Source organism: Heteronotia binoei, chromosome 8 (genome assembly GCF_032191835.1).
Source record: "Heteronotia binoei isolate CCM8104 ecotype False Entrance Well chromosome 8, APGP_CSIRO_Hbin_v1, whole genome shotgun sequence".
NCBI classification, from domain to species: Eukaryota; Metazoa; Chordata; class Lepidosauria; order Squamata; family Gekkonidae; genus Heteronotia; species Heteronotia binoei.
In genome coordinates this window covers 75,740,633-75,843,280 of record NC_083230.1, presented here as the reverse complement: position 1 = coordinate 75,843,280, position 102,648 = coordinate 75,740,633, and the positions used below count along the sequence as shown (strand labels likewise).

At 42.8% G+C, this 102,648-nt stretch overlaps 2 protein-coding genes and 1 long non-coding RNA gene across 3 annotated transcripts; all 3 read left to right on the top strand.

Moving 5' to 3' along the window:
* The first annotated feature begins 21,663 nt into the window (after positions 1-21,663).
* On the top strand, positions 21,664-28,826 carry LOC132575890 (uncharacterized). Its single transcript, XR_009555709.1, has 3 exons — positions 21,664-21,784; positions 22,872-23,305; positions 28,766-28,826. It is a non-coding gene; the product is annotated as an uncharacterized LOC132575890 (long non-coding RNA).
* Positions 28,827-28,909: 83 nt separating this feature from the next.
* Positions 28,910-32,816, top strand: PDE6H (phosphodiesterase 6H). The gene is made up of 3 exons (XM_060244574.1): positions 28,910-29,058; positions 30,865-30,905; positions 32,136-32,816. Exons 1-3 carry the CDS (start codon positions 28,955-28,957, stop codon positions 32,210-32,212), a joined length of 222 nt encoding a protein of 73 aa, XP_060100557.1. The 5' UTR covers positions 28,910-28,954; the 3' UTR covers positions 32,213-32,816.
* A 12,709-nt stretch (positions 32,817-45,525) lies between these two features.
* On the top strand, positions 45,526-102,242 carry AGBL3 (AGBL carboxypeptidase 3). The gene is made up of 19 exons (XM_060245274.1): positions 45,526-45,851; positions 47,398-47,502; positions 57,328-57,388; positions 58,933-59,115; positions 67,982-68,089; positions 68,914-69,061; positions 71,688-72,470; positions 73,340-73,505; positions 76,009-76,135; positions 79,104-79,201; positions 79,301-79,389; positions 91,958-92,006; positions 93,699-93,797; positions 94,862-94,930; positions 95,667-95,792; positions 96,758-96,877; positions 98,836-98,893; positions 100,939-101,010; positions 102,049-102,242. Exons 2-19 carry the CDS (start codon positions 47,437-47,439, stop codon positions 102,231-102,233), a joined length of 2,607 nt encoding a protein of 868 aa, XP_060101257.1. The 5' UTR covers positions 45,526-45,851; positions 47,398-47,436; the 3' UTR covers positions 102,234-102,242.
* Positions 102,243-102,648: the final 406 nt, after the last annotated feature.

Below are 102,648 nucleotides of genomic sequence, written 5' to 3'. Positions count from 1 at the left end.
CTGTAACAAGTCCCACAGGGCCCTGATCTCTCCCAGAAGACTGTTCCATCTGGCACTGGTTGAGGACAGCTGGATGCTCTTTGGGCCAGGGACCACCAGCAGATTTTGATCTCTAGAGCATAATGCTCTTTGGGGGACATACCAGAAAAGGTGGTCCTGAAGGTATGCTGGTCCTAGACCGTTTAGGGCTTTAAAGGTCAACATCAAAACCTTGAACTTTATCCAGTCTTCAATCTTGAGCCAGTGCAGCTGGTAGAGAACCAGTTGGATGTGTGCTCTAAAGAACTTTCCTGTCAGAAATGAGATCCCCAAATGTAAAATTTGAAATCCTCAAATGTAAATGCAATGAGATCCCCAAATGTAAAATCGTCCTGCAAAAATCAATTGTGGGGCCATATAGCACTGAGAAGAGAAGGTAAAATCCCCCCACCCATATTGTTTCTCTGATCGAACATGCCCCTCAGGCTGTTTTTAGCCTTAGGAAAAAGACTGCCACAATACAAATTCCTGTCTTTTTCCCTGCTGGAACTAAAAATTGCCTGTGGGAATGATTTTTTTAGGGAACCCCATCTCCTCCCACCATGTTAACTCCCCCTAACATAGGACCATGACATATCCATACTACTTTGCAGCTAAATCACATATTAGGGGAAGCTAATTAGAGATCACCCACAATCAATGTAATTTTGCCCTTAAGCGCATAATTCCTATTTGCCCATGCCAACAGGAATTATTGATTTCTTAAAGAAAAATATGCACATGCACACACAGAGATAGATAATATCATGAGCTATTTTTGATGCCCATCAGTTTAAAAAAAAAGTTTGCCATGAAGCAAACACTATTCATTGTTTTTATTTTTCATTATTTTTTAATTTAAAAAAAACAGGTCTGGGTTCCAATGTGCTTACAAGTACTAATTGTTAGGGTTGCCAACAGGACTGGAAAAAGTGTTCTGTTGTTTTTTTCTCCAAATATTAAAGAATAAATTCAAAAGGAAACATACATACAATAATAATATAGTAAGAATACACTTTAAAAGAAATATGCAGAAAAATTGTCAATGCAACAAAGATAAGATACATTGGTACATAAGAACAACAGAAGCCACAGGAACTTGTTGTTTTTAATAGAGGTTTAATATGGGGAAATAGATGACTGAAGCTTTTTATGGCACGGAGGTAAACAACAACCCATTAAGGGACAGGACATTTTTATCTAGGTCTGTTGCCAGTCCTGCTAATTGTGAAGCTCTTGCATTCTGGCTGTTATCTCTAAAATCACACCAGCCTCAAGACTAACCACTAAGATTTAACTTGTGATTTGTTTCAAAACCTTAATTCTAATGTTGGATTCAAATCATTTTCAGGGAGAGGAACCAAGTTGTCTGTGGTCACTCAAGTTCCTACAATTTCCAGTAACTTCCCCTCTCTCAACCGTAGAAGTAAGAACAGTTAGGCTGCTTCTCCCAAAATGACAACTAGAAATGAAAATCTGTTATCCATGCATTTTAAAATCTGTATTTATGCTATTATTACAGCCATGTTGATCCATTGTATAAACCACAGGGATGGCCTCCCTGGAGATTTTTGAACAGCCTGGATCTTTTGAACAGCCTGGAACAGTATATCTTGCTTAATTGGCAACTTTGCTTCTGTTGGGTGTCCCTTGAGCCATTACCATCTACATGGCAGTATGGGAAGGAAACCAGTGTTCAGACATGAATGATAGGCATACCTGTGGCTGCTTCCCTACACTTTTGCACTGCTCAAACATTCATTTCATCAAACATCTGCAAGCAGAACTGAAGCAAGGGTTCCACATGTTACTTTACTGATTTATTTAGATAAATTTGTATTCTACTTTTCTGTGCATAAACCATAACTCTTGCAGGAGTTGTCCTTGAAAGGGCAGCTGCTATAAGAGCTCTCTCAGCCCCACCTACCTCACAGGGTGTCTGTTGGGGCAGGAGGTAAAGGAGATTATGACTGCTCTAGAGACTCTGAGATTCAGAGTATAGGGTGGGATATAAATCCAATATCTTCTTCTTCTTTGGGGCACCAGGCAGGTTTGGCAAGTTTCAGCTATGAGCACATGGTGGCAGGAGGGCCTCAATTCCTCGTCCTCTTCCTTGGAGGCCAGCCCAGCCAAGGACTGCTCCAGCAGATCCCCAATGGCAGCACCCTCACCTTCCTCCACCACCACACTGGGCTACCAACCCTTCAGAAATGGCTACTATAGCCTTCCAACACAGCCCCCTTCCCTGGTGAGAAGTACTTGGACTTCTCCCCATCTCAGTCAAAGGCCTCTACCAGGGTGGGGGCCTGGCCTTGGTCTTTCAATGGTGGGGCCAGAACCCACTGGACCCCACCATGGCTATGGGCCTGGTGTACAAGCAATTGTGTCTATTGCAATCTATTGATTACAGAGGCTCATAACACATCATGACTGCCAGTCATACCAGCCACAAAAATTGCTCAAAGCTGGCAGAAAGCCATTTGGATCCATCTTCTCTGGCAGGCCATCCTAATTGGTTCCCACCTCTGCATGGGCTGTGTGTTACCATTAGTTTAAACCCTAGTAGAAATTTATCTATTTACTTTGTTTCTATCCTGCCTTTTTCTCCACTGGGCACCCAGAGTGCTTACATCATTTTCCTCTCCTCCATTTTATCCTCACAACAGTCCTGTAAGGCAGATTAGGATAAGAGTGCATGACTGGCCCAAGGTCACCCAGTAAGCTTCCAGAGCAGAGTGGGGCAATCTAACCATGACAACCAAGTCACATTTAACTCCTCCTGTTCCTTAAGACTTTGAGTCAAAGAATGAGGGCAGAGGCCACTCAGGCTAGCAGACATAAGGTGAGGGGGGGACAAAGAATAGCACCAATGGGGAGTAGTGAGCTGAAGTCACCTCACACCATGCTTCCAGTTTTACCCAAATATAAAAAATATTTTACAAATAGTGCCATATCCCCCATTTTAAAAATCCAGTAGTATTTATTCCTATGAACAAGATCTTGGTATATGTCTACTCAGAAGAAAGCCTTGATCAACTAAGCTTTTGCTTCTCCATGTAATTTTCTTTTGTTTCATATCCTTGAATAAATTGTTAATTATCACTTCTTATTCACTCATCATTAATACTCTTAATACTTTTCATTTTGTGGGCCAAACCACTGCTTATTCATTTTAAAAAATATATATTGAAAAGTTGTAACAGCCCTATAATGACCATAAAAATAATGGGTGGTTTTGACTAAAACCCATTTGCATATTAGGCCACACACCCTGACACCAAACCAGCTGGAACCACATTCCTGTGTGTTCTTGCTAAAAAAAAAAAAGCCCTGCTAAAAACAGATAAGACGTACTAAATTTTCCCCCATCCCCCCAATAAAACCTACAAGAATTGGTCATTAGCAATTGATGGAGAAATTCTGTGACTGGCAGTGGGAACAGGAAGTAATGAATTAAGATGGAACTAGAAGGAAAAGAGGAAAGTTTAAAGAGGAGGATTTGAATGCCGAAGCAGCTTAGAGAGCAACAAGATTTTCAGAGTATGAACATCTGAGAGGCAAAGCTCTGTTTGTCAGGTACCTCCAAGTCTCCAATATCTGACGAAGGGAGCTTTGACTCTCCAATGCTTCTACCCTGAAACTTTTGACTCTCCAAAGCTTCTACCCTGAAATTCTAAGGCCCCGTGGCACAGAGTGGTAAAGCAGCAGTACTGCAGTACTGTGGTCTGAACTCTCTGCTCATGACCTGAGTTCAATTCCGGCGGAAGCTGGATTCAGGTAGCCAGCCCAAGGTTCACTCAGCCTTCCATCCTTCCGAGGTCAGTAAAATGAGTACCCAGCTTACTGGGGGAAAGTGTAAAAGACTGGGGAAGGCAATGGCAAACCACCCCGTAAAAAGTCTGCCGTGAAAACGTTGTGAAAGCACCAGAGTCACCCCAGAGTTGGAAACAACTGGTGCTTGCACAGGGGACCTTTCCTTTCCAAGGTGCTCCTGCACTCTACTAGCTCTTCTACTGCAGACCAACAAAGCTACTCTCTGAAACTATCTTTAATGGGGCAACAAACCCTGAAGAAACCTCAATAACATTTTATCCCAGAAAAGAATATTGGAATGCAACATGTTAATAACACCATCTAGTTTTGTTGTTGTCTTTGTCATTGTTCAAACTGTGAGAACAATAACTTCAAACTAAAGGCTGATTTGAAAGCAGCTTTTGAATGCCAGTGTAAACTCATCAGGGAGCTAGGGCCCAATTAGGGTTCCAAGGCTCCATATGTTTATACAAAGTATGCAGTAGCTCTTAAGCTCCTTTTAAATGAACTGCTCAGAAAATAGCAGTGACTTACTGCAAGACAGGAGAGCATAGGCCATTCTTTAAATATAGTGGAAGAAATAAAAAATATCCACAATCTGAGCAGAATATCTGCCTTCTCCATAGGATACAAATCCAAGTATATGATTATCCAGAAATATGTGTGCCCACATAACAGGAAAGAGAACAGTACGTGGCATAATACAGACTAAAGTGGCTGGATACCTTAGAGATCCTGTGTGATGCATGCACACTGCATCTGACTTTGACTGGAAAGCTGTCAGTTCAGATCCTTGCTTGGTCATGAAACTTACCAGATGACCTTGGCTAGCCAAGAGCTTCTCTGTCAGTCATGCCCACCTCACAAGATTACTGTGAAGTACCATGTATGCTCCCTGAGCTAAGTGGGAAAATAGTGGGATAAACCTATAATAAATAAGATCAAGTTGTGGACCAATGAAGAACTGCTGATGGGAAAATTTGGAAACCTTCACTCTACTCTCCCCCCACCCCAAATTTCACCCAAGGAATTCAGCAGGCTGATTTCTGTATCTCTTATCGTCTTCTGCCTTCTCAGCTGCAGGCAACATTCTGTCCTTTATGAAATAAATGCAGTTCTCCAGTCTGGAGAGCCAGTTTGGTGTAGTGGTTAAGTGAGCGGTCTGGGAGAACTGGGTTTGATTCCCCACTCCTCCACTTGCACCTGCTAGAATGGCCTTGGATCAGCCATAGCTCTGGCAGAGTTGTCCTTGAAAGGGCAGCTTCTGCCAGAGCTCTCTCAGCCCCGCCGACCTCACAGGGTGTGGGGGAGGAAGATAAAGGAGATTGTGAGCTGCTCTGAAACTCTGAGTGGAGGGCGGAATATAAATCCAATGTCATCGTCTTCTTCTACCTCGGGATGTTTTTGAGGATTTTTTCCTGTTCATGTAGTTAATTTATAATTATAACATTATACTTATAGGTCTCTCCCCACCCCCCTCCGTTTTAGTGCTCTTGGGATCTGATGGACCTCTGGTCTGAGGGGTCACAACTGTTGAGACAGAGTTCTCTAAGTTTAAGTCTGTATTTTAGCTATTTTATACTTCAATTTTAACTTGTTCTTAACTTTTTTAATTGTCTAATTTTCTGATGGAACCCACCCTGAGCCCACTTTGCAGGAAGGGCTTGATATAAGTTGAATAAAATAAATAAATAAAATATAATTTTTTGCATACCTAGAAGTTCCCTGGGTGTTTAGAGACCATTACTATGCCAATGTGTATGTACAGCTTTCATTGTTCACACGGGGGCCAGTCAGTTTACTGCTAGAAAGACTAAGAAGACTCCCTATACCAGGTGTTTAAGAGAGGAGGAGGATCATCAGTGCAACACAGAACAGTGGTTAGATAGTGACTACCCTGAGCAACCTTTCACATGACTGTTGTCAGTGACCACACATATGGAAAACAATGCTCTCAGTGGACATTACTTGGGTAGGATGTTGGTCTTGTCTGGTGACAGCCCATTACGGGGAGGGTGAATGCCTGCTTAATCTGCTTTCAGCCTGCTAATTATATAAGCCCTGTCCCTAGCTCAGAGGTGAAGATAATAAGACTCATGGACTCTGTGCAAGTGCTGACTGAATACACAAAGGCTGAGGCAAAGATACTACAAAACAAGGAAAAGCACTTAAGAAATAGAAAGGTCTACTAGACAGGACAAAGGGGGAATCGCTTTTCTCAGTATATGCAGTATAGAGCATTCCTCTCCATTATTTACCCCAAATCCCAAATATCTTTTTAAATTCTTGTCTGCTCCATCGCTACACCAAATGTTAAGATTTTTGAAGACTTTTTTTCAGGGCTTTTTATGTAGAAAAAGCTCAGCAGGAATTCATCTGCATATTAGGCCACACCCCTGACATCATCATTGTTTCACACAGAACTTATTGGTAGAAGAAGCCCAGCAGGAACTCATTTGCATATTAGGCCACATCCCCTGGTGCCAAGCCAGCTGGAACTGCATTCATGTGCGTTCCTGCTCATAAAAAGCCCTGCTTAAAAAAAAAAGTCTTCTTGTCTTCAATTCTTTAGATTCAAAATTTTAATAAAGAACATAAAAATTATACAAAATAGTGCAAGATACTTTTGTTTTTTAAAGGTTTCCTAGAACATAAATGCAAAAATCAGGGATACATGGTATTCTAAACAGTGATGGTGTATGTTATAGATCACCGTTTGGAACTAAATAGGGTTGCCAACCTTCAGCACTGAAGATCTCTCAGAATTACAGCTGATTGTCAGACCACAAAGATCAGTTCCCATACAGAAAATGACTGGTTGGACTCTGGCATTACACGTCTCCACAGTCTCCAAAACCCAGACCTCCCCAGCCTCCACCCCCAATTGTCCAGGAAAATTCCCAACCTGGAGTTGGTAACTCTAGAACTAAAATAATCTTTGGAAATGATAAAAAGGGCAAACATAAATTATCATTCTCATACAAAATATTTTTACAATATATCAAATATATCTGTGATTCCCTGTTGTACAGTCTTACCATTGCTGCACACAGTTATTTAATTATTTAATTAATTCAGCAAATTAATTAATTCAGCAAAATGCACAAATCTCCAGATAATATGCACCACTGGTATCAATGCTGGTACTGTTGACATCTCTCATTTGTCATTGTTATCTCTACAAAACAGAAAGGAGGCACAGTTGTTATAAATTCTGGACTGCTAAGGAATTCTTAGAACCAAAAGGATAATTTTCTACCTTAACACTCTACTATTAGTTCTCCATCTTCTTAAGAATTCTTCCCTCTATTGCTTTCCCTGGTTTTTAACCAACTACCTTCACAGTGACCTCTGTCTAGAACTGATGAGAAAGGGAAATTCCATCTTATCTACCCCAAATGTTTAACGCTCCCAATCAATTTCCACGTAAGGATCTGAAGTGTATTACTATAGTCTGCATTTCATAGAGTTTAATGTTTCATGGAGGGGCAGGGACAGATGAAGGACAAAGTCAAATAAAACCTAATAAATTTGAGATATGATCATAAGCTCCTTTTGGCAAGAGGTTATTTGTGAAAGGTTGTATTAAGACATATTTGTCCTCCCCAAAATCTTGTCACAGACAACAGAATATTAAGTTATAATAGACATTGTTGTACTGTGGCCAGTGTTCTTTGCTGCCTCTGGAAACTGTTGCTGCCACAAATTCATGACCATTTTAAAAAAGCAAAGCACCTAGTCAGATGCAAAAAACGTTTGAGAAATGCAGAAATTTCAGATACATGCAGTACAAAATGCTGCATTGATGTGTGTGTGTGTGTGTGTGTGTGCAGAGCTTTTTTTGAGAAGGAATGCAGTTCCGGTTGGCTTGATGTCAGGGGGTATGGCTTAATATACAAATAAGTTCCCGTTGGGCTTTTTCTACCAAAAAAGCCCTCTCTGTGTGTGCGTGAAGTGCCATCAAGTTGCCCTGAAGTGCCCTGTGTGTGAAGTGCCATCAAGTCACAGGTGACTTATGGCAGCCGCACAGGGTTTTCAAGACAAATGATTAAGCCAAGGTAGTTTGCCATTGCCTTCCTTTACAAAGTCTTTCTTGAGAGTCTCCCATTCAAGTACAGACCCTGCTTTACTTTTGAGATCTGAAGATATCAGGCTATACTATACCATTCCATATCCCTCATCAACAGCTAGACCTTGGTAAATATGACAGATGTAGGAAGCCTTAGAGAATTGTACTAGGGATGCTACTCTCCAGGAGGGACCTGGGGATCCCCCAGAATTATAGCTCATCTCAGGAGATCAATCCCCCTGGAGAAAATGGATGCTTTGGAGGGGTTGACTCCAATGCTTCCTCTAAGCTGTGGAGTCTTGTGAGCAAAAATTCTACTTTGTGAGCTACTGGCATTAACGTTGTGAGCTACTGCATAAATTAGTTTGCTCTGATGGGGCCACTTTTCCTAAGACAAAAATGTATAAGCCAGAGGCTAAAAAACTGTGAGCTAGCTCACACTAACTCAGCTTAGAGGGAATACGGGTGGACTGTACAGCATTGTACCCCACAGAGGTCCCTGTCCTCCCCAGCCTCCATCCCCAAATCTCCAGGAGTTTCTCCAGGCATCCCTAGTCATCCCAGAATGGGAAGAAATGAATTCCAGTCCCTGCAGCTAGGAAGTCCACCAAGTGATCTAAGGCCGCTTACTTTCTTTCAGCCTCACCAACATCACAGGGTATTCTAATTGAACAAAGATGAAACGTTTCTTAACAGATTCAATAGGGGATGTTTTCAGTCATCATTTTGCAAATTGTCACAATCTTAAACAGTGGTCTGTGAAAGAGATGACTTTACCAATTCAATAAAGTTTTGGTACCTTAGGTGATCCTCAGGTAACTCAATATCTTAGTAACCTTAATGTAAGTCTTCCTGTTTGTTCTATTTCCTTACTTTAGGAATTCCAACTACAGTGAACAGGACTCTAACAGATCAATCATATGTATGTTTACTGATGAAAGGCTCACTGAAATCAATAGCTTTCTTGTCTGAGTAAATATTAATATGGAACCATTGTGTGGATAAGGGAAATTTTCCTCCAACAGGCCTGGAGGAAAATATCCTGTCCCGTGGCGCAGAGTGTTAAAGTTGCAGTACTGCAGTTCTAAGCTCTGCTCACGATCTGAGTTCGATCCCCAGTGGAAACTGGGTTTTCAGGTAGCCAGCTCAAGGTTGACTCAGCCTTCCATCCTTCCGAGGTCAGTAAAATTACTACCCAGCTTGCTGAGGGGGAAGTGTAGATGACGGAGGAAGGCAATGGCAAACCACCCCGTAAAAAGTCTGCCGTGAAAACGTGAAAGCAACGTCACCCCAGAGTCGGAAACGACTGGTGCTTGCTCAGGGGACCTTTCCTTTCCAATGTGCAGAAATATCCAAATGAAGGTTTTAATTGTTATGGAAACAAATAATATCACCTGGTAAATAAAATCCTCCAGGTCAGGGGTGTCAAACTCATTTGTTGTGAGGACCAAATCTGACATAAATGAGACCTTGTTGGGCCGGGCCATGTTGGGCTGGGCCATGTCAGGTTGGGGCGGGCCATGTCTGTGCCTATTTAAGATTAGGTAGCAGAGATATAAACTTTATAAAAGACACAGACAAATACAATTCAAGATTTAAAAAAAAAAAACTTAAAACATTAGCACTCGGTCTTAAAGGTGCTTTCTTTGTATTTCTCCTATGGGATCCAGGGAACTGGGCAAAGGAAGCTCTGGCTCTTTTCCTTCCCTCCCCAGGGGACCAGGATGGGGAGGAGCTTTAGCCAATAGAAGGAAGAGAGGCTTGGCTCAGTAGCTCTGCTGTGCAGTTAAGAGAGGCTGGCAAAGTAAGCTCTGCCTCCCCCCCCCCTTTTCCCCAAGGGAGGAGCTTCAGCCAACTGAGAAAACAGAGACTTTCCTCTGTATTTCCTGTGCGATTGAGCAAGCCTGGCAAAGCAAGCTGTGATGCAGAAGGAAGCAAGATATAGGAAGAAGGAAGAAGATGACAGTCAGTTGCTCAAGGGCCTGATAGGAGCCCTCCGGGGAACTGATTCAGCCCCCAGGGCTGCATGTTTGACACCCCTGCTGCAGGTGGTTGGCAACCCTATAAGCAGTAATCCTATGGCCAATTATTTGGTAGTGAGTCCTACTAGGCTTACATCTGAGGAGGGCTTTTAAAAAAAAACAGGAATGTACAGGAATGCAGTTCCAGCTTGCTTGGTGTCAGGGGGTGTGGCCTAATATGCAAATGAGTTCCTGCTGGGCTTTTTTGTAGAAAAAAAGCATCTAAGTAATTACAGTGAGGACCAGGGTATAGGCACTGTTTAATGGTAGGACAGGAGGATATAAATATTATGTATATTTAGTACATTTTTATCCCACAATTCCTCAAAAGAGCTCAGGATGGTGAGCCCGCCTTGGCGAGGAGGGCGAGGTATAAATCCAATTAAACATAAACATCATTCTACCCTCCTGCATTTTATCCTTACAACAATCCTTTGAGGTAGGTTAGGCTAAGAAAAGGTGACTGTTCCAAGGTCACCCAGCAAACTTCATGGCAGTATGGAGACTGGAACCTGGGTCACCTGGATTCCATTCTGATACCTGAATCACTACATCATGCTGGCTCTCTAAATACTAGAAGTAAATCCCACTGAAATCTGAGTAAATTTGGCTGCCCCCATAAAACCTTCATTTCGAACATAAAGCATGTGTAATACACAGATCTCTGATACTTTTAAAGGCAATTAAAAATTTTTTAAAAAAATCCATACAGTGGTCAAACACAGTGCTCAGCCAAAGTAAATTGAATGATCTGCTTGATAAAATTTATCTCAAAAGCTCCTTCAGCACAAAATATAGATAGTGTAGAAGAGGGCTACAGCCCAGGCTGTCAAGGGCATCAGTGCAAATTAAAATTATGAAGCTGAAACGCTAAGGGAAATCAGTTTGAACCACTCCCCCAGGATAGATCAGCTGTGATGTCACATTTTTTTTTACTCCCTTGCAGTTCAAACATTAAACTTTAGCCCCAGTCATTCAATTAATTACAAATACTTGTGCTTTCCAGCCCCGCCAACTATGATAAATAATAACAACATATATCTCTTTCTATACTGCATAGATAACTGCTTGCCTGACTGGAGCCTTATTCTTTCTTTGGATTTCCTCCACCTTTTGATTAGTTGTTTTACTCTTTCTGCACAATATTCTGTAAAGACAATTATCCCCTTGAAACTTGTTCTGTCTTTCGATTACCAAGGTGAGAGCAGCAAGGATGTGTAGGGCTCTGCCTCCTTATGGAATCCGGCCCCTCCCCTCAATGGGAGTTTTCCCCAGCCCACGCTCAGGATGGCCTTCAGTCTCCAAATCAGCTCTTGGCATTTCCAGACAGCAGCTGCTGGCTGGAGGCATTGAAACTGTAGAGAGGCTTTCACTTAGTTACCTAAGATTCTTTTGGGCTGTTTTATTAAAATGTTATTCAGGTTTTATAAATTATGCTCTCTTTTAGATTGGTGGGTGTTATGTATTGGAACTGGAGTTTTGCCTTAGGGCCAGCAGAGACGAGGCTGAGCTGGAGACCCTAAAACAATAGCCACCTGGATTCAGGAAGGAGGCCCATCAGGGAGCGTTAGGCCAGCTATTAACCTATAGTTGTGTGTAATGTGATGATGGTAATAGGTTTTTGGGTGGGGAAGTTTGCATGCATATAAGCAGGGCCGTTGGTCCTGCCAGATAGTTCTGTTCCTATCTCACTATTCGGAATCACTGAATAAAGAGCTGAACTCACTATCTCTTGGGCGTCCTTATGCTTTGAACCCAGTACATTTTACTGGCGACAAGGATGGGATCCTGGTGAGAGAGGAGCCCCGGCCATTGGCACCACACCGTGCATCACTGCACTCTGCATCCAGCACCGCACAATGCATCGCCACTGCCAGACGACATGGTTGCCACTCCAGGACACTTCGATGAGTTCGATGCCACCACCGAGGACTGGGAAACCTACACCTCCCGCTTCGCTTTCTTCCTGGAGTCTTCGGACATCACGGACGAGGCAAAGAAGCAGTCCACCTTCTTCCGTGTCTGCAGTCACTCGACATTCGAGATTGCCCGTTCCCTGCTGGCTCCAGCTGACCTCAAAGACATACTGGACCATCTTGAACCGGCTTCAAGAGCACTTTGCACCTAAACCCTCCATCATAGTGGCCCACCACACATGCTACGGAAGGAACCAGGCAGTGGGTAAGTCAATTACGACTTTCGTTATGGCTCTCCGAAGGGCAGCCCGTCACTGCAATTTCAGCAACCTGGAGGAGGCCCTCCAGGACCAGCTAATGTGCAGCCTCAGGAATGAAAGAATCCAATGGAGGCTCCTTGCCAAGAAGGACCCCACATTCCAGCTCGTGATGGAAGAGGCCCTCGCCACAGAGGCAGCAGACCAGTTCACCACAGAGGTTCATCTGCCACCAAGCCCACCAGTTTCCAAGAGGACCACCACGGCGACCCACTACATGGAATCGGTTGATGAAGTGGAAGAGGTCCTACAGCTGCCCCGACAAACTTGCCGCGCCTCACGCCCAACCGCAACACCTGCAATCTCATGCTGCAATCTCAACTCCCTGCACCAGTTGTGGAGAGCTCCACAAGCGGAGGACCTGCCAGTTCCGAGATGCCCAATGCCGGAATTGTGGTAAGGTCGGCCACATCGCCCGAGTCTGCCGCTCCAAAAAGACCCATAGATGACAAACCATGCACCAGGAGTCAACAGATGAGATTGAGCTCCACACACCATGTCACTCCAACCACTACAGGTACTGCATCTGCCCTTGGACATCCTAGATAAAATCAAGGTGACTGTTAAGTTAGAGGGAGCCCCTTGCCTGATGGAATTGGACACAGGATTATCCATTTCAATTATTTCGGAGGAGAGCCTCAGGAAAATCTGTCCCAATGGATGGCCTCGCCTCCAGCCCGCAGGGTTCATCCTCAGAGACTTTTCACAGAACAATGTAGAAATAAGGGGGTGGGGAAAGTTCCAGGTGCAATACAGAAATTTTGATGGACTTTTGGACTTGCTGGTGGTGGGTGGGCGATGCACTAGTTTGCTGGTTCTGGCATGGTTCATGCCTTTGGGGTTTGCAGTCACAGGAGTGCATAGCTTAACCCCCACAGTCTTGGGGAGGGTTTGCGATGAATTTCTGTCCATCTTTGGCAGTACCTTGGGCTGTTACAAAGGGCCACCAATGTCCCTAGTTCTAGATTCCCAATTGCGGCCAAACAGAATGAAGGTCACGAGCGTCCCTTTTGCGCTCAAACCAAAAATTGAGATGAAACTAGACCACCTAGTGGCCCAAGGGGTGCTAGAACCAGTGCCCAACGCAACCTGGGAAATCCCTATTGTCACCCCCATAAAGCCTAATGGAGATGTTCGCATCTGTGCGGACTACAAGTGTATGCTGAACAAGGAGCTACAAGGCCACGCCTACTCAGTGCTGGTGGTCAGCCATGTTCTAGCTTCCCTCACCAGCGTGAAAATCTTTGGCAAATTGGATCTGGCACAGGCATACCAACAACTGCCAGTCGAGGAAGCCACCGCTGAGGCGCAAACTATTGTTACGCACAGGGGGGCATTCAAGGTTAAGAGAATGCAGTTTGGGGTCAGCATGGCCCCGGGGATCTTCCAAAACTTAATGAACTCCCCCTTAAAAGGTATCTCCGGGGTCCAGCCCTTCTTTGATGATGTTCTGATCGTCGCCCTGACAGAAGAGAACTTCATCAACCGTCTCCGTGCCGTCCTGCAACATTTCAACTCATTAGGGCTAAAAGTGAAGCAGGAAAAGTGTCTCCTGGGAGTCCCGCAGGTCTAATTCCTGGGATCCTTAGTCAATGCAGAGGGCATCCATCTGGCTCCCAGCAAAGTCAGTGCCATAGTCGATGCCCCGGAACCCAAATCGAAACAGGAGCTACAAGCATTTTTGGGTCTCCTGAACTTTTATCATTCCTTCCCGCCCCTCAAAGCCCCTGCCGCGGAACCCCTTCAACATCTCCTCAACAAGAATGCTCCTTGGGTCTGGAGTAAGAAGCAAGCCTCCGCATTCCGGGCCGTCAAAGACCTGTGGACCTCCAACAAGGTCCTGGCACACTTCGATGAACCCTTGCCGGTCATCCTTGCCTGCGACGCTTCCCCATACAGTGTCAGGGCGGTCCTCGGCCATCGCCTTCCAGACAGCAGGGAGGTGCCAGTGGCTTATTACTCCTGCACCCTGAATTCGGCCAAACACAACTTCATGCAAATCGACAAAGAAGCATTGGCCATGGTTGCGGGAGTAAAAAAATTCCACAACCACTTCTACAGGTGGCTGTACACCATTGCCACAAACCACAAGCCCTTGCTGGGTCTACTCACTCCCGACCGGCAAGCCCCCCCAGATCCTTTCACCCCGGGTCCTGTGCTGGTCTATTTTTCTAGCAGGTTACCAATACTCCCTGCAGCACAGGTCAGGAAAAGCGATGGGGCACGCCGACGCCCTCAGTCACCTGCCATTACCTGTCCAAGACCTGGACCTGGCACCAGTCCACCAGATCCTACTCATCGAGGATCTCTCTGGCTGCTGACATCGCCCGCCACTCCGGTAAGGACCCTCGAGCCCCAGATACCCACAGATCAATTCTCCATTATACCCTATGGGAATCAGACTCCATAGGGAGGAGTGTCCAACAGACATTTCCCTCTCCCCATCACCGCTTTCTGATGACCCTGAAGCAGAGGGAAGTTCCACAAACTGGGGGATTGGCAATCCTACTGGGAGACCAGGGCAGAGAATGTATGGGGAAATCTGCATGTGGAAGCCCCACTGCCACTGCATTATATTGGCAGCAGGAAACTTCCTGTGGTTGTTGTTTGGATATGTTGAACAATTTGGCACACACACACACACACTGTACAATAGCATGCTGAACTGTAAAGCCTGTTTATCTAATCCTCCATTTATACTTGATTGCCCTGCTGAGGTTCAGGGCTAGGTGAGAATGAATCTGCTCATCTAACTCTGAAATAAGTATCCCCAAAAGGAATTAGGATTTTTTTCCTTTTTAATGTGAGGAGAGGGTGGAGTTGAGCTGGGGAAATCTATGCCTCATTGCATGTGCCTCTTTATTCTAATTTAAATCCCTGATTGCAGGACAAAATTTAAAATGTTGACGTTCAAAGAATATGCTTCATAGCATCAATCCTCCAGCTTGAGGACACTGTAATCATTAGAACCATGAGTAGGTCAATAATCCCCTCCTTGTGTCCCCCTCCCTACACAGATGCTCAACTGCCACAATCCATTTCACCTGCAGCCTGCAGAGTTGCTTCTGTTGTTCCCTTTTTAATTTATGTAGTAATATATTTCTACCTGCCTGGGAATATGTGGCAACCCCTGTCTTGTCTGCAACTTTGTCCTATTTTATGGCCATGCTGATAGTATCAATAGCATCAGTCTCCTCTTACGAATGAGAAGGGAAACATGAGGAATTGCAGCTGGAATTAGAAATCCATTTCCGTCTCTCTTTGTGACAATTTTTATAAAATTATCAGCAGAACTGAGACAAATTTTTATCACTTCTTTATATAATAATAAACCTTGAGCTCACAATCACCCAATGAAGATGATATACAATAAGTTCAGAACAGAAAAAGCATTAATTCAAGTAATATGTACCTTAAAGAAATCACTGCTTTGAGATGTAATGATGGCCCAAGCTTAAATGACTTTAAAATAGGGTTGCCAATTTGGAGGCCCTCCCCCCGCTTCAGGGACATCAAAAAGCGGGGGGCAAGGGAAATGTCTGCTGGGCACGCCATTATTTCCTATGGAGGCCAATCCCCAAAGGGGAAAATTAAGAATTGATCCACAGGTATCTGGGACTCAGGGTGCTGTTTTTTTAGGTAGAGGCACCAAATTTGTAGTATAGCATCTGACACCTCTCCCTAAAATATTCTCCAAGTTTCAAAAAGATTGGACCAGGGGGTCCAATTCTATGAGTCCCAAAAGCAGGTGCCCCTATTCTTCATTATTTCCATTAGAGGGAAGGCATTTAAAAGGTATGTGGTTCCTTTAAATGTGGTGGCCAGAACACCCTTTGGAGTTCAATTATGCTTGTCACAACCTTGCTCCTGGCTCCATCCCCAAAGTCGCCAGCTATTTCTTGAGTCAGACCTGGCAACTCTACTTTAAAAATATTTGACACATTCATGTTTAGCAACAGCTATTAGGTGTGAAAGCTTAAATGGAACATCAGGATTCAGAGGGAGGTATCAGATTCTAGAAATAATGAATGGGGTATGTGGAGAAACGCCATCTTAGTTGGGAGGGAACATGAAACTGCTAAGCAGGCTTTGGCCTAGCCTCCCTTCAACCCCCCCCCCCTCCCTTCCAGAGCCAAACCAACAACTCTAGGGGGAAAGCCTCCTAGAGCGGCAGGAAGTTCTTTTGTTCTTGGTATGTGAGTTAGGCAGGAAGAGAAGCAGTCCTCAGCTGGCGCTCAAAGGAGGAGGTTGGGAGCATGGGGGCTCCTGACTGTAATATAGGCCTACTCAGGAAAAGAAGGCCCCCAGGCAGTCAGACCAAGTAAGTCATTCTCAAGGCAGGGCAAGTTTAGACCAGGGACAATACGATGTATTTATAACCACCTTTTCTTTGTCATGCTGTTTGCTGTGCGGGTGCTGTGCTGTGTTAACCTTTTACATGCAACTGTTTTTGTTTTGTTCTTCTTTTCTGTTCTTTTTCTCTTTTAATTAAATATTTTTACTGTTTTGAATGCTGGCAGTCAATCTCTGTACCACATAGATCCCCAACCGCCTTAGACCATGCTGCTTTAAGAAGGGGGCCCCGGGGAAGGGGGAAGGCATGCAGTTGTATAAGGTGCCAATCCTCCAGGGGTTCCCCGAAGAAGTGCTGTGGTCTCTGTGATACCCAAGTACTGGGTGGCAGAGGGCCTTGAGGCCTGGCCTCATAGCTGGAAAGGGGGATTGGGAGTCCTGTTCCTCTCAATCTGAATCCCTAGACTGAGCAGGTGGTGGCAGCGAGCCCAAGTGGCAGGAGGAGAAATAGCTCCGGGAGTTGACGGGACCGGGTCTGAAGGCAGAATCGGGCCGGTTCCGTCACAGGGTATATAGTTGTTGCCTTCACACTGTGCTCGAAAGCTTGTGATTGCTGTTGGAAACAGAATGCCAGACTAGATAGCCCCTTCCTTCAGCAAATCACTTCTTGCATTCCAGCTGGACTTTAGGGGGGGACCTAAGGAAAAAGACTTCCATATGATGCCCAGACAGGAAAAGTAGGGTTGCCAATCCCTAGCTGGGGGCAGGGGATCCCCTGGTTTGGAGACCCTCCTCCCACTTCAGAGTTATCAGGAAGCGAGGGGGGGAGAGTTGAATGGCCACTGGGCACACCATTATACCCTATGGAGACTTGTTTTAAGAGCCACATGTGGCTCCTGCACTAAGCAGATAGCTAGCACTCAAAACAGCAAGGTCACATCCATTTTCTTTCCCCGTTCTGTTACAGTTACTACAGCTTATCTCATGTTATAACATTGCAACAGGCCATGTTTTCCCACCCTCTGCTATCAGTAGCCAGTGATATGGAGCTGGACAGAGAAATGTGATACTTCATGTGGTACATGTAGGGTTGCCAGCTCCTCAATAGGAAATACCTGTAGATTTTGACGGTGGGGCCTGAGGAGGGCAGGGTTTGGGCAGGGGAGGGACGTCAATGGGATATAACGACATAAAGTCCACCTTCCAAAGCAGCCATCTCCAGGTAAACTGATCTTTGTTGCCTGGAGATGTTGTAATAACAGGAGATCTCTAGCCACCACCTAGGGTTGGCAACCCTATGAGGTGAGTTACAGCCAACATTATGTAGGGGAAACTACATGCATTGTTACCAGTTTTAGTGGCATTTAATATAGTAATGGCCCTTAGCAATATAGAAAGACTAGCACAAAGTAAGAAAGCAATAATAAAAGATGCAGGAAACCAAGAATTATTTTTAGAAGAAAGGAAGCTGAATCCTATATGGAAAGGAACAATGCAAAGAAGAATGCCACTGTGTTCCTAAGGCAGATGGAGATTTGGAGATAAGCAGACATGTGGGAGGGGAGGCTGCTGCAATCCTGCTCATTCTGTGCATCATTTCACCAGCTAATTGAAGCCTGCATTAATCACAGGCGCTCTAGCTGAACATGAATAATCTTCTGGTGTTAGGCCTGTTGGTTCCAGAGATGGCAGCAGGGAGACTTCAACCTGAGATGCCTTTGCACGTGTACACACACAAAACAAAGGCAGGTGACTGTGACATCAGCCTCACTCTCTTTCCACTAGGCTTGACAATTGTTAATAGCCCTACTTGTTTGCATTTAATAGGAGTCAGAACATGATGAAATTTAGTTGCTGCAAAGTAGAAATAGCGCCCCAGAGAATGAACAGGGTGCAGCGGCAGGTTATGCTCCCCAGCCTCTGCACATTCAGTGGAGAATCTGAACAGCACACATGCAATTGAATGTGAGTAGGCCGCACATGTGCCATCAGGACATTGCCTTCTGCAAGGTACTGATTGGATGGAAGAGCCTGTATGCGTATTGTTGTATGCATTGTATAAGACTTTATTCACACCACCTGCTGAACTTGTAGAGGCTACCTGTTGTGTATGCGGATCTGAGTGAAGACTCTCTTCATTGCATTGTATCCACTATATTATATTACTGGTACTTGTGTGATTCCTTTCCCCACTATTTTCATTTTATACACGAGGCCACTTGGGATGCAATTTATAGAAGAAGACTGGTGTGTATGTGTGTGTATAGGGGATCTAGTTAACATTTTCACTTTGGTCTTTTCCACAAGCTTGACATACTCATTACTTCCTTGGGAGTCAATCCAGAAGCAGTGGATTTGGTTTGTGTAGGGGCAGGGGTCGTTTTGTAGAAAAATAGACTGTGGAGCTCATCCAGGGATTGTTATACAGCTACACCTACTATTCAATGGGCAAGATGGGAAGGAGGAGGAGGAACCCTCAGAAAGGTTCAGGAGCTGTGCTCCTGTGAGCTCCTACTGAATCTGAGGCCTGTGCAGGGTTCTTCCAAATTCCTGCCCTCCTTTTGCATTTTCACAGTTGTGGAGTCAGTTTATTTTCTTCCATACATTTCTTAGATAAGCAAGATTTTAAGGGAAGGTGCTGCCATCATTTGCTATGTCACTGATAGCACACCTACCCTTTATTTTTTGCACATGCTTATATCGAGATATCAATATCATGACTAAATTAAAAAGATCAGAAATGAACACATGCTTAAGGATGAAGCTCACAAAATGATCCTTGTTATGAAAACACAACAGGAGAGTTACAAGAATGTTCCTAATTTTATCTGTGCAATAGGGTATGGACTCACCACAGGTTTTTTCCTCTGTGTGTATGGCTGTATAGTTGTGGGTAGGTATATTCAGAGGTTGACTGCCTCTGAATGTGGAGGTTCTCTTTAGTCACCATGGCTAGTAGCCACTGATAGACCTATCTACCATGAATCTTTCTAATTCCCTTTTAAACCTGTCTATGCCTGTGGTCATTGCTACATTCTCTGGCAGTGAATTCCATATTTTAATCACTTCTTTTGTAAAGTATTTCTTTCTGTCCATCCTGAATCCACTGCCCATCAGCTTCATTGGATGCCCTCAGGTTCTAGTCTTTGGGAAGAAAAAGTTCTTTGTCAACTGTTTCCACTCCATGCATAATTTTATAAACCTCTATGTTCCTTCTTCATCATCTCTTTTCTTCTAAACTGAAGCCTTCCTCATACAGAAGGTACTCCAACCCCTCAAATCATCTGTACCATTTCCAGTTCTGCAGTGTCCTTTGTGAGATATGGTTACCAGAACTGCACACAGACTTCCAAAGGAGGCCACACCATAGATCTTTACAGGGGAACTGTAATATTGGCTATTTTATTTTCACTTATTTTTACTAAGCTTGACCCTGGGTAGAAATTTTTAATCTATTAATATAGTGCACATACTTCATTAGAAACTCCATTCCTGAAATTATGTATCTGTATTTCTCCAAACAGCATCTGCTACTTCTGCAGTTACATCACATGCCATGAAAAAATATATACCTGATCTTGCCCAAATCTGATCAATAGGATCTGCACTGTAAATTCCATCTACCTCTCAGCATCCCAGTGTCCACACTGCTTTTAACTGGAATGGATCAAGGCAATGTATTGGTGTAGAATTAGCCTGAATAATAATGCTAGAAAGAATCAATTGGTTAAGCTAAGAAGCATTGCTTATTCCATCCATGAAATCATTCAGTTGCACTAAGCTCAGACAAAGCTGTCTGTATTTTGTAGGGAAATGGGGAACTACTGGAAGATGATGAAACAGAAAAAGTGTCACAGAAGCACTGTAAATCTTGGCACAACGATCAATAACTAGTGAACCCAGAGCAAACCAAGACATATTTTTACTAAACATATAGTGTTTAGAACAGCATGTTAACATAGTTTATGCTCTTGTCTTAATTAATTCCATTATTTACTGTTTCTTGAACCCACATAAGGTTGCCAGCCTCCAGGTGGGGAAAACCGAAGTACACAGCTTCCGTGAAAACCAGCCTCCGTACAAAAGAAGAAGTGAACAGTATAAATAATAAATAATTGTATACATATATTAATTCACAGTAGACCATACAATTAGTCCTCTATAACAGACAAGGAACATATTCACCAGAAACCAGTTCAATTATTTTTAGCAAATTAATGCCAACTTCATCCAAAGAAATCCAGGTGAAATAAATGTCAATACCAAAATTTGTTCAATGTCTCTTAATAAGGTCAGCCAGCAGTCCAAAAAAGAACAAGGTCATACTGGAGCCCTTGTTTCGCATTAGCTTCTTCGAGCTGTTACCTGGTCCTTTTCAACTGGACTCCTGGGACCTTTGGCATGCAAAGTTTACTCTCTTCCAGTGTGCCATGGACTCCCCTGTTCTTTCCAATCAAAACTTTTTGAAAATTTTACAAATGGCTTTGTTCTTTGAAAATAAAGTCAACATATTACACAAGGCTGTGTTGGGAGGTAGCAGGCAAATTTATCCCCCCATTTGGTTTTCTCTGCCTATTTTGCCATGATTCTCTGTGTTGGTTGCACTGCCTCCAGGTGGGGCCTGGAGATTTCCTGCTTTTACAACTGATCTCCAGCTGGCAGAAATCGGCTCCCCTGGAGAAAATGGCTGCTTTGAAGGGTGGACTCTATGGCATTGTTCCACGCTGAAGCTTCTCCTCTCCCCAAGCCCCACCCTCTCCTGAATCTACCCCCAAAGTCTCCCGGTATTTTCCAACACAGACCTGGAAACCCTAAACCCACACTTAGGGTTGCTAACTAATCTAGAGAAAATGTCCTTTCCTTTTAATAGAGACTTAATTGGATGCTATTTACCACCATGTAATCAAAAGCCCATTTCCACATGTTAAGCCTCTATTAGAAGTATGAGACATTTTTGCCAGGCCTGTTGGCAACCCTGTATTGTATATGTGGGTTGTTGTCCTAATCACCTCATTTGGTTTCACATGAAGTGTGAATTTCTAGGCAGAGTCCCCCCAAAAGTCCGGCTTTATGTCCTTGCGTAATGCCAGGAATTCTAACAACATTCTATCAATTCTCATAATAAATCTCTCCCAATGTGCACTCTGAACTAAAGTTGGGATCAGAGCTATTAGAAAGATGCTTGCTCCACCTCTGAGGTTGGATGTCTTATCATTAGTGACGTGAGACAATGATGTCATCTGCATCTTGGGGTATTTCTGGAGGATGAATGCCTTGTAGAGAGACTCAAGCAGGTGGGAAATAACTTATGGCTTCCTAGAAGAGTGTCCATTCACTGTAAGTCTTCTTTAAAAAAAATATTTAGCAACTGGGAAGGGGAAAATAGATATAAGGGAGAGAGGGTCACACATTGGAATTAAAAAGCTGAAGGCACTTATTGACTGAATTCAGTTTTCTTTTTCAATTTTAATTTTCAGTTAGTAAAATCCAAAGTGGCCTAGAACTAGCTATAAAAAGTATTTAATGTTTATGTTGTTGCTGTTTTTTAAATGTGTGATATCTCTTTATTGGAGTAAATATTGATAGGTGGTCTGGCTTATTAAAGTGTTCGTTAGTTCTGCTAGTTGCTTCTTCCTTGGTGGCACTTCACTCTACTAATTGCTTGCCAACTGTAATGTTTATACAGCTGAATGATGCCTAGCTGGTCTTGCTGGCTATGTTGCTTAATTCTCTGAAGCAGCTGGAACTTCACTGAAAAGTTGATATTTTCAAGGATGCAACGAAATCCTGTGTGGTTAAAATGCCATACAAGTGGAAGCTTGTTAAATCCCTGGACTATTATGGAGACTCATGGCTGACAAATGATGCAACTGTGCTCCATTAAAATCAGTGAGAACTTTGCCTTTGACTTCAAGTGGAGAAAGATTTCACCCAGGGATTTCATTGATTTCTTTCCACACATCTTACTTCATGTCCCCACACACAACCTTGGGCATGGAAAATATTTATTATATGGGCCATCACTATCAAGTGGAATGGCAGGACAGGATTTACAGTTAAATTAATAGGATTAAGAAGATTTTAGCTAAGGCACTGCTATGGGGACATCATTTTAAATAGCTGGTTCTAGTACTCTCTCTAGTATCACACTAGCATATTAGGAGGAATACTAATTGCCTCTTTTTTAACAGCATTGTTGTGAGAAAGAGCACAATGCATGTAGGCCCTGTCACTGATTATCTCTGGAATAACATTTCAAATCACACCAGCATTGAATGGTTGGTAGCACTTGTCCTTTCCAAAACTTTGCAAAGTGTTCCTGCTAGAGCAATAAAATAGATCTCAGCTGCTCATGTGGAGTTTGGGGTCTGCTCCTGCTATAAAGCCTCTATTTTGCTTGAACCTCTATTTTGTCTTTCCATAGAGGTTCAGAGATTATGTAAGGAATGGATTAAGTGCACAAACCCTCCTTGGTTACAAGACAAGCACCAGGGAGGAGGAGAAGATTAACCTGGAAGCCAACCCAGAGGTAGATTGTCATTTGACAGCCATCAAGATAAGAACATTATCGTGAACAGATTGCATTAGGTAAAATTACCCATTGACGCAAGTGAAGTCATTACAAAATGGATTAATTCCTGTACTGGATAGGGATACTGCCACAACCAATTAGAAAGCACTGAATTTGAAGCTCAAGGGTAGGGGAGAGGAAGCAAAGGAGGAAAAAGACATTCAATTGCACAGCAGTTTTCAAGTCAAAGAGGCACAATTTCCCTGCTAACACTGGTGATAGTTTGCTCATACCAGGAGTGGTTTTCAACTAACTTCAGGCAAAATTAGTATCAGAACTGCTGAGAGGTAAGTTACCAAAGGATTTCATAAGAAGTCTGAAGACTGGCACGCTGTCTAAACTGAACCAAACCCAACTGGAGACCAGCACAGCTACCCTCTGAAACTATCTTCACAGAGACGGTTTAGAAAATTAGACACTCCGGTGCCAGTGAAGAGGTAGGATGAGAAGCAGGAATCAGCTGAAACATTGTGTTTATCCAGTCCTGTAGAGCATGCAACAGGTCTGCATAGTTAGTGAAGGACATTGTTGAATAGATCACTACATCTTGGGTTGGAAACGATGTTTGCTGTTCTGAAAATGGCTCATTTTAGTCGTTTAAGCTGTCCTGAACTGACTTGCTAATGAAAACCATAGCAAGAACTGGGACACTGATGCATCTTATTTACTAGCTCAACAAAAATATCTTGATAAGGTAGTTCAAAAAGTCTAGGTAGAACAAGTATAATCGTTGTTGACTGTTGCTATATTCCATTTTCCTTCATTTTAAACATTTGGCCAGATGGGAAACTACTTATAAATTTCATTTGAACCTGAACTCATTTTGGTTTAACACATGTAGAACAGCTACAAAAGCTTTTCTTGAAAATGAGAGCAATTTATTCTGAATCGGGGGATGGTATCCTTTCTCCTTTCCTGAGTGAAGTCAGGGACATACTGAGAAGTAAGGATATTGCTTAGAAACTAGAGCTGAATTATCTGAAAATAAACTTTACAGGGTTTAGTAGTTTGGGGACAAGTAAACTAAGGTAAAACCTTACTGTGTGGCAACTGTAATCTGCTTCTTTTCCAGATGTGGGTTTAAATCTTTGGGCCTGAAAATCTGCTACTGTTTCATTCATTCAGAGGAGTAAATCACAAATCTCTAGTGAAACAAAAGCAAGCTGCTTGGAGCTACATTGTGGATGTCTAAATATGTAAGTTGGTAGTGTGTCCTTAGTATTCCAGCCTCATGTTTGTAACTATAATAATTCATCTCACTATTTGCTTTCAGATGCAGTTTTGTAACATTAGTGCGAAATCAGTCTCTGTGTAGTAGTTTAGATACACATATCAATATTTAGAGAGTAAAAATCTTTCGGGAGGAAACCAAGCAAACCCCCACCCCACCCCCCATTTGTTATTTCTTTACAGGGCTTTTTATGAGCAGGAACACACAGGAACGCAGTTCCAGCTAGCTTGTTGTCAGGGGCTGCAACCTAATGTGCAAATTAGTTCCTGTTGGGATTTTTCTACAAAAAGTCCTGTGTGAAACAATGATGGTGGCAGGGGTGTGGCCTAATATGCAAATTAGTTCCTGCTGTTTTTTTCCCTATAAAAAAGGCCTGCTTCTTTTAATTTGAATATTTGAGGATGAGTTGTCCTGTTTATGTTTTTAATAGATTAAAGGCATTAAAAAACCCTAGCTATTGTAGGGAGGACAGGAGAGAGAGCTCATATTAAGAGATTACTCAAAGGACAGAGCATGATGCTGTCACAGCAAAGGCTTCCACACCACTCAACTGGTACCTGGAAAAATCTGTACTAGAATATCATTATAGCAATTGTAACTAAGGTTTCCAGGTTTGTGTTGGAAAATACCTGGGGACTTTGGGGGTGCATCCAGGAGAGTGCGGGGTTTGGGGAGGGGAAGGGAGGGGCCTCAGCATGGTACAATGCCGTAGACATAGAGCCAACCCTTCAAAGCAGCCATTTTCTCCAGGGGAGCTGATCTCTGCCAGCTGGAGATCAGTTGTTAAAGTGGTTGAACTCCAGTCTGGAGACTTGGTAACCCTAGACAGGTGTAGCGGGTTCTCTGAATTCCCAGATTTTGTTTTGTTAAGAAGTAAATCCCTAGGTCCTTATCTTAGGAAGACAGCCATTTTCCCACATATCTCTGCAACTGAATGAATAGAGAGTAAACAGGGTGAGTAGAAAATCATGAGAGTTACATTAGAACACAGCAGAGAGGGGGCTTCAGTGCACATCAAGTGTGAGAGAGAGAGACCATGGCTAAAAATGTACATAAAACAGATTACTCTGGGCTGCACAAAATCTCCATCACAGAAACACATCAGACAGCCACCGCCCCCCCCCCCCCACCACACACACATACAAAAAACCCTCATGTGGAAGCATTTCAGCAGTGCTGTTCTGGGAATGAATTAAGGGGAAAGCAAAGTCTCTAGATTATATCCATGAGGGGCAGTGAAATATACAACAAGTGAATTAATGTGTTTCTCAAGGACAAAGGACTCTTTTAAACACCATTTTAAAAAGCACTATTTTTTAAACACCATTTTATTTGGGAAAGTAGTTTCACCCTACCAACTGTTAATGCAGTGGCTGAATGCTTTTCTTGCAAAGGCATCAAATATGGGTTTTGCTTTATATGCAGTTGTGGATACAAACACCACAGGTGCTAAAAACAGCAGACTAAAGTAAGACTAAATTACATTGCATAGGTCCTTAACCACTGGGTCACATCTCAACCTGATCTGATTTTTTTTTTCATCAACTCTCTGAAATATGCTTGTTACATATTTGTAGTTGTTGCATTCTAGGCAGTCAATAAGGATTTTGCTTTATTTTTATTTAACTGCTACTGTATTAATGATGTTTTAGTATTAGCCCCTCAATTATTAGCTCCTTTGGGAGTCTCTGTATGGAAACATGAGGTAAAGAGGACCGGCCTTTCCATTAGGCAGCCCTAGGCGGCTGCTTAGGGTGCAGCCCGGGGGGGGGGTGCTGATTTGGGGTCCTTCTGCCTAATTTCAGCTCCTCAGTAAGGGAAATAGGTGAGCACGATGGCATGGTGCAGCTACAGCACTGTCACTTGGTCCAGAAGCTTCTGGAAGTGCTGGGGGCCAGGCTTAGCAACAGTGGCCAGGTGGTGTACATGCTCTGAGGCACAGGAGCCATGCCACGCTGCTGCTGTGGCAGTTGCCCTCACCAGGGGCGAAGAAGGAAGATGCAGGTGATGGGGTGGAGCTTCGCTTTGGGTGCCAGACACCCTGAAGCTGGCACTGGAGGTAGAAATCTCACTAAATTACTAAATTTACCTAAACATGGTTGTACCAAAAGTAGTGCCATTTATCGTATGTTTAGGAAAGACAGGGAGGACAGGGTGGCCTTATACAAGGATCTGTGCTCCCTCGCCTATTTGTGGGTTTTTAAAAAATGATAAACAGCAATGAACAGTATCTATTAATATGTTCTGACAGCTTCTCTGAATTCCCAGCTTTCATTTTTTGAAAAGTAAGTTTGTACCCCTTTTTGTTGCAATAATATAGCGAGAAACATGTACCCATTATATTTCCACAACAAAAAATGCTAGAGTCTTATTTTTTTTTAAAGCTGAGAATTCATAGGACCTAGCAGACTGCAGCAATATAAAAACATGATTCTTACATTGCAGCAGCACAATTTTTAAATTTTATATGGGGGGGAGTGGCTTTGACCAACATCCAGTAAAGAGCCTTTGCCTAACACTCGCCCAGCTGGCTCCAAAGTTATATTCTTTTTACCCCTTTAAATTATATTTTTGAATCTTTGAGTGATGTCTCCTAAAGGGGTGAAGAAGGGAAATAAACAGAAGGAAAAAAGCATTCAGCTTTTAACTGACTTCTTGGAATTGCCATCCACCTCCCACACAAGGTTGGAGAGATATGAGGAACCAGCAGGAGAATGTCCTCTCCCATTGAATTTATTGACGCAGGCAATGTCTAAGTTAAGACAAGAAATACGAGAGGACATAACCTCTATGTTACAACCGTTGTGTCAGCGTCTGGATGAACTAGAGGATTCTCATAAACAAGTTACCCAGACAGCACAAGAAGCTTTAAAAAGAGCTCAAGAGTGTGAAGGGAGAATATCTGAAATAACATCAGATACATGGACGAGGGAACAGGTTTTAACAATGGACTTTCGTAACCGGGAGCTGTGTTTAAAGTTTAGAGGTTTTAAATCTGATGTGGAAGCTGAAATGGACTTATATGTATTTATGGCAAATTGGCTTGCTGAAGCAACTCACCTGGAGGCCGAAGTTCTCCCACTCATTCAAAAAGTATATCATGTCGGCAAGGTATGTGAAGACAATTTGTCTTATACTAGTGATATTTTGGTGCAGCTTAAGGACTATCGAATGAGGCAAATAGTCTTTGCAGAGGCCAGGGAGAGGGGAGGCTTGGACTATCAGGGGTTAAAGATTCAGGTCTTTCCAGATCTCCCTCTTGAATTTTTAAGAATCAGAAGAGACCTCAAGGATACAACTGCCAAACTGTGGGACTTAAAAATTAAATATAAATGGCTACAATCAGGCAAATTATACATCCAAAAAGGCTCCACTTCATATACAGCATATGATGCAGCCTCGGGTGAATTATTACTCTCCAAGTTAACTCTCTTCTCCCCTGCATCAAGAGTAAACAAGAGAAAGGAATGCTCTCCTCTTGTCTCTTTAAGGACAACTCATGCTTATACTGAGGAAGATCATGTAAACTTGAAAGGAAGTATGGATTCTATCTAAAAAGAAACTGAAGCAACAAGAAAATGGAAAAGTTGACGAAATTTATAATTTATATCTAAAGACTTTTCTTTCGGAATTTATGGTTGGGTGGGGTCAGCTGGCGCGAGCATTTGGGTAATATCCCTCCATAGCTAATTCAGTCCAGGTGGAAGGAGGGAAGTATCTCTTCTAGACCTTAACCCTTGAGGTCTCCAGGGACTGAGATATTTTGTTAGAATTTAATTTTATTGATTTTTTTTTTAGAGTAGAAGGAATAATGACGTTATAGAAGAAGAAGGAAATATTGAATGATTGTGGTATTAAACTTTAAAAATGTATTAGGGAAGATAGTATTGTTTCCTCTACTAAAAAAATAATAAAAAATATAAATAGACATACATATATACATATTAAGAAGTGTGGAATGGTAACACATGAAGTAATCTCCAAAGAGATAGATCAACTTTAGTTTATGTTAACTCTGGTGAGATGTTATTAAGTTTTGTTGGTTTTGATTTTTTATTGTTGTACACTTTTCTGTTGGAATAGTTATGAATTATAATGAGTCTATAATAAAATTTTGATTTATATGCAAAAAATATAATTTGGGGGGGGGGGTAACCACAGGGAACTGAGGAAAGTACAAGGAAAACTGCCATGTGAATACTGCATTGTTTTTGCAAATACCTCTTCATCTGCAGCAACAATGAGAGTTACATAAAGAATCAGCTCCATGAGGAAGGTTTAGCTTCCAACTCTCATGGCATATGGAAGGGGTGGCCAACGGTAGCTCTCCAGATGTTTTTTGCCTACAGCTCCAATCAGCCCCAGCCATTGGCCATGCTGGCTGGGGCTGATGGGAGTTGTAGGCAAAAAGCATCTGGAGAGCTACCGTTCACCATCCCTGGATATGGCATCAAAAATTATAACCTATGTATCATCTTTTTCTTAATTTAATAAACTGTATATATCTGTCCTCTAGATACACTGATCTCAAAAAGCAGTGCCTCAGAGTAGCTGAAGAATGTCTGAGGAGGATGCCGATGCCACTCCTGATGCTGATGGCACTCCTGATGCCAATGCCAATGCCGATGCCAATGCTGATGGCGCTCCTGATGCTGATGCCGATGCTGATGAAAACACCATCAATGCTCCAGCTGCACCACCACCAATGATGCGAGCTGGACCCACAACACCGCGCAAGGGCCCCCCCAAGTTCAAGCAAAGGCAAACAAGACAGTTCAAAAGCAAGCCCCCTAAAAAAGGAGTAAAAGGGTAAGAAGAGTGGTTCAGAAGCTCACTACTTCTTTACAAAACTCTGCAATATCAGACCGTGAATAAGGGCCAAGTTGTGTTTCATGCTGCACATGCCTGAAATTACATATCAAAGGGATGTTGTATGTATTTCTGCAACCTATACAAAAATATACTAAGCAGAATCAATGCCTCCAGTTGTTTTCAAGAACCTTCTTTACTAGAGTATAGAGGGTAAGGAATGAGGAAAGGCCCTCTGTTAGAAATACATCCCTGTTTATGGGTTATAGAAATTTATCAATGGTCAGTAAGACTAATGCCTTAGCGGTTACACTCATTAGTCCAGGGGTGGGAAACCTCCATCCCGAAGGCCGTTTGCAGTCCTTGAGGTCACGGTATGGCCCTCGGGGATCGCTGGGCTGAACCGAGCCATGTGGCAGCCTCTCTGGGGCCTGACTGGCCAGCAAGAATCGTGGGGCCCAACTGCACTGTGCAGCAGCCTTCCCAGGGCCAGACAGGGATCACAGGGCCCAGATGTACTGTGCGGCAGCCTCCCTGAGGCCTGGCTGGCTGGCCAGAATTGCTGCAGGGCCTAGAAAAGTTACTGTCACAGTTCAGTTTGCACTTGATTATCCCAGATCGTGTGGCCTAATATGCCAATGAGTGTGTGACCTAATATGCTAATATTAGGGGATGTGGTCTAACATGCTACTGAATTCCTGCTGGGCTTTTTCAACAAAAAAGCCTTGGACCTATGCATTTGCCCAGGGCAGCGGGCCGTGTGTGTGTGTGCCAGATTAGGCTTTCCCCACATGACTTCAAATAGAAAAACAATTTTTTGCATTAATTTTGCCAGCCCGAATTGTTCTCCCTTCGCGGAGCACTGTTTTTTAAGTTGATAATTTTTTATGGCCCACGAATGGTGTTATAAATATCCATATGACCCTTGGCAGAAAAAAGATTCCCCACCCCTGCTTTAGTCAGTAAGACTAATGTCTTAGCAGTTACACTTAGCGGTTACACTCTTTTCCATTTTAAGATTCTGTATACCCATTTCCAGTAACTAATGATGTAATGATAATTAGATTTTTCATGGTTTCTCATGAGCTAGCATAATGATATTGGGTGACTTGCCACATGTTTGATTCAGATTTAATGACTAGCTGATCACCAGACACACTATGATAATATCATTATGGGGTAATGGTCCAATCATGTCATGTCATTAGTTATATTTCTTAGGAAATTACATTTTTTAAAAATTCCAGACTTCACATCCCCAGGAGACATTCTTTCTGGTCAAGATGGAGTCCAAATGGATGATGATGATGATGATTCCTGCATTGCACAGGGGGTTGAACTAAATGACTCTGGAAGTCCCTTCCAACTCTATGATTCTATAGAATCAGAGTTATTATTATGGTTATTATGATGATGATGATTCTATAGAATCATAATAATAATAACCATGAAAATACCACTTTAAGGGTCATGTATGACCTATTGTACTTCATTATTCATTGAAAACAACAAACTGGGAAGCTGCAAAGCTCTTGTGTGCCTCCAAAACAAGAAGGAACCTTTTTCCCTGGCCCAGTCCACTCAGCACTTTCAAGATAAAACAAAACCAGTCCAAATGCAGAAACTTGCTTGAGGGAAGAGGACTAGAACATTCAAGAAATGTTTAGCATTAGAAAAGTTCTTAGGTGAGCTGTTATCTTGGATGTTCTCATCAGGATCTTAAATTTTATATTTCTTTATATAACATTTAAGTAGACTTTTCACTTTTGGTTGTGCCTCACCTCTTCTCTCTTGTCTTTTCCACAGTTTTGGAGATGATATTCCAGGAATGGAGGGACTTGGAACAGGTAGACTACATAGGATATTGCTTTTAGGTATTCTGTTAATGAGGATAACACTGATGATAATGATGCAGCAATATGGTGATCCCAGTCAAGAAAACATTCCATTCTCACCACGTGATCCATGTCTGAACTGTCTTCCTAGGTCAGACTAATTAGTCCAAGTTAGAGCTAGCCTAGCATTTGTTCCTGTCAATAGCCTGTCAGATGCTTCAGAGAAACCTGGGCAAGAAAACAGCTGTCCTCTGTGCTTTTTACCAGTTTCTGGTAATCCAAGGCATATTCCTCTGAACATAAATGTTCTACTCTTAGCCTTCTAATCCCCCTTGTCAAGTTTATTGTGGCAGACCTCAGATAGCAAATAAGATATAGATCGATCCTTACATGATGTCCACACACAATGATTTAGGAGAGTTCAAAAGTGTCTTTGCAGTTTTTAATTCTGCAATTCCCTATTCAGGTATCAGAAAATGGAATCAACACAAGCTATAGATCAGGGGTGTCAAACTCATTTGTTATGAGGGCTGGATCTAACATAAATGAGACCTTGTCAGGCCGGGCCATGTGTGTCATAAAATCTAATGCCAGGTAGCAGAGATATAAACTTTATAAAGCACACAGACAAACACAAAGATTTTTTAAAAGTTTAAAATAAAACATGCTTAAAACTTTAGCACTCGGTCTTAAAGATGCTTTCTTTGTATCTCTCCTGTACTATCCAGGAAACTGGGCAAAGGAAGTTCGGGCTCTTTCCTTCCTTCCCCAGGGGACCAGGAGGGGGAGGAGTCTCAGCCAATAGAAGGGAGAGAGGCTTGACTCAGTAGCTCTGCTGTGTAATTGAGAGAGCCTGGCAAAGCAAGCTGTTATGCAAAAGGAAGCAAAAGATACAGAGAAGGAAGCAAATGACAGCTAGTTGCTTGGGGGCCTGATAGAACCCCTCTGGGAGCCTGATTCAGTCCCTGGGCCGCATGTTTGACACCCATGCTATAGATGTTGCTTGAGTAGCTATCTAATTTCAAAGTTGAAAAAAAATACATTGAAGGGTTTTTCCTGTGTATTTTTATGCACCCTCTATCATGAGGGCATACCCTTCCAAGAAAATTCAATGAGAAATTATAATCCATTATCTGTTTCTGCATCAAGGACCTCCTTCAAATAACAATTCCTAATTGAAGAAGCTTGTCCATCTGGATATGTGTTGGTGTAATAAATCCCTTTTCCTTCTCTGTCTTGCAGATATTACAGTGATATGCCCCTGGGAAGCTTTCAGCCATCTGGAACTTCACGAATTGGCACAGTTTGGAATCATCTAATCCACTTGAATTCTTGTCTCCCCTGGAGCTCAGAACATCATTTATCACCTGTGACATATTTTCATCTCTCCATTTGAATTTTGATATTGTGCAGAACAATTGGCTTCGTGGGTATGGGCTAACTCTGAGCAATTTTCTTCTCAGGTTAACTTTGCAAGAAATTAGGAAAGAATGCTAAAGGTTCAGCTTGGTTCATCATCTTGAAAAATTCCAACATTTGCCTGGAAAATACCCCGTGCTTTCTTCTCCCTAAAATTCTCCATATTTGCAGTCTCCCACTATCGTCCTGAATCCCTTTGTACATAAAGCCCTAATAAGTACAGCTCTAATTGCCTATTGTGCCAGGAAGACTCAGGAGCAAGCTAAATTCCATGGAAAGTAATAGAAAGGAAGGGAACACTGAACAGTCATATTCTTAACCAAGGTTTGTCAGTGTAGCTATTAAGTGTCTGTTGCTCTAATACAAATATACATGAAAGCATTACACTTTAATTTATCTCTTCTTACATCTTTCCGTAAAAGCTCTCCTCAGCAGGTAAGAAACTATTTGCAAGAAGCTACCTTATCTTATGAAGGTGGAAGTAGTAAAGAGTGCACTTCATACATGCTCTTACAATTGAATTAGTCAATGAAGACAGTTCTCCCAAATAAAATTCTACTTTATAATTAAGATCTAATTAGCTCAAGGTTTACACTTGATCCCATTACTGAAGTTATTTGGCAGATGTTTGTTAATAAAATATAGCATTTTAGTCAGTCAATCAGCAGTGGCCAACTCTGAAATATAAAAAAATACAACTGCTTTCTATTCTCAGTGACTGTAGCATATAAGGAATTTTTATGTAAAATCAAGCTATTGTTAAGATCTGTTTGCCATTTTCCCAGCAAAGATAATACAAATGACATTTTTACTATGCAGTCAAATTCATACATCATCATCATATGTGAAGATAACGTAAGTGTCTATTTTAACCCCACCTATTCAGCAGAACACAGTTTCATGAAGCTCACATAATAAAGTGCACAAGGATACATGGGGATGCATTTTTCCTTCACTCATTCATACCCAAGGAACTTATCATGAGTGAAGTGACTGATTATTGCAGCACATTAAAAAAATATTAGATTGCATACAACTAAGAACATACTTTGTAGACTGGTTCATTTTGTTACTATCCCCCATCTCCCCCCACCCCACAAAACTTTTGGGGAATCTAGGGTTGCCAGGTTTCCCCTGGCCACTTGTGGGGGACAGAGATGACCCTTAGTTCATCTCACTTGAAATGTCCCTGCAGAATTCTAGAGTGAATCCTTAGTTCTTGATCCAGCAAAGGTATTAAGAGAGGATGATGTAGAGAATCTTCTGTATGATATTCTGAATGGAGGATGTTATTTTGTAAACATTATTACTCTCAGCTCAAACCACCATAATTTTGTTACTGGGAAAGTTATCCCCCCCTCCCCCATGCTGCTACACTTAGCTAAATGTAGTGATTTATGTCAGCCCACATGTTTACTTGAAAGCATAAGTTTGCATGCAATAATGTTGCTTAAATACAGCATGCCCATCAGCTCTCATAGCATGATATTTAAGCCAGGATCCAAAGTTAAAACATAAGCCTCACCTCTTCAATTTAAGATGAGACCTCTTGTTAACAGCTCTGCTTCTAGATTTCTGTCAGATGCTCAGTATACACACAAGAAAAATATTACCTAGTTCTTAAGTACTGGAAAGAGCAGGAATTGTTTCACAGACATTAATCCTAATAAAGTATGCAGCAACAGTTTTCATGTAATTTTGCTCCTCATTTACTTCATCTTTATTTTACAGCTACAGCCTCATTGATTCTGCATCTCAGATTTTGACTGTAATGTAATGTAATTTTTAAAAATGCTGTATGTTTCTCCATCTTCAATTGCATTTTCTTGTTTGTTACCCATCTTTTGGAAAAGCGCCCATTTTCTTTATGCTTTCTCTGAAACTCCTGGTGTTATATGCCATATATTCCTCTGCTTTGGAATTCTATCTTTTTTTTGTACTGCATCCCCAACCACATTATTTGGAAGTAAATTCCATTTATGAAACAGAGTTTCTTTTCTTCCACGTATGTGTTCTTCAGATCACTGCTTTGGTAGTATTCTTCTGCAAAAAAAAAGTCTCAATTCTATTCTATCACTCATTGCAGAGCTGAATGTTCGCCTTATAACTTTCCCTGCACACAGTATTTACTAGCATAGCAAAGAAATTGACACTATGGTAACTATTAACCTTTTTTTGCCTTTCCAGATAATACAAATCTAGATTTTATTTTTAGATCAGTATTTATCTTGACCCAATGCCAGAAGTACAATATTCTTTCTCTACAAAATGGATTCAAGTACTTCATGTACTTGAAAGGCTTGTAATGTAGAGGATCATATGGAGTTGTTTTTTGTTGCCCCAGAAAGTTGGACCAGAAGCAATTAGCTAAAATTAAAAGAATGTTTAGATAAATATCCTGACAGAGCAGTTCCTCAGTGAAACAGACTTCTTCGGGAGGTGGTGGACTCTCCTTCTTTGGAGGTTTTCAAACAGAAGATAGATGGCCAGGGCCGCTGTTAGGTTTTCTGGCGCCCTAGGCAAGTCACCCACTAGCGCCCCCCCTCCCTGATTATAAAAATGAAGAGCACCAAACTTGAAAATTTAATTTCCTGATATTTAATTTTAATTTTTTTTAAAAAAATGTGATAAGTTATAAAAATTTGTGAGAATAAGTGCTTGCTGACCAGGCCAGAAAGGAGAGTGGCAGGAGCAGACAAGATGGGAGCCCAAGTTACACATGAGGGAGAGGGGGGCAGCTTTGCTTTGCTGAGGGCAGCTTGATGGTGGGAGAGGATGAGGAAGCAGCAGTCAGGATCCAGAATCACATGGCAGGGAGGGGGTGTCCAGCGGCGCCCCTAGGTCAGGTGGCACCCTAGGTGGGTGCCTACTTTGCCTACTCCCACGCACTGGCCCTGTAGATGGCCATCTGATGCAATGCTAGTTCTGTGAACATAGGCAGATCATTAGAGGGAGGGCAGGAAGGGTTGCATCAGCACTCAGTTCTTGTGGCCCTTTCTTACATGCCCAGGGAAATACTGATCACCACTTTGGGGGCAGGAAGGGATCCTGGTGGGTTTTTTTGCCATCTTCTGGGTGTGGAGTGGAGGTCACTCGGGGGCGTGGGTGAGGTATTTGCAAAGTTCCTGCATTGTACGGGGGGTTGCACTAGATGACCCTGGAAGTCCTTCCAACTCTATGATTCTGGGTAGCTAGCCTTGCTGGGCAGGGAACGGCTGCTGACTGCTTTTCCCAATAAGCAGAGTAGATGTGCTTCTGCACCAGAAGGAGTCAGATGAATAGCTTTCAATGAACTGAATAAGATAAATTAATAAAAACAAAAAAAATTACAAAACATCTGTTGCAAAACCAGTAACCTTGCTGGACTGTAAAGTTTTCCTTTTGAAAGCTAGGCTTATCTCGAAGTTGGTTCCAGTAAAGTCAGTGGTATTTACTGTCAAGAAACCACTATGGCTCAGGCTGCTGAAGTATAACAGTTTGGAAAGACTCAGGCGCTAAACTACTAAAAAAAATAGAATAAAAACCTGGATGGTACAGAGGCTAGTCAATAGATTCCATAGAGCTTTCATAACCATATTTGATCAAAAAACGCTCATAAGAACCACATTTTGTTGGTGACAAGATACTGTAAGAGATAGGAAAATACAATATTCTCATGCTAGACCTAGTTCAAAATGTATTAACATTTGGGAAATTGTGAGGAACTCCAAAGGGATCTGTTGAGGCTGGGTGAGTGGGCGTCAACGTGGCAGATGCGGTTCAATGTGGCCAAGTGCAAAGTAATGCACATTGGGACCAAGAATCCCAGCTACAAATACAAGTTGATGGGGTGTGAACTGACAGAGACTGACCAAGAGAAAGATCTTGGGGTCGTGGTAGATAACTCACTGAAAATGTCAAGACAGTGTGCGTTTGCAATAAAAATGGCCAACGCCATGCTGGGAATTATTAGGAAGGGAATTGAAAACAAATCAGCCAGTATCATAATGCCCCTGTATAAATCGATGGTGCGGTTCTGGTCGCTGCACCTCAAAAAGGATATTATAGCATTGGAGAAAGTCCAGAGAAGGGCAACTAGAATGATTAAAGGGCTGGAGCACTTTCCCTATGAAGAAAGGTTGAAATGCTTGGGACTCTTTAGCTTGGAGAAACGTCGACTGCGGGGTGACATGATAGAGGTTTACAAGATAATGCATGGGATGGAGAAAGTAGAGAAAGAAGTACTTTTCTCCCTTTCTCACAATACAAGAACTCGTGGGCATTCGATGAAATTGCTGAGCAGACAGGTTAAAACGGATAAAAGGAAGTACTTCTTCACCCAAAAGGTGATTAACATGTGGAATTCACTGCCACAGGAGGTGGTGGCGGCCAAAAGTATAGCCACCTTCAAGAGGGGTTTAGATAAAAATATGGAGCAGAGGTCCATCAGTGGCTATTAGCCACAGTGTGTGTGTATATATAAAAAATTTTGCCACTGTGTGACAGAGTGTTGGACTGGATGGGCCGTTGGCCTGATCCAACATGGCTTCTCTTATGTTCTTATGTTCTTAAATCCTGAGGGAGGGGCTGTGTGTTTCCCAAAGCACAAATGCAAGGGGAGGGGGGAGAGGGAAGGAGGGAGAGAGAGAGAGTGCATTTGTCCTGGGAGGCTTATTCCTCATCTTGAAAGGGTTTTGGTAAGGATTGGTTAAGTACAGCAGGGGAGAATTAGAATGTGGAACAATTAACAGATTTTCTTCCAGACATATCATCTGACCTTCCTCCATCTTCTGTAATGAGAATTGGGTTGGGGTAGGGACAAATGAGCAAAATAAACTGTAGTTACTTCATCTCTTGATTCAGCTATGAAGATAACCCTCCACAGCTTATTCGAAAAACTTTTCTGAACAGACACTTGTGTCAGAGTAACAGTTTTTAAAAACCCTATTATACACACACATACACACACACATGACAATGACAACAGTTTAATCAAGGGTCATTTTGTAGAAAAAGAGGTGCTGGAACTCATTAGCACAACTCATTTGCATATCCCGTGACATCACCAGAAGGTGTACTAAATTATAACAGCTCAGCATCTACCTTAAAATACTTCTTGAATTATAATTGTAATAATGAAACCTTACTCCCATCATACTTTTTAAATTACTTTTTCCTATGTGGCCCCAGTGGCATGCTGAAGATTTCCATCTGTCTGTTTGATATGTTTTGGTTATTCTCCCTTTTTTTGGTGAGGAAAAATATTAGAAAGTTTGTCAAATCTTAGAGTTCAGCAACATTCTCACCGGGGGGGGGGGGGGGTTGACCAGTGGAGCCCAGAAGCAAGTTTTTTTGGGGGGGTGGGGGAGTAAGAACAAAAGCGCAATAAAATCTAGAGGTTATGGAGCTCCGCTCCTTTGAGCTGCTGCCCAATATGAGGCCTGAGTTTAATATTAAAATATTTAATGGTATCATATTGGTCATAGTACCAAAGTATGAACATACAAGGTTGGTATCTGGTGGTTATACTGACTTCATTGTTGATTCTTATGAAAACTTGCTGATCTCTAATACTTCACTCATGGGTTTTTTCCACATACTCAAAATCACCTGGAGATATTAATTAAAAATACTGAGCAGTCAACACTTCCTCATCTTACCTTCTACATCAATACAATATAGATTTTTGTTGCTTTTAAATGAGAGTTTTTACCATGTTGGAGTTGGAGTCATTTAGACAGATCAATACCTTTGACGCTCACCACTCCATTTGCTCCCAAGGTCTGTAATTGTGGTCCAAATAAACCTGATGCATTTCAATAAAGCCTTTGAATTAAAAAGTAGATATACAAAGGGAAGAAGCTGGAAAAACTTCAGAACAATGTATCCGTTTATTGTAAAAAAAAAAGTACACAGGTGAGGAAGGGAACAGATTGGGGACACAAGTGCTATAAATGACTCCCTTTGAGTCAGTTATGGCACTAAACACATAGGTGGTGGGCCAAAGGTATAAGAAAAATATCTGGGCTGCAACCTGGCAAAAACCTCTGCAAGCCACTTTTTTGTTGTTGTTAGTGAGGTTTAGAACCTTTGATAATCAGCTAACCAATGCTCATAAATTAAGCCTAGGTTCTTACTATTTCACCACAAAAATGACAGAACAAGTACCTCTAGTAAAAGACTTTGATTCCATGTTTATATATTATAAAACAAAATGCAACTCTGTTTATTGTTTTGACTACAGAAACGAAAATTCTAGTCACCGTGGACTAAATCCTACACAGAGTTATTGATCTGAATTCATGCAAAAGATTTCTTTCAAAGTGTGCCAATATTTATAAATATGTATTAGTTTGTAAAAAGCACACCACTGCCACTAAAGTTTCTTAGTAAAATGCTGGGATTGATCCTGTCGAAGAGTTTGTTACATGAAATAGCAATTCTAGTACTAATACAGCCCTTCTTATTGCAGATAATGGAAAAGACCAGTCAGTAGGTGGTCTTTTCTATTAGTCTTTTTTCTATAGTATTAACACCATTCACACACTGGAGTTCCATACTTGGAGCTCTCGACATAACTGATTTTATTTAAAAGGGTCAATCCTTTTCTCTTGTGACATTTTTTAAAATCACCCCTCCTGTGCAATTGACAGTCTTGGCGATATTAGAAAACTATGTGTAAATTTTATTGGAGAGAGGGTGCAAGGTTTGAGTTAAGTTCCTCCTGCCTCAGTATAATGAGCCTGATCCAACTAGTACAGTCCATTTAACAGAGAGGGTGGGATATAAATCCAAAGCAAATAAATAAATAAATTTTCTTCATGTCTACCACCACCATATGGCTTTATTAGGTTTATACTGGTGCTAACTTTGAAGCAATGTCTCTGTTCTCTCTGTTGACTTACGAGCTTGATTCATGTTGAGCTATTTCTGTGTGATTGATTTTGGATACAGTATTTATTCCTTTGTACTGCACAGAACTGTAAAATGTTATACTGTAGCTCTACTCATCTAAGAACCACAGCTAAAACATGTAAAATTTCTCCTCAGTAGTTTTGCTGCAATTTACACCAAGACATGTCCTGCCCACCCCATAAGCCCTGGCTAAAGGCTAATGGACAGCATATTGTAAATCCACTATAAGCAATGTGCACGTGTAAGGAAGAGATAATGTTGCAATACCAGGCTTCCTGGAGTATATTATGTCACTACTATAACAGTTATCACTATGGGCACCACAAGTACAATGATCAATTATTTATGAGACACCCTCCCAATGTTATCCTTTGTACATCAGACATCAGTCCAGTTTTCGCCCAGGTCATGGAGTGGAGACAGTACTGGTTGCCCTGGTGGATGATCTCCAGCATCTGGACCGAGGCAGTTCAGCGATACTGATGTTGTTGGAACTGTTGGCTGTGTTCGACACAGTCGACCATCAGTTGCTGATTCACCACCTCACTGACGCAGGAATTTAGGGGTTGGCCTTACAATGGCTCTCCTCTTTTCTCCATGGTTGGGGACAAAGGGTGGCAATCGGGGGACACTCATCCCAGAGCCACCCACTTAATTGTGGTGTGCCTCAGAGGGCGGTGCTCTCCCCGATGCTGTTCAGCATCTATATGCACCCCCTTGCCCAGATTGCCAGGAGGTATGGGTTGAATTGCCATCAATACATTGATGACACCCAGCTCTATCTACTGATGGATGGCCGGTCTGCCTGTACCCCAGGAAATCTGGATCTGGCGCTGAAGGCCGTGGCGGGGAGGCTTAAGCTGAGTTGACTGAAGCTGAATCCAACAAAGACAGAGGTCCTTTGCCTGAGTTGCGGCAGCCCGGGAAGGGGAATCCTCCTACCAGCTTTTGATAGTGCGCCACTTGCAACAGCGCCCAAGGTCAGAAGCTTGGGGGTGCTACTGGAACCTTCATTGACAGTGAAGGCCCAGATAGCAGTCACTGCCAAATCTGCCTTTTTCCATCTTAGGCAGGGAAGGCAGTTGATCCCTTTCCTCAACCATGGCAACTTGGCAACTGTGATCCATGCTACGGTCACCTCGAGATTGGACTACTGTAACGTCCTCTACATGGGGCTACCCTTGTCTCAAATCCAGAGACTGCAGCTGGTGCAGACTGCAGCTGGTGAAGAATACAGCGGCTAGCCTGTTATTGGGTCTCCCCATGTGGGAGCACATACAGCCTGCGCTGCGGGAACTGCACTGGCTGCCGATAGTGTACCGAATTCGCTACAAGGTGCTGGTTATTACCTTTAAAGCCCTATATGGCCAAGGACCTGTCTACCTTAGGGACCATCTCTTCCCATATGTTCCCCAGAGAGTACTCAGATCAGGGACACAGAACCTGTTATTGATCCCAGGGATGAGGGAGGAAAGATTGAAGACCACTCGGAAGAGAGTCTTCTCTATAGCAGCCCCCTATTGGTGGAACCAACTTCCAGAAGAAGTAAGAACCTTGCGAGACCTTGCCCAGTTCCGCAAGGCTTGCAAGACAGCTTTATTTCAACTTGCTTTTAATTGATAGCTACATATGAGGATACTCAAGAAGACTGAAGTTATTGATAGCTACATATGAGGATACTCAAGAAGACTGAAGTTATTGGAATCTACCATTAGCACCAAATTGTTTTAAAATGTTTTAATTGTTATACTGTTTAAGGTTTTAATTAGTTAATGCTCAATATTTGTAAATGTTTTTATTGTTGTAAGCCGCCCTGAGTCTGCTTCAGTGGGGAGGGCGGGACATAAATCCAATAAAATAAACAAATAAATATTAAACTGCCAACTGTATACTAATCTCCGTAAGGTTCTGTTAGTCTCTCCTTACTGTCCTACATTCAAGAAAATAGGATTGATTGCTGTTTCCTACTAAATGACAACATAATCAATATCACAAAAGCTGTTGCCAAATTCTTGGCTGAAATTGTCAAAAATTATTCTAAGCAGGTTTTATTGTGATCTTAATCTTTTTTAGTCTTTTATGCTTTGAACAGACATATCTGATTGTTGTTTGGTTGACAAGTTTCTGTATATCTCTTTTCGTTATGTCAATAAAGGTGTGATTGGATTGGATTGAATTTGATTGGATTGAAAATGGTGCAATCCAAATACCTTTTCAGTTGCATCTATGATAAAGTGTTTCCTAAAATTATCTGTGCCTACATCTGTCAACCAAGTTAACAGTTACACAAGATCCCACAAGAGGAGTGACTCAGAATCCTTGGATAGTCTCAGGACAACATGATTTATGCCTATATGATGAACCAAACCAGGCTCAGTATTTTACTATTAGTATGATATAATCACTGCTGACATAAATGCTGCACAATAAACAAAAGCAGTTTAATAGCTCAATATAAACTGACTGCTAAGCAAATTTTCCAGGCTCACAAAACTGTCCATGACTGCTTAAAGTAAGTTCCATCTCATTAACCCTAAAAAATTACTACCATGCATTACCATCTCCCACATGTCACACTGCTATACCCATGGGATGGAAAGGGGTGCACTTATTTCCTCACGAGTGTCCAGGTCTATATCATTTCTTTCTCATTGCCAGCTATGCACAACAGGTTGGAAAGCACTCCAGGAGACAAAACCTTTCAGAACAAGGAAGAAATTATGTACCCAGGCTATACAGGAGGCAACAAATTACTCATTTACTACATTTATTTTTCATCCCTGATTCACACACACATCTTTGTATATTCTTTTGACTCCTAAATATACTAGCTCCTTTGTAGCTCTTTCAGGCAATGCAAGATATGGGCAAGATATGTAATCACATCCCAAGTATTATTTCCCTGGGCCCAGCACATACATGATCCCAAGCCATACATACAATTTCTTGTGTCACTAAAGAAAATGTTCTGTTTTATATGTAAAATGATACAATATATTTATTTAATTAACTTGCTTATTTAATTTATTTATTTAATTAACTCCCCAGTTTGGTGTAGTGATTAAGTGCATGGGAGAACCAGGATTGATTAACTACTCCACATGCAATCTTGGGTCAGTCATAACTCTCCCAGAGCTGTTCTGCTCAAGAGCAATTTGCACAAGAGCTCTCTCAGCCCCACCAACTCACAGGGTGTCTGTTGTGGGCAGGGGAAGAGAAAGGAGATTGTAAACCGCTCTGAGACTTCAAGTGAAAGGCAGGGTATAAATCCAATCTCTCCTTGCTGTAGAACAGAGCTCTCAGTAAAAACATCCACATAATACAACATATATTAAAATATTTTTTAAATTCCATAAACTTACACCAATACAATACTAAGCCTATAACCAATAAGATAGCACTGGAGAGGCAGGAAAAACTGGAGTGCCTGTTAACCGTTGATGTCCTTAACCAAACACCTGGTGGAACATCTCTGCCTTAACTGTCAGCCAGGACTAGCTTGTGGTAGTAAATTACTGGGCTGGACTCCCGAGGTCCCCAGTACAAAGAAGCAGAAATGTTCAATTTTCAAGTACAGAACACTATAGTAAATTACTGGGCTGGACTCCTGCTTCTTTTGATCTCTCAATTCTTTCCTAACCTGTCTGCTTTTGGGGCTGTACAATGTTATTTATTAGGGTTATAATCCCACTTTATAATGTCTTTTATGCGTTTATAATATAATTGAAAGAGCTATCTGCAATGGGTATTCATTCAGCTAGCGGACCTCTAAAGTGAGTTTTCAAAATAACTTTTAATCTGTACTCCTGCTCAGAAAAGCTGTAGATTCAAAAGACCAAAATTCCTAGACAAGTGTCAAAATGCTCAATACAGGTTTGGTACCTTTTCTGCCAAACAACCAGAACCAGATTAACAATTAGGCCAAGTAGGCAGTGGCCTAAGGGCCCCCACAACTTTAGGGACCCCGGGTCAGCTTTCCCAACCCATTTTTCCCACTCTTTGTAGCCCTCCCAGCTTGCATGCACAGCCAAAGATCCACTCTTTGCCTGACTTGCCTGGAGCGGCTCCTGTTGGCAATGTTGCCAAGTTTGCCTCTCTCTGCCTCTTCCCTGCAGTTTAGTAAAAGGGGCTTTCAAGAAGGTGTCTGCAGGCTGCAGCGGAGACCATGGGTGGTGTGGCAGGCACTCGGACTCAAGATGATTTGTGAAGGGACCCCCAAGATTTCGACTTTCTAGGGACCTCCACAGGGTTTAATCTGGCGCTGCAAGCAACTGGACAACAAGAAATGCACTAGGTGGGTACAATCTTTCCTTAGCATGCTTTTTTTTAATTAGGGGTAAAGCTTCATCTGCTGAATATTGGCTCATGAGTAGACCCCAGGCTGACAAACAACCTCAAAGAACCTAAAAAGGATTTGCTTTATGCCTCTAATCTGGGTAAGATCAAAATACCTTAACCCCAAAACCATGGCAGGAGAGGCACTGGGGACAAGAAGCAGATAACCAGCCATTATGTTTTCAGAAAGTAACTGTTTACCAGTAAAGTTGCAACCAATACTCTCTCTAAACTGTGGAGTCCTGTGAGCAAAAATTCTACCTTGTGAGCTAGTCATTAAAGTTGTGAGCTATTGCAGAATTTAGTTTGCTCTGGGGCCTTTTTTCCTGAGCTAAGGCAAAAAAGTGTGAACTGGAGGCTAAAAAACTGTGGGCTAGCTCAAACTAACTCAGTTTAGAGGAAACACTGGTTGCAACCTTCTTAGCAGAGGTCATGCATAGTTCACAACAAGCCAAAATGTAACATATGCTACATTTCTTTGCAAGGGAATACAAACTTGAACAAATGCTTCAGCTCTGGAATTTCTTCTGAAATTATTTTTCATACATACAAGGCCCTATTGGTGGGGCACACAGCATTGCACTACCATTTTCTAGAAAGTCCTTTCCCTTTTGGTATCTCTGTGTGATAGTGATAATAACTGCATTGCCAGCCTACGGTTCGCCAAGAAGCCAGTCCCCCTTGGAACAAATGGCAGCTTCCCCATTAAACTTGCTGCCCCGAATCCACCTTCCCCAGGCATTGCCCGCAGAGATGCCCATGAATTTCTTAAGTAGGACTACCAACTTCTAGGTGGCGTCTGGCACCTGGACATCTTCCACTATTCGGGGGGGGGGGGGGGCGGAGGAAAGCTGCTCTGCAGGGCAAACTAAGGCATTACGTCCTTCTATGGTCCCTCCTCTCTCTAAATCCTGCCTTCTCCAGTTTCCTCCCCCAAAAATCTCAAATATTTCCCAAACCAAAGACGGCAATCTTCTTAAAGCCGTCATTGGGAACCCGTGCTTTCCTCTCAAACCTAGCGGGGGCGGGGGGAAGGTTTGGAGTGGGGGGTGGATTGGTGGAAGAAGCAAACTAATTTAATGGCACCTCCTTCCTGGGCTTTTAATAAATGGGAGACCAGGCGGAGTTCAAAAGCCACGTTTCATAGCGGGGTGTGTTTGTGTAGAGAATTCATCTGCTAAATGTTTGTCTTGCACAGCTGTTACAGGTAAGCAGGGAAACCGAGGCGGAGACAACCCCAACGCTGCCTCAGTCAGACATAGAAAGACCTCCCTGGCTCAAGAAACATGATCCCTTTCCAAAAACCTTATGAGGCATTTAGAGCAGCAGCAAAGGGACAAACTGCAGAATGAGCCTTTATCTGCCTAGCCCCGGTCTCGCCTTTCCTCCACCCCTCATTCCTCTCTCCCATCTGCAGGAGGGGCGGGCGGTGGCGCCTACAGTTCCATGGAAGAACTGCCGTGCGCGCGGTTGCTCAGGCAACGTCTTTTCTCCGTCTTCCCCCAGTGGAACCTTCTCCAGCCGCCATCACGGGCAGGAGAGGCTGCCCAGGCCACGCCCTGGCTGCGGCGCGCTTCTGTTTCGCTGCGAGGCTTTTAGCCAAGGGGCGGGGCTGAGTTTTATCCATGAGGGATTAGGGATTTTTTTTCTCCCACTCCCCGGTACCAGCCAGGGAATCAGCATTTTTTACAAAATACAAAGGTGAGGAACGACGTCCGACTTGTACGTGTTAAAAACCCACTTTATGGAGGCAATGGGAACATGGGTGTGGCAGTGAAAACAAAACTCCCTCTTGAGAAGGAGATAGATTCAGGTGGGTAGCCGTGTTGATCTGAAGTAGCAGAACAAAGTTGGAGTCCAGTGGCAACCAACGAGTTATTCAAGGTATAAGCTTTTGTGTGCATGTATCTGAAGAAGTGTGCTTGCACCCGAAAACGTATAGTTTGAATAAAGTATAAAGGTGCCATTGGACTCACTTTGAGGAGAGGAGGGCATTCTGTTACAGGTCAGTTCTCCCTTAACCATGAAGCCTAAAGGCAAGAAATGGGCTGCTCTGTCCTGATGGCTTGAAGTGGTTTATAAGGTTTGGATTCCTTTCTTAACATTGGATGCAGTTGTCAAAAATTGAAGAAGACAGCATCCCCTTAATTAATTTAGTGTGAAAGTAGCTCTTATGATATCTCCATTGTAACCAGTTACTGGCAATTCTCAATTTAAGACAGCAAGGGAAACTGGTTATTGTGGTGTTTGGCAAGGACATGAGCTTTTCAAAATCACTTTTGAGTTTATCGTATTACTGGACTTTAAGAGGTACATATTCAGTATTTATTTATGGTCTGGTTAAAGGGAAATGTGGGTCAGAAATGTTCTATTTTCAATAATTCCTGCAGATAGCTTTTCTGCTACAGGTCCAAGCGTTCAATAAACTATACTACCCAAGATGCATAAGGAAACACGTTTAATAAGCTTCTGATATTTCTGAGGTCAAACAGTGTAAAATGCTTAAGAATATGATCAATTTTACTGTAAATGCTGGTATTAAAGAAAAGAGAATTAAATTATTTTACAGATGGTATTACACACTGATGGGCATATGTATATAATTAAATGTCTACAGAGGGCTGGCACTGCAACAGCATTGCTGGCACTCTATACCATATGCAGCTGATTTGTTCCCCAGTACAGAATTATTGGGTTTAGCAGCCAATTCCTCTTAGCATATTTTACCAGGACAGAAAATCAGTAGAGGAGTAGCCATTTTGAATAGTCTTTGGGAGTGGAAAACAGAACATCTAAATCTTTTAATAAATTGGACCATCCCTAATTTAATAACAACTTGAATATACTAGGCCCTGCCCATTATCTGGTCATTAGAATGTTAATCAAGGTCAATCAGTGATTAATCAGTCTATTTTTAATCACATATAAACCTGTCACATTAGAATTAATCAGGCCAAGGTTTTCCTCTATTAGATTTGCCCCAGTAATGATCTAATTTGGATTGTCTGAACTGACTGCCAGAACTCCACTTGTTTGGTTAATATCACCATCCCAAATGAATACTTCCCCTTTTTTGCCTTGTTTGGAATAATTCCCCAACCACTAACTCCTATGCTTCACAAGGTTATTTTTTATAGCTGAATCCCCCACCTTCCCCTGCCTGTTTTATGTCTGGAAAGAAAAGAACCATTGCTTTTGAACTCAAGTCACTTGTCCTAGAAGTGGGAACAACAAACTATGTATAATTAATTCCTTAATAAATTCCCAATAAACTTATAAATAAAGAACGAATAAAATGTCATTTTTGTGTTTTTTTATAAATTTCATCCAAGTATTAACTGGATCTTTTTAGAACGGTGCTGATTTCTTGCAAAGCTTATGTTAAATGTTGATATTTGTTTGCTGTTATGTTGCTTAATTCATAATAATTTATATTAGTATATTTTTCAAATGCATATGGAATTTATTTTTAAAATCCCCACAAAAATGACATTTTATTAAATCTTTATGTATGTTTACTGTGAATTTATTAAGGAATTATATACGGTTTGGAATTGTTTTTTAAAAAAATATGTTCAATACTTTGTTTCTCACTTCCAGGTGTGATTTAAAAGTGGGGCCAGATTGTGTTCCAAAAGTGCTCTTTTGACTAACTCCAAATCACCCATGTTTGTGTAGATGCATACCATTTCTTTGCAGGTCACAGGACCTGAGACAATCTCCCACCACCGCTGCTTCATAAGGCATCTGTTTCCAAGCCACTGTTGATACTGCTTCAGTTTTCTGTGTGTCAATAAAGTTATAGATTAAGATGGCACATATAACATCCACATCATTGATCTTCATGTTTTCACAGTCTGTGGAGGAAAAGTAAAGGGCCTGGTTTCAAGAGATTATGTCCAAAGTTTCAGATAAGGACAAGCAGCAAGTAGAAGAATTAACCAGTGATGATTGTTCTTCGGTTTGTTTATCTTGCATTTTTTTCAATATTGTTCTCTCTATGTAAAATATATTTTCTATGAGATGGGTTTTGTTTTTACTTCTCCCTCCTCCTTCCAGACCCTCCTGTTATGTTAGTATTTCTCTTTATAAACATTAACAAATAAGCCCCTGTTTAGACCCAGCAAGTCTTAAGAACACTTTCTTAAGAGTAAGCCCCATTGAATAAAATGACTGAAGGCTGATTTGAGGTCCAGTTTCTTCTTCTGCACTCTCTGTCATTATCATTTACTCTTGGAAAGCAATAGATGTTCAAATAATAGGCTTGCCAGCCCCTTAATCCAGGCAGGAAAGGAAAGAAAGGTCCCCTGTGCAAGCACCAGTCGTTTCCGACTCTGGGGTGACGCTTTCATGTTTTCACGGCAGACTTTTTACGGGGTGGTTTGCCATTGCCTTCTCCAGTCATCTACACTTTCCCCCCACCAAGGTGGGTACTCATTTTACCAACTTCTGAAGGATGGAAGGCTGAGTCAACCTCGAGCCGGCTACCTGAAAACCCAGCTACCGCAGAGGATCAAACTCAGGTCGTGAGCAGAGTTTAGGACTGCAGTACTGCAGCTTTAACACTCTGCGCCATGGGGCTCTTTAAGTCCAGGCAGGGGATTCCCCAATTTTGCAGGCTCCTCCCTGCTACCAGTCTGCTGGATGGCAGAGGATGGGGGAGCTCTGCCCCAACAACCATGATGTGCCATTAAATCTTGGTAGGACATTTTAAAAGAAGATTACAAATGGTTTGTGTTTGGGAATATGTGTGTGCAGGGCTTTTTTTGCAGGAAAAAGTCCAGCAGGAACTCATTTGCATATTAGGCCACACCCCTGATTCCAAGTCAGCCAGAACTGTGTTCCTGTGCATTCCTGCTCAAAAAAAGTGCTGTGTGTGTGCCTTTAAATCTCTGCAGGACAAAAGCTGCATGGCACCAGCCACATAGCTCTTCCTGATGAGTGTGTGAAGTGTGTGTGAAAGGAAGAGAGCATAGACCCTCTTGTTTGTATTGCATTTGTTTCAGAAGTTGTGTGTATAGTAAAATGGATAGTATAGAGTTAACTTAAACCTGATTATGGGATGGAGGAAAACACCACCCCCTATACTGCTCTCTTACTTTCTTTTTTTCTGTGTTAGTCTGAAGAATTTGGTTGAAATAAAGCAGATTGTTACGTTCAAGAACTCCAGTAAGCAATGTTCCCTCTGAGCTGTGGAGGTTTGTGAGCAAAAATTCTATTTTGTGTGCTACTGGCATTAAAGTTGTGAATGATTTGGCTACTGCATAAATTAGTTTGCTCTGGGGCCATTTTTCCTAAGCTAAGACAAATATTTGTGAGATGGAGGCTACAGAACTGTGAGCTAGCTCACACTTAGAGGGAGCAGTTCCCATGAGTAAAGTGTAGACTACTGACTGGATTTATTTCTAATCCTAAAATTGCATTCTCACTTACCCGTGTTGCTATCTTGAAAGGAAAATTATCTGAATATTTTAAAACAGAAGCATAATGTCTGTTCTATGCAATGATGTGGGCTCTCTTTACGAGTTTCAAACCATTAGAGCTTTATAGTTCAAAACCAACACTTAGAATTATTCCTGAATTTCCTGGTGGCCTGTGAAATCATTCAAACACTAGCTGTTTCCCTTTGAATGCCAACGGGGGTGGGAGCAGCAATAAGGAGAGGTTTGCGCCCCTGCTGTGATCTTTAGAAGTGCCTAGCAGACCATTGCAGAAAACAGGATGCTGGACTACATGGACCTCTGAACTGAACCTAAAGCACTCTTCTTACATTCTTACCATTGAAGATCCAAACTTCATTGGTTTAGCCCATAAGACTTTTCAAGAAGGATCCTATTTTCTGGGATACCAGGACACAGTGGTGATTAGAATGTGGGACTGTCCCCTCTACCATGAAACCCACGGGGTGACTTTGCACCAGTCATTCTTTCTTGGCCTAACGTGTCCCAGAGTTGTTAGGATAAAAAGAAAGAGGAAATAATCATTTATATTTCCCTGAGTTCCTTGGTGGTAAATTGGGATTAAAATGTAATAAATAAATTAATAACATCTTAAATCAAAACGTATGTATAAAATGGAATACTGTTTTTTTCCCACTAAAAATGCAATGGGGAGTACACCTACCATTCTGCTAGGCAAAATGCCTTCTTAAATTAGATTAAGGAGTATTAAACTAATCATTTTATATCCCATTTGACTTGGGTTTTCTGGTTTCTCAGTTATCTGCTGCTTTTGTATTGCTTGTTTTTCAATAGTGTAATAGACCTAGAGTATTTATGCGGAGGTGAAAAGACTCTGAGTAGTCTTGCAGTTTACATGAGGTATGTAGCCAGGTCTAAGAACATTTATTTGAACTTAAATCCTATTTAGTAGAGTAGGGTTTATTCCTAAATAAATGTGCATAGTGATAAAGCCTAAAAAAATCATGTTTAAGAACATAAGAGAAGCCATGTTGGATCAGGCCAATGGCCCATCCAGTCCAACACTCTGTGTCACACAGTGGACAATATGTGTGTGTGTGTGTGTGTACATATGTATACACACACACACACACTGTGGCTAATAGCCACTGATGGACCTATGCTCCATATTTTTATCCAACCCCCTCTTAAAGCTGGCTATGCTTGTAGCCGCCACCTGTGGCAGTGAATTCCACATGTTAATCACTCTTTGGGTGAAGAAGTTCTTACTTTTATCCGTTTTAACCTGACTGCTCAGCAATTTCATTGAATGCCCACGAGTTCTTGTGTTGTGAGAAAGGGAGAAAAGTACTTCTTTCTCTACTTTCTCCATCCCATGCATAATCTTGTAAACCTCTATCATGTCACTCCGCACTCTCCAAGCTAAAGAGCCCCAAGCGTTTTAACCTTTCTTCATAGGGAAAGTGCTCCAGCCCTTTAATCATTCTAGTCGCCCTTTTCTGGACTTTTTCCAATGCTATAATATCCTTTTTGAGGTGTGGTGACCAGAATTGTACGCAGTATTCCAAATGAGACCGCACCATTGATTTATACAGGGGCATTATGATACTGGCTGATTTGTTTTCAGTTCCCTTCCTAATATTCCCAGCATGGCGTTGGCCTTTTTTATTGCAGTTACACACGGTCTTGACATTTTCAGTGAGTTATTTACCACGACCCCAAGATTTCTCTCTTGGTCAATCTCTGCCAGTTCACACCCCCATCAACTTGTATTTGTAGCTGGGATTCTTGGCCCCAATGTGCATTACTTTGCACTTGGCCACATTGAACCTCATCTGCCACGTTGACGCCCACTCACCCAGCCTCAACAGATCCCTTTGGAGTTCCTCACAATACTCTCTGGTTCTCACCACCCTGAACAATTTAGTGCAAACTTGGCCACTTCACTGCTTACTCCCAACTCCAAATCATTAATGAACAAGTTAAAGAGCATGAGACCCAGTACTGAACCCTGCAACACCCCACTGCTTACTGTCCTCCACTGCAAAGACTGCCCAGTTATACTCACTCTCTGCTTCCTATTAATTAGCCAGTTTTTGATCCACAAGAGGACCTGTCCTTTTACTCCATGACTCTCGAGCTTACTAAGGAGCCTTTGATGAGGAACTTTATCAAAAGCTTTCTGAAAGTCAAGGTAAACAACATCTATTGGGTCCCCTTTGTCCACATGTTTGTTCACCCCCTCAAAGAACTGTAACAGGTTAGTGAGGCAAGATCTTCCCTTACAGAAACCATGCTGAGTCTTCTTCAATAACTTGTGTTCATCAATGAGCCTACTCATTCTGTCCTTGATAATGGTTTCTACCAACTTTCCCAGTATTGAAGTCAGACTGACTGGCCTGTAATTTCCAGGATCTCCTCTGGAACCCTTTTTAAAGATGGGGAATGGAGGCAGATTTCAATGAAAGATTACATATTTTTGTCAGGAGATCCACAAGTTCAACTTTGAGTTCTTTCAGAACTCTTGGATGTATGCCATCTGGACCTGGTGACTTATTAGTTTTTAATTCATCAATCATTTGTAAGACCTCCTCTCTTGTCACCTCAATCTGACTCAGGTCTTTCAACACCCCTTCCAAAATTAGTGGTTCTGGAGCGGGCAAACACTTCTCATCTTCCACAGTGAAGACGGAGGCAAAAAATGCATTCAGCTTCTCAGCTATTTTCCTATCCTTCAGTAATCCTTTTACCCCTTGGTCATCGAAGGGCCCCACTGCCTCTGGCTGGTTTCCTGGTTCTAATATAGTTGAAGAAATGTTTATTGTTGGTCTAGGTTTTTTGCAATATGCTCCTCATAGTCCCTTTTTGCCTGCCTGATCACAGTCTTGCATTTGATTTGCCACAGCCTGTGTTCCCTTTTATTAATCTCACTTGGACTAGCTTTCCGCCGCTTAAAGGAGTCCTTCTTACCTTTTACAGCTTCCATTACTTTGTTTGTTAATCATGCAGGCGTTTTCTTATACCTGTTTGTGCCTTTCCTAACTTGTGGTATATATTTTATCTGAACTTCTAGGATTGTGGTTTTAAATAGCCTCCAAGCTTCCCCTAGGGTTTTGACTGTATTTACCTTTCCTTTCAGTTTCCTCTTCACTTGCCTCCTCATCTCAGATAATTTACCCCTTTTAAAGTTAAATGTGGTTGTGCTGGTCTTTTGGGGCAACTACCTATTTATACAAATGGTCACTGCTCCCATGCAGTGCAATCACTTTTACATCTCTCACCAAGTCTTGGGCATTACTTAGGACCAAATCCAGGATCGCCCCACCCCTGGTAGGTTCTGTGACCATCTGCTCCATAGCATAGTCATTGAGAGCATCTAGAAACTCAATCTCTTTCTCTCGACCTGAACACATATTGACCCAATCAATCTGCGGGTAGTTAAAATCACCTATGATGAGACAGTTTTTATGTTTAACCGCTATCTTTAATCCTTCCATCATAATCATCCTCTATCTTTTGATTTGGTAGGCGATAACAGACTCCCATGGTTAAATTTCCTTTTGGGCCCTCTATTTCGATCCAAAGCATTTCTAGAAGGGAATCTAATTCTCTGACCTCAGTCTTACTGGACCGTATATCCTCTCTGACATACAGAGCCACCCCATCTCCAACCCTTCCCTCTCTATCCTTCCGATATAACATATCCAGGAGTCACCACGTCCCACTGATTCTCCTCATTCCACCAAGTTTCTGAAATTCCCGCAATGTCTATGTTTTCCCAGTTTTTGCCAGGATGGTGTATAGTATTCATCCAACAGACAGGACAATAAAACAGGAGGTGTACAACACTACCAGCAGAAGCCTAACCAAACAAATTAGAGACTATGAGGAAATAATTCCACAGTCAAGAAAAAGTCCTTGTGCAGGTAGCTATCAGCTCTAAAGATGGAGCTCCATAGAGGCAGGTCTCTGTGAAAGATCTTAACAGTCAGGTAGGTTCAATGAGTCTCAAACCATTAGGGCTTTATAGTTCAAAACTAACACTTATAATTATTCCTGAAACAAACTGGTGGCCTGTGAAATTATTCAGACGTTGGCAAAATATTGTTTCTCCCCCCCTCCCCAAATAACATTCTTATGTCTGGACCCTCTGAAGCTTTCTCTTGTCATAATCTGCTACACGCAGAGCACTCTACAATAATTTTATCTTGGATAAGGCTGATATATAAAGTACAGATATACCATACCTTTGTAATTAGTTTCAGACTGGACCATACCTCCTGCAAGACTTGGTTTTTATGATCTTTCAGGTCTAAGATGGGTTTAAATTTAGTCTTCCACGGGCTATGTTTACTAGAATTGTCATGGTCCACCAATGTGCTTTAAATGCATAAAACTGGATTGCACCACTAATTTAGGGAGTAACTAGTCAAATGATTCTTCACATGCTTTCTTGCTTATTAACATGCCTTTCTGTATCCCTTCATGTCCTCCTAGTCCAGCAGTTAAGAACTTAAATCCCAGCAATCAGCAAGTGCTTCACTAATAGACTTCTGCCTACCCCTGCTGTAAGAACAAAAAAGCAGGAAGTCATTATTTGTTTGCTAAGATGTGATTCATAGACTCTTTTAGAATATTGTAAACTGCAGTACTGCAGTCCAAGCTCTGCTCACAACCTGAGTTTGATCCCGGCGGAAGCTGGGTTCAGGTAGCTGGCTCAAGGTTGACTCAGCCTTCCATTCTTCTGAGGTTGGTAGAATGAGTACCCAGCTTGCTGGGGGTAAAGTGTAGATGACTGGGGAAGGCAATGGGAAACCACTCTGTTAAAAGTCTGCAGTGAAAACATCGTGATGCGATGTCACCCCAGAGTTGGAAATGACTAGTGCTTGCACAGGAGACTACCTTTGCCTTTTAGATATATTAGAGGACTCTATAAAGAAGAAAGAAAACTTGCTTAGTTTGTTGAACACAGACCTATTACTAAATTGCTGACAAATCACAATTTGAGAAAGGAGTTATTTAGGTAGAGAATTGTTTATTCTTTTACTCTGGTTTTTTTTCTTCATGTTTTCTTTATATTTCCAGAAACATTCCCAGTGTGCTGCTGCCCTAGAGGGCCATTGGTAGCCAAGAAGATACTGAGTCAAGCAGCCCCCAGGGAGTATAACAGGGACTGCTGGGCTCAGTTTGTTCCAGAGCTATTTTAATGCCTCAGTTCTGTCTTGGATATCTCTATAATGTGAAGTTTGCAGGAAGCCATAAATAATCCTTGCTTGACCTTCCAAAGACCTCCAACTGCACTTTGGTGTAGTTTGGATAAATTTCCTAGATGTGTGCTGTTTGCTGTGAAAGCAGCTTGGAAGTTAGACTGTTGTGAGGAATCTTTATTGATTTATAATAATTAATAATTATCGTATGGCAGTGGGTGTAATATAGCCAGGAGATCCAAAGATGGTTTGGCAACTTGAAACTCTAACTTAGGGGTGTCAGACATGCTGTTCAGGGGCTGAACCAGGCCCCCAGAGGGCTCCTATCAGGCCCCCGAGCAACTGGCTGTCATCTGCTTCCTTCTCCCTATATGCTTCCTTCTGCATAACAGCTTGCTTTGCATGGCTTACTCAGTCGCACAGGAGCTACAGAGCAAAGTCTCTATTTTCTCCATTGGCTGAGGCTCCTCTCTTGGGAAGGAAGGGGGGAGGAATAGCTTGCTTTGCCAGGCTCTCTCAAATGTACAGCAGAGCTACTGAGCCTAGCCTCTCTTCCTTCTATTGGCTGAGGCTCCCCCCCCCCAGTCCCCGGTGGAAGGAAGGAAAGTGCCAGAGCTTCCTTTGCCCAGTTCCCTGAATACCATGGGAGAAATACAAAGAAAGCACCTTTAAGACCAATGAGTGCTAACAATTTAAGTATGTTTTAAGTTTTTTAAAATATATATATTTGTGTTTGTCTGTGTTCTTTATAAAATGTATATGTCTGCTATCTTATCTTAAATAGGTATACACATGGCCCAGCCTGACATGGCTTGGCCAACCCAACATGGCCCAGCCCAACAAGGTCTCATTTATGTCAGATCCGGCCCTCATAACAAATGAATTTGACACCCCTGTCTCTTTCTGTGGCAAGTTAGGTTTATTTGTTTGGGCTAAGAGAACTGTGACTGGCCCAAGATCACCCACAAAACTGACTCTTATCTTTATTGATTGAAGAAGTTCAACAATGGGGAACATTTCAAGTTTGTCCAGCATATAAGAAATTTAGTATTTTCTTTTTTACATATGAATGCAATCCATCACTTAATCCATCAACATTTCAACTAAACCCTAAGTAGTGGCAAAGCATTGTTATGAACTTACAGTGAATGGTTTTATCCCGAAGGTTTAGTCTAAAGTGGCATGCCTCTGAGAGCCAAAGCTGATAATCAAGGGAAGGTTAATTCTTCTTAACACACATAGATATCTCCTCTGTGGGTTTTTAGTGTAAGCATAGGACTTAAAGGAGACAACTACCCCTTCCCAAATGAAGAGAAAGGGCAGGAATGTTTCTGTGTGTGAAGAAATGGCAGTTTGAGAAGAAATAGCTGTTTCTAGAAAAGACAGATTCTGCTTCCATGTAGTGATAGTTCTGTGTGCAGCAGAGCATCCTTGCAGCAGTTTCCCCTGAACTTTCTTTGCATTAACCTCCCAAAGCCACCATTTTCTCTCTCATCAGGTTTTTTCCAGCTTCTTAAAAAAACAGTAATTGCTAGATTGCTATAAGAATCTAGTGCCATGATTTACTAGTTCTCAGCTTTCCTTTCTAAAAAAAGTCTCTAGCCTAGGGGTGTCAAACTCATTTGTTATGAGGGCCAGATCTGACATAGGTAAATGAAACCTTGTTGGGCCGGGCCATATGTGTCATAAAATGTAATGCCAGATACTGGAGATATAAACTTTATAAAGGACACAGACAAACACAGTTAAAGATTTTGTATATTTCCTGTGTGATTGAGGGAACTGGACAAAGGAAGCTCTGGCTCTTCCCCTCCCTCCCCAGGGGAGGATGAGGGGATGGAGCCTCAGCCAATTGAAGGAAGAGAGGCTTTGCTCAGTAGCTCTGCTGTGCGATTGAGAAAGCCTGGCAAAGCAAGCTCTCCCCCCTCCCCTTCCTCTTCAGGTGAGGAGCCTCAGCCAATGGAGAAAATTGAGGCGTTACTCTGTAGCTCCTGTGCCATTGAGCAAGCTTGGCAAAGCAAGCTGTGACACAGAAGGAAGCAAGAGAGGGAGAAGAAAGCAGACTTGCTAATGGGCCTGATAGGAACCCTCTGGGGCCTGATCCGACCCCCAGGCCACACATTTGATGCCCCTGCAGCCCTTTTCATTGCAGAGATGAAGAGGGATATAGTTTAACCTTTTTTTAAAAAAACTGCAAACGATTGCTATAACAATCATTTATGTGATTTAATACAGTGATTTAGTAATTGCAGATTTTTTAAAAAGCCCTCTGGCAACACAGAGGGTAAGGCAGATACAGAGGCTGTGTTAAACCAAACTATTTCAGGGTGTACATGTGTAAACAGCACACCTGTGGAGATCCCAAACCCTCACTCCAGAAATCCTGTAACATTTATATAAACAGATGAAATCTTGGGGGCAGTATTTCTGGTTAAACTATGAGGGAGCGGAAGAGAAGAAAAAGACAATGTTGAACTGTATTTGATCTCTATTTAATATAGGTAAACTGAAGGAAAAGTGAGAAAGGAAAGCTGATCCAAAGACAGCACAGTAAAATACACCAAGATCCGGAAATATACTAAAAGTGAATAAATTACATCAGTCAGTAAATGCAAATCAAACAGACTGAGGAATGAACAATCAACTAATGCCTAGTGGGAGCAGGCCCATTAAGTTGGGTCTAGCTACCATTTGTTGTCTAAATACAGCCTGCTTGTAAATATGTGTGCAGTGTCTCCAAGAAAGAAGCAGCAGGTGATGTGGGGAAGGAGAACTGTAGGTGCAGGGGCGAGACAAAGTGTAGCTGGGCTCCACTGGGGAATAGGAGGAGGAGAGATTAAGGGCTGGAGAACTGAGGAAAAGAAGAGCAAGAGGGCGACAGTGAGGACATTGGGGAACTGGGTTTGAAGCAAGGGCAAAACCAAGAATGGATAGGGATAGGGAAAGAGAGGGAGAAGATCTGTACATGGCTTGGTTACAGTAGCTTAACCTACCAGTAGCAAAGGTGTTTTGACTTCAGTCTTTCACAAAACTACATTGTTTTAAAATCATAGTGCTCACTGTTATTGTTCCATGATGTATTTGATTACATTGTCTTTGCTTTCAGTTTGCAAGCAGTACAAGTGATGTTATTTTCTATTTTGTTTCACTTTATTTCAGGATGAGGATCCCTTTGACCCATGTTTAACAGAAGAGCTTGAACAGTGCACATTTTTTGCAGGTCTAAATATTTTTGTTCTTTGTCATAATAGTGAATTGAAATGCATATTTGTTGTTGTTGTTCAATCGCACAGTTGAGTCCGACTCTTTGCGACCCCATGGCCAAGGTCACTTCAGGCCTCCTGTCTTCCACCATCCTCCGAAATCTGCTCAGATTCGTGTTTGTTACATCAGTAATGCTGTCCAGCCATCTCATCTTTTAATAATAATAATAAGTTTTTATTTATACCCCGCCCTCCCCGCTGAAGCAGGCTCAGGGCGGCTTACAAGGCATGATATAAAATATCATGGTATACAATAAAACAAGATAATACAGTCAATAAACAGAACAATATAAATTATACAATATATAAGTTAACATTAAAATCATTAATCTAAAAACAGTATAAAGGTGCTACCGTCGCAGTATATACCGTCCCCTTCTTCTTTTGCCTTCTGTCTTTCCCAGCATCAGGATCTTCTTCAGTGAGTGCTCCCTTCTTATTCGGTGGCCAAAGTATTTGAGTTTCAGCTTCAGCATCTGACCTTCCAGAGAACAATCTGGGTTGATTTCCCTTAGGACTGACTGATAAGATCTTGCCGTCTAAGAGACTCTCAAGATTCTTCTCCAGCACCACATCTCAAAAGCATCTATTCTTCTGTGCTCAGCCTCCCTTATGGTCCAGCTCTCACAACCATACATTATTGGATTTAATTTACATGTAGCTAGAACATGACAAAGACAGTTTTATGTTCAGCATTATACATGAGGATATTATGCCATCAAAACCAGCAGGGGGATTTCCTTTCTGTTGCATGATATCAGGATACATATTAGTGTAAAGAGTCCCTTTGTTCATACATCTGGCTGATTGAATCTGATGGGCAGAGTTAATCTGCAGAAAGTCTGTGGCTGTAAACCTGAAAAATGCTTGTCTGAAATGCCCTAAAAGAGCTTATAGAAATGAAAAAAGATTAATTTTGTCAAAGATCAAGCTTTTTGAAAGCTAATTCTGCGTTTGCTTCATTAACATAACTTTGTGGCACTTCAGGGTGATAGAAATATTACTCTGGCATATTAGGCACTAATTCTGTTTATCCAAATAATGTGCCATGTTTGTAACAATTTTATAGAAGAACCAGAAAAGATTATAAATGGCGTTATTATTTTCAGTTGTATCAGATAAATTAGCTGTGTAGTTTAACAAGAGAGTCCCGTGGTACAGAGTGGTAAGCTGCAGTACTGCAGTCCAAGCTTCTCATGACCTGAGTTTGATCCCGGCGTAAGCTGGGTTCAGGTAGCTGGCTTAAGGTTGATTCAGCCTTCCATCCTTCCGAGGTTGGTAAAATGAGTACACAGCTTGCTGGGGGGAAAGTGAAGATGACTGGGGAAGGCAATGGCAAACCACCCCGTAAAAAGTCTGCCATGAAAATGTCATGATACGACATCACCCCAGAGTCAGAAACAACTGGTGCTTGCACTGGGGACCACCTTTACCTTTTTATTTTAACAAACTCCTGAGAACAAGAGATCAATGGCCTTTTTTTTGTCCCTTTATGCCACAGATTCCTTTTGTGATCACATTTTGCCACGAACCACACAGATTTTATTGGAATATGACTCAGGAAGATGGGTGCCACGGCTTCGTGAACCTCGTGATCTGTATGGGTTATCTTCTGCAGGACACCTGCATCTAGTACGCTGGCCCCATCAGTATGAAGTTATCAGAAAGAAGATAGAGCATATTGGTAAATAATACATTACTAATAATTTCTACTGCAAAGTGTTTTATCTTTATCTCACTCAGTGGTGCAGCAAACTGTAAATGAATATTTCCTTGGTTAATTATCTTATTTTTAATCAAATTATTAATTAGTAGCACTGAAAGAAATTTACATTTTTCAAGATGATTTTTAGATACTGAAGTAAGAACTGGGTTATCTTAATTGTTAGAAACAAACTCTATCTTTAATAACCACAAAAATAAACAACAAGAAAAAAAGATTGGATTTCAATCCCACCCTTCACTAGGAGCCTCAGAGTGATTTACAATCTCTTTTCCTTTCCTCCCCCCACAACAGATACCCTGTGATGTAGGTAGGGATGAGAGAGCTCTTTAGAGAACTGCTCTTGAAAGAGCAGCTCTTTCAGGAACTGTGATTGACTCATCATTCAACAAGTGCATGTAGAGGAGTGGATTCTCCCAAACCCGGTTCTCCCAAATTAGAGTCTGCACACTTAACTGCTACACTAAACTGGCCACGACATCAAATTAAGTGTGCTGTTAGTTTTCTGCTTACTTATTAAAATCTAATAGAACCAGTGTTGGATTATAAACTGGAAAACTGGAGTTCAAATTGCCCTGTAATTTGCCTAACCTACTGTCATGATCTGAGGCCTAGTGCAGCCTAGAGGGCAGGGAGTTGCTAGAGGGTTTACATCTCCTAGGATCCCTTCTGTCCCTCTGATTGGGTGAAGTTTTGAGAGAAAAACTGGCCAAGGAGGGGTGGGACCTGGGAGAAAAGCATAAACGGTTAGGACACATACAGGGTGTGTTCTCTCTGGAAAAGGCTGTAGGGAGAAGGGTTCTCTCTGGAAAGAAGGTGTAGCAGGAAAATAACGGAGCCGCACACTTCTGGTATGAAACAAAGTATTTACTATTGGTACCATTAGCAGGGTCCAGTTGAGCAGCAATGCTCCAAAAATACTGAACCCCCCTCTCTGGTCCTCAGACCGTCTTTTTAAGCACAATGCAAGCTTGCAGGCCGGCGCTTACAAATTATCTGATTCAACATTTCCCCACCCCCTTACTTTCCTTCTAGTACTTTTCCATTCGTTCTGTCCCTCTGCTTATCAGCTTGAACAAGGAGCTTCTCAGAGACGCCTGTCTGTTATCAATACACAACTGTGTATTCACACCCATTGAAGGCTGTCTGGTTCTGACAAATTACAGCTGCTTCAAACATTGCGTCAGACATTCTCTTTTTGAAGGCATAAAACATATTTTCATTTATTTCTATAGGAGTATTCATTAATTATTCAGGGGTCCCTCTTCAAAGGCAGCTGCATAGAGATACCTCACTCGAGGATGAATTTAGGAGTTATAGAAAGGAAACATCTAGTCAGACGTGTCAAGGTTTTTATTTACACCACCAAACTTTACTGTATATATATTTCAATGTTGCACTTAAAGTTTTTTTATTACCCACTTATTGTCTGAATACTGTAAATAAAATGTTGTTGTTGTTTAACTGCCTGGGATTTCATGTCTCCTTGGTCACAAAAGGTTTTGCTAAAAAGGAAGGGACAATGGTGGTTGGTATGGTTGCCAATCCCCAGCTAGGGGCAGGTGATCCCCCAATTTGGAGGTGGGGCTCCCACTTCAGGGTCATCAGAAAGTGGGGGGAAAGGAATGGCTGCTGGGCGTTCCATTATACCATACGGAGACCAATTCCCATAGAGTATTGTAGAGCTTTGGGGATATATGCTGTTGGGGAGAGAAGTGAAAGCACTTCATTTGCATATTGGGAGGAGTGTATGTAGGAGTGACTAGAAGAAAAGACAACTGGGTAGTGAGAGGAGCAGAGTCCTAGTCGTTTGGGGCTCTCCAAGGACTGAAGTGCTGAGGCCTCTGCTGAAGAGATTTTTGTCTGGTGTGGGCCCTCTGTTTTTTGGAACTGACTGTTTTTCTGGAGGTTAGCCCCCAGACCACCTGCCCTTGAACTGAAGCTGACTTCTGTTGGATGAGGAGGAGAGAGGCCCTCTGGTTTGGGAAGGGAAAGTACTTGGGGGGTGGGGAGCACCATACCCTGTATACAAAACTGTGTTTATTCTTATAATAATTATTTACTTTGCTTAAGTCAAGGTGTGTGAGTGGGAGGGGGGGATTTAAGAAAGGAGGCCTTAAGCCTTGTACTTGCCCTTACTTCCAGTGCCTGCGTTATCAGGGCTGGCCCTTTCACTAGGCAAATTAGGCATTTGCCTAGGGTGCCAGCCCTGTGGGGGCACCAAATAAGGCATTACCCATCTAACTTTTTGTTTGAAAAAATTCATTGCTGAGCACTAGCTAGGAGTCCCTGCCAGGTCTAGGTGGAGAAATACCTGGAGATGTGAGGGCTGGAGCTTGGAGAAGGTTGGCCTTGGTGAGGACTTTTAACCAGGTCCAATGCCATAGAGGCCCCCTCCAAAGCAGCCATTTTCTCCAGAGGAACTGATCTCTGTTGCCTGGAGAGCAATTGTAATAGCTGGATATCTCCTGGTCCTCTGTGGTTTTGTGTGTGTGTGTGTGTGTGCACGCCCCCTGGAAGTCATGATGACAATTCATCTGTTCTTGAAAATTGGTTGTCAGTGGGGGGGGTCGCGAGAAGTTAGCCTTGCCTAGGGCACCAGATAGTCTAGGGCCAGCCGTGAGTATAATGGAGAATTGATCCATGGGTATCTGGGGCACTGTGGGGGCTGTTTTTGAGGCAGAGGCACCAAATTTTCAGCATAGCATCTGGTGCCTCTCCTCAAAACACCCCCCCCCCAAATTTCAAAAGGATAGGAGAAGGGGGTCCAATTATGTGAGCCCCAAAAGAAGGTGCCTCTATCCTATGTTTCAAATGGATGAAAGGCATTTAAAAGGTGTGCGGTCCCTTTAAATGTAATTGCCAGAACTCCCTTCGGAATTCAATCGTGGTTGTCACACCCTTGCTCTTGGCTCTACCCCCAAAGTCCCCAGATATTTCTTAACTTGGAGCTGGTAACCTTAGTAGTTGGGTGCTCTGGGCCCTCCCATACAGACCCTTAACAGAGTAGTGGCAGCCAGTAGCAGGCCCTTTCTGGTCCCCTGCTGTGTGACATATATAAACCTACCTCAAAGGATTATATAAGAATACAAGTAGAAGGGGGAACCTTTTTGGAGGATTAAAAGTGTACTAAGAGTGAGAATAAAGAGCCCAGTCTTTTCTTCAGACAAAGTAAGGATTCTGAATATTGGAAAGATTCCTTCTGTCACATTTTTATCCCATACTCCCTCCTCCACTTTATCCTCACAAAACCCCTGAGAAGTTAGGCTGACAAATTGAGGCCTTCTGGTAAGCTTGATTAGCAAGAGCTCAAACAGTAGAGGCAAAGAGGATGCATCTGAGTCATTCATAAAATGCAAATTGCAGGCTTGTGTGGCCTCAGGTTGCCTTGGGGCTGGCATAGGGAATGAAAAGAGGATTCAGCCTCCTGTCAATCAGAAATTGCTATTCCGCTCTTGCCTATTTGAGGGAGAAAAGACAGCTGATTTCTTAGAGCTCTGTGGAGATTTTAACCCACATCTCTGTAGTCTTAGTTTAAAATTCTAACCATTACACTGGTGGCTGTTCTCAGGTTATGTTTATAAATATAATTTAATAAATTTAAAAGTATTTAAAAGCATAACATTTAAAAATTAGGACGGAATTGTTTTGTCATATTTTGTGCTTCACCACTTGATTGAACAGTCTTTCACTTTCAGTCTGCCCAGCCCCTTGCTGTTAGATTCAAATATTTTTATCATACTTTGTAACTTGCTCATCAATTGACTGAATAGTTCTCACCATAGGTGAACTATAAATGAAGTTAACAACAACAATAATAATAAATAATGGCTTATAGCAGGGGTCCCCAACCCCCAGTCCATGGACCAGTCCCAGTCCGTAGCTTGTTAAAACTGGGCCATGAGTTGTATAATTATTTCATTATATATTACAATCAGTGTTCCCTCTAAGCTGAGTTAGTGTGAGCTAGCTCACAGATTTTTAGCCTTCAGCTCACACATTTTTGTCTTAGCTCAGGAAAAGTGGCCCCAGAGCACAATAATTTAGGCAGTAGCTCACAAAGTAAATTTTTTGCTCACAAGACTCTGCAGCTTAGATTACATGGGGCATTTTCGCACTCACCTTCAAGTGGTGCGACCACCCTCCTCACGCCGGCGGATCTGCAGGGATTTCGCACCAGAAGCGCCGGCGCACCCAAAAGAGCCGGCGACTTCCGTCGCGAAACCAGCTCAAACGTTTTCCTGCTTCTTGGCGGTTTCCGTTTGAGCTGGTTTCGCGACGGAAGTCACCGGCTCTTTTGGGTGCGCCGGCGCTTCTGGTGCGAAATCCCTGCAGATCCGCCGGCGTGAGGAGGGTGGTCGCACCACTTGAAGGTCAGTGCGAAAACGCCCATTGATTACAATGTAGCAATAATAGTTATCAAAGATTTCAGGTTTTCACGGCTGGTAACATCATTAGGGTTTGTAGAATCTTTCGGGATCAAGTGCCGTGTTCTACTGGAGAAAGTTTTCCTTCCAGACGTTTCGTTCTCAGCTGCGGAGAACATCCTCAGTGGCGTTGCAGCCGGAGCAGGCACTCAGACCTTCTTGGCTGCTGTGCATTGAGTGACAGCTGAGAACGAAACGTCTGGAAGGAAAACTTTCTCCAGTAGAACACGACACTTGATCCCGAAAGATTCTACAAACCCTAATAATAGTTATTATTATAATAAGACATTGGATTTATATCCTGCCCTCTACTCCAAATGTCAGAGTCTCAAAGTGGCTCACAATCTTCTTTACCTTCCTCCCCCACAACAGATACACTGTGAGGTGGATGGGGCTGAGAGAGCTCTCCCAGAAGTTGCCCTTTCAAAGACAACTCCTGCGAGAGCTATGGCTGACCCAAGGCCATTCCAGCAGCTGCAAGTGGAGGAGTGGGAAATCAAACCCTTTTTTCCTAGATAAGAGTCTGCACACTTAACTACCACACCAAACTAATAGAAATAAAGTGCACAATTGTATCATCCTGAAACCATTGCCCCACCCCCGTCCCTGGAAAAATTGTCTTCCACAAAACCGGTCCCTGGTGCCAAAATGTGGGAGAGCACTGGCTTAGAGTATTCTGCAGGAAGAGATTTTAAAGGAGAATTTGCCAATTGTTTATTTTGATTTTTTCTTCCCCAACTTGTTAAATTACAAGCAAATTGTGAAGATGCTTTGAGAATTTCTAACAGGACAATTAAGAATGCCTACTATAAAGTGAAACAAGAGTGCAATGAGAGTATGTAAAAAAGAGAGAGTCTTGTCCCTTACAGACTTCCATATGAAGAGATCAGATTTTCAGTCTACAAAGACAAGGACTGCTTTGGGGAAACTGCATATTATTTTATGTTGAATCTTAAAATTCCACAAAAAATTGTATATAGGTTCTTGTCTTTTTCCTGAGGTATGGTCCCATGGTGACACCTTCTGGCAAAAGCACTCTGCTTGTTTTAAAATAATACAACAGGAATATAAAACAGCTTCTGCCCTTGAATTTTTTTTCACTGAGATTCTCCAGCACCATATTAACCAACAATACTAACAAATAGCTAGGGCAAATAAAAAGGAGCCTAAAAGATACTCAACTACATGGACCTTGAAAGGTGCCATGCAAAATTCTGAAGGGTTATTCTACAGAAGACACCACAGAAAAGGCTCTCTCTGTAGACACCACCCACCTTACTTAAGAATGTGAGGGCACAGATAATTGGACTTGAGTTGCTGATCTTTAATTGGCCAGCTAGCTGATATGGGAAATGGCTCTCCTCCAAATCATCTGGTCCTACACTTAAGATACTGTGACTGGAATCAAATTAGCAGCCAGAGTAGTTCTACTATCATGATATATTGAATAACCAAGTTGATATATTTTATCTTAATACTGAAATAGGGTTGTCAAATCCAGTTTGGGAAAATCCTGAGATCTGAGAACAGTGCCTGGGGAAAGTAGTGTTTGGAGAGGAGAAAGAGCTCAGTGAGGACTTGATGCCCTAGAGCAGAGATGTCAAACATGCAATCTGGAGGCCAGATGAGACCCCTGGAGGGTTCCTATCAAGCCCATTAGCAAGTCTGCTTTCTTCTCCCGCTCTCTTGCTTTCTTTGTGTCACAGCTTGCTTTGCCAAGCTTGTTCTATTGCACGGAAGCTACAGAGCAAAGTCTCTATTTTCTCCATTGGCTGAGGCTCCTCACTTGAAGAGGAAGGTGGGGAGAGCTTGCTTTGCCAGGCTTTCTCAATCACACAGCAGAGCTACTGAGTGAAGCCCTAGAGGCTGCTTCTGAAACTATAGTTTCCTCCAGGGAAACTGATCAGGACATCAGTTACATTTCCAGGAGAACTCCAAATACCATCTGGAGGTTGATAACCCTATTTGAACAGACAAGACAAATCTTTTTACAAACCTGAAAAAAGCCCTAGGTTTGTGGACAAATCGGAAATCTTAAATTGCTCCCAGCTCGCAATAACCGTAGCAGCACCTTTATTTTTAAATAAGAAGATCTCAGTGGCTGCTATGGGGATTGCTAGCCAACCACTACCATAATGCTAGCCTTCAAGCCTTGATTTCTGTCAGTAAAAGGCAGGGAAGGGAAGGGCCTTTTTGGGGGTTGTTTTGTCCTTTGAGGGAAGACCCATTGGGGCCAGCCCTGGCAGCAACCATAAAGCAACTCCTGCCACTTGACTGGCATGAATCACCCAAGGTCAGCTACTTGCCACTGTTCAATAGCAGTAGGGTTACCAGCTCTTATCTGCTCTCTAGCGGGGGAATTAGATGGATCTTTCTGGGAGTGGGCAGGGCAGGGTGACATTGCGGTAAGTGACGTCCCCAATGTGATGACATCATGTGGAAGTGACATCATCATGCTGGGGACATTGCGTGATGACAATCTGGCATTGGGGCAGAACTCCCAAAATACCAGAGCATCACTGTGCGACTTCCCTGGTGTAATTATGTCACTTCTGCATTATGTTGTCATGTTGGTGACATTGCACTGGATCATGGCTGTTGAGGGCAGGGCTTCCCCCCTCTGGCCATCTGGGTGGTGGTGGGCAGGAATCCATGAAATTGAGGGTTCCCCCACGCCCACCTGGGCTGGGAACCCTAAATAGCAATCATCCCATGGAAGCCAGTATGGTGTAGTAGTTAGAGTTTCAGACTAAGATCTGGGAGAAGCAATTTGAATCCCCATTCTGCTTTAGGAGCTTACTTGGAGAACTTGCATGAGTCACACCTACCTCACAGGGTTTCTGTGAGGATACAATGGAGGAGAGAAGAATGATGTAAGCTGCGAAGAGTCTTCATTGTGAAGAAAGGGTGGGGTGTAGTTTTTATCAGCTTTCGGATTTTAGATGTATTTTAACTTGTCAATTTGTTTTTAATGTTGTGAATTTTATGGTGGAACCCACCCTGAGCCCACTTGTGGAGAGGGCAGGATACAAATTGAATAAAATAAATAAATGAAATGAAGTAAATAATAAATATAGCTGAAGGTGGCTGGCTGTTAAAAGGTTGGTGGTGGGAAGGAGAGAAAGAAACAGGGAAAGGTGAGGATGTGGGGTCTGCCAGAAGGAAGAAAAGATGAACTATTGTGAGGAGGGTGATATAGGGGAAAGTTAGGTGCCCCTGCAAGTCCTTGCAGCTTTTCCACCATGCTACTAGGCCTAGCCCAGCTGGCATTGTGCAGCTCAGCCCCAATTTTTCGTGACAGAGGAAGGGAAAGAAGAAAGTATGGAGGAGGGAGAAATGAGATACTCCCTTCCTCCACTATTCCTTCTCTGAAAGACCCTATAGCCTTTCTCTGTTTCCTGATTTCTTCTTTCCTTCCTGCCTTTATTTGTCCTCCACCCCTCGACCTTTGGCTTTCACTCTTGCAGTTTTAAAGCTGATTTCAGTATCATGGGTTGGTTTACATAAAAGACTGAAATCTTATGTGCTAGATCCTAAGTAATCCCAGGTACAACAAGTTCAGTGCAAATGGTATTCGTTAGCTTTCCCTTTTCACAGCAGCTGCTATGCCCTTCAAAAAGCACTTTCTGAAGGTATGTGGACCAACCAGGAATGGCAGGGAATGGGCAAATTCTTCTGCAGTTGGTGCAAGAAACTGAGAGGTGGGATTTCTGCTAGTGACTTGCTCTGACTGCAACTTTTCGATTTGTTTTTTAAATTGTCGATTTGTTTTTAATATTGTGAATTTTATCACGGAACCCACCCTGAGCCCGCTTGCCACCCTCAACTTTCCTTAGTATTCCCAGTACCCTTTAGAGAAGCTTGGGGAGGCACAAGTAGGGAGAAGCAACAAAAATCTCCTCTATTAAGTCCATTCATGCTTCTTTAAGTTTTCCATTTACAGTTAATACTGTCTCGCATCAACAGCACAGTGGAAAAAGAAACTTCCATCTTGTATAGCAGTGAGTTCTCAGGTTCAGCGATCTGTTAATAATAGCAGTGTTGCTGACTATGAACATTTCAGAAAGAGTCAACCAAAATAGTTTTTAGAACAGATTCTCTTTTGTATTACTGAAGATAAGATAAGCTTTCAACAGAACCCATTTATTAATCGTTGCTGACTGATCTCTGTGTTTTGCTGTCATTGGCTCTCCTGGAAGTAAGATGGCACTATTATTCTTATTCATCATGAGATTGCTTTATTACTTTGCTTGATTTTGATTTTTCTCCTGTGCCTTAGTTGATATTCCTTTATAGATGTAAAGACTATACTGTTTTGCTAAAAATGAAGTCAATGGGGGGGAGTTGTTTTTTTAAAGGATTAACATATTTAAGTTAAACATGGATTTCTTCTTTTTCAGACTGGACTCCCACTGAACCAGAACCATTATATAACCCAACAGGTCTGGAAATTGAGCCACTCTGCCCAGACCCTGGAGAGGGTGCTGTTGTCTATCTAGCAGATGAAGGTCTGAGCACATTTTGCTATAGATTACATGCAAACTAGAGGATTTTTCATAAGTTAGGGCAGCAGTTATCAGAATTTAGTATCCAAAAATATTGTTTTTGTTTTGATTTGAAGTTTTTGCAGAGTTGCCCTGGTCCTTGCCTGCCTCCTTCACTGGCACCTGTTGCTTGCAAAACTCATTTTTAAAGTATGCTGCAAACTGTGTATACCCCACAGAGCCTTCATGCTTTAGTGTCCTCACAACAACGCAATGAAGGCCCTATTAGCTACACTTTAAAAACAAGTTTAGGAATACTGTTTTTATTGTCTGTACATGGTCTACAAGATCAGGTTTTCAAAAGCCTGATTTGAATTAATTGACTGCAGAAATTATCTCAGTTCTTCCTCCTACTGCATGGGCGCAGGACTAGAAAAATAAGTGATAGTGGCGTATATTCCATCACTTCTCTCTGCAAAGTTCAAAGCCTTCCTCTAGTCTAAAGTGCCATTTAATTTGAAGCCTTCCTGCAGTTTTAGGAGTCTGCCTCCAGATTTGCATGTTAGGATACAGCCCACATTTCACAGATCCTAATACTTATACTGAAATACCTATTGAAACCATGATTGTAAACACGTGGATTTAAGTTTTCTTTTTTTCATTGCTTCTTTTGAGATATTTATTGTGAAAGAAAACTGAGAATTGGGAAGATGTATCACAACTTCTTTCCAGATGTATATTTTGCTTCAGAAAAGAATGTATCTAAAAATTATGCATAGTCTCTTTGCTCAGAGTTTTACAAACATGTAATTCATAGCAATAATTGTATATTGGTTTCCTTTGACTAGCTAACAAGGATTCCAGCTTTATGTATTCTCGAATAGGAGGAAGCTTCCCTTCCAAGCAGGTGCTCCCTCAATCATTGGAAGACTGGGACAGTACTTTAATTTTTGAAGCACGGTTTGAAAGTGGGAACCTGCAAAAGGTGATCAAAATGTAGGTAGATAATTAAAACTGGTTACTTATTTCTTTCAGAGTTCATTCTGGCATTGAGAAGCATTTTGACAGGTCTTGAATAATAGTTTGAAAACATGAAACGTGATGCAGATGCTTATGTATACTTGCAGGAGTGTTTTATTATTTTTATTTATTTGTACTCACCCTTTCCTGACCTAGAGTTTCTAGTCTTTCTCCCATTCAGATACTGCCCAGGCCCAGAACCGCTTATTTTCCAATGTAAAACTACATTAAGCACCCTCAGGTACTTCTCCTGAAGTGTGTGAGAACATTTTAACGCATTTGATTTCCACAGGTTCCTATGCACAGATGATGTATTTCTTTTACACAAGGAACCATTTTGGAAGCAAAAGAATATCCACTGCTTTAGCATTTACAGATCTAACAGAAGAGATAATTTGAAGCCATTGGCAGTCTAGACTTAAGCACATATCATATACACAATCCATGTTACAACAGTCAACCTGAAGTCTATGTTTTACAACCTGTATAACAAAATCTTCGTGTGAGCTAGTACATCTTATAATAGTTGTGGATTTTGATCATTCATGTTTCTGTTTTAAAATGTTTTAGTTGTCTATTCCAAGCAATCTTTTATTAAATTTATTTGGTTATTTTTATTACACTGTTCCTTCAAGGAACTAAGGATGACACAAGTTACTGCTTTCATTTAATTTTCACAACTCTGTATAGCAGAAGTAGATTGAGAGAGAATGAGTGGAACAAGATCTCTTCAGTGAGTTTCACAGCAAGTGGAACCTGAACCTGGCTCTCAACAGATTTATATATTTTAATTTATTTAATTACATTTATTAGTCACATAGAATGTTTTAGAATGTATAACATTCCAAAACAATAAGATAATAAAAAACAGTAACAAGCAAATAATACATTAGGTTAAAATCAATGGCAAAATGTATAGATTTTCTTCCATTTTCAGCCTGTGGGCACCTTGTAGATATTGGGGGGAGGAGTTAAGTCAATCAGAGGGGGCAGAGAGCAAGAGAAGGTGCCAGCCTTCATGTAACCATCACTGCCCTCAACCAAATACCTGGTGGAATATTTCTGCTGTACAGGCCCTGTGGAATTGCCTAAGATTCTGTAAGGCCCTGATGTTATTTGGCAGAGAGTTCCACCAGGTTGGGGCCAGGACTGAAAAAGCCCTGGTCCTGGTCAAGGACAGCTTGCTAGTGACCCCCAGCTCCAGGGCTGGGCGTCACTAGCAAGTTGTTACCTGAGGAGCATAATGCTCTCCTGGGGGTATATCAGAGGATCCAGTCAAACTGCTACACCATACTGGGTGTTTTAGGTAATGGCAGTTACCTATATGGGATGGGCACAGTTGTCCATATTTTATGCTAAAATTATTGTAAACATTGCCTTTACCTTTAAAACCTGTTTTAACTAAAATATTCAGCCTTTACGAGAAGTGTCAAACTCATTTGTTAGGAGAGCTGGATCTGACACAAATGGGACTTTGTAGGGCCAGGCCATCTGTGTCTTAAAATGTAATATGAGGTAGCAAAGATATAAACTTTATAAAGGACATAGACAAGCATAACTAAAGATTTTTTTTAACTTAAAATACAAACATGCTTAAAACTCTTGCAATATTTTGTTTAAAATGGAAATGTGGGGATTGCTGGATTTAGCAATGCAATTTTAAAAATAAAACATAAAGAAAAAACACAAGGATCACAGCAGAAACTAAAAAAAATAAAATTGTCTGAGCCTGGGAAAACATTGCAAGCTTCTCCCCCCCCCTCCCCCCCAGGGTCTACTCAGATTAGCGATGGCTCTCCAGTGTAATATCCCCCATTAACTGCAGGTTCCCAGGTTAGAGTACTCAGTAGATCAGGTCCATTCAGCAGAGAGACAAGCCAGCTCAAAGCACCAACTCCTTATTTGCAAGGACACAGTTCAAGAAGCCTGAGCTTCAGCTGTCTATATAGGAACTTGAAATACATTGCAGCACAGACAAAGCTTCAAGGAAAATGCAGAATGGATCTTCCATCAAGGTCCCCAGGCCCTGTCTATCTGGGCACAGAGACCTTAATGGAAAATCCACTCACGTTCTCCCTGCAGCTTTGATTGAGTCCATTCCACGTTTTCTTTGGAGCTTTGTCTGTGCTGCAGCCTGCAAAGATAAGACAGGGAAGTGAAAGAACAGGGCACTTTGTCATCCTGGAGCTTCAAATGGGGAGGACAGGAGCGGGGAGAAAAGAGCCCTGGGGGCCTGATTAAAGCCCTGGGTGGGCCAGTTCTGACCCACAGGCTGGACATTTGACACCCCTGCTCTACAGAGGCCAGCTTAACCTAATTATACCATTGTGTTCTCTTAAAACAGCCAAGAATTTGATCTACAGTCACTACAACATTTCATGGTCTACTTTAAAATACAAATATATCAATAAACAATTTCCAAGTAAGTTGGTAAAGGAAAGTAATTTGCTACAGAATCTACACACAAAAATAGTAATAGAAATTTGACTTTTAAAACATTTGAAAAAAGGGGCATGGAGTCAAATATGTATTATATGACAGTGCATGCATGTCCAATTGTATAGTCCAGATTAAACATCTTTTTTCTTCTTTCCACATGTAGCAGTGATTTTGAGTACCAGCTGACCTTACGCACTGATCTGTACACAAATAGACACACTCAGTGGTACTACTTCCAGGTCACCAACACACAAGCAGGAACACCATATCGTTTCACCATCGTCAACTTCACCAAACCAACAAGTTTGTACAATCGTGGTATGCGCCCATTGCTGTATTCAGAGGCTGAAGCAAAGATCCGCAAAGTAGGGTGGCAAAGGACAGGAGATGCAATCAGGTATTACAAAAACAATCTCGGTCAAGATGGACGTCAGTATTTTTCCCTCACTTGGACATTCCAATTCCCTCATGACAGGGATACCTGCTACTTTGCCCATTGCTATCCTTATACTTACAGCAACCTGCAAGACTACTTGTCAGATATTGCCAGAGACCCAAAGAGGTCCAAGTTTTGCAAGATCCGCATCTTGTGCCAGTCTCTGGCTAGAAACATTGTCTATGTTTTAACCATCACCAATCCTCTGCAGGACTTCCAGGAGGAAAAGCGCAAGGCAGCTGTGATTTTGACTGCCAGAGTGCACCCAGGTGAAACAAACAGCTCCTGGATAATGAAAGGCTTTCTGGATTATATTCTGGGGGATTCAGATACTGCCCAGTTGCTCCGGGGCTCCTTTGTTTTCAAAGTTGTGCCCATGTTAAATCCTGATGGCGTCATTGTGGGCAATTATCGCTGCTCTTTAGCAGGTAGGGATTTGAATCGAACCTACAGATCTGATCTCAAGGAATCTTTCCCTTCTGTTTGGTACACCCGGACCATGATCAAAAGGTAAAAAGGTAACACAATCTCTTCTCCTCTCTATTTAGCAAAGCCACTGTTTGTTTTCTCTGAGCATGATAGTAACTTGCCCAGTATTCACCGTGTTACATTTTGTTTACTGATGTTACTTTAGAGATTGTTGGTGCATTTTGAACATTCTAAATATTGTTTTCATAACTGGGGTGTGTGTGTTAAGTGCCATCAAGCCACTTATGTTATGGGGGACCTTTTGAATTAATTATCTCAAAAACATCCTAGTGTTAACAACCATTCTCAGGTCTTTCAAACTGAGGGCCATACCTTCCTTTATTGAGTAAATCCATTTCATGTCAGGTCGTCTTCTTTTCTTGCTGCCTTCAACTTTTCCTAGCTTGATTGTCTTTACAAGTGATTTGTCTTCTCATTATCATAGCTGTCATTATAGAGTAGAAAAATCAACCTCCAGTAACGTGGGGATTTTCTTTCCAAACAGGATCTTCCTCCTCCTCCTCCTAATTGTGTTTGTGTAAGATGATAATTCTAGTGTCAGCTGTCACCAAGAGGGCATTTTCATGCAGCTATGAGAAGGTTTTCAGGAAAAGACATAGAAATGTACTTAATGAATAATGTAATGCAAGCAATATTTGCTTAAGTGGAAGGAAGTTTTAATGGGTGGCCAGTAAATGCAATTTGCTTTTTCATTATGGTCCCTGGGATACCTTACTGAGGATTGTGCCAAGCATAAAATATGCCACCAACAATAGGTTTCTGAAAATCAGTAACAGCTCCATTGGCTGTTTCCTGTAATTACTGCTATAATCCAAGAAAGCAGGCTGGGGATATCTGAGTTACAGTAAACCAAAATTGTTCATGTATAATCATTTTCTTCCTTCTCAAAGAGTAATGGAAGAGCGCAATGTCCTCCTGTATTGTGACCTTCATGGTCATAGCAGGAAAGAGAATGTCTTCATGTATGGCTGTGAAAAAAAGGAGCAGCAAGAAGATGGGACAAGCTTACGGCAACACATTTTTCCTTTCCTTATGAGCAAAAATTGTCCCGATAAAGTAAGAAAACCTTTAAATTTATTATATTAGCTTTATAGCAGTAGAAGAAATCTGTATCAGTCATTCAGAGTTTGCTCTGTATCTAATTTCTGAGCAGTTTTAGTGTTCTAAAATCATACTTACTCATGCTGTATTTGCATACTAGAACAGATATAACCATAGAAGAAGAAGATATTGGATTTATATCCCGCCCTCCACTCCGAAGAGTCTCAGAGCGGCTCACAATCTCCTTTACCTTCCCCTCCCCCCCACAACAGACACCCTGTGAGGTGGGTGGGGCTGGAGAGGGCTCTCACAGCAGCTGCCCTTTCAAGGACAACCTCTGCCAGAGCTATGGCTGACCCAAGGCCATGCTAGCAGGTGCAAGTGGAGGAGTGGGGAATCAAACCCGGTTCTCCCAGATAAGAGTCCGCACACTTAACCATTACACCAAACTGGCTCTCCAGTGAGGTCTCTGTAGGGAGCCCTTTTAGAAGCATGCTCATGCAGTAGAGTTTCTGACTCATAATAAACATGCAGAGTTGCATGAGAGAGTTTTATCATGGGAAGGAGAATGAGAGTGATCAGTTCAGAATTATGTGGCTTTCAGAATTTAAGTTCCCTGTTGCTGACTGAAGCCTTTATTTGAATGTGTTTCACACAATATCATACTCCTTAAAAGGTAGCCAGTTCATGTTAAATGGTAGTCTGCTATACAACTGAAGAGGCAGCTAACATGTTGGATGTGACTTGATCAGTTGTCTCATTAAGAATAAATTCTTTTTAAAAACCCTTAATTGGTCTTTAACCTGCTGCTGGATTCAAACTTTGTTCAACCAACAATTATGCCAATTCTTACTGCTCAAAAAAAAACCCACAACAAACAAACCGAACCCAGCCTATTCATTCAGAAAGAGGGAACTTCCAGTGTTGTTGCCACAAGTTTCCACAAACATCAGAGGCTGAAAATGTGTGTCCCTTTTCACATATGTTGTTTCATAGCTGTGCTTGAGTTCCTCTTCCTATATTATACTTCTTGAGCATATAGATAACTCTCAATAATAATATTTCTATAACACCAGGGCTTTTTTTCTGCTGTAGCCTACAGGAGCAGAGCTCCACCTGGGCTGGCCAGAGCTTTGTCTGACCCAACCCGCCATGTGGCAGCCATGTGCTCCCTCCCCAGGTGGTGTGGCCTAATGTGCAAATGAGCTCCTGTTGGGATTTTTCTACAAAAAAAGCACTGTATAACACTATCAATACACATGACTCTTTACAGAATGACATAAAACAGGTTCTTGCCCCACAGAAGTTAGCATCTAAGGCTGCTTCAGCATAGGGTTTTCCCCCACAAAGAAAGCAGGAAGCTCCCAAATTAATGGAGAAGGTCTGCATGACACTACTTTTATTTGGTACACAGTTTTTGGCATTCCTGGGACTTTTGCCTTTAAACTGGATAAAGGAAACCTATTTTAATCCTGCCAAAAGGGGCATCTGTGAAGTAGCTGCAGAGGAGTCTCTGTGTAGAGAAATCTTCTGTTGTCATTATGGAGAAGGGAGGCACAGCAGACCAGTATTTATAATGACAAGGGCAACCCACACACACACACCTTTAGTTCTTTAAAAGGCTCCCACCCCCAATTTCCCTGCTGATAGCTGCATGGTAGAATTACAGGTTGGCGTAGTAGGGAAAAGGGAAATGCAGGGAAAGGGCTGTGGGGAATCTCAGCATGACTGTTTTTATGCAGGTGTGATGTGGGGGAAGGGAAGTAGCTGTGAGCAGTCCAGGAAAGGTCTATGTGGACCCTGTTCCTGTGCATTCCCACTCTACTTGCTGTTGCTGCTGTTTTCACACCCCTGCACAGACACACTCTAGATTTCTGTAGAAGAGGAGACAATAAAAGGGAACGGCCAATAACATGGGATGAATAGGAACAAATACGGTTACATTTACTTGGAGTTAATTTCAGTTACACAAACAAGTTAAGTGTTAACAAGTATGACTGCAGTGGATGAGTTTTGATTGTATATAATGCACAAAGCTCTTCTATGCCATGTACTCCTGTTGGAATTCATTGTGTCCCCTATAAAAAGCAGATAGTAATGCCTTTAACTGTTGATTGTAGTTGTTGACATGTTGATTGTATGTGATTAGAGTATTGTTTTATTTATAGTCTAGGTTTCATTACTTTAAAAAGCTTGTAAAAATATTGAACACTTCCCTGCCCCTGAGCCAAACTGTGTTATGGCACTCAGCATCCTTGTGTCATGTCTTTCCCACTCTGTATACAATGTATAGCTTCTCTTATTCGCAGCATGACATTGCCACATGATGCATTTCCCTCTCCCACATGTACATGCAACAGCCAATGATGTGGAGTGGTGTGCTGATGCCATGTCACAGGGAAGTGAAACTGCAGATGGAGGGAGTGTTGGGGCAGCAATTCTGTTTGGCCCTTATTAGAAAGGAAAGCTGTTTAGTGTTGAAAAAGCACAGCACTGATCAAGCATCTTTTTGTGTAAGTTTTCATTCCCAGATTGCAGTTTCAAGATACAGAAAGGCAAAGAAGGGACAGGTCGGGTAGTGATGTGGAAGATGGGCATCAGCAATAGCTATACTTTGGAAGTTACATTCTGTGGCTCTAAACTGGGTAAAGTATATATTTTCTCCAGAAACTATATTGAGTCATCAAGTGAAGTCTTCAGGTTTTCTGTTGCAGGTTCAGATGGATATGATATGAGCTTGTGTTTGTTAGAGATGATGCCAGACAGGTATGGTGTTGAAGTATTTCAGATGCACGGGCACTTCACAGAGCAAATGATTGTTTCTCTCCAGGCTCAGGTTTTTCAGAAATTAAAACTGATAGAACTGAAAAAATACAAGAAGAAAATAAAATTACCAACCCACAGCATGACATTTGCACATGATGCATTTCCCTCTCCCACATGTACATGCATCTGCAACAGCCAATGATGTGGAATGGTGTGCTGATGCCGTGTCACAGGGAAGTGAAACTGCAGATGGAGGGAGAGTTGGGGCAGCAATTATCCCAGATAAGAGTCCGCGTACTTAACCACTACACCAAACTGGCAAGGATGAACCATTGATGGGAGGGGTTAGGCTCCTAGCGACCCTCTTGGTTTCCCCCTCTGCTCAGGCAGTAACATTTGTTACCGCTCTCAGCCCTCTAAGAAGGTCAGGTTGGAACATGCTATTATAGCAGGGAGGAGCAAGATATTGTGGTGTGTTTCAGTCCTCAGCAAAGTCACTGTTTTTTAACTAAGCTGCCAGTGCTGAGTGACTGCCACCAGACAGTCATGCTGTGCTGAGCAGACTTTCATTTGTTGCTGAGGGCTTCAGGAAGGACATAACTCTCCCCCCCTCCTTTTAGAATGCAAGTTGTTCGGCCCAACAGGCAACCACTTCCTCCTTCAGCTCACTTGCCTTTCCAGTTCTTTGCCGCCACTGCTTCAGAGGCAGAGGACAGTTTGGGAAAGGGCCTGTGGTAGCATGGAGCCCCTGTTCACATGGGCCCCAAGATGTCTGTGGCGTTTGCAGCCCCCAGGTGTTGTCGCTTTCTCTCTCACTCTCCCCCTCGCTCTCTCTCACTGTCCGTCTTTCTCTCGCTCCCCCCCCCCGTGCTCTGTTGCTCTCTCTCTCTTTCTTGCTCACTCTCTCGCTGTCCCCCCCCCCCCTTTTAACTCAGCTTCACCACCTCTGCTTGGCATACCCTGCTCAGAAAGAAAGTGTGTCAGGCTCCTAGAGGGCGGCTCCAATGGAGGGGCCCTATAGAGGGAAGGGGGGTTAAACAGAGGGGCCATGCCCCCCTCCCCCGTGCCCCTAATGTAGCTACGGGCCTAACATTAGCAATAGCTATACTTTGGAAGTTGTTTTATGTGGCTCTAAACTGGGTAAAGCAAATGTATATATTTTCTCCAGAAACTATATTGAGTCATCAAGTGAAGTCCTCAGGTTTCTTGTTGCAGGTTCAGATGGATATGATATGAGCTTGTGTTTGTTAGAGATGATACCAAACAGGTAGGGAGTTGAAGTATTTCAGATGCATGTGCACTTCGCAGAACAAATGATTGTTGATATCAAATGTTAAGCTCAAGGTTAGCGGATATGTACAGATAAACCAAGGCTAATGTCCCTAAAACACAATGAGTTGGATTCCATAAACTGCAGGTGTAAGAACCTTGTGAAAGATCTTTCCCTGCCTTCCTCTTCCTTCCTTCAAGACTCCTGTAAGCCAATGCTGGAGGTTAAAGGAGCCTCATATATAAAATACAACACTGTATGGAGGAGATGCAGTGATCTGGGCAAAATTGCCCCCACTTTGGTCTTTAGTAGATGAAGTGTGGCAGAGCAGTTTTTCCTTGGAACAAGTGTTGATTTCAACCAGTTCCTCCTCTTCACTGAAACTCACTTAAACCTCTTTTTATCGCAAGGTACAGCTTTTCAGGAGTCCTAGGAAGGGAAAGGAACCGAAAGATCCTCCATCATGAGCAGCTTTCACTTAGGATTTATAGGATCCAACTTTATTTGTGCATTCAGTACCATATATATTAATTGATGGATGTATCTAGTTCCTGATATAAACAATTGTGCCTGTAGAGACTGCTTTAAAAGTAATCCCCTGGGAATTGTCATTTCAAAAGCAGAAGTGCTGAGGCTCTCTGATAGAGTTCTCAGCACTTCACAGTCCCCAGAACCTTTTGAGAAGAGCTATGATGTTAAAGTGATTTAAAATACATATGCATTTGTAGTATCGATTTAAGTGTGTGCTTAAGGTATTTTTGGGATATTTATTTAGCCAAATGCAGATTAGACAATCTAATTCAGCTACCAATATCATTGGCCCAAATAAAAGCCTATATATCATTGTGTTGCCACGGCACAGCTTAAAGAAAGCATTTCCTTCACTTGTGGAGGCATGTCATGAAGACAACACCACTCTGCAAGTGAAGGGAAAGCATTTTAAAATGCCTTTTCTTCACTGTCCTCAGTCATTCCACCTCAGTGGCAGGGGTTCCTTCCATTCACTTGTGGAGGCATGCTGCCGAGGCCAAGAATGAAGGGAAAGCATTTAATTTGTAAATGATTTACCTTCACTTGTAGAGGTGTGCTGCTGAGGCAGTGCAACTCCAGAGAGTGAAGGGAAGACATTTTTAAATGCCAAATGAATTCAAGTTATTTACCAGAATCCCAATATCATATCAATCTTGGGATTTGGGAATAGTGGGAAATATCAATATTTTTCAGGTTCAATGGACCGGAATTAGAAAAAAGCCAATTGTTGTGTGTGTACGCCCCTAGTGTAGATAAGTCTTTAATCTGTAACAGATGCAATCTCTCCAGTATGTGCTCTTTGGGGATATGGAAAGAGAAAAGAACATTTTGCTAACATTTCTTGTGGAAGCTGCGAGTCATAGATAACTGAGAGAATCCTTCATCAAGAATTTAGCATAGAGTATTTTGCTACCAAAAAGAATTTTAAACTCACAAAGCAATAACCAGAAGTTTTGTTTTTCTAGTTATCGTATAACAAATAAAATAGTTGCTGGCATTGGGCAGGACAGCAATTTCATCACTGATGTTTTCCCTTCATATCCCAGGCAACAGTGATTCTCACTTTACTACAAAGGATTTGGAATCCATTGGATACCATTTCTGTGATTCGCTGTTAGATTTCTGTGATGAAAAAAAAAATAAGGTAGGAAAATTTTCTCAGATCCTGAAACAAAAAAAAATTGTTATCACTTGAAAGCAGTGAGGCATTGAAATTTACTACTTATGGTGTAACTTCCCCTAGTATAATGAATGTCTGAAAGAACTGGAGGACATGGTAAAACAGGAAGATCCAGTTGCACCTATCAATGACACTTTCGACAAAGACTCCAGGTAAATGGAATTCTTAAGATATGTCTATATATTAGTCCATGATTAAGCTGAGGAAGGAAATTCATCTTAGCCTGATTTTAGGCATGTTAATGTCAAGTCTGCTTCAACTCTGGTCAAGTCTGTATTCCATCTTTGGTTCAGGGGAAAGCATTCTGGGTAAAAGCCACACTGTATACCAATGCTGCTAGCTTGAGCTCTCCTTTCCCCCCTCCCTTCCTTTGTTATGTCGTTTTGCTTTGAAATGGGAATATGTGAAAGAGATTATGGTGCCTTCTCAGGCTGGGCACCGGGGGAGGTTTCTCGCCCAAGGCCAACAGGCCTGAGAACAAATTTGTAACATCAATGTGTGAATGTGCCCTGCATAGTACCCCCTCCCTAAAGAATCCCTTTGAAGTATACCTTATATGATTACACTTTACTGTATGGTCTTCAGTCTTTCAATCTCTCTGAGTAGTCGAGAACAATAATATCAATAAACTAGAAACTTTTTATCAAGAAGGTCTCGTTATTGAATCAGCTGACTTGACATTTTGAAAGACTCCCCTTCGAAGTTCAACCTTTCCGGCAACTTTAAAGCCTTATGGCTGACCAGATTCCGGACAACGGAGAACTTCCGATCAACGTGGATCAGAGGTGCCGTGGCACGTCCTCGACTCCAGGAGGACCGCGGAGTCCCCCCCCCCCAGTTCCAGCTGGTGATTACACCCCAGCAGTATCAACCGCGGACCTCTACCACCATCATGGAACAGGCCCCGATCCACCGGGAAGCCATCCTGACTCGCCACCGGGAAGCCATCCTGACTCGCCACACCAAGCAAGTCCGGATCGCCGGAGCAGAAGCTGCCAACCCGGGTCCCATCGAGTCGGGAGAGGTGGACAGCATCATCGTCGTCCAAATCCCAGGGGACGAGAACGCGGATGCAGAGTGCAGAGGGGCTGAGAGCGGGGAACTGAGGCCCAAAGACATGCACGATGAGGACTATCAGATGTTTCGCTCAATGGTCCGACGGGAGGTCGACGGAGCGATCCGGGGCCTGAAGGACGAGATGCACACCCTGACGGCTCAGCTGGGGAGGGTGCTGGGGGTGACCGGGTCCCGCCAGCAACAACCCGCTCAGTCGGCGGCCCAAGGCCGCCCAAGCCAACCGGCCCAGGCGGCAGCCCCCGCAAGAGGCGCAGCCCCCCAGATACCGGCGGCACCCCAGGCGCCGGCGGTTCCCCGCGACACAGGCAGAGGCCGGGAGCTGGATGCTACCTTCGACGGGGATCCGGAGGAGGTGAACTACTTTGCCATTCAAGCGAACAGCTTCATGTATTATTGGGGGAACTCCTTCCCAGATGAGTTCAGCAGGGTGGACTACCTGGGCTCGAAGCTGAGAGGGGCAGCCAAGCCCTGGTACGTGAGCCTGTGCGAAACTGTGAGCCCTGACCTGGACTATGTGCACACCTTCCTCCAAGCCCTGTTGACCCAGTATGAAGATCCCCTGCAGGAGACCTGCGCGCTGGCGGCCCTCCGCAACATGCAACAAGGGTCCCGCTCCATCCGTGAGTATGCGGCGGATTTCCAGGCAAACGCAGCCAGAGTCCGAGGCTGGAGCGAGCTAATGAAGATCGAGCATTTCTCTAATGGGCTGAACGCCAGCATCCTGGATCGGGCCCTCACCCAAGCGAGCCCAGACACCCTGGTAGGGTGGATCCAGCTGGTGGGCGAAGTGGAGACTAACCTGAAAAGGGTGGCGATGCTACGCCAACACCAGTCGGGGAAGAGCCAGGCGAGGGGCGCCCCGGGAAAAGTCGAGCCTCCAAAAGCTAAGAGACCGCCCGCAGTGGTGCCCGTGGGGCCCCGCCGATGCTTCCGGTGCAGGGACCCGAACCATCTTGCTTCCAGCTGCCCGCAGCCGGCCCCCGCCCGGGCTCCCCTGCCGGCAGTGAAACCCAGCGCCCCGGGGCCGAAGAAAGCGACCGGCCGCCCTAAGGATGCGGCGAAAAGCAGCACGGGGGTGCCGGAGGAACCCCTGGACGAGGAGGTGCTGCTCTCCGTGGGGCTGGCCGACTTGGCCTGGGCCGAGGAACTGGCAGGAAACGAGTCCAGCCTGCTCTGAACGGTGCCAACCAGCAGGTTGAGCAGGAAGAGGCACCACTGACGGTGAGAGTAACGGGACGATTATATTTTGTCACAGTGAAACTTTTAAACCCAAAACTGAGGAGGTTCCTGCAGATTCGGGCCCTAATAGACTCGGGGTGCAACCGAGAATTGATTTCCCCCAAAGTAGTGGAAGCCCTGGGGCTAGAGAGCTCGCAGCTGCCTCACCCCATGCTGTTTGAGCAAATGGATGGGTCCGTGATGTGTGGGGAGCCGTGCACCCGGGCCTGCCCCATGGGAATCGAGGAACACTGGGACCACAAGATCTTTGTTATTGCCCCCTCGTGCTCCTACCCGGTGGTATTGGGGGTGGGCTGGCTGGAGAAGCACGAACCCTTTATCCGGTGGAGAGCCCAGACAATCAGATTTCTGGACCCGCTGTGTAAGACCCATCTGTGGGACACGGTGTGGGGGCCGTGGGCTCCCGTGGCTAAAGAGAGGGCGTGCGTGTCGGTGGAGGAGGCACACCCCATTCCAAGTGCCTACCGCGACCTGATGGGGGTGTTTAGCGAGCAGGAAGCCAACCAGCTGCCCCCCCATCGGAGCACAGACTGTGCCATAGAACTGATTCCAGGGGAGAGCTTGCCCAAAGCCAAACTACCAGATGGGGTGGGCTGAGAAGAAGGAACTGCGCAAGTTCCTCGACCAAAACCTGGAGCGGGGATTCATTAGACCAGCCACAGCCACCCACGCCGCCCCCGTGCTGTTCCGCAAGAAAAAGGATGGCTCGCTTAGACTTTGCACAGATTTTTGCTGGATAAACGCGATTTCGATGTCCAACACCTACCCCATCCCCCTCATCCGGGACTTGTTGAACACGGTGTCCAGGGGGAAAATTTTTACCAAGTTGGACCTGAGAGACGCGTACTTCCGAGTGCGCATCAAGGAGGGGGATGAATGGAAGACGGCGTTTAACACCCCGATGGGCCAGTTCAAGTACCTGGTCATGCCGTTTGGGTTGCAGGGGGCACTGGGGGTGTTCATGAATTTCATAAATGATGTGCTCTGGAAATTTCTGTATAAGGGGGTGGTGGTGTACCTGGATGACATCATTATTTACTCACAAGACGAACAGTCCCATGTGAAACTGGTGAGGGAGGTGCTCAGCACCTTACTCGAGCACCAACTGTACGCTAAGCTATCCCAGTGTGAGTTTCACCAGACTGAACTAGACTGCTTGGGCTTCCTGGTGTTGGGGCAGGGGTTGGCCATGGATCCCGCTAAAGTACAGGCAGTGCTCGAGTGGGCCCCCCCGAGGACATGTAGACAGCTCCAATCTTTCCTCGGGTTCGCAAATTTCTACAGGGCGTTCATAGAGGGGTTCGCCCAGATCACCCTGTTCCTGACTGAGCTCCTAAAGACGAAAGGAAGGGGGCCGGAAGCCAAGCAGCCGGGAGCCCAGTTAAACTGGACTCCAAAGTGTCAGGCGGCCTTTGACCAGCTAAAACGCCTGTTCACTAGCGAACCGATACTAAGCCACCCTGACGAGCAGAGGGCCTTCGTGGTTCAATGCGACGCCTCCGACGTGGCCGTAGAAGCCATTCTCATGCAGAGGGACGGGGAAGGGAAACTACGGCCATGCGCTTATATCTCCCGAAAATTCTCGGATGACCAGAGGAATTGGTCAGTCTGGGACAAGGAGGCGTTCGCAGTCATGTTTGCCTTAAAAACCTGGAGGTCTTGGTTAGAAGGGGCCAAAGTGCCGTTCGAAGTGTGGACAGACCACAAAAATCTAGAAGCCCTGACGGGGAAAAGAAGACTGAGCGAGAAACAGATCCAGTGGGCGGGCTTCTTTTCCAAATTCGATTTCACCCTGAGGCACATCCCGGGGACAAGGAACTTCTTGGCCGACTCCCTCTCCCGCCTCCCGCAGCATGAGAGTCAGCGGGAAGAGGTGGTAGACTCTCTAATCTCACCCTCCCAAGTAGCGGCTATGGTCACCACCCGGTCTCAGAAAAGGAGGGAGCTGGAAGGGATCAGCCGTGAGCGGATCGCCACGGAAACCGAGCGGGAGGGAAAAGACCGGCCGGAAGGGGTGCTAAAGGGGAAGGATGGGCTCTGGTATAAGGGGGAGAAGCTGTACATCCCAGAGGGGCTCCGGAGGGAAATATTACAACTCTGCCACTCCTCCAAACTAGCTGGGCACTTTGGCTATGTGAAAACCCTGCATTTGGTCAACTGGCAGTTCTGGTGGCCGTCCCTGCGGAAGGACGTGTCTGAATTCATGACCAGCTGCCCTGTATGCATCGTGGCCAAACGGAGGGGGGGGAAACCGCCGGGGCTCCTACACCCAATAGAGACGGCCAAGCGGCCATGGTCGGTAGTGTCAATGGATTTCATAGTGGAGCTCCCCCCCTCCCGGGGAAAAACGGTAATTCTAGTGGTGGTGGACACATTCTCAAAGCAAGCCCACTTCATCCCGTGTGCTCAATTGCCCACAGCTAAAAAGTTGGCGGCCCTCTTCTTTGATCACGTGGTAAAACTACACTCGTTCCCTGATAAGGTCATTAGCGACTGCAGGCCGCAGTTCATTGCCACCTTCTGGCGGGAGTTTTGTAAATTGGTGGGTATGGAGCAGGGTCTGAGTTCAGCCTACCACCCCCAAACGGACGGACAGACGGAGAGGGTAAACGGGGTCCTAGAGCAGTACCTGAGGTGTTTTATAAATCAACGCCAGTCCGATTGGGTGGACCTCCTCCCCTTTGCAGAATATTGCTACAATAACAGTGCGCACAGCTCCACCAAAGCCTCTCCCTTCACCACAGTCTTTGGGTATGAGGGAAAACCAATCCCCCTCCTACCAGGCGGGGGGGAGTCAAGAGGTCCCCTCAGCCTTTGAACAGTGGTGGCAAGGTCCGAGTAAGAGTTGGCCATCCATCCAAGAAAACCTAGAGGCTGCCAAAGAGACTTATAAAAAGCAGTATGACAAGTCCCATGTCCCCGCCTGGGATTTCAAAGCCGGGGACTCTGTGTATCTATCAACCAAGAACCTACTTCTCTCTCAGCCATCCAGGAAACTGGCGTATAAGTTCGTGGGACCCTTTAGAATCAAAAGGGTTATCAACCCAGTGACTGTGGAATTAGATCTACCTCCTGCCTTTGGTAAAATACACCCTGTATTTCATTGCAGCCTGCTGTGTCGAGACCCTGGCTCTTCGGACTGGCATCCTCCACCACCAGGACCCCCTCCCATTCGGAAGGGGGAACAGGGCCTTTCAGGCCGCGAGGTCCAGGACTCTAAAAACCATTTGCCTCTCCCGCGGCCACTAGCGGTGGCGGGGGCTTAGGGGGGGCAGTATGTCAAGTCTGCTTCAACTCTGGTCAAGTCTGTATTCCATCTTTGGTTCAGGGGAAAGCATTCTGGGTAAAAGCCACACTGTATACCAATGCTGCTAGCTTGAGCTCTCCTTTCCCCCCTCCCTTCCTTTGTTATGTCGTTTTGCTTTGAAATGGGAATATGTGAAAGAGATTATGGTGCCTTCTCAGGCTGGGCACCGGGGGGAGGTTTCTCGCCCAAGGCCAACAGGCCTGAGAACAAATTTGTAACATCAATGTGTGAATGTGCCCTGCATAGTACCCCCTCCCTAAAGAATCCCTTTGAAGTATACCTTATATGATTACACTTTACTGTATGGTCTTTAGTCTTTCAATCTCTCTGAGTAATCGAGAACAATGATATCAATAAACTAGAAACTTTTTATCAAGAAGATCTCGTTATTGAATCAGCCGACTTGACAGTTAAGTCTGCTGAAGTCTACATTAGTTACTTAAGTAAAGAGGTTCACAGTAACCAGGAAGTAACTCAGAAATATTACCGTGATACTGATGCTAAAGTATTACACTAACATATAATAAAGGTATCTACCAGAACAGTATTAATGAGTTGTGAATCAATTTACTTAACTATTATTGTATCATGAATAAATTGTCCAAAAATCCTACAACAATGTCCCCATTTGTATAGTACTTCTCAAACAATGAAGATGGAGAAACTTAAAGAGGTAAGTAACAATCTCTTTAAATTTTCCTCTGTAATGTAGTAATGGAAGTCTGTATTCTCATATCCAAGAAGATCCTCCTTGATTATCAAAATGATGTGGCCTCTGAATCTTATCTTACCATCGTTTTGACATCTTAATTCGACTGCATTCTTCAGTAAATTAATAAGGTTACAATGCAACCTGTGGTGACTACAAAAATGCACAACATACATATGCTAAATTTGTAACACTCCATCTAGAATTAACATGTTCTAATTTGAATTTGACTATCCACTCGACTCCACACAGAGTTTCCAAGCTCTAACTGAGGCACCAATCCACAGTGCTAATCAACAACATTCCAGAATTTTGTTTGTTGGTCCAGCCTCACTTAGCCCAGTACTGTACATTGCAAACTTATTCATTGCATTCATTAACAGTACTAACAAGGCACAGTTGCCCTTCAGAACAATTAAAGGGAACACAGTACATGTATTAGAAGGAGCTATTCATCTGTGCTGAAGAACTTGCAGAAATCTTACAGAAAAGCCATAAATTCCAATGATTTATTGAGACCACAATTCCCTCTAAGCTGCTCTAGGAGGTGCTGGCGCACAGAATTTTATCAGGCAGCTCAGGCATTACTGCTTCAGCTCATTTTTCCCCATCCATTGGAAACGATGGGAGCACTTTCTTTTTGGGCCCATAGAATTGGACCCCCTGATCCAGTCTTTTTGAAAGTTGGGGAGATTTTTGAGGAGAAGCACCAGCAGCTGTACTGCAAATTTAATGACTGTACCTCAACAAACAGGGCCCTCCAGAGCCCCAGACACCCCCAGATCAATTCTCCATTATAGCCTATGGAGCCCATTATAGCCTATGGAGCTTCATAGGCTACACAGAAGCCAGAAAAAAACCCATGCCCTTTTATGCTTTTCAGTATGATTTGTAAGCGGCCTTGAGTCAAAGGGGAAATGGGGTATAAATATCTGAATACATAAGTAGTTTGAACAGGATGATAACATTTAAGCAACTTCCTGTTTGTTAGGTTAGGCAGGGTTCTGACATTGAGTGTTTCTCCTCTGTTACACTTGAGCTGTAATACTGGTTGACATATTTCGCTAAGAAAACCAAAGCAGACTGCAAGAATCCCTCTCCCCCACTGCCAAAGTGCTGGTATGTTTTCTGAGGCTCAGCAGAAGGCAGTGGTCTGAGGCAAGTTTTTTTTGCTCATGGGGTAGAATTTTGGCTCACACTATGGAGCTTGGAGAGAACACTGATTGAGACCATAGGGAACATACAATTTCAGCCTGAATACCCATTGCAGTTCCTTATGTACGAGCAGCTTATGTATATCGGGCCTTACAGAAGGGACAGTTCACATTTTTCCAAGGCTAAAAACCTAAAGTCATCAGGAGCATGTTCCATGTTGATAAAGTGTTGTATTCATCCTCACATGCTGTCAGGACCCGCATCACTGAACACAAATCATTTATCAGGAATAAAGTCACTGAGGCATCTCTTGTCCAATACCATACCGACATGGAACATACTCCTAGCAAAGATGAGTAGGTCCTTCTAATACATGTACCATGGTCCCTTTAATTCAAAATGACCCAAACTGATGAACACGACCTTTGTTCTGTTTGAGTGAAGGGCATAGTGTCTCCACATGTAAGGCCTGCCAACAGTTCACTCCTAAAGCTCATGGGGATAGGGTGTCAGAATGTAAGGAGAAAGCCATTAGAGCCTGCATCCAAGTCAGCCCTGGAGAAAGCTCCCAATTCCACATCTTTGAAATCAATGCATTTGGCTCCACCTCCTTGTTCAGTATCTCAGCGGATCTGATCTGTCACATTCCCCCTTGGGTTCATCATGCCCCTTCTGAGCCTCCAGCTAAGAAGATTAAAGGCAAGACAAAGGAAAAGCACAAACCAGCTGCAGAGCAGAACACTCCTATCTGCACTCCTGAGCCAGCACCAGCTTTGCAGAAGCCCTGGATCCCACCCCTGGGTCTGAGATCTTCACCTGTTTCTCTCTCTGATGGAAATGGACATATTGGCTTCCTACATGGTCAGGCTCCACGGTTCCATGGTCTTAGCCCCAACTGCCTGTGTGGTGGCCTTCCCATCCCTACATGATGTCTCGGGGATACTTGCAGGAATGGGGTGACAACTTCACAAGTCCTAGGGATGTGAGTTTGTATCATTAGCCTCATGGGGTGTCATTGTATCCACCTTCAGTGACCATCTCACACAGACCAAGTTCTCCTATTCCAGCAGTGAGAGGAGAAGACAGCTATTGAATCCAATGAATCTGACACAGCATTGGTTCCGAGCCCAGACAAGAGGGTAGACGAGCTATCTCCAAAGCTCCCACGAAGGATCTCAATGTTTGGAGATGATTCATATGTCCCAATCTCTTGAGAAAAAAGTCGATACCTTGGAGCACAATCCCAAAGATAAGATTCTGAGTTGCCTTTATTCTGAGTCTCTTGGGATTGTTGCTTTCCCAGTGTTGGAGGGCCTTGAGGACTTTATGCAAAAACTGGCAAAAACCTGCATCTCTGCAGCCTACCTCCAGAAGGGTAGAACATTTTTATAAGATCAAGAAGCAGCTATTTAATTATTTGACAACTCATCCTCTGCCATCCCCCTTGGTTACAGAGATGTAGTCAAATGACTATCAGGCACTGATTGGGAAGGGAGAAAACTGGCTGAAGGGAGAAAATTATACTCTTCAGCAGCTTTAGGTTTCAAAATTGCTGACTATAAAATCGTTATGGCTGGTTATCAGTTCTTCTTGCAGAAGAGGATTCTCCCATTTCTGGAACTCCTGCTGGAAGATAAGTGTCTCCTCATTAAAGTTCTGCATAAGGAGGTCATTAAACTTTTGAAGCAGCAAATAATGCAGGACAGAATTTGGCTGCATGGGCTATGGTAAGCTCTATTGTACTTAGGTGCCCTTTTGGCCTCATCAAATATGCTTTCCAATCCTTATGGAGATCTCCCTGGGCTAGTTCCTTCCCCTACCAAACCAACCAGATTTAATCAGCATCACCCAAGCGCTTCATCATTATCTGAACCACCTCAACATGACAGCTTGGAGGCTTGAGACAGAGAACTAATATGTTCTAAGGAAGTTAATGACATTCTCCTGCAATCATGCAATCCTAATGCCAGGAAATCCTCTATGTATCCTCAAGCACTTTACTATCCTTGTGCTTGATTTGGTCATGGTCTGAGTGGTATCAATGACCTGAAGCTGTGCTAAGTGGTGTTAACCAGCTGAAGTAGTACCAACTGCTGAACTGTGGCTTCTGGCTGTATTATTGTTGGAGTTATGATCCTCTGCTTTTATGTATTATGCTTATGAGATTTTAAATTTGTTGTATTTAATTGGATTTGTTTTATTTATTGTTATTGTAATGTTTTAAGCCACACTGAGCCCAGCTTGCGGGATAGGGCAGGGTATAAATCTCAGATTAAATGTATAAGTGGAGGCAGTTTTTCCTCTGGTGTAGTGACAAGGACGTTTCACTGGATGGTGCCCCTTTGCAGGTCATATTTGATTATTACACCTGAAAGCTTAGGGCCTAGTGTTTTCTTCTTCACCTGGCTGCTGTACCTTGCTGTCACAAAAGAATTGAGGATCAGTTTTTTCCCATCATTTGTCTAAGAGGTTTCTTAAAGGATTAGGTAATCTCTGCCCACCCAGAGATCCTTTAGTGCCCCAATGTTCTCTATCTGTTCTATTAGCACATTTAATGCTCAGGCCTTTTGAACTCCTTTCTGCCTGTTCTTTGGCAGAACTTTCTATGAAGGTGTGTTTCTTAGCTGTTACCTGAGCCAGGAGGATGAGTGAACTAACAGCTCTTCAGATACATCCCCATTTTTTAAGTTCTTTCATGAAAAGGTAACCCTATGCGCTAGTCTTAGGTTTTTTCCTAAAGTAGTTTCTAGGTTTCATTTATCCCAAGATACTGTTTTGCCCATATTTTTTTCCTGCACCAAGCTCTGAGAATGAGCACTCGTTGCATTCTTTAGATGTTAGGAGCGCATTATTATTTTACCTCAAAGAACCCTGGAGTTTCACAGAGATAGAATCCTGTTTGTTTTAGTGGCCCTAAGAGAGGTAGGAGAACATCATCTCAGATCTTATCCTGATGGATTGTCAGGATCAATACGGAGTGTTATAAGGCCAGATTGCCATGCCCATATTCCACTAGGGCAATGACTTCTTCCACAGCTTTCCTGGATGGAGTGCCTATGATGTAACTCTGCAGAGCTGTCACCTGGTCGTCAGCAGACACATTTGTACATCACTATGCTTTGGATCTGCAGGTGAAACATGAGGCTCAAGTGGGCAAGACAGTTTTTCATTTCTTGTTTGAGGGAGGAGAGTGTAGCCCACTGCCTGGTTAGTAGCTTGCTAGGATCCCCACATGGGACTGCACAGAAGATCAGTGATGAAAACAAAGTTGCATTTACCTGTAACTTGTTCATTGAGTATCTTCTGTGCAAGCACACAAACCCTCTCTCCTGCCCACTTAATGCTCTGGCTTTGGCAGTGCTAGAGGTACTGAGGGTAAGGGGGTTCTGCTGCACAGAATCATGTGGTCCCTGGACAGGAACAAGCTTCTGACTCCAGCACACAGTGCCTCCTGGAGGCTTTTAGCTGTAAAGACCTATCCAGTGACAGCCCGTTCATGTGAACCTGCACAGAAGATATTCAATGAACAATAGTTAGTGCAACTTTGTCTTTTGATGTCCCCAACGGTCATATACTAAAAAATTCAGCACCTTTGGAAATTATATTTAGTGTCTTTCTTCAGAAGTGTTTGGTAGCAATACTGTTTTCCAGGTGTGTTTTCATCCAAGCAGAGCACTGATATATTGTGCAAATGAATTTCAGCTAACATATTACTATTCACACATACTTTTGTAAATGAAAGCATTGTCTGCTGCCATATTGTCCAGCCTGCTAGTTGAGATCCTCTTCCTAAAGCCCTGATCTCTATCCTCCACATGGAAAGGCTGTTTCTGTGTCGGGACCCCACTTTTCGCATGCCCTTTCCCTTGAGGCTGGCCTGGCACCTACTTTCCTTTTGGCATCAGGCCAAAACATTTCACTTTACTTAAGCTTTTAACTAAGGGGTTCTGTCTTTCTAAGCAATTTTATAGTCTGATTTTAGCCTCAGTATGCTGATGACACCCAGCTCTATCTGCTTATGGACGGCCGGCCCGCCTGCGCCCCAGAAAATCTGGACCGGGCGTTACAGGCAGTGGCTAGGTGGCTTAGGCTGAGTGGGCTGAAGCTGAACCCGGCGAAGACAGAGGTCCTTTGCTTAGGTCGCTGCGGCCCAGGAAGGGAACTCCCCCTGCCAGTTTTTGACGGCGCTCCATTAACAGCGTCGGGCAGGGTTAAGAGCCTGGGGGTGCTGTTGGAGCCTTCATTGACGATGGAGGCTCAGATAGCAGCCACTGCCAAGTCCGCTTTTTTTCATCTTAGGCGGGCGAGGCAGTTGGCCCCCTTCCTGGAACGTGACGACCTGGCAACAGTGATTCATGCTACGGTCACCTCGAGGCTGGACTACTGTAATGCCCTCTACATGGGGCTACCCCTGTGCCGAACCCGGAAACTGCAGTTGGTGCAGAACGCTGCTGCCCGGCTGTTATTAGGGCTCCCAAGATGGGAGCACATTCGACCGGGGCTCCAGGGTCTGCACTGGCTGCCAGTAATATTCCGAGTCCGGTACAAGGTGTTGGTTATGACCTTTAAAGCCCTATATGGCCTAGGACCTGCCTACCTTAGGGACCGTCTCTTCCCACACGTTCCCCAGAGAGTACTACATTCAGGTTCACAAAACCTGTTGGTAGTCCCCGGGCCAAAGGAGGCCCGCCTAAAATCCACCAGGGATCGGGCCTACTCAATAACGGCACCTTATTGGTGGAACCAGCTGCCGGAAGAGGTGTGGGCCCTGCGGGATCTAGGGCAATTCCGCAGGGCCTGTAAGACAGTCCTCTTCCGGCAGGCCTATGATATTAACTGACAATGTAAAATATCCTGGATGAAAAAATGTATCTATAGGCCGCCGGTTTTTATTCTATCTTGTTTTTACTAAATTATGGTTTAATGGTATTTTAATTGTTTAAACTGAAATTGTTTTAATTATTGTGTTGTAAGCCGCCCTGAGACACCTAGGTGAGAAGGGCGGGGTATAAATCTTAATATAAATAAATAAATAAATAAGCTCTTTTTTTACAACATTTTCGTTTCTGCCATTTTATGTGCTTTTATGCTGTGGCTTCCTTTTATTGGCAGTTTTTATTGGTACATTTTTATTATTGACTTGTATTGTTGTGAGCTGCCTCAGATGGGTATAGAGAGGTGACATATAGATTTTGTAAGTAAATAATAGTGCAATTATGTTGTTTTTTTGCAGTTCTGACACTTCAGACTCCAATGAGCCTACAGTTAAATTAGAAAGCCAGGTATGTTATCAGTGGATTAAATCTCTTGGTTGTTTCTGGGTTTTTTGTTTTGTTTTAACTTGGAAGGTGTTTCCCTGACAGAAATGTAAAAAAAAATTCAATTTTTAGAAATAAATAGTTGTAATATTTTAAAATGGTCTTTATTGCACTCAGTATTTTTGGAGTCAAATGTCTCTTTTGCTCTTTGGCAGAGGATTATGGGGTTGTAGAGCTGCTTCATATCTTGAGATGGGTGCCGTATGCTTTTTAAGTTTTAAACCTCCCACCCTGTGCATATTGCTTAGGACAAAAATTGAAGGACCCTCAATGACTGCAAAGCCCATAATACAATAATTAGCTACAGATAAAATATCCAGGGGGGGATTGATATGTGATTGCAATAAATAAAGTTTGATTGATTGTTTTTTACACATTACCAGTTTATTTTGCAGATCCATGCAATGGAATTAATAATTTGAAGGTTTAATGTTTAATATGCGTTAAATAATTTGATTCTGATACGTGTTCTTGCTCAGATAGATTGGACACTGTGGTTCAGGAAGCCAAGGGGGATCACAAGGTTGCCAGATGGAGACCCTAAGAAGTCTCCTGTACTTGCCAGCATTTGCATTACAAAATTTATCATTCTTTTTTTATGGGAGTAACCACACCTGATAAAATTCTCCCTCTTCTGACATTTTTAAATGTCACGGTGCTTCCTTGGGGTCTGGACCCACACAAGCAATGAAGGCCAAGAAAGACTGTTTGAACCTCTTGGGCAGTCAAATGCTGGGCCATGGTACTTTGGGCATGCTCCCTCAGTAGGGCACCACAGAACAACATGGTGAACAACAAATGACAGCACCAGACTGTCTACCTTCTCACACAGCAACAACAGTTCTGTCTTCTAAGTGATTGTGTTGTCACCACTACTGAATGAAACAATCATTCTGTTCTTGCCTTGCTTCCTATTCCTATTCATGCAGTAACATCTTTTTGATTGCTGACAGATCCAAGGTTCAGTGTTGGCTGTATTTAGACACAACATGTCCACCATTAGTGGCTAATAGTAAGTCAGTCACAGACACAATTCACTCTAGATTTTCTAGACAAAAAATACATCTAAAAGCCCCTCTGTTTACCATGGAACTAAGCCATACAAAACATGTTACTTATGCTGAAAATGGTAGCATTCCCCCCTCACTCTGTGATACAACTTACAGGGGCAGTCTTCATGATTCTGGGGTCCTGGGCAAAAGTCCAGTATGGGGCCTCTGAGTCACTGCCACCATAACTCCCTGGCAGCCACTGCAAGCCTGTTCCCAGGGCCCATATGGGTTGGGCATGAATACCAGCAGGATCCTGCTGTTCTTCTTTTTCCTCCTCCTTCAGGGGACTAGGCATGGCCCAGCATGGAGCCCATTGCAGCTACCCCTGTTGCCAATTGGTCAAGGCTGTCCCAGACAACTTACACAGCAAAATATGGAGCAGGAGAAATAGAAATGTACAATGTAGTGATGTCAAGTCTCAGGGGAAGTTTTATGAAACATAGGGAGGATGATGGAAGCAAGTTGTATGTCCTGTGACATTTTGTTCCTCTCTTAATTTGTTTCAATTTATTGAGATCTAGATTTTATTTTTTTAAGTTTTCAGTAAAAACTAAATTGTGAAAATCTTAAAGTCAGCTATAGGCCTTTGTTTGTTTTGGGCTAGGTAAAATCAAGAAAGAAGTGTCTAAAAACAAAGAAGGATAGGATTTCCTTTCTGGAATCATCAGGAAAAAGACTTTCCAAACAATCGCATGAAGTAATGGTATATCATTTTTTCCCTAAGAGTCTGATATTCACTATCCTGGCTAGTATTTCTGTGTTATGCATACCGTTGACAAGAAATTAGTTGGGTTAATATGCATTGTTGTAACTTCAGGGTTATTTATAAGCTTTTCAAGATACATTTGTTACTTTGCAACTAATGTGAAAATGTACCAAAACCAATGTTATTTGTTTAAATGTTTATATCCTGCTCGTCTCCCATGGTGGGGTCTTAGAGAGGCTTACATATAGAATGCATGCACAGACAAATACAATTTAAACAAAAATATACAAGCAGGCACTTGGTACACTCCTCAGCAGTTGTCCTGGGCAAGAATGCTTCATCCAGCATTCACAAAGGGCCATAAGCTAAGAGATAAAGGCTTGTGTTCCTAGAAAGCTTAGCTAGAGCTGGGGTGGCCAACAGTAGCTCTCCAGATGTTTTTTGCCTACAACTCCCATCAGCCCCAACCAGCATGGCTAATGGCTGGGACTGATGGGAGTTGTAAGCAGAAAAAACATCTGGAGAGCTACTGTTGGCCACCTCACTGCTAGAGGAAGAGGAGCAGATGCTCAGCCACAAGTTTTGTTTATGTGGTGGATTTAAAGTCCCTTGTTACTTGGCTTCCAAGGTTTTCTGTATTGGGAGATCAGGTGACCAGGCCTTGGGCTCGAGCATTCCCCTTTCCTCCACCGAAGATAGTTGTAGATGGTAATTTTATTGGTCCATAGTAGATTTGAGTCCAGTAGCACCTTAAAGACCAACAAGATTTTCAGGGTATGAGCTTTTGAGAGTCAAAGCTTCCTTCGTCAGATACCTTTCCTTTACCGTGTCTCCTTGTCATAATTGAAATTACAGACTGACCCAGGGAAACCCTGCAGTTATTTGAATAGGGCATATTCATGACCTAGAAAGAATACATCCTGTGTGGTTAATTCTTTTTGTGAAAATAGAAAAAAGTATCAAAATTTGGCAGATTCCAGTACAGTCTAAAAAGATCTTGCGTACAAGTCGAACCTTTCACTATAATAATTCCCCTTATACCTGCCTTTCTTTCTACTCAGAGTGAAGCCAAAAAACCTGAAGATTCTTCTCAAAGAATGTCCAAGAACCATGAACAGCTAATCAAAAATGTAAAGATTTTTGAAATATTATTAGAAGTAGACGTCTGTAATTAGTGGAACTGGCTCATACAGATGCACAATTAATAGGTTTAGAGCAAAGCTGGAGTCCAGTGGCACATAAAAGCTCACTTTGAATAAAACTTTGTTGGTCCTAGAGGTGCTACTGGACTCCAACTTTGTTTTGTTCCTTCAGATCAACATGGCTGCCCACCTGGATCCAGTTTGAGGGCAAAAATTGTTTAGCCAGATCTTCTGTTTCTGTTTTCCTCCCCCTCACATCACCCCAGGATTCTCATTTTGAAGTGACTGTTTTTCCAAATGTTGGACTTCTTTTTTTTTAATAGAAAAAAGCTCTTTAAATGTTTTGTGATTGAATTCCTCTGTCAGCATTCAGATAAGTAAATGGTGTTGACAAAAAATATATTGTTTGCAACTCTGCTGCAATAAAAGCCTTTTCTTACTATGAATAATTGTAACTAATCTATATAATCCATAAGTGTGCCCAGTGGGGATGCAGAATGCTCATCTGCAATACTGTTGTCATCTAGACATCACTGAAGTGGCTCGATGTATCATTTGAGGCAGGTGGAGATGTACAGCCACATGCAGGTCTCAGGCTTGCAGTTAGCATCTGTAAAAATTTGGAATTAGATTGATCTAACCTTTTATTGTGGATTTCCTCCTGCTCTACTGCTCTGCCTACATGAAAGGTAAATAAGTGTTACACATTTCTCTTTCTTTCCAGGCTCAGGTTTTTCAGAAATTAAAATTGATAGAACTGAAAAAAATACAAGAAGAAAATAAAATTACCAAGTATGAAATTACCAACCCACGTTTGGAGTCTTTTCCCAGAACTCCCAGTGCTGATAAGGTTTGGCAGTCTCCTTAATAGAATAAATTGTGCAACATAATTAGACAATCATGTCAGTGTCCATTTCTTTCTCTTTTTGTATACTGCTGTGTGTGGGACAACCATAGGCAGTGCTGAGCTTATAGATTTAGAAAAGCTATATTGAGAACAGTGCACTGTAGTTAATAAACTATTTGATAATGGGATTTGTTGATCAGAAAGACATCTGTGCTTCATAATATTTTTGAAAAAATACTGAAATACATAAGTATTGTGGATTTAATTCTGGGTGTAACAATCTTATTTTCAGTAGCTGCTCATAGTTGGGCATTCTCTGTCGTGGCCCCCACCCTGTGGAATGACCTGCCTGCCAAAGTTAAGAAGGCTCACGCACTACTGTCATTCTGTAGAATGTAAAACAATGGAATTGTTCATGAGGGCTTTTTTATTAAGGGAATTTTTTGTACGTTTGATGTTCATGGAAATTTTCTGTGTAGTTATTGTTGTATGTACTGCTGATGCTTTATTGTATTGTTATTTTATTAGTTTTTGTAATCCTTCTTGACTTTGTGTGAGAAAGGTAGAGTATAAAGAAGTCAGTAAATAAATATCTGTAACTCTTCTCATATTATCACTATACCATGGTGCCTGACTAACTAAAGCTAATGTATTTGTATCTAATGCATCCCAAATCTAGAATAATGTGTGCTACCAAAAAGCACCATTGTTGTAGGGATCTGATGTTTCAGAGTGGTGTGTAGAATAGTTCAGTGATTGCTGAAGGCTCTGAGAACCCTGCCTCATAATACCTTTTTAGGTTCTGAGCATGTTCTTTGAGCATTGTTCAGCCTACACTGACTGTCCTCATCTCTTGTAAATGATGACAGAAAAATTGAGGGACTAGCACAGGCTGTGTTGTTTGCACTGCATGATCAACTTTTGTTACAGGAGTGGCCCCCAGACAAAAAGTATCTGCCTTTTTTTAGGAAAGCTTTACACACTTCTGGGAATGTGATACCGAAGAATTTAGGAAGCTGCACAAAGACAGCATCTGCACCAATTCCTTCCACTCCAGTCTGAAAGGAACCTGGAGGAGTTGTTATGAGGTAAGGCAAAATGCTGTTGTTTGAGACAAGAAAGCATCAATGTTTCTCTTGGACTGACAGAAGCAGAGAGCAAATTTTCATGCACAGTCCCCAGCTTTAGTGTCATGTACAACATTTTTGCTGTGCTCAGTAAACTTCCCCTTATTTTTGTTTGATAACTTTTGAGGATTTCAGCGCATGAAAGAACTGTAAAGAACAAGGTACTGTAATCTTATAACAAATGCATTGTTTATATGAGAGAAGCTCGAAATCCACTCCCTAGAACCTGTAACTTTTCTATAAGGGCTGAGCTATTCCCCTACACAATATGCTGGAGAGTTGTTCCCAGTCAAGTGTCTGTCTGTTTCTGGTTATAGCTAGGCTTCATAGACCACTGACCTGACTTTTGAAGCAAGATAGCTTTGTAAATCCTTGATGCTTGTATGTATAAAACAACATCATCGTTACCTCTGTAAATCACTTTTATTACCATAGTTAATTTTCAGTTGTGGCTAATAATTACAGTGAGTATATTTTTCCCTCTGTTATTTAGCAGAGATTATCTGAACATGAGAGAAGGCCCATGTTAGGACCAGGGCTTTTTTCTGGAAGAAAAGAGGTTCTGGAGCTCTCAAGAGGAAAATTAAGGAGAAACACATGGGTGCTCCTCATAAACTTTTTAAACATTGTTTGAGAATTTTATTTCCATGAAAAGGTTCCAGAACTCCATTCCGCCACATTCCCGCAGGAAAAAAGTCCTGGTTAGGATGTAAAATTGGGCCAGTTTGGTGTAGTGGTTAAGTGTGCGGACTCTTATCTGGGAGAACCGGGTTTGATTCCCCTCTCCTCCACATACACCAGCTGATGTGACCTTGGGTCAGCCATAGCTCTCATAGGAGTTGTCCTTGAAAAGGCAACTGCTGTTAGAGCTCTCTCAGCCTCACCTACCTCACAGGGTAGATAAGGGAGATTGTAATGGCTCTGAGATTCAGAGTATAGGGTGGGATATAAATCCAATATCTTCTTCTTCTGCTGCTGCTTGTCTCTCCTGTGGTGTACTGCTGCTTGCAAAACTGTATCTGAACCACTGGACTGAAGAAGAGTGGGCTTTCAAATGGGCTTTTGCATTTACCTTTTGGGGTTTGAATTGTGGCATACAAAACTTACGACATTGAATTGCAGCATACAAAACTTATGACTCCACCCTGGAAGATCTGTCCATGGCATTGCAAGCTGTGGTGGGGTGGCTCAGACTGAAAAGACTAAAATTAAATCCAACGAAGACAGAGGTCCTGTATCTGAGTTGCCGCGGTTCGGGACCGGAGGTCCATATACTGACCTTTGATGGAGCACAGCTCACACTGGCGCCCAAGTTTGGTGTAGTGGTTAAGTGTGCGGACTCTTATCTGGGAGAACCGGGTTTGATTCCTCACTTGCACCTGCTGGAATGGCCTTGGGTCAGCCATAGCTCTGGCAGAAGTTGTCCTTGAAAGGGCAGCTGCTGTGAGAGCCCTCTCCAGCCCCACCCACCTCACAGGGTGTCTGTTGTGGGGGAGGAAGGTAAAGGAGATTGTGAGCCACTCTGAGACTCTTCGGAGTGGGGGGTGGGATATAAATCCAATATCTTCTTCTTCTTCTTCTTCAAGGTTAAAAGCTTAGGGATGCTGTTGGATCCCTCTCTAACAATGGAGGCCCAAGTAGCGGCCATTGTCAAATCAGCCTTTTACCATCTGTGGATAGCAAGGCAGTTGGTCACTTTCTTGAATGCGACGACTTGGCAACAGTGATCCATGCCATGGTCACCTCGAGATTGGATTACTGTAATGCCTTCTACATGGGGCTGCCCTTGTCCCAAATCTGGCGATTTCAGCTAGTGCAGAACGCCGCAGCCAGGCTGCTAATGCATTCTTATAACAAAGAAATATGTAAATGAGGAAGTAATAATGCACTGTCTTTGTTTTTGTTTTGTTTTTTTCCAGTCAAAGTACTTAGCAAAGTTTCAGGAAATATTTAAGGAAACTGATTCCATCGTAAAAAGTGAGTCTCTTGCAATGTCCTTCAGTTCTCAACCAGGTACAAAATGGCATGGGCATTACCTTGTAACCTTTGGAGGGAAAAAATCACACAGAAGCTATATGGGCAGAAATTTAAAAATAGCTTGATGTAGTCTCAATTTTGTAACCATGGTTAGGATGTGATGGATGTGCTACAGCCCTCTTTTCTTCTGTTTTCCATCATTTACTTTATACTATGATATAGTGTTAGTTATAGTTTCAGGTTGATAGTAGTGTTAGGACAAAATTTGAGTTCATTAGCACCTTACAGACCAATCAGTTTTTGCATGGTATCAGCTGTCATGTCAAAGCTCACTTTGTCAGTATGAATTGTAGTGTTGCTTGAGCTCCTGCTGATTTGGCTCATATTCTGCTCTAGAAACTGTTGTCTGAAAAGTGTACAAACCAGATCTATAGTAAGTCTTGTTGTTTGGTGTCTGTCTAAATACATGGGTTGGATTTAGCCAGCTTTTTCACTCTGTCTCACCCAATTCTGCTTCCAACTACAACCCCTGTCCTACATGGCTTTTGTAGAGCCAGTTAGGTGTGGTGGTTAAATGTTCGGACTCTTATCTGGGAGAATCAGATTTGATTTCCCACTCCTCCACTTGCACCTGCTGGAATGGCCTTGGGTCAGCCATAGCTCTGGCAGAGGTTGTCCTTGGAAGGGCAGCTGCTGTGAGAGTCCTCTCAGCCCCACCCACTTCACAGGGTATCTGTTGTGGGGGAGGAAGACAAAGGAGATTGTGAGCCGCTCTGAGACTTTGAGATTCGGAGTGGAGGGTGGGATATAAATCTAATATCATCTTCTTGTCCATGCAGGCCCCATCATCCTCAGTATAGCCTTTTTGGGTGGTCAGAGGGGACCCCTCCTACTCCCCCTTTTTCCACCAGTGGAAAAGTTTTTTGGATCCAACTAATTGTTATAAACATTAGTTACTGTTGATCTGTTTAGATCAACAGCTTTGCATATTGGCAAGAAAGGGACAACTGGGTGATCCATATATTTTAATCACATGATCCAACTTTGACCCTGGGGGAGATTGATAATTCCTTTACTGAGCAAATATCAAATTATAACAAAATGAAATTTAGTATGCACAGGTACTGTGCTGCTCCAGAGCAGTTCAACACATTACTTGAGTCTTGTGGTGACACATCCATTTATAACTCTGCAACAAAAAATGCTAGAGATTTTTTTTTTTTTTTAAAGCTGAGAACCTTAAGGACAGTTGCCTTCAGCCTCATAATATAGTTTATCCTCTTGTGAACTTCACCTTCTAAGTAGGCTGTGGCCTAAGAAAGCAACATTCAAACTAATATAAAACAGCTGATTTCTAAAATGCCAAATCATATATTGTAATACTAGATATTTATAAATATATGTAACCTGTAAGAATGGTAAAGACTGGCTGTGATGTAGAGGATAGAATGACTGGGGAGATCTGAGTACAAATCCCTACTCAGTTATGAAACTTTCTCCAAACCACAGAACTTCCAGGCTTTACTAACTATTCTGCTTCCTACCTGTTTCAACCAGTAGCTCTCCCCCTCCAGCTGTGGCCTGTTATTCCCACTTCCGCTGGCTACATCCATTTCCTGTCTCCCTTAGCTTACTCCTGAGGAGAGCTCCTTTACTTCACAAGGAACTGATACTGGCTGTCAGTCCCTTGATCTCATTCTTAACTATCCTTGCAGGCTCACCTTGCTCTTCTCTTTGCCCCACACTTGGACTGCACCCTCACTTCCTCTCTTCTCCCCTAGGATTAGATCATTCCATGGTGTGCCAGTGGCCAAGGCTAAATTAACCTTCCTTATATTGAACTTGATATGAGAATAAGTTGGGATATCCCTATGCATATCTTCTCAGTCGTTTTTTAGAAAGGGAGAAGATGCAGAAATTAAAAATAAATATGTATTTTTCCTCTAATAGTTAATATTCTTGTTTAATCTTACTTACAATATAGTTAAGCATCAATAAGTAAGTAGTAAGGGCTCTTTCATATAAAGCCTTTGACACTTTTCCAGATTCTGTGCCAGATGAGCCAGCTAAATACACAGTCCAGTATCTCAGTCATTATTTTCCTGAACAGGGATTAAGTAAGTAACTCACTATAAATCATGTTTGTGCTTTATGCATACAAATTATATATATTATTACAGTAACATGTCGTATAGTTCAACAAACTTCAGCTTATTTATGTTTTTGGAAAAGTGGTTGCAGGAAATGGGGGTGTTTTTAGAAAAACAAAGCAACTAAGAACTTCATCAGAGAGCCAGTTTGGTGTAGTGGTTAAGTGTGCAGACTCTTATCTGGGAGAACCAGGTTTGATTCCCCACTCCTCCACTTGCACCTGCTAGCATGGCCTTGGGTCAGCCATAGCTCTGGCAGAGGTTGTCCTTGAAAGGACAGCTGCTGTGAGAGCCCTCTCCAGCCCCACCCACCTCACAGGGTGTCTGTTATGGGGGAGGAAGGTAAAGAAGATTGTGAGCTGCTCTGAGACTCTTTGGAGTGCAGGGCGGCATATAAATCCAATATATTCTTCTTCTTCTTTGTTTTGAACCCAACATCTCCTGTTCTTTACATTCTATTTATTTAAGTGTGTTCAACTATGAAATTGTTGGGCATACAGGATGGGCTAATGGGAATGAGTATTAGAGCATAGGACCCAAGCTTAGGGTTGCCAGCCCCCTAGTAGGAGCATCAAGCCCCCACCTTCACAGGCTCTTGCGTACCACTGGCCAACTGGGGGACATCTCACCTCCAACTGACCTTTTCAGGCCACTTCCAGTTTTGGGTCTACTTCCGGTTTCAAGCCTACTTCCAGTTGGGAGTGTCACTCTATTTTTTCTGGGCAAAACTCTATGGTTTGAAGCCAAATTCACCAAAGAGTTTTATCCAAAGCCCAGAAGTTGGCCCAAAACTGGAAGTAGGCCTGAAAACGCCCAGCATCATTTGTGGTCTTCCAGAAGGACATCAGGAGACTCCCACTGGCCAGGTAAGTTAACCTGACAACCCTACCCAAGCTGCTCCAATGAAAAATATATTCATGGGTTGTGTTTTGTCTAGCTCTTTATCACAGCTTGACAAAAGATTGTAGTATTGTGTACCCAGTTCTGGTCATTGTTTCACAACAGATATTGGCTGGAATGGCCTATCCCAACCTTTGAAGCACATCATCTCCCAGAGACTTTTCCTGCCTCCTGCCATCCTGAATCAGATGTGCACCATACAAAGAAGAAATGGAGCACTTGCTGGCTGTCGGCTTCCTAGAGTAGAAAATCTGGGGAGAGAGACAAGGACTCAACAAAGAAGTAAATAATTCATTATTGGGAAGGAGGTAGACGGATGTATGTCCATATACTATACATATGCACACTTTTCATATGAATGCTATCTCCCATTAAAAATACGGATATATAAATTTACAGTTGGGTCCTTTCCTTTCCATTTTTAGTAATCTGTTTTAGGATTTCCTATCTCCAAAAGTCATTGTCTCAATCTGATATTGAAAACTTCTTGTTGAGTGATACAAATTTGTATGGTTAGTTATCACATTGACACGTATTCACCTCTTCCTTCTAAAATCTCAGGAAGGTATATACGTGATTATCATATTTTATCCTTGCAAAGCAGCCACCCAAAAAGCAGCTAGTCTTGTTCTCTTATGGCAAGAATATTTCAAGACAGTTGTCACTTATACACTGGGCTTGGCTTAGATGCTATTGGGTAGTAGG

Excerpts from the sequence above, each read along its gene's own strand:
- PDE6H (XM_060244574.1), top strand. The coding sequence starts at position 28,955 with ATGATGCGAGCTGGACCCACAACACCGCGCAAGGGCCCCCCCAAGTTC. Across the intron at positions 29,059-30,864 it reads CCTAAAAAAGGAGTAAAAGG|TTTTGGAGATGATATTCCAG; the intron begins GTAAGAAGAGTG and ends TCTTTTCCACAG. Across the intron at positions 30,906-32,135 it reads AATGGAGGGACTTGGAACAG|ATATTACAGTGATATGCCCC; the intron begins GTAGACTACATA and ends TCTGTCTTGCAG.
- AGBL3 (XM_060245274.1), top strand. The coding sequence starts at position 47,437 with ATGTCCAAAGTTTCAGATAAGGACAAGCAGCAAGTAGAAGAATTAACC. Across the intron at positions 73,506-76,008 it reads GCAAAAATTGTCCCGATAAA|TTTTCATTCCCAGATTGCAG; the intron begins GTAAGAAAACCT and ends TTTTTGTGTAAG. Across the intron at positions 79,390-91,957 it reads ACTTTCGACAAAGACTCCAG|TTCTGACACTTCAGACTCCA; the intron begins GTAAATGGAATT and ends GTTTTTTTGCAG.